This window comes from Hippopotamus amphibius, chromosome 13, assembly GCF_030028045.1.
Source record: "Hippopotamus amphibius kiboko isolate mHipAmp2 chromosome 13, mHipAmp2.hap2, whole genome shotgun sequence".
NCBI classification, from domain to species: Eukaryota; Metazoa; Chordata; class Mammalia; order Artiodactyla; family Hippopotamidae; genus Hippopotamus; species Hippopotamus amphibius.
In genome coordinates, this window is record NC_080198.1 from 80,610,011 (window position 1) to 80,754,189 (window position 144,179).

The 144,179-nt window shown below is 38.1% G+C and overlaps 1 protein-coding gene and 1 pseudogene across 3 annotated transcripts; both read right to left on the reverse strand.

The window, feature by feature from the left end:
* Positions 1-12,807: 12,807 nt before the first annotated feature.
* On the reverse strand, positions 12,808-91,032 carry UGT8 (UDP glycosyltransferase 8). 3 transcript variants are annotated; one of them, XM_057704419.1, is made up of 6 exons: positions 90,399-91,032; positions 65,293-66,116; positions 24,892-25,034; positions 23,022-23,098; positions 19,948-20,167; positions 12,808-15,461 (listed from the first exon to the last, which is right to left on the reverse strand). In XM_057704419.1, exons 2-6 carry the CDS (start codon positions 66,112-66,114, stop codon positions 15,098-15,100), a joined length of 1,626 nt encoding a protein of 541 aa, XP_057560402.1. In that variant the 5' UTR covers positions 66,115-66,116; positions 90,399-91,032; the 3' UTR covers positions 12,808-15,097. The 3 variants fall into 3 exon arrangements, with proteins under 3 accessions (XP_057560402.1, XP_057560404.1, XP_057560403.1); XM_057704421.1 differs by lacking the exon at positions 90,399-91,032 and adding an exon at positions 90,315-90,374; XM_057704420.1 differs by lacking the exon at positions 90,399-91,032 and adding an exon at positions 89,697-90,213.
* Positions 91,033-124,266: 33,234 nt separating this feature from the next.
* On the reverse strand, positions 124,267-124,580 carry LOC130835126 (pterin-4-alpha-carbinolamine dehydratase-like; annotated as a pseudogene).
* Positions 124,581-144,179: the final 19,599 nt, after the last annotated feature.

Below are 144,179 nucleotides of genomic sequence, written 5' to 3' on the forward strand. Positions count from 1 at the left end.
CCCCCATCTGCTTCTTTTCTATTTAGTTTTCCTAGACTCCATGGTGGAAGGAATTTGAAAACACTTACAGTAAATATCTAGGGGTAGTTTCTTAACCAGTCATGGGAGGAACAGCAGAAGGAAATAGGGGTGGCTATGGAAAGGAAGTGTTTGATCAATTAAAGGAGAAAATTCTGATATGAAAAAAAAAAAGGAGACGTTTTTAGGTCTTAATTCTTTTGAAGACATTAGAGCTGACATCTGAAGCTGGGAGATTAATAAACACATTTGTCCATAAAACTAAATTCCATGTAATCAAATGCTAAATTTAATCCATTTACTTTTAAAATTGGAGAATAATTAATTACTAAATGCTGTCATTTCCCTTTCATTTGAGACAATATGCAATAGCCAGCAGAGAGTTGTTTTGCACTGTTCCATCTCGGCATGGAAACACATGAGCTGACCCTACCTGCTCCTCCAGTGCTGTAGCTACATTCTGCTGCATCGTGAAAACATCTATAACATACGGGGACCCACACAGCCGTAGATGCCTGGATATTGCCAAAGTCTTGCTTTTGCCAAATCCCATTGACTTCCCTGGGCCCTATATTCAAGACTTTAAAGGTATTTGCTTGATTTTGTTCTGTCCCACCTTCCTTTTGGTGAAGAAGAAGAAAAGATGGGCTAGCATTCCAAAATACAAGTTGCGTGGTTGGAGGAACCATTTATCCAAAGCATGAGAGCCATTCTGAGGAAGTTTTGGATCTGAAATGTCTGCCTTCTTCCCAGGACGTCCTTGCTTTGCGCCCCACACCTTTCTGTTTATGGCTACAGGGAAGATGAACAGGCTGCCACCCTAGGCGAAGTTCTTGAGTGGCTGCCACCTATCAGGCCTGGGCCTTTCTCTGGCCCTGACAGCTGGGCACAGTTCCAGCATCTTCTGTCAATACCAGGGGCAATGAATGATGCCAAATAAGTGAGAGAGAATCAAAGCTAAAATGCATCCTCGTGCAGATCCTTTTAGGAGCTCCAATAATGAATATGAGGCAGGCTCCCACTGGAGAAAGATCAGGTTTCTATTTGTACAAAACACTTGTATAAAAATTTTGATTGACCAAGTAGGAGGTAAGAAGGACTATACATGGCTTGACAGTTTAAAAATCACTAAGCTATGCCCCAAACCAGTTCACAGGGTCCCCCAGCCAGAGGGCTACACAGTGCCCTATTCAACGCAGCATTCCTCCCAAGCCTATGAGGAAGCACCATCTGTGCATTCATTGTTTTTGATGGAACGTATCTCCTAAATGACATTCAGCTAGTTCAGACAAAATATTTTTTAACACGGTTGAACATTTTCTCCATTTGGCCTTCAGTGATTTGGAATGGTTGAACTTCCAATTGGGTTTCCATACTCTATTAAAAAACAAAGACATCACTATATACGTAAGCACAATCTATGTACCATAAACCTGGAAATGCTAGGGCAAATTAGAAAACATTGAGCAGTAGACAACCCAAGAGAGGAAACTGAAAGCTTGGAAGCAAGAGGAGAAGCAGAGAAGGGAAGAAGACAAGGTATACAATATGTAGTATGAAATCTGGAACTGGAAGACAACATACTCAACTCAAAAGTTAACTGTGTTTCACAAACAGCAAAGCTGGCTTATCCATCCTCTTGGACCTATGGAATGGATTCAGATGTACACAAGTAAGTTACTTCCTTGTTCTCATCTCTTTGAGACACTAAATGAAAAATTATGTCAGTTGAATTCATTGTAAGAGAAAATATTATTCATAACTAGGATCTAGTTTAGACTTCTAAATCTCAAAATATTTTTTATTCTAGAATAAATAAGATGGAAGTTCCAGAAAGAAGACTATATTCAGAGCAGTAGCTTGATTTTATCTTATAACAATTTCACCCTGTTTTTCACAATATTTTAGCGAGAAGTGTTATAGACATATATCCAACTTAGATGCTAAAACTGGCTAGTTCTTTTGAATATCATCCAGTTTCAAAGAAGTTTCTGTTTTTTGAAATAAACTTTAAGTTTATAATACTGCCATTCTTTAAAAAGTAGATGAAGAATTTTTGGTATGAGTTAATTTTTTTATAATCTAATTCTAAAGAATTGTTTAGTATAATTTAAATGCTAACTACATACATGCATACACAGAGACTTAGTATTAACATTCTATATATACGTGTGTGTATATATATATATATATATATAGGCATTTGTATTTGTTTTTTTTTTCTATTGGTCAAGGCCTTAACCAGTTTTAAGCACCTAGAACCACCTTCTTATTCATAAGGTGAACTTGTTATACCCAGAGGGCAGAATCAGGATTACAAGCAGAACTGGTGGTGCTTTTTATATCTTAGCCCGGGGCTTTTCTAGACGCCTGGGCTCTACCAGTTCCTTTGATTTAAGGATAAAGCACATGGACGTCACTCAGAAATATACCACCACACATCACTGTTAACTTGAAATTTAATGTTACATGCTATTTACCTAATACGTTTATACTCGAAGTTACCATTTTCTGCTAAAAGTAAGGAATACTCATAGACTTCAGCCACAGTTCCATGAGGGTACCTAAAGCACAAATATATAAAATTCTTCCTAACATATTAGTTATTTGACATTCTAATGCAGTGCTAGGATCTCAATAAGAAACTTATTATGCTGTCTTTTACTTATTTCTTACCTGGATGGAAAACTGACCTTAATATTAGGACTAAGGACCTATGGCTTAGTAGAAATTACCTTTTAAAAGAGTAGATGTTATAATTGAATTCAAACTAATTCTGTCTTTATAATAAGAAACGATCGCTTACTGCATAAAATAGGTTACTGAAAGAGTAAAAACTATTTGTAGATAGAAACTAACACAGCAATAAATATTTTTAGTTGTATAAAATTCAGTGAGGACTTCAGGTTTTATTATTCAGTAAATGAAAATGCTTCGTAATTTAATGTTGGTGCTAAGACTTCTTTAAGTAGATTTATACTGTAATTGTGTTATTTGAATAACAGTATAATTTTACATGTAGTTTTGATTTTTCAGTCTGAACTTGGATTATATCAATATATTGTTTGCTGAAAAAAAATCTGTTGGTTTTATCACACTAACTAGGCCTGTTATGAGTAATCTTGTGGGTTATATGAATTCTTTCTTAAATTACGTTTTATTTATCCAAAAGTAAAGAGTGCGAATTACATAATTAAAGCTTTCCTTTTGGTTTCCATATCTTGAAAACTAAGAGCATTCATGCCATTCCCTGACTGGCCCCGAGTCAGAAACCCAAACACCCAAGTGTTTAGGAACTTGTAACAATTTTGCAGAATTTGTAGAAAAATGACAATATGTCATTCTGACACGTCTTAATTGTATAGATTTCTAAGGCACTGCTAGATAAAATTTGCTAGAAAAATGTTTTCACTCTGCCAAAACTTTCACTAGCATTTTTGTATGAAACATCCGCCTTTAAAAGTTAGCTAAAGGACTTCCCTGGTGGTGCAGTGGGTAAGAATCCGCCTGCCAATGCAGAGGACACGGGCTCGATTCCTGGTCCTGGAAGGTCCCACATGCCTCGGAGCAACCAAGCCTGTGTGCCACAACTACTGAGCAACTACTGCAACTACTGAAGCCCAAGCGCCTAGAGCCCGTGCTCCACAAGAGAAGCCATGGCAATGAGAAGCCCGCGCACCAAAACAAAGAGTAGCCCCCGCTTGCCGCTAGAGAAAGCCCACACTCAACTAGGAAGACCTAACGCAGCCGAAAAAAGAAAAAAGAAAAAAAAAAAGCTGAATAAAAATTACGCTGTCTGAGAAAAAGGATAAGAAGCTCTTTAATAGAATTCATATAATTCTTAAACTTTGTTATGTAAGATTTAAAAGTTTTCTATTCCAAATGGTTTTTTTTTTTTTTTAATTATTTTTTTTTGGGGGGTACACCAGGTTCAATCAACTGTTTTTATACACATATCCCCATATTCCCTCCCTTCCTTGACGCCCCCCCCTCGAGTCCCCCCCACCCTCCCCGCCCCAGTCCTCTAAGGCATCTTCCATCCTCGAGTTGGACTCCCTTTGTTATACAACAACTTCCCACTGACTATTTTACAGTTGGTAGTATATATATGTCTGTGCTACTCTCTCGCTTCTTCTCAGTTTCCCCTTCACCCCCCGCCCCCTCCCATACCTCGAGTTCTCCAGTCCATTCTCTGTATCTGCGTCCTTGTTCTTGTCACTGAGTTCATCAGTACCATTTTTAGATTCCGTATATGTGAGTTAGCATACAATATTTGTCCTTCTCTTTCTGACTTACTTCACTCTGTATGACAGGTTGTAGTTCTATCCACCTCATTACATATAGTTCCATCGCATCCCTTTTTATAGCTGAGTAATATTCCATTGTATATATATGCCACATCTTCTGTATCCATTCATTTGTTGATGGGCATTTAGGTTGCTTCCATGTCCTGGCTATTGTAAAGAGTGCTGCAATAAACATTATGGTACAAGTTTCTTTTGGGATTATGGTTTTCTTTGGGTATATGCCCAGGAGTGGGATGACTGGATCATATGGTAGTTCTATTTGTAGTTTTTTTAAGGAACCTCCAAATTGTTTTCCATAGTGGCTGTACCAACTTACAGTCCCACCAACAGTGCAGGAGAGTTCCCTTTTCTCCACACCCTCTCCAACATTTGTTGTTTCCAGACTTTGTGATGATGGCCATTCTGATTGGTGTGAGGTGATACCTCATTGTGGCTTTGACTTGCATTTCTCTGATGATGAGTGATGTTGAGCATCTTTTCATGGGTTTGTTGGCCATCTGTATGTCTTCTTTGGAGAAATGTCTATTTAGGTCTTCTGCCCATTTGTGGATTGGGTTATTTGCTTTTTTGGTATGAAGCTGCATGAGCTGCTTGTATATTTTGGAGGTTAATCCTTTGTCCGTTGTTTCATAGGCAATTATTTTTTCCCATTCTGAGGGTTGCCTTTTAGTCTTGTTTATGGTTTCTTTTGCTGTGCAAAAGCTTTTAAGTTTCCAGAGGTCCCATTCGTTTATTCTTGATTTTATTTCCATGATTCTAGGAGGTGGGTCAAAAAGGATGTTGCTTTGATGTATGTCAAAGAGTGTTCTGCCTATGTTTTCCTCTAGGAGTTTTATAGTGTCTGGCCTTCCATGTAGGTCTTTAATCCATTTGGAGTTTCTTTTTGTGTATGGTGTTAGGAAGTGTTCTACTTTCATTCTTTTACATGTTGCTGTCCAATTTTCCCAGCACCACTTATTGAAGAGGCTGTCTTTTTTCCATTGTATACTCGTGCCTCCTTTGTCAAAGATAAGGTGCCCATATGTGTTTGGGCTTACTTCTGAGTTCTCTATTCTATTCCATTGATCTTCCTTTCTATTTTTGTGCCAGTACCATACTGTCTTGATCACTATGGCCTTGTAGTATAGTTTGAAGTCAGGAAGCCTGATTCCACCAGCTCCATTTTTCCTTCTCAAGATTGCTTTGGCTATTCGGGGTCTTTTGCGTTTCCATACAAATCGTAAGATTTCTTGCTCTAGTTCTGTGAAAAATGCCATTGGTAATTTGATCGAGATTGCATTGAATCTGTAAATTGCTTTGGGTAGTACAGTCATTTTCACGATGTTGATTCTTCCAATCCAGGAACATGGTATGTCCCTCCATCTCTTTGTGTCGTCTTTGATTTCTTTCATCAATATCTTAAAGTTTTCTGCATACAGATCTTTTGCCTCCTTGGTCAGGTTTATTCCTAGGTATTTGATTCTTTTTGTTGCAATGGTGAATGGGAGAGTTTCCTTAATTTCTCTTTCTGCTCTTCCGTTGTTAGTGTATAGGAATGCAAGAGATTTCTGTGCATTCATTTTGTATCCTGCTACTTTACTAAACTCATCAATTAGTGCTAGCAGTTTTCTGGTAGAGTCTTTAGGGTTTTCTATATATAATATCATGTCATCTGCAAAGAGGGACAATTTTACTTCTTCTTTTCCAATTTGGATTCCTTTGATTTCTTTTTCTTCTCTGATTGCTGTGGCTAAAACTTCCAAAACTATGTTGAATAATAATGGTGAGAGTGGACTCCCTTGTCTTGTTCCTGTTCTTAGAGGTAATTCTTTCAGTTTTTCCCCATTGAGGACGATGTTGGCTTTTGGTTTCTCATATATGGCTTTTATTGTGTTGAGGTAATTTCCTTCTATGCCTATTTTCTGGGGCGCTTTTATCATAAATGGATGTTGAATTTTGTCAAAAGCTTTTTCTGCATCTATTGAGATGATCATATGGTTTTTATCCTTCAATTTTTTGATATGATGTATCACGTTGATTGATTTGTGTATATTGAAGAATCCTTGCATCCCAGGGATAAACCCCACTTGATCGTGGTGTATGATCTTTTTAATGTGCTGTTGGAGTCTGTTAGCTAGTATTTTGTTGAGGATTTTTGCATCTATATTCATCAGTGATATTGGTCTGTAGTTTTCTTTTTTTGTGACATCTTTGCCTGGTTTTGGTATCAGGGTGATGGTAGCCTCGTAGAATGAGTTTGGGAGTGCTCCGCCTTCTGCAATATTTTGGAAGAGTTTGAGAAGGATAGGTGTTAACTCTTCTCGAAATGTTTGATAGAATTCGCCTGTGAACCCATCTGGTCCTGGGCTTTTGTGTGTTGGGAGATTTTTAATCACTGCCTCAATTTCTGTACTTGTGATTGGTCTGTTCATGGTTTCTATTTCTTCCTGGTTCAGTCTTGGAAGATTGTATTTTTCTAAGAATGTATCCATTTCTTCCAGGTTATCCAATTGATTGGCATATAGTTGCTTGTAGTAGTCTCTCATGATCTTTTGTATTTCTGAGGTGTCCGTTGTGACTTCTCCTTTTTCATTTCTAATTCTGTTGATTTGCATCTTCTCCCTTTTTTTCTTGATGAGTCTGGCTAATGGTTTATCTATTTTGTTAATCTTCTCAAAGAACCAGCTTTTAGTTTTATTTATTTTTCTTATGGTTTCTTTCCTTTCTTTTTCATTTATTTCTGCTCTGATCTTTATGATTTCTTTCCTTCTGCTCACTTTGGGGTTTCTTTGTTCTTCTTTCTCTAGTTGTTTGAGGTGTAAGGTTAGGTTGTTTATTCGATCATTTTCTTGTTTCTTAAGGTAGGACTGTATTGCTATAAACTTCCCTCTTAGAACTGCTTTTGCTGCATCCCATAGGTTTTGGGTTGTTGTGTTTTCGTTGTCATTTGTTTCTAGATATTTTTTGATTTCCTCTTTGATTTCTGTAGTGATTCCTTGGTTGTTTAAGAGTGAATTGTTTAGCATCCATGTGTTTGTCTTTTTTGCAGTTTTTTTCCTGTAATTGATATCTAGTCTCATGGCGTTGTGGTCTGAGAAGATGCTTGATATGATTTCAATTTTCTTGAATTTGCTGAGGTTTGATTTGTGACCCAAGATGTGATCTATCCTGGAAAATGTTCCATGTGCACTTGAGAAGAAAGTGTAGTCTGTCGTTTTTGGATGGAATGTCCTATAAATATCAATTAAGTCGAGATGGTCTAATGTGTCATTTAAAGCTTGTGTGTCTTTATGTATTTTCTGTTTGGATGATCTGTCCATTGATGTAAGTGGGGTGTTCAAGTCTCCCACTATAATTGTGTTACTGTCGATGTCCCCTTTTATAGCTGTTAGCATTTGCCTTATGTATTGAGGTGCTCCTATATTGAGGGCATAGATATTTACCATTGTGGTATGTTCTTCTTGGATGGATCCCTTGATCATTATGTAGTGCCCTTCCTTGTCTCTTGTAATAGTCTTTACTTTCAAGTCTAATGTGTCTGATATGAGTATTGCTACTCCAGCTTTCTTTGGACTTCCATTTGCATGGAATATCTTTTTCCATCCCTTCACTTTCAGTCTATATGTATCCCTTGGTCTGAAGTGGGTTTCTTGTAGGCAGCATATAGAAGGGTCTTGTTTTTGTATCCATTCAGCCAGTCTGTGTCTTTTGGTTGGAGCATTTAATCCATTGACATTTAAAGTGATTATTGACATGTGTGTTCCAATTACCATTTTCTGAATTGTTTTGGGTTTGTATTTGTAGGTGTTTTCCTTTTCTTGTGTTTCCTACTTAGAGAAGTTCCTTTAGCACTTGTTGTAAGGCTGGTTTGGTGGTGCTGAATTCTCTTCACTTTTGCTTGTCTGGAAAGCTTTTGATTTCTCCCTCAAATCTGAATGAGATTCTTGCTGGGTAGAGTATTCTTGGCTGTAGGTTTCTCTCTTTCAGGACTTTCAGTATATCCTGCCATTCCCTTCTGGCCTGCAGAGTTTCTGTAGAAAGGTCAGCTGTTATCCTGATGGGTTTTCCCTTATATGTTGTTTGTTGCTTTTCTCTTGCTGCTTTTAATATTTTTGCTTTGTGTTTAATTGTCGTTAGTTTGATTAATATGTGTCTTGGTGTATTTCTCCTTGGGTTTATTGTGTATGGGACTGTCTGTGCTTCTTGGACTTGGTGAATTATTTCCTTTCCCATGTTGGGGAAGTTTTCCACTAGAACCTCTTCAAAGATTTTCTCAGACCCTTTCTTGTTTTCTTCTTCTTCTGGGATGCCTATAATTCGAATGTTGGTACGTTTAAGGTTATCACTGAGGTCTCTGAGGCTGTCTTCTAGTCTTTTTATTTTTTCTTTTTCCTGCTCTGTGGCGTTTATTTCTCCCATTCTATCTTCCAACTCACTTATTCGTTCTTCTGCCTCAGTCATTCTGCTGGTTAGAGCATCTAGAGTATTTTTAATTTCAGTTATTTTGTTATCCATTGCTGTTTGTTTTTCTGAGTTCTTATGAAATGTTTCTTGTACTTTCTCTATTTTGTTATCAAGATTTTGTATCATTTTTACTATCATTACTCTGAATTCTTTTTCAGGCATTTTTCCTATTTCCTCCTCATTTATTTGGTCTTGTGGGTTTTTTTCCTGCTCCTTTGCCTGCATGGGGTTTCTTTGTTTCCAGATGGTTGTCCAAGCTTTTGGGGTTGCTTGTCCTGGTGATAGAGGTGTTTATAGAAGACTGTCCAAGCCTCAGACTAATGTCCAAGTATTGGATTAAACGAATATTCAGTCTAGGAAACACATACATGTATAAGACACACAATTATTGAATCCGTTAGGACATAAGGCTCTAGAAAGACCTGACAGAACCCCAGTGTGCTATCAGATATTCAAAGAGAAACCCAACAGAAATTGACAACTGAAACAGAACAAATCAGAGACAAAAGCAAAAGCAAACAAACAACAAATAACACCCTACACATACAAACATCAATCCAGGGAGATTTTGTAAGCTAGGATCAAATATAGAAATGAGCTGGAGTACCACCAGAGAGAATGGAGATTCTCAGAATGTAATTAGACAACTGTACTAAGAACTAAGATAAAGACAAAAGCCTAATATTAATACCAAGGCAGTGCATCATCTGGAGAATAGAGCAAGGAGTCTGAGCAGACCGATAGTGTTGCTTATAAGTATGTTAAGATAAAATACACTTAAAATGGCTGGAAGAAAGGGGAACAGAAGAGCGTAATGTGGTTGGAAATATGCAAAGAAAAAGAAAGGAATAGAAGTGTATAAAAGAAAGGGATGAAAGGAAAGTATGAAAGATATTTTGTCCGTACTACCAAAAACTTAGCTAGATATAGAAGTATATAAAAAGGCAAAAAAAGAAAAAAAAAAAAGAATAAAAAATATCCTTAAAAAATTATGTTGTAAAACTTGTAGATCCCTTAGGGCTAAGATCGTATTTAATAAATCAAAAAAAAAAAAAAAAAAAAAAAGAGAGAAAGAAAAAAAGAAAAAAAATCCAGAACTGATCCCAGAATGGACCAGTTCAATAGGTATTGATACTACTATTTCTGTTTCCTTAGCGTCTCAGCTGTAAGTGTCCTTCTCCTTGCCTTGGGTTTTTGTTTTTTTTTTTTTTGCGTTATTCTGTGACCAGCAGAGGTTCCTTTATTGTTCGTCTGTAAGCCTCGGTGTGTGGGGAGGGAGAGGGTACAATAGTGGCTCCTTCTCCTGGGAGTGAGTGAGCAGCGGCGCACTGTTGTTTCAGTCAGGCTTGGAGGTGCCTGTTGCAGAGGGCGCTGGTGGCTCAGGCGTAAACAGAAAGTCTTAGAGTTGGGCCTCTCTCGGGGGCTTTTTCTTATTGATGCTGTTGTTGTTGTTGTTTTTTCTCTCGGCAGCCTCCCTGCTGCTGGCGTTGCAAGGGGTTTTAATCTAGCCCCGCCCGAGTGCCTGAGGGTGCTTGTTATCCCTGAGCGCCTTAGGTGGCCCGCAGGGCGTCTCTCCACTGCCTGTTGCAGTGGCGTGGAAAAAGAGGGAGAGGCTATGCGCGTGGCTCCTCCCCCCCCCCCCCCCCCCGCCTGGGAGCCTGCAGCCTCCAGCCGCCATCATGGCCGGGCAGCTCTCAGGGACCGGCACTCCTCTCCGCGGACCTCCTCCCTCCTGTCCTCTCGGTCCGTCACCCTACCGGCAACAATGTTTCTCCCCCTGAACCAGCTCTCCGGTTCCCACGCTCCCGCTCCTGGACCCTCCGTTCAGCCGCAGATCGATGTCTTGGTCCGGGAATGCTGAGCTGCGCTGCGGACCCTCCGTATGTTTCTCACTCCCTCCCATCTGCCACAGCTCCGCCGCTTCCCCCTCTTTGAGCCCTCGTAGATGCCTCCCTACCGGCTATGTCGGGCTCCCCGCAGCCCTTTCTGGTGTCCGAGGCCGTCTGCTGGTGTTCAGCTGGTTCTCTGTGGGAATGACTGCGTCCTTCCGTGCATTCCCAATGCATCTGTGGAGAGGGATGCACTCCACGTCTCTCTACTTCGCCGCCATCTTTTTTCTCCAAATGGTTTTTCATAATACCAATTGCGAATAAGCATTCTCTAATGTGATTTTATATTTACAAACCATCTGAATTACTTCAAAATAAGAATGAAAATAATTATACTTCCAATAATAAAACCGATCACTGTGTTATTTCTTGAAGTTTTTTTGTCACCTTATTCTGGTTCTCTCATTTTTAAACCTTTTCAAAGTGGAATCATTTCATTTTAGCAGCATTTGGGAATCTGGTGAATAGCTGAGCAATGAAGAGAGAGGACAAGATATAACTGTGAGAGCCAAGTGCAACCACCAGGTAAACAGAAGCCTTAATAAATAGTTGCATAAATGAATGAAATGAATAAAACACATTTTCTTAAACAACTTTCAAAAACTGAAAGCACAATAATGTGAAAGAAGTTAGTCTATTCAGTACATCCATGACTAACACCACAGATTGGAGGGCTCACCCTGTGCTGGCCATTACACTAAATGCTTTAAACACAGTGTATTAAATATTCAGCAAAGTGGCCAGCACAGTCTGTGTGTGTGTGGTGCGTGGGGGGTGGAGGGGTGCATGTGTATATGTCTTCAAGATAAGCCCATGAGGTAACCTTTGAAAGTTAAAGATTAGTAAATGTTGGGGTAAGCCTTCAAAGTCAGTACCCTCAGACAATCAGAGCCTGAATTCAACATATGATTCAAAAAATGAATAAATAAATTCATGAGGCTATTCCTGATGAAGCAATGAATGGCATGGACACTGTGTTACAAGACAAGCCAGCAGTGAGTATGGATTTTCTGGTGCACACAGAGAGGCTTCTCGGATGAGTATCCTTGCCTCCCGAGTGTTCCCACCGTACCCTGCACATACATCTACTATAGGCCCCAGAACTTCACATTACAGTTCCTTATGTGTCCATGTCTCCCACTAGATAACAAGCTCCTCGAAGGAGAGAGTGTCCTCCGCATCTGTAGCTTCCGCTGGTATCCACCATGTTGTCTGGAACGGAACAGGCCTCCACTGAATGTCAGATCATTTCCTCCCCCACCCCTCCACGGCAGTTCCTAAGTTCTTGTGGATAAATAAATATTCTTTCTTCAATACGCCACAGTTGTGTATTTCAAAGAAGGTACTTACTGTTTACAAATAACAATGGTCCACAAAATGTTTCACAACAACAAAGTGAACTACTTTCATGTTAATTTCGTTACAAGTTTTATGGCCCCACGATGTCTAATTATAATGTCTAATATGCCTAATTATAAGGCAAAGCTGGGAGCAGGGTACTAAGGCAGGTCACCGGAGCACAAATATTCTTGTAGTTTTGCTGGAAACAGGAAATGGGTGGAAAAGAAACCAGGATTCTACATCTTGTCTCAGCAGTGCCTCACCACTACTGGTTCCTAGCAGGGAAGGAGGGCAAGGGCAGATATCAAATCACCTGAGTAGGTTTTTTGAGAATCTCTGAGGATCCAGTGTGGTGGATTCCAGCAGTTGGAGAGGGGTGTTGGGGGCAGGGTGGCGGGAGGTGGTAATTATGTGGTTGGAGAGGTGAGGTTCAGAGGTGACTCTTTAAGGACAGTTCTCCCAAACCTAAGTGGGTAAACACCATGGAGACTTTGCCAGAAAATATCAGTGTTGTACCTGGGAGTCTGAGAATGTCCCCAGATTGTAATACAAAGTGTCTGCATCCTCAGGAGAATCTCTAGCTTTTCCCAACTTTAATCATAAACCACTGCTTTAACCCAAACATTACTCACCTCCAATTCTGGATATCCAAATTCTGCCTCTATGTCCATGTGGAGGGATATTAAATGCTATGGCTCTAGAGGATTTTTGTCTTTGACGTCTTAATTCTTATTTGCATCTGACATGATGATGACCAGCTATAGAGATACTTGCAGAGGTTCTTTTTGAAAAACAAATGAATAAATACCTTCTTGAAAATTTTACTTTATTAGAGAATCTAGCCCAAGCATGGAAAATTTAAAATCACTCTATTTACCAAAACTGGCTAACAATAAGCTTACCAAAAACAAAAAAACAAAAACCAACAATGATCAGTAAATACCTACACTTAACATTCTTAATTATGGGACAATTTTATGATCCACGTTGATGTACTTGTAACGCAAATCCCTCTGTTTGATAATAATAAAAAAAAATTCTCACATGTCACCCACTGTTTTCACACTCATATACACATATAAAAGTTGGGAGACCTGTTTCAGAAACATGCTTATAATGGATATGCATAATACTGTGAAATAAAATCTGAATAAAAATTTTATTCCAACAACATTTCTCTATTTTTCAATCATGTTTATTGTTTAAGTGTTTATCACAGTGGAGATTAACTTACGCTCAGTCATCCAGTGAGTGTCTACTGTCACCTTCACCCAATTCCAAAAAAGCAAAATCAACTCATTCATACACTCTAAGTCCTGTTGTCATCCCACCATTCATTGCCTGTGTCTTTTTTTCCCTTTTAACGGCAATATTATAAGATTGTGAAAAGGTATAACTAATAGGCTTATATGTGTAATACCATTTCTTCAAGTATTCAGACAGCAATATATTTGCCTGCATTGTACATCAGAAAACTACTAGTGACATTATTTCGAAGTACAGGAGAGTGGCTCCTGGTGGGAGTGTGATGAAACTGTATGTCATCGTGTATGACAAGGATTTACAGCATTCTAGAATTTTCACAACTCTTCCCATGTTAGTGAATGTCATTAGGTAAATGTTGTATTTTCCTACTCTCAGCTGTCAGACATAAGATTTCAAACTACAAATAAATAAAGCATACACTCCACATATGTAGTGCAAATGCTAAGTAAACAGAATGACATGGAATAAACTCATAGTTGCCAGCGAGTGAATGGTTCAGTTGGGGGGCGGGGTTCCCTTTTTATGATGTCTGTGACTTGCACCCCTATCCTCAAATGAATACTGTCACTGTCCCATGTCAGCTTCAACAGATCAAAGAGCCACAACAGATTGAGGTGGGGGTGAAGGGAAGTGGGAACTCATTTTCACAAACAAGTGGTACAATTTCTCTGTCACTTCTGTTTATCGTGTAAAGTTTGACCTGGAAACCAGATGTCAAATCTCTCAGACAAAGCAGGTATCAATATGCAGAAAAGCAAATGTCCCAATGAAAAGAATTAAATGTTGGCACCTATGTAACAGATTGTGTGGCCCAGACAACAAGACAGGATGAAGAAGGTGGTTTTTTAAAGTTAAAACTTTGGAAATATCACACCTGAACGTTCAAAAATTACATTATAGAAAAGCCATCAAACGGTTACAAAAGCATTCAAATAATGGCCCTGTTTAAAGATGCCACATAAGTGGTAATCTTCAGTACTCTGAACAAAAGTCAGAGCTTTGTTGCTTTGTCTTAATTATATATTTAACATAATGTTATCCATTAAAACGAAATAGAAAAAAACTATAAAATTCTCCCAGAGGCAAATTATTGGTAGGGGGAAAACAAAAGTAAAATGTGACAACTAATTTATACATTTACGTAACTGTATGTTTTTTCCCCCATAAGTATCCACAGTCTGTACGAAAAGTAAAACAAAAACAAAACAAAAAAACTAAAACAAATAAACAAAGAAGCCCCAAAAGTACAAAACCTGGCGCCATTTATCTTTTCATTTTCTTCCTCTGCGTTCAGTTTTAAGGGAAAAATGTTCTTTCATGGTAGTGTTCTGAGTTCCCATGTATTAAATTCTAGAAGAGAAACGTTTGGATCCTAACCATCTATTTCATTCTTGAATTTTTGTTGTACTGTCAACAAATGTAACAAGCAACTGGCTGAAATTCTCTTAATTAGGAAACACACACACACATAAACAAATACACACACACACAAACAAATCTTTTTAAGAGAAAAGAAACCATTCTTATCTGGGACACATATATATCAAGATTTAAAAGTAAAGTCTGACACAGTCACTTAACTGATTTAAATAATTAAGGCTTCTAAAAGGTTCAGTGCCAAAACTCATCAGTACTGGAATAAAATACATTTTTGCATTTTAGGTTTGTCCTTTTTACAGCCATCTTAATTCCACAGAATTTCATTAGTAAGATCAGATAAGGGAGTGTTAGACTTGTTTACTGATGTTTTACTTTTAGTAGTTGTTAGACTAAATTATAGCAATAAAAATTCAATGGCTGAACAGATGTGTTACTATCAGGTGGGCTGTTGGCTCATTTCACTTTCTTTTCATGTTTAATGTGGCCATTCCTTTTATATTTGCCATTGAGGATTCCATTATGGTAATGTCCATTAACTGTGCTATGCTTATTTCTAGACCACAAACTTTTGATTTCTCTGTAGATGAATTTTGTCACCCAGGACAAGAGGAAGTAAAACAAGGCAGCACCAAGCAAAAGCACAAAGGCAACATCCAGTAAAAAATACTGACAGAAAGAGATTTGATGGACAGCGGCACGTAGGTGATGGGCTCCATTGTGACGGAGGATGTAATCGATCCAATAGACGGTCCGATTGACAGGGTGACCAGGTTGATCCTTGTGGATTTCAGAAAGCTTCTGAGCCCTCTGACGGTAGCTGTGGAGTGGAGGCAAGACACAGGATGATCATGTAGCTACAAGATTCAGGATCACAACTCCCTAAATTTAAAAATGGGGAAAATAATAAAAATAGGTCTCCTTTCTTAAGTACCTAGTATGTGCCAGGCACTGCGTTAAGTGCTTTCAACATGCTACCTTCTACGAACACAGTAAAATAAATTTTATACAGATAAGGAAAATGAAAATCAGAGAGACCAAGTGACCTGACCATGATTACATATTTGAGATTCAGATTCAGGTTTTTCTGACTCCGAATCCCATGCTCCTTCTACAGTAGACCATGCCTCTTACGTACACGTGATCCTTCTCTCCATATGCTTTTAAATACTATCAATCAATGAGTCTCAACTAGGAAGAGAAGTAAATTTATTAGATTCTAAAACAGAGGGATGGAGGGAAAAAATGCACAATTTTATCTCAACATGTTTTTCTTTTAGCAGTGACATTTAATTTTGTTCTGATGTAAAACAGCACTAGGTGACAGAGTGAGATTATTATATTTACCAAATAGAGGACAAGGAATTGAGAAACACTATGAAGCCATATGTGACATCACATGCAGTAGAGATACATATATGTATATGTATATATATAGGTATAAAGAAAACACTCACATGATAAAAATCAGCTACAGAGGATCATCACAAAAAGTGATCAAATATAATACAAACATTTTCATTTAAGATATTTAACTGCACATTTATACGCCAACCTTTGACACAAAGCCCCTTTGAGCATGGATCTCTGATTAGAGTCTGCTTTTGTTCAAACGTAAGAAATAATTTCCACCCGGAAGGATTATAAAACACATCATGGAGGATGTGGCCTGCGAGCTGTGCCTTATACAGGAACAAAAGTTTGGATGTGTGAAACTTTGACAGGCCTAGAGAAGAGTGTGAACTAAATAATAAAGGTGGGAGAGCAAAGAGCATGCCCAGAACAAGCTTATTTGGAAAGAGTGTGTAGTACAGGGGTGTATGGTTGGAAGTTGGATTGGAACATGAGTCTCCTTCACAGTGCTCAGAATGACAAGACATGCAGCCCTGTTCCTAGAACCAAAGACCATTAGATCAGAGAGACTGACTTTAAATCAGAGCTTTGGGGAGAGGGTTTAAAAATAAGGTAGAGGGCTTCCTAGGTGGCTCAGTGGTTAAGAATCCGCCTGCCCATGCAGGGGAAACGGATTTGATCCCTGCTCCAGGAAGATCTCACATGCCGTGGAGCAACTAAGCCCGTGCGCCACAACTATTGAGCCCATGTGCTGCAACTACTGAAGCCCACGCACCTAGAGTCCGTGCTCTGCAACAAGAGAAGCCACCGCAATGAGGAGCCCGCGCACCACAACGAAAAGTTGCCCCTGCTCACTGCAACTGGAAAAAGCCCAAGCACAGCAAAAACAAGACCCAACACAGCCAATAAAATAATAAATTAATTAATTAATTAATTAATTTAAAAAAGGAAGAGACTGATGAGGAGCATTCGAAAGACCGCACTAATGGCCATGATTTTCTGACTGCCAGAGCCTATGGCCTTTCTCCTCAGCCATACTGTCTACCATGTACTGAAAAGTCTGTGAAAAAGCTATAGAACACTGTAAAATGTTGTTACCTACTGTTATTTTAAACTGTTTTCTTGTATTTCGAAGAATTATATGAGTAAATTTTTTCAAAGAAAAAACACATTTTCCCTGTATTCCTAGCCTTACAACCAAATTACTGTTATATAAATCCAGTTGCTTTAAAAGTGTAAAACCTCACCCAAATATTAAGAGGCCACCCTTGTCTTTCTTTGTAATCTATCATTATTTCTAATAGATGGCAAAAGGTAAACTGGAAACTTCTGATTACTCTGTGAGAAAATTCTTACAGGATAAAAGGGCATCTTTAAAATACAGAAATGAAACATGGTATCTTAGAAAATAAAATTCTACCTTCTATTTTAACATAGAAGGAGGATAAAAATAATCTTGGTTCTCAGGTACCTTAATGTCATGAGAATATGGCCCATTCTCTAGAGATAATTAAACAGATTACATGTGACCTGGATTCTTCTTCAGGAAATCTGGCTTCTGGCACTGTGGAATAACTCTTTTCCTCCTATGAAACTCCAGTAGGCTCACTGGTCCGGAACCCATCCTTATCTGCCTCAGTATGGAGTAAGGACTCATCAATCAGACCCTTACTCTGACCCAAGAACAGACTCATAAAGCTGGCTGCTCACTAACCAACCCAATTTTCCAAGATTCTTCCTTTCAGAGGTAGCACATCCATGGATCAACTGGGAAGGGATATTGGTTTGAAGCGGAGGTAGTTTCCATGCTAGAAGTGGTCTCAAATTTAATGTTGAGGCGTTGTCCTTTCAGCATAGTCTGCTTTACAACTAAAAATTTCTTCCAGTGAGAATACAAAGCTGGTGGGGGGTTGGGGGAGGAAAACTGTGATTAAAATGGTCACTTAGGCCACTTCTTAACTATTATTTTGAATGTCTTGAAAAAAATTCCTTTCAAAAAAAAAACTGCCTGGTAAGGGGCTCATGTGACTTGCGCATTTTATTTTACAAAAGGGTAAGCGTCTCCTATTAAAAGTTAGTAACCACAGGCTGGATATGTGGTAAGTTCATAAGGATTAACAACCCATCTTCTCTACAACTTGCTTTAATAAAATCTCCAGATTCAAAAGAATTCCTTCCAAAGAACAAAAACAATAGCTTTCATTAAATAAACGCAAACAACTAGTAAGGGGAGAAGATGTGGCTTAAGTTATGAGTAAAAAAAATAAGTAATACTTCTTTAGCAATATTGGTTACTTGGTATAAACTAGAATATCCTGGACACAGTATTAGTGAATCAAATCAGCCTTTTCAATAATTATTGCATGTTAGATGTGGAACATAATCATCTACTTGAAACAAATAAAGATAAATGACTTCAGTTTATATATAATTACTTTCAGCAAAGAACATACTACCCAAATCATTGTCATTTTTATAATGAATAAGACATCTTCTTACCCTGATATACCAAAGGCTTTAGTTAAATATTTAAACTTTTCAAGGGTTATATGCAATTAACTACTTATTTACCGCATATGCATACTTGTGGAAGGATATAAATTTACTCACTGAACAAAATAAAACCCATTTTCAATCAAGCACACATGTATACTTGAAGATGGCATAGCTGAGGTTCAATCTCAGTGTAACCTGGTCTCTGATTTGGCCCCCTTTATACCTCATAGAACAAGGCCAGAGTGATTTTGTGTGGGTAATCCAGAATTTTGCTTTTTCTCTATAAATGACCCAATCTCAGCAGCTCTGCCACTCTCTCTCTACAGACTCTACTTGAGAGCTGCATATTATAAATCTTTCTTTAAAAGCCTACATGATACATATTATTTTCCATAAGAACATCACATTTTGAAAAACACTAGACTTTTAAAAGGAAGGCTACAGAACACAGACGAAGGGATCCCATACTCAGGCACCCTGTATCAGCGAACATATTGATCCAAGTGCCAAGAGTTGTGATGAAGACAATGGATCCTCTAAGGGGTCAGCACGTGAAGGCCGCCTCTGAGCCTATATAACGCAGCAGAATGAACCTCAGTGCACTTGAATCCAGCCTTTTACATAAAAGCTACATCGTTTTATATGAAAGAATTTTTCTTATTGTTGGTTGTTTCTTAGAGCATCGCAGTGTTTCTCAATCAAGTGTTACCCTGTTATAACGCTATCTACCCTGGTATAAACAGAAAAAGCTCACCCTCTTCAGACATTAATGCTATCTGAAATACAAGATCAATTAAATGCCACATAAAAATGGGAAAACCGCTGTTTTGTTTTAAAACTACACAGGCCAACTCTCTACCCTTTGAGGCTCAGCTGTGAACTGGGTTAACTCAAGACACATCAAGAATTTAAGAAACAAGATGAAATAAAGATTCTGACTAATCATTCACCTGAGTATATAAATCTCGGCATTTCATTTACACCCTGCACTAGGGAAACCCAGAACCAGGCAGCATCAAGAGCACCAGCTTTGGAATCAGACAGTCCTGGTTCAAATTCCTACTCCAATAGCTTTGTAACTACGGGCAAATAACTTAAGTTCTCTGAGTTTCAAGTGCCTCACCTCTATATTATGAATACGGAAAATGGTGATATACAGTTTTATGAGCATGAAAATGAGATAAAGGACACGAAAGAAGGACCCAATAGTTCCCATGGAAGTTTCTTCCTCAGTTTGGCAAATCTTGGTAGAATATTATTCAAGGTCATACATGGCTGGCCAAATGATTGCTATTTTTATTTTTCAAATGACAGAAACAGGCACAAGGCATTATACACAGGAATCTAAAGGATATTTCTATAATTGGTTTATTGACAACCTACTGGCAATAATCAGCTATTGACAATATGCTGTGGTATATATATTTCATCTGCTTTAATATTAACTGAAACCTTACCTGGGATTATTGATAACTTTCACTAGTGCTTCATACAGCTCTCCTTCAGTAACTGTCTTCCATTCTAACAGTATCCCCATGCCTTTCGCCTGTACCCGGGTCATAGTGTCATAATGGTCTCCAAAGAGTGGGATTCCCACTACAGGTACACCATGATACATAGTTTCAAAAATACTATTCAAACCACCATGGCTCAGGAAGGCTTTAATATTTGAATGACCTAAAGAAGGATTAAAAAAGAAAACAACTTACAATATTGCATATTATTCTAGGAAGGGATTTTCCAGAAATTTCTTAAAAGTTGACATTATAATAAACATGCATTTCAGAGATAGGATTTTTAAAGGCATAATTTCACAGATTCCTGCTCTGCACCAGTTACAATGTTTGCTATATACATAATGATCTGATTTGTATATATAAATTAAAAGCCATTCTCAAGTAGCTAACATTTATAGCTTTAAGAATTATATTACAATATCTTATCCCAAAACGCAAACATCAACTGATATTTAACATATCAATAGCATTCTTTTTTTTTTTAAGTTTAAGAACTTTCATTGAGATATAATTGACATACAATAAACTGCATATATTTAAAGTGTACAATTTGGTATTTTTTTCTTATCAGTAATGTATATATGACAAACCCCATCTCCCAATTCATCTCAACTGCATTCAAATGGCCAATAATTAATAGGATGTCAATGAAAGCAAGAAATGACAAAAAATACCAGGGTGCAACCACATTCTACTAAACACAGACACCCACTTTCTGGCTACTTGAGCATTCATCTATATTAAAGTCAAACACACTCTGTAAAAAAAATATGAAAAAAAAATGTAAAACTGTGGCGCTGGATTCCAGATGTCCATGAGGAGTTTCTGTGCTTATCCAAGGAGGAACACTGTATGGTGCTCAGTATTTACAACATTCAAGTCATGCCAGCATCTGTGCTGCACAATCTCAGGGTTCAATTTTACATTTTAGGCATAAAAACAAGTAGGGATAGAGAGTTACAAAAAATAGTTGTAAGAGATGGGACATCATGTAACATCTAGCTGTCATGGAGATAAAAGAGATAATTTATCAAAATCAATGAGGTATTTAAAAATCCAGATCTCCTCGTGAGCAGAAAGATTTGCATAAAAAGTGTAAGACAAAGAAACACTGCACTCAGGATGGGTGCTCTGTGGCCAGAAAGAAATTATAGCTTGCAAAAAACACAAACATTTAAAATAAACATATATCAAGTGAAAAAAACAAACTCTGTGTGAACCTGGGTCTCAGTGGGGCTCCAAGACTCTCCCGTGCCAACATCTAGTGGGCTGGTCACTCAGCGTCTCTCGCCCTGACCCACAAGCAACTTCTCCACGTTGCCCAACTAAGAGATCTGTCCTCACAGTGGATTTCAAACTTTCTTTCCAGCAGCAGAACCCATTTTCTTTGAACAAAACCTTATCACCACCAATCCCAGCAGGGAAAAGTGAAGCAGAGCTGTTGTGTGGAGAGCAGAGTGGAGGGTGGTGAGAGGGGAGGGGAGAGACACTGATTTGGTTCCTGCCTGTCATCCTGGAGGAATCTTCTGAACACAATTAGAAACCAACAGAGGGCCCACACAGGTCATGGCTAGAGTTAAAAAGAACATCAGTCTCAGAAAGGGCAGAGAGCCGAGATTCTGAGGAATCCAGAGGAGATGTGAACTTGAGGAGGACCTCTGGGTGTAGCTACACCGTGCTGTACAGCCTCACAGAAAAAAAGCCATGAGACCAATTTAGATGTTCCCAGATAGCAGTGTCCCCTGCTGCACTGAGATAGCTGATGCTCAAGATATCTTATTTAAATTTACTGTTTCCTTCCTAGCTTCTATGGAATCTGAAGTTATAACAGTAAAGACATTAAAAAAAATACAAATATCAAAAAAGGTATATTTTTCTCTTCAGTTTTGACATTTATACACTAATTCTTATAACAAACTGGATAAAAGGGAATTATATATACATATAAAATTTCTTGCTGTTTTTCAGTTACAAAATTCAATTTGGAGGTTTTTAGGGCATCAATTTAGCTTCTAAAAGATACTTTTTTTTTTTTTTTCCTTATTTTTATTTTTTTTTTCTTATTTTTATTTATTTATTTATTTTTATTTATTTATTTTTTTTCGGGGGTACACCAGGTTCAATCATCTGTTTTTATACACATATCCCCGTATAAAAGATACTTTTTAAAAGTTCACTTTTAAGAATATAACTAAGCTACTTTCCTACATAATCTGTTAGACTAGTATTATTGAACAAATAAATAATGGTCAATATTGTCAAAATCAGTAACATTTTAATAATTCCCTTAGTAAGTAATATCTTAAAGAATAATACTGCCTTATGTTTTTCTAGAAATTTAATGAATAAAACAATTTACATTTTATAATCTGTGCTTATCAAACAGAATTAAATTATTTAGATTGAAATATCTTCAAAGACAAGCATATGATTGATATTTTAATTTTGAGTTGACAATCAGAACCCCAAGAAATAACTAAATCAAAAGACATAAAGTGTTAAAAAATGCCTGATGATTTAGGGGAAATCGAGGCAAATAATCCAAATAAAGTTAAAATAAATTGACTGTTGTTTTTTTTTCCTGCTTCCCTGTGGTTTCAAAAAAATTATTAACTTCACATTTCTCTGGGTTCTCAGGTACATCTGTAATAAAATTATAATACAAATCTAAATTTGCATTGTTTTAATTTTACTACTTTTAGCTGATCAGCCTAACTAGGTATAAATTTACTTACCACTAGCTTATATAGTGTTAATATAGTTTTCAGAAAATTAAAATTTGTGACTCATCTAAAAATTTTAATCTATAGGCCCAAATGATTATACTTTAAAATTATTTTCCAATAAATAAAGATTTGTCTTGCTGGTCTGAAATCTAGGACTTAACACACTAGATAGCATAATGACTCTATCATAAACTACACACATATTATACAAGCCACTCAAGTGTAAAACTCACATTTACACAACTAAAATCTAAAAGCCAAGTAAGCACCCACGTGTCACTGACTTACCAAGCAGGTCATTTTGTGGTAACCATTCTATGAGCTTGGTGTTGTTTCCCAGATTCTTTGGTTTGGGTCCAGAAAACCTGAAATGTACCCAGACAATGAATCTTCCAAAAAATCAAACTTTACTCCTGGTATGAACTCCCTGGATAAATTTTTAGATTTAAAATAAATGTTGCATGATCTTTTGTTGATAGTCTTAAAAGGGAAGTCATGCTTTAGTAACAACAAAAATTTCAGTTTCTTTTTCACATTTTCATTCATTGAGGGATAAATAAGAAACACTCATTATATTGAGACCTATTTTCCTTCAGCTCTTCTCACCTATGACAGAGATGGGAGACACAACAACCAAATGAACCTATGCTAGAAAGTCACTCTCTACCAGCACCCAGAAGGTGAAACAGGAAGGACCAGCAAGGGCCACTGGGCAGTCAACAGCTCCAGTCTCGGACACCCAGAACCTGAGGGAAGGCTCGAGGACCGGAAGAAAGCAGGAAGTACTCTTCTCCAGCTGGACCCCAGAGATAGTTCTGTGGGGCAAAGGACGTTAATTAGGCTATTTCCTGCCCTGACCTCTGAAAGATAAACTGTGAAGTGCTTATGAAATCGAGAGAATGGCAAGAGTCTGAAATGAGCAGATACAAACTGTCCTACATAAAGCAGAAGGGGTACTTTCTGGGTTAAGCCTAACAGAGGAAACCCAACAGGACTGGAATCCAAAGGGAGAAGTCTCAACCCACTGAAATAAAACGTCTCCAACATCATACCTCAGCCAAAAGTGGGAGCTAATTGTCCCACCGCTGTTACAGAGGAGAAACTCATATTACTCAGAGCCTAGTTGTAATGGCTTGATACTGTGGAGCCGACCTTGCTCACCGCTGTATCCCTAGAACCCAAGGGTGGGGGCAGGTACTAAATAAATACATAAATACACGCTAAATAAGTGTTCAGGTCCAAGTTTAGACATCAGGTTAGAAATTCCAGACAGACACATGTTGGCAGTGCCTCCCAAAGGTGGGGTCTGTTTTGACCAGCATTAACTGGCAAGTTACTGTATTTTTAAAAATTTTTATCTATCTATCTATCTATCAATCTATCTATCTATCTATCATCTATCTATCTAGCTAGCTGTGTTGGATCTTTGTTGCTGCACGCGGGCTTTCTCTAGTTGTGGCGCGCAGGGGCTGCTCTTTGTTGTGGTGCACAGGCTTCTCATTGCAGTGGCTTCTCTTGTTGTGGAGCACGGGCTCTAGGCACCTGGGCTTCAGTAGTTGTGGCGCATGGGCTTAGCTGCTCTGCGGCATGTAGGATCTTCCCGGACCAGGGATTTAACCCATGTCCCCTTTATTGGCAGGCGGATTCTTAACCACTGTGCCACCAGGGAAGTCTCAAGTTAATGTATTTTTAAGGCCTGGTCTCTTGGATAAAGGAAAGCAAAAGCATTTGTAGACAAAGTGGGAACCCAAAAGGTCCCATGAAATATTTTACCTATTTAATCATTCATCCATTATTTTTTACCTCATTCCAACAGTGATTTGAAGGATATATAGAAATTCATGCAACTACACATTTTTCAATGATAATAAATAATAAAAGGGTAAATGATGGTAACATAAAAGTGCACCCATCACAAGAATACATCCATTGTGCATCATATCTTCTTTTTACACTATTTGCTAGATGTCTTTACCCAACACAGAGTATTACCTAAGTTAATCGCTAGATTTCAATACACTAAGAAACAAAATGAAAAGTCAAGGGCATCCTGCTAATATTGCCAGCAATCAATGGGCTGTGCTTATTCAGACCTGCGGGCTAAGCAAGAGGATATGGCAAATCAACAGCGAAGAAACAATCTATATTATTACCTTACCTCCAAATCACTTTTTGGGGCAATCTTCCCAGAGCTCCGGCCAGTTTGTTAGCAATGTCTTCTGACAGATACTTGACACCAGCTCCAAAAGACACCAGGACAAAGCCATGTTCATTAGCACCATTTACCCACCTTTGGAGATCCTGTAAATCAAAATGCAGCAGTTAATTTTATGAAGGAGCAATATAGTTCATAATTGGTATCATCACAGCCCAGTTTCTAAAAAGCCTTCAGATAATTTCCTTAAACAATTAGAAAGTGAAGAGGATATAATATTTTCCTTTAAATGACTGTTTTCTAAAAAATATTTCACCTGATGATGCTAGCTAAAATAAGCAGGGCAGATAGTTAATTTGGTAAGATCAATAAACAATAAAAAATCAGTAATTAATGGCCTAAGATCTCAGATGGAAATTAAAAAAAAAAATTGAAACTCGTGTTTAAAACATGGTCAGGGATAAATCTGCATAAGGATATAAGTAAAAAAATCAGACATATGACATAGACATTAACTACCACCACCCACCCCCACACAGGGAGATTTTTATTTTCGGAGTGTGCTGATTTTATCTTGGTCTAAGGTTGATAATTTTCATTTCTGAAGAGCATACTGTATTAATGACTGAGAAAGAGAAGCACTTAGCTAATAGTTCCAAAGATCCATAGGCCTAGTAAGTTTTACTATTTCTCTAATTACTTCTTCAGCTCACACGGAACAGAAATCACGCACACTGTACAGTGAGGCATCCAGGGGTTCTAGAAATCACTGAGCAGAAGCTTCCCTCGTTGTGTGGGAAAATGCTAAATTCTCAATCATGTCCGTCTACAGCTACCAGGTCAAAGGCCACAGCATATCGGATGTTAAACAGGGACAACTGGCCAATTTCAGGGATACTCATTTCCTAAGAAGACACGTTAACACATTTCTACCAGTATCGCCGATTTCACTGACGAAAGCAGTTCGTGTTAAGGGATATCACTCTTGCTATAGTTTATTCTGTAGGCATCAGCTTGTTTTTATGGTAAGTTATCCCTCTGAATGAGTCTTTGTCAAAGACATTGAGCTTCAGTTTTCCACATGAAAATTAATAAAGCCACAGCACTTTGAAGAACACATAATTCTGTTCTAAGGAAAACAAACATGCTGTCCGCTGGCAACACCTATGCCACGATACAGTCATGGAAGCAGGGGACAGACCCACTTTGTATTCACAATGTGCAGAGCGAGCTGTCACAGTTACATCTTGCAGACCCGGTAGGTCTCTCGTTCAGGATGAAGAAGTTACCAAGGTGACTGTGTGACCTGTGCTCTCTGCATTTCACACCACTTTCTGGCATAACCTGATTTGCAGCTGGGAGGTAAGAAGTACAATAAGAAGTAACACAGTGGTATCACCACATAGGTCAAGACTAAGTATTTATGTGGACTGTTAGGCCTCTTTATGTCTTTATTTTCTTTGCTTTCTTTCCCTTTTACTTTTCTCAGTTAGTGAGATCTGTGTTAACTGGCTCTATCACGCTTATTCTTAGCAGGGAAGAGGAGATCACATTTTATGCCTCAAATGAATTAGTGAATAGTGTCATTATATGACCAAGAGTGATGATGGAAAGGAGAGACATCCTTCTGGTTATTGAGTAAAAGAGGTTGTAATTATTTGGAGGGGAAGATAACCTAATCAGAACACCTCATTTTCCAGGAAACTCTATGTATTTATGAATATATAAAAGAAATAGAGAATATATCAATTGTGGGTTAAAGCTTTTAACTTATATTCTACCACATTTACCAAGAATACCACGTGCTGAAAATTTAACAACGAAATTCAAAGTCAGATTCAAAGAAACAAAACAAACTGATTCAGAATTTTCATTTTATATCCAGTCTTACGCCAGATGTACTTAAACAAATATAAACGCTGCACAGTAGAATGATCTGAATACATGTGGTGTTTTCTCCCTATGGTTTGTCTTCAAATAACTTATCACCTACTATCCAATTCTCTAACGACAAAAATTTCAGGGTCAATGCCATTTACAAAGCGTTTACATTCAGAAATACTAAGCCTTATGGGAAAAACATGATTTAAATTTTGTTTCTCAAGGACTTAAAAAGTCTTTGAGTTTCAACTAACTCTTTGTATAAATGCAGAAGCATAAATACTTCTTCAGTTGTTGGTTTTGGGTGATATACAATGAAATCCATAAACCTATTTTTCCAGCTTTTTTTCCTACCATAGTCATTAGGCATAACAAGAATATATTCAGGTGTATAATCGTAATTGGTATGTAAGGAAATAGAGAAAATTTTACTCACTATGGTTCCTTCCAGGGAAAGCACTCAGCATTTTTAGAAGGTAATACTGCACTTGGCTTAGAGGGGAGAGTGAGGCCCCAAGGTGATATCCCAAGTGCTCTGTCCTGAGCTGGAGGCGGAAGAGGGGAGTGAGGGAGAGGTCAGAGTAGAAAGAGTAGGGGCCACCCCACCGCTGGGGGACGTAACCCCTCCCCATGATCTCCAATCTGCAGCCTCAACTCAGAAAATGTGTGGTGTGACTGACGTTTTATGGGAACACAGAAGGGGTTGGATTTTGGGGTCTGACTGATACCGTGACCTGCAGGTAGCATGAGTAGACGCAGGAGCCAGAGCCTGAAGGGTTCTAGAGTTTGCTCAATTCATGGTGAAGACATTGGAACCAGCCCTTCACAAAAAGAGTGCTTAGGTCTCCAAAGGGCTGGGAGGCCAGGCAGCATCTCAACTCTATATACACATACCATATTTTCTGGAATTTAAGACCCCATCAGTTATAAAATACAAACTAATTTAATAACAACTCTTCACAAAACCCCACCCTTCATAATAAATGTGATGTTAAAAATAATCCCAATTCCAGAAACTTATTACATCAGGGGAAATCTAAATTGGACTCCAAGTTGGATCTGTTTCTTTGACTTTTGCTTTGTTGTTACTTTTATTATTATAATTATACATAATGGACTGCCTCGGGGAACCCAACCCACCTGTGAAGGGCTGCAGAGAAGAAGAAATTAACATTAACGTATCCTTTCCTTGAGGCTAGTCATCCCAGGAGATGTTCTGCAAGACTGATAACGCTACTTACGTTACTTCCAGTCCCTCCTTCTCTGATCCTATAAAAGTAACTGGTATCCAGACTCCAACAAGATGGTTTTTTGGAGACACTCATCTGCCATCTTCTCAGTCTGCCGGCTTTCCGAATAAAGTCGTAGGTATTCCTTGCCTCAACACCTCGTCTCCAATTCATTGGCCTGCCCTGCGGCAAGCGGAGCGAGCTTGGACTCAGTAACATTACCACTATTAAAAGTATAGGTACTTTAGAATCCCCCTGCCCTGGGGCAAATACCAATTTAAAAAACTGGACTGAAAAAAGAGCCCTCACAATATCAACAAAAACAATACATATTTGAGAGTAGAGTAAACCTAACAAAATATACAAGATACACATAAAGAAAACAAGAAAATGTTACCAAAGGACAAAAAAGAAAATCTATTCAAATGGAGGGAGGTAACATGGGCCGGGAAGGAAACATCCATGTTATGAAGATGCTAATTGTTCATACAATTAAGTTCAATGCATCCTCAGCCCACATTCCTCAAGGATTGTTACGGAACTTGAAAAGCTGAGCCTAAAATTCATCTTGTAAAGAAAATGTACAAGAAAGGCCAAGAAGTTTTTGAAAAAGAACAGAGAGAGTTTACCCCTCAAGACATTAAAACGTACTCTAGAATCTAGAACCATCACAATGCAAGTCTCCAGTACTAGGAGAACAGAGTGTGATGAGGTGGCAACCACAGGCTGCCTTGCAGACAGGAAGTCAGCGTTTTCATCAGTGGAGAAAGGGGGCCTCCAGCTACTGATTCAGAAGGAACAGTGTGTAAGTGGAGTCCCGCCACTAACACAAATTGCAGAAGGATTAAAAAGTTAAATTGAATTAAAATATATGAAGTACTTGAAGAAAACCCCCAAAGATAATTTTATTGTATTTAGGTGGGGAAGGCCTTCCTGAGCCAGTCACAGACCCCAGAAGTCATAAAGAAAAGACTGACAGACATGACTGTAGAATAATAGAAATCTTCTAGGGGTATGAAAGACGTTTTAAAAAGCAAGAGAATAATAAATACTCGTAAATGCAGAAGTATTTGTAACACACAAAATAAAGAATTAAAATCTAAAACAAAATAATTAGGCTAAACCCCCCCCACAAACAACCTCAGAAAACACCTATTTCACAGAAGGAAAGCAAATGGCATAAAACATGGAAAGATGCTTAGCCTCAAATGGATAACCAGAGAAACGCAAATTCAAATTGCTTTCATCTCTTGTTGTCTCGGGAGTCTATACAGTACTCGATTGGATGCTGTCAATATACTATCATTTAATTCATTTTAACTTAGGAATTGAATGTATTACTTCCCTTTAAGCATTATTGTTTTATAGTTTTCTGTCAACTATTTTATTTTGCTAGAAGGATAAAATGCCTTTTCCTAAGTGGTCTCTGGGTTTACTGTCAAATTACTTAGCAAACTTTTCCCACTTTAAGATTATCTTTTAAATAGCTCTACTTTTTTTTTTTTTACTAATTTTATATAGTTCCATTTCTTTTATTTTTTTAATATAAATTGATTTATTTATTGGCTGCACTGGGTCTTCGTTGCAGCTCACGGGCTTTCTCTAGTTGCAGCGAGTGGGGGCTACTCTTCATTGTGGTGCGTGAACTCCTCACTGCAGTGGCTTCTCTTGTTGCAGAGCTCGGGCTCTAGGCTCACGTGCTTCAGTAGTTGTGATAGACGGGCTCAATAGCTGTGGCACACAGGCTTAGTTGCTCCAAGACACCTGGGATCTTCCTGGACCAGGGATCAAATCCGTGTCCCCTGCATTGGCAGGTGGATTCTTAACCACTGCGCCACCTAGGAAGTCCCTAATTTCTTTAATTTCCTTTCCTCATCCAGGCCTTTTTTTTTTTCCTGGAGGAAAGAATGAGACTGGGATCCATCTTTATTTTTAACCAAACAGTTGGCCAGCCTTCTCAACATACTGAGCATTTCATCTTGTCCTCATTTATTTGAAACTCCACCCTCCCAGTCAATTTCTAAATTCTATTCTGTTTCACTGATCTATCCATCCATTCCTGTGCCTGTGGCAAAGTTTTACTTACTGTTATTTTATAACACATTTTAACATTTCCAGCGTTAGACTTCTCATTACTTTTTATTCAAGGACTTTGCTTTTTTGACACGTCAACTGCCATGAATCAGCAGTACCACTTTTACTTATGTGTTCTGTGGATATCTGTGCATATGTGTACAGAATACACACATCATTTCACGTATCACATGAGTTCAGAAACTGCATTCAGTCCTTTACACTGAACTGGCCAGCACTGCACGCTGGCTGCTCCACTAGATGGCAGGCCAGGAACAGAGCACGGATGCCTGGGCTCTGCTGAGCTTCCCAGGCTCTCAGCCATCCCACTGTCACCAGCCCAAACCCAGAGCCTGTCTCTATGGTCTTCCCTGTTCACTGCCCAGGGGAAGAACTCCGTGATTTCCACAATGTAAATGAAATCAAAATCATCACAAAAATAGATCAAATACTATGCAGGAAAACAGCAGTAATCATAGGTGCTTCTCTCACTTTATTACCATGAATACTTCCACTTTCTATGCAATTATAGTAACCAATTTAGATACTTACCTATACTTTGCTATAATTTTAGATACACAGCTTTTGAAAAGACAACCTCACAATAAGAATCATCACTTTATCTTCTTGTAAATAGGGAAGGTGTCTTATGCCCTTTGTGGAAAAAGGTAGCATCATAAGGAAATATGCATAACATGTTTATCATAATCAAATGCTATGTACTAACATATTTGCCTTTTTTTTTTTTTTTTAAATGATAGTGACCTGGTACACATGATGTGTTCCCTGGTATGGCCAGATTCCTTTCCCTAGAGTAATTATACACCAAATGCCTTGACTTGGTTGTCAGAAGAATAAGTCAATGCAAAGTATATCATCGTCCCCCTCTCCACTTCCCTCCATGCAGTGCTGCTGAGGACAAGCGGGTCATGTAGCCTGGCCTGTGAGACAGCAGGTGGGGTGGAACAGGGGCCGAGAGATGTACCAGAGTTAGACTGGGGCAGCAAATGTTCCCCAGGTGCAAAACTTGCAATAACTTTAGGTAATATGTTGACATGGTGAGTGTTGAAAAGTGGAGGATATTGAAAAAATATTCAAAGGAGGAGTAGAAAGCAGAGTCTGAGACTTTGAGAAGATAATCACTGGATGACTCCTACTTCCTTTTTTATACACTTAGTCTCCTATCCAAAACACAAAAACTTCCTCTTAATTGTTCAAATGTAAAACACATCCCAAATTCAGAAATGTAAAAGCAGACTTTTCAAAGATCGTCATTTCAGAACCAACAAAAGAATACCTAATGAAAAGGTGGATGGTGCAGGCCCACCTCTATCCTGTCCAGGCTTAATTTTGAGGACATCAGGATTTGGAAAGACCTAAGGAAATCTTTAACAGCTCCAAGCCTGGGGACAGACTGGGCTGTGGAGGTGAGCACCAAATCCATTCTGACGGCGGCCTATGACCCAAACCGACTCCTTTCTCCCCACAAAATAGAGCCTTGAGAGGGGGCCAGTGCAGTGGAGACACCAATAACACTGCATCCTTTGTCAGCCCCATCCCTTCTGAGGCAAAGAATGCCTGGACTGTGAGAGAATCCAACACAGAGATGGTGATGGGAGAAGGGGGGTGGGGGGGTGGGTGTTGGGACCTCTGTTCTTGTTCCCAACACCAATATCAATAGACCTCTTTTCCCATCTTAAAGGGTCTGATACAAAGAATGTTCCGATTTGGTCAGGTAGACTGCAAAGAATTAAAATTTTCGTTCTGCAAAATCCAGTAGATAAGATAATAATGAACATTTTTAATAGAAAATGCTTTAAAAACACCATGGGACATCAAACGTGATCTTTGACTACTGCTAAGATAGCTAACCAAGACTTAGTAAACAAACAATAATAAAAAATACCTTTGAAAATACAAATGTTACCATTCAAAATGAAAACGTACCAACCACTGTTTTCACTGAGTTAACTGGAAAAGGATTTGGTTTAAACCCCAATTCCACAGTTTTCCCTGTAACGTCCATCAAGTGCCTATTCCCTCTGAGGCCCAGCTTTCTCTTCTCTAAAAAGGCTGATAATATTTCACAGGGACATTGTGAAGATTAAATAAGATCAAATATATAAAAGTGCTTTGTCACATAAAAATGACACAGTTATTTTCCCAGGGCAGGAAGTCTGGTAAGCAACACACAGATGATAGACCGAAATGATAGCCACATTGAGAAAAGGAAAAAAATAGTCATTTTGCACCGGGAAATTTTCTCTCAATTATACATACTCTCTTCGCTATGTTTTTGATTCTTCAGGATAAAGCTGGTTAAAACAAATACATAAATGAGAAATAGTACAAAAAATGTTTTATATGCCGTATCAAATCGAGCTGTCAGTTTTTCAGAATATTCAAGTGATTTCTAAGATTATCCAAAAGGGTTAAGCCAAAACTAACCTGAAGAAGCAATAGAGTGATCAATGTCAGGGTGATGGTTCTATTAAAAAAAAAAAAATCTCAGAAGATGCTTTCATTAACACAATGAACATTTTCAGGAGTATGTAGTAAGTACCTAGAAGGGTGTATTCATTTCCACTGAGATTCTGCAGTATCTTTTTTCTTTCTCATAAGACTTTTTAATTGTTGTCATTACAGTTACAATTAAAAGAAGTAAGCAAAATTTGAAACCCTGATTTGACTTTGAAGAGAGTTAAATTTTCAAGGTTTTTGAGACCTTCAAGAAACTGCACACAGTCAGGATTTCCCAAGGATATGATCATGGCAAGGTACCCAGGCACTGGGGAAAGTAACCACTGGGTGTAAAAAGATGAAAATCTCACTAGGAAAAAAAAAATCAGAGCAAAATGTGACATCTAAATTTTCCTTATGTTCCAAAAGGAAATTAAGAACCCAGAGGTTTGGGGAGAATGAGAGAGATTTGAGCATGCTAATCTGTAAGACAAGGAGGATGCGGTACGGAGGGGAGGGATACAGATGCAGAGAGAGGAGGTGTCTGTTTTTTTTGCACGTGAGTGTAGTGTACAAATCTGTGATCCTGGAACATTCTTTCCAAAACAATCTGCTGTCAACTAAACATTCACATTTCTGCAGGAAAAAAAAGGGCCATGGCTATCAAATACTTGTTTATCAAAGGGTATCCCAGCAAGTGAGGAGGGTTTCAGAGTCCATTCATTAATTCAGCAACTACTATTGACTACCTGCTGTGTACCATACCTGGCATTCTTCTAGGCACTTGAGACATATCAAAGAATAAATTGATCATGAAAAATTCCAGTCCCCAGAGGGTTTACATTCTTAACAACATGGCCATAACCAAACTTGCTACCCTCACCTCCCATCAGGTTTCCACACCTCATCTACTCTTCTTTCCTCAAATACAGCCTGCCCCTCGTTCCTCTTTCTGCATCATTATTTATCAAAGTCCTCACAAAGGATACTGACTCGCCATCATCTCCTTTGTGAGATGTGCTCTCTCACAGGACACACATCACATACTTTGTAGTGTGTGAGTTTAGGCACAAGGTTTTCTCTCTTCCTGGGTTGTGAGACACAGTAGGTGCTCACTACTTATTTCTTTTAATAAATCAAGAAAGCCAATAGTAATCTACATCCTTTATTTATTTATTTTTTTCATTCAGTTCCTTAGATAAGTAACACTGTCTCTTCCCTAGAATTTGAGCTAACAAAGAGAATGCTGGGCATTTTAAAATTCAAGTTTAATTACATGGTCTGCCTGGAGAAAACAAAGGTAGGCTTGCCAGCCAGTCCACCTGTCTGCCTTCTTTCCTTCCAGGAAAAGCAAAATGAAACTCTTTTTGTGATAATCACAATTTTGTGCCCCAGACACAATGAAGGAGGCAAAATTCACATCTAGTGTGAAGGCAGACCAGGGCAATGGCCATAGTAAACTGAGATTTGTGCAGAAGGAGACGCTCACAGGACGTTTTAGAGTAGATGGGAGACCAGAATGAGGACACTGGAGAGGACAAGATGAGGGTGCAGGCGGGTGTTTGTTAGAACCAAAGACTTAGTGAGGAGTCAGGAAAGGATGGGGTTAGCATGATTTTCAGGTTTCTGGCTGGGAATAATTCTGTAATTAACCAAGAGAAGAAACGTACAAGGAGAAGCAGGTCTGAGGGGGGAAGAAGAAGAGTTTATATTTGAACATAATGAAGTTGAGATTTCAAATACCCAAGTGGAACTATCTAGAAAGCAGTGGGAAACAGAAAATTTGGGAGGGAAAATTGGGCTGCAGATACAGCTTTGTAGAGCTCTCAACGACATCAAGAAGAAACACACGAGTGTTACGGACAACCGGCGACCAGGGGCCCCTTTAAGGAGAAGCGAGGAAAAGAGCTTCTGCGTCTAGGATACCTAACTGAATAAATTCGTGACACTTCTGCTCAGAGCACTAGTTAGAACGTGGTCCCCTAGTCCAGTAAGTAGGAGTGCAGAGAACCCATGGCGCGTCCCTGCAGTTCTAGCCCAGGGAACCCCACAAAAGGTCGACTGAGTCCTATACTCAATCTGGTTCCTTCGGTGGGGGGGATCCCAAAGCAAATCAAAGTCACGCACTGACCACGAATTACTCTGATTCCAGAACGAGTCCTACTTAATCTGATGGCTTTAATTCCACGGAATCCCCTGCTAGGTTCTCCAGATCCCCTTCAAGCTGGGAGCTGCTGAGCGTTTCTCTGGAGGCTAACTCACTGAATTCAGTGCCGCTCAGGCAGAAAAGACAATGGCTTCTTGACAAGCAAAACTAGCACCTGGCCTAAAAGAAGATGATGTAAGACACAATAAAGAAATTTGAGAAAGGGAGTCTATATCAATTTTTATTTTTGTTAGAACTATTTTCCATTGAGAAATTCCTGTAAAAGATATCTGTGTAAACTCCCTGTCCTATCACAAAATATAGCTTAGTACCATAAAGAAATGGACATGGTAGTTCACTGACAAGTATGTCTTTGCTATATGTCTGAATTAAGACGCCTTTGATTAAAATTAAAAGCAGGAGAAAAGTTAAATAGCATATAGCAAAAAGAAACTGGAAAAAATTACATAGAAGCTGAGTATTCATTATTTACTTGTGCAAGAGAAGGATGAAATCATTTTATTCCTTTTATAATTTTATTATAAATCCTAACTATTTTTCTCCAGAGGATTAATAAACCTGTAATTGCCTTACTGGGAAATACAAATAAAAAATTCTAGATAATCTATTAATTTTTATCTTTTAATTTAAACTTCCCTCCATCAATTTCAGCATGTGATCAACACAGTTAATGGCAAGTTACTAAAAAAAAAAAAGAAAGAAAGAAACAACTAGAACAGGGAATTGGTAAGTAGTCTATTTGGTAAAAACAACCTAAGAAGATATAAATTATTAATCATATGTGAAAATTATAGCAAAAGACATGGGAAGTACATTGTGTGGCAGGTTGCATTTTTCCAGCAATAATTCAAGCATTAGTGCGTCTTGCACATGCTTTCAAAACCTTGCTACTCCCCCTCACAATGGGGCTGTGTCCATATCCCTTGAACCTGGGAAGGCTTATGACCTTCATGATCAACTGATATACTAGAGGTAATGTTATGTGACACTCCAGCCTAGGTCATAAAAAAAGATACAGATGCAAACTGCTTCTCTCTCTTGGAACATGCACGCTTAATGCTCAATCACCACACTATGAGCAAATCCACACCACATGGAGAGGCCACAAGTAGGTGCTCCAACTAACAGCCAAAACCAAGGTCTCAGCCACCGGCCAACGTCAACAGCCAAACATGTGACTGAACGAACCTACAGATGATTCCAGCTTCTAGTTCTCAGGTTGTCCAGCTGAGACCGCAGACAATGGGAAGCACTAGAAAGCCCTTCACGCTGAGTCCTGCCTGAATTCCTCACCTGCAGATCCTGTGGGCCAAATAAATGGTTGTTTAAATGTCACTAAAGTGGTCCTTTCGGCTCAAGTAACTGGAATATTTCAATAGATCTTCATTTGCTTAGTTTCTTTCTTTATTTTTCTTTATTGGAGTATAATAGCTTTACATTGTTGTGCCAACTTCCGCTGTACCACAAAGCGAATCAGCTGTATGTATACATATATCCCCATATCCCCTCCCTCCTGAGCCTCCCTCTCACCCTCCCTATTCCCCCCGTAGGTCATCAGCAATCATCGAGGTGATCTGCCTGTGTTAGGCAGTTGCTTCCCCCTAGCTATCTATTTTACATTTGATAGTACATAAATGTCAATACTACTCTTTCACTTTGTTCCAGCTTCTCCTTCCCCACCTCCCCATGTCCTCACGTCTGTTCCTCTACCTCTGCATCTTTATTCTTGCCCTGCCACTGGGTTCATCAGTACCATTTTTTTAGATTCCATATATATGAGTTAGCATACGGTATTTGTTCTTCTCTTTCTGACTTACTTCACTCTGTACGACAGACTCTAGGTCCATTCACCTCACTACAAATAACTCAATTTCATTCCTTTTTATTGCTGAGTAATATTTCACTGTAAGAGTCACAAATGGATTTTAAAAACAAGTCTAAGCAATTCACACAAAGTCCCTACCATAGCATTTTTTTCTCAGAAAAGACTGGGAGGACAGGAAGTAACTGACAGTCACTGACTACCCACTCTGACTTTCAACACATCTAAATGATTTCTTCTCAGAAAATAATGACTAAAGGTGAGGCCCAAAACACAAAAGAACCTAATTCTGAGCCATGAACTTGTGGTCCTCACCAATACGTCAACAGAGAAGAATGTAATATTCACCTGGTATTTTCCCAAAATAATTCTTATAGCCACATTCCCTTGTGATGTGTTCTGACATTAGCAACAGAGACTGAGTGCAGTGCCCTTAATTAATCTGCAGTCATACTCATGTCATCAATAATTCAATAACAGTTCAACTGTCATTGGCCACTTTCTATGCTCCAGGTAACAGGGGCCAGGAATACAAAAGAGTAAGACATGGTTCCCTGCCCAGAATGTCACAGTCCAGGTCAGACTCATGGACTTCACCATCAGCATCACATGAACACTGCCTTTGCCCCATTTCTTCCCTCCATGCTGGGGAAATGGAGACTCTAGGAATAAATAATTTCAAAATGTGCATTTACATTAAATTTCTGTAAATTAATTCTTGATTTCAGAGTTGAATTTCCAATGGAAGAGTGTGGCAACAAGCAATGAAAAGTTGTATGCTCACCATTCCAAAACCAACTGGAAACACACGGATAGTTCAATTAAATAAAATGTCCAAAAAAATTCTTTGGCAACTAAAGAATCCCTTCATACATCAAAGCAAATCTCCCTTTTTTGGACATTTATAATACCGATATTGGTGTTTCGAGATTATAAACCTATAAAGAGAAAAACAGGAAACGCAAAAAGCTGGCTAAAACTAGTCTAGTTTACATCACTTCCAGGGTAAATCATTCAATTAGATCCTTGCAGGTCAATGACAGCATCAGAGTGCACCCGACTCAGCGTCTCCCAAATGCCTAAAGAAATACCAAAATATGCAATGAGACTATATCCTAGGACCTAATGGATATTTCCATTAAGTCTTGTGTCTTTCCATGCTGAACATGAATGGTGCACATGGCCATGAAGACGGCAGGAGAAGCCTTTGGTTTACTTTTGCTATCAGCTTGGGGTAAGAGACTATACAGACGAGAAGACGAGGAACTGACTCACCTCTTCCCCCATTTCTATTTCTATTTCTACAACTCTTCAGGAAGTAGGACTCCTCCTCTGCAACAAAGCCAACCCCCCAGAAGGGTCTGGGCAATGACCCATTGATGCTGGGATGAGGAGGTGAGTCATCGCAGGGAAAGCATTTCTGCTTGGGGCAAAAACACGCAGAGCCAGGATAACAGTGCCTGCTAGACTGTGTGATCTTCCATGTACTACCCTATGTGAAGACAATTTACAAAACAAATCTCGCTCTCTGCTTGGCTAGAGAACAGCAAGCTCAGAATAAGATGAAAATCCTAGCAGGGCCCAGCAAATTCTACCAATGAAGGATAAACATCAGAAAGCTGTGTGGGGTGGTTACGCCCCTCAGTCTCCCTCCAGGCTCTCACAGGGGCACTCCCTCAGCATCTTCGTACCCTCAAGGCAATTCTGTGGAACTAAAACTTGGATTGATCAGTTCTTCTATTTCACCAATATCATGACTTCCTTCCATTAATACAGTTAACTACTGTGCTCCTAGAGAAGCCTGCAGTAGAAGCCTATCTTTGAACAAGAAACCCCAAATTTCCTTTCTCACCGATTTTCTTTTTATCCTAGTGCCTGGGCCCTCTCAAAAGTTTACTGCCCAACCTGAACCAGTATATTTTAAAAGTCTTATTCAAGTACTTTCCAGTCAATGCTTGAGTCCTCAGTTTCTCTTGACTTTATCCATGAGAAAAATCTTAAAATTGTCATTGACAATGCAAGGCCGATCTGTTTCTCACTTCTGATATTGAACCACAATGAATCAGATCATTCCACATTCCCTTAGCCTATCCCATCCTGCCCACACTGGCAACTGGGTTCTCTGTTCCCCTTGTGTAATGGTACTTCCATTTATCCAAATTCAACAGGTCCTTCAAGGTCAGAACAAACACCACATTCTACATCAATCTTTGATCTCGCCAAGTTTAAGAATTTATTCTTTATTTCTCTTCTTTGATAGTACTTTATATCTCCGTTTAGGTACTGTCCACATTTGAACTTGTTATAAAATTATTTGTATACATATGTCATCTCCTTTAGCAGACTATAAATTCCTTGACTACCAAAGCACCCAAAATAGTGTATAGCCCATGACTCATCTACACTCAATAAACAGTCAATGAATATATATCTATCTGATGAGTTACATTATGTTTTCATTATTGGTTTGATGCAAACATGCATCAACTTATAAATGGGTTTATTTTTAAGGTTCATTTGTAAATCTTTTTCTGAAATCTACATGCATTTTCACAAAATGTTATTGTTATACATGGTAATTTAGAATAACTGAAGTTGACTTCAGTACTTCAAGGATATTATGGATAAATAATTAATTTAAAGGACACTTGGGAGATGCCATAAAAACCTAGCTGTGATGGATAATGTTCCAGTGGGAACTTTGGGACAACAAATTCACCTTCTCTACTCCTATTCCTGGTCATCAGTGACTGATGGACTTGCTTCATCTGTTAAAAAAAAAATCAGCTCTCTGCATATCTTTAAAAGTAAGCATCTTAAAGAGTTTATGAATCTGAAATATGTTTGTAAAAGAGGAAACATGAAGGAAACCTGTAACAGAGCATTTCAGCAAGAGAGCAGAAGTGATTATTATGGAAAACCAGCTAGTACTTGTTTTTAACCTTGAAATTGTCTTAAATTTCACATAAAATTAAAAGATGTGAGACTTTTATCCTATAAAAGAGAAACAGGGCTAAAGAAAAGGGCTTAAGTAATACTTCTCTTACAAGAGGGTTCTTCACGTATCCTCAATTGAGGAAAAATGGAAAGAATAATGGTTTCCTAAATCTTTTTAAGTCAAATTGTTCACATATTTTCCTGATATACATGATTTATTTCACTGTGTGGCTCCAAAGGAAAATTTGTATGATGATCATCCACTAGAATGAAAATTGGAAAAATGGGTAAACAAATTTTCTCTCTAAATCAACAGCTACAAGGAAGTTTGCTGGCAAAGATCTCAACTGTCTCACCTAGTTCTGAAAATATGTCTGAGACTGGGCAAACTGAGAACAAAAATACAGAAGAAATACTGAGTAAAGCAGAGATCAGAGTTTTCCAGGATCAATCAAGTAGAGTTTTTGATGAGGTGAGTGTGCACATCTACAGGAGAAAAAATCCTTTCTATGGAAAAGCAAGAAATGAACATGGTCAGTTAAAGAGCAGGTGCCAGAGGGCTCAAAGGTTAAATAAACAAAGAAACCCCTCTCCTGATTTGATGAGTTCATCCTGGATTTCTGTTACCTGACAGTTGACTCTGACAAACTGAATAATCCTCAAAATAGATGAAAACCCAACAACCAAAAGTCAAAAACAACACCAAGAAAGAAATTATTTTCATGGAATTAGAAATCATAGTCACAATATTAGACTAAGTATTATTAAAAAAAATTTAAGAATATACATATATTAAAGTAAAAATGGACAAATTAGCTTTAGTACATTTGTAAGTAGTAGCTGTACACAGATGGTTTCAAAGCATAATATCCTTAAAAAAATAGCTCGTATGCATAAGAGAAATGTGAATGTGGGAAAATTACCCAACCAGTGCTATCTGTAATATTGTAATCTCCTCCAGGAGGAGAACATGCAGATAAGGTGATAAGAAAAAGGGTCCCAAGGCTGATCAATTGCCAGTCATTCTGAAATAATGCAACTCAAAAGGCAAAGAATGTGACCACACAGCTGGAATCACAGTAAAGAATTCAGCACCTGGGAAGAGAGGAACCAGTGATCTCTACACACATCAGGTCCTCAGGGCAAATGCAGAATCTCCAGCTCAGCTTGGGAAAAATCTCTGCATACCAACCAGTGTGGTTAAAAAAAAACAAAAACAAACAAACAAACAAAAAAAACCAGCTCCAAACTCAAAACCCACTGGTCCAAAACTGCTGCTTTTAATTAACAGTTCACATACCATTTTGAGTCAGTGTTTACTGAATTTAAACAATCACATATAAATCTGTACTTCTCAAAGTGAGGAAACTCCCGGGTGTAGGAGGGAATGCGTGCAACCATAAAGCCATAAAATAAATACAACATCCTGGAATGTTAACTTTAATCTACAAATAATGTTAAAGGCCTTTTTTCAATAATAAAACAAGTGAAGGTATAAGATTGTAGGAGAGAGTGCTGGTTGCCTAGCAATATCTATTCTCTACTTCCTTAGTAACATTTCCCAGCTTTTAGCTAGGCATGTTGCAGCCCAGGTAAAGAGGACATTTTCCAGCCTTAGCTGAAGGTGAGCATGAAAAGGTGAGCAGCCAATATTCTGGACAATGAGATGTACGTGGAAGTAAGTGGGCCTGCCAATGGCTGGAACACAGCAGCCACCTTGACCATGAGGACCAGAGCTGCGCTCCAGGACGGCAAAAGAGAGCTGCATCCCTGAGCATGTCTCAAAGTTGCCATACCACCCTGGACTGCCAATCTTAGAAATTCCTTTTTGTGACACACAAATAAGCTTCCATTGTGCATGACTATGTGTTTTCTGTTTTTTGTGTGTTAAAACAAAATTCCTAAGTAATGCAATTATGAAGAAGAATGCAAAATAGGAGGCTTCAAATAAATGTCCATGCTTATGGCTGATTACATATAGCTTTCCTGGTATTACCCAAGTGAACAAATTCACTACTCTATGGTATAGGTATAAGAAGTACCATAATGCAAATTATTAATAGAATTAATGCTAATTTCTGGATCATTTGGGTTGCTTTAAAACTAGAATACTCTGCCTACTGTATATACACTAAATACCAAGCTCAGTACTGTCAGAAGGAAATAAATTTGAATCACTTATTTGTTTGTGAAACAGTACCTTACGCTATAATAACAGCAGGAAGAAGACTATTTAAAGGTCAAGTAATACTAACCTCACTCAGAAAAGTGTAATAACATTTTTTCTAAGATCCACAAGTGCTTTTTTATCAGTAGCATATGGAGTACCATGAAACACATAACTTCTTCTACCTATTATTCTATGGCTCAGGACTTCCATTTGCCCCCAAGGATTTTCCCGCCTAATTATCCCAACTGTAGTTAGGTGTCATCCACCTTTCTTAGGTGCTTGATCATTCACCAATACTGCGTAACTATTAAAATTTAAACTTCACATTTACAGTATTTCTTTCCATCCTTCTCAACACAAGTTCCTAATGACCTAGAAGCTGCTTTCGATGCCACTGCCTTCATCTTGCATCCAGAATTGTTTTCATAACTTAATGTTTAAACAAAAAAGTCAGAGAGAATGTGACTGTGCATCTTAAGTGCTGGGCCCTGCCATTTCAGTTTTTACCTTGGGCCTTAAGCCAAAATATTACAAACTAAAACATCATTAAAATAACAAGAACCAAAAAAACAAGCTTCTTTGTTTTTCTTTCAAGTACCCCCAAAATCATTTCCCATTTTGGAGAAAAATAATCCTTTAAAGGGCCAACTGTTTCTCATTTTGTTCTGACTAAAGTATGATGTGTATCAGAGATCACCTCTTATCTCAGAGACCCACAGGTAACATACAAAAAAGAAAAGCACTATATTTTGCATTAAAAAGAATTTCTCTAAATGCAAGAGGTAAATAGTGTCTTTAGACAATTCCACCCTATTAATCTTTTCTGTAAGTTATCCTTTTATGGGACTTTAGAACATTTTTTTTAGAAATAAATGTTTTTCTCTTATACCAACAGAAAGTCAAACAGCAAACTTAAATCCTGTTGCTTACAAACTAAAGTAGATGAGAGAGAAAAGAGAAAAAAATAAAATTATATTTTATTTACGAATTGTTGAGTGCTAGTTTATTCAGCTGTCCATACTGGGTGATTCATTACAGCTGCTCATTCAAGTGAAAACAGAGAAGCGAATTCAGGAAGCAAAATATTCGTAGCCCAATAAGTTGGTGAAAAGAAGAGGTTTAGTAAAGAATCTCAAATTGAAAAGAACACACCAATAAAATCCTAACTAAAAATATTATAACAGTATGTTTTTCTTCCTATAAGCTAATAGCTATTGATTATTGCTTGCCTAGTATATGCTGGGCACGGCATTAAGTAATGTGCGTTACCTACTCTACTATCCTATTTAAACTACAAAATATCATGCAATAATAAGGTAGCTAGTTTCCCCTTTATACAGATGAAAAACCTGCAGGCTCAAAGTCCCAATATCTCAAAGATATAAGTGGCTTTAAAAAATTCCACCAAGGTTAATGTAAGTCAAAAAAGCTCATGATCTTTCTGCCAGCCATTAGTGCATCTGACCTCACAATTTTGTTAAATACCGGGGGTCATGTTAATAATTTTAAAAAGAGAAGGCTATTACTCAGCATAATGGTGGCACTAACTCCCATATATACTCCCTCACAAGACATAATGAGCCCATTTCCTCCTCTTACTGATGTTTATTTCTTTCCCTTTAATAGAAATTTCCATATACTTAAAAACTATTAATTTCATCCTATAACATTTCAAATTCACTTTTTTAAATTATCAGTCACGTTGTAATATCTTGCAGTGCACAGATGGATGGGAAAATAACGATTACAAATTTTTCCTTTTTCTGTCAAATTGCAGGTGAAGATGAGAAGACTAATGTAGGCAATGGAGAAATCTAGACCCTATAATTTCTCCAAGTTTAACTGCATCTATTTTAGGTGCTAAAAATCTAATAAAACCAGGCATGCAAGGCTGGTTTAACATTCAAAAATAAAATAGTCTATCACATCAACAGGCTAAAACAGCAAAAAAAAAAAAAATCACATGGTCATATCAATATATACAGTAAAAACATTTGACAAAATCTAACACCTATTCATGATAAGAACTGTTAGTAAATTAGAAATAGAGAAGTACCTTTTCAACTGGATAGAGAATATCTACAAAAACTGTAGAGCTAACATCACATTTAATTGAAAGAAACTAGCAGCTTTCCAACTAAGATCAGGAATAAGGGAAAGATGTCCCCTCTCACCACTCCTTTTCAACACTGGATGGGGGTGCAATGCATTAAGATAAGAAAAGGAAATACAAATTACATTGATTGGGAAGGAAGAAATAAAAGTGTCTTTGTTCAAAGATGACATGATTAGAAAGCCCAAAAGAATCTCCTGGAACTAATAAGTGACTATATCAAGGTTTCAGGATACAAGGTTAATATACAAAAGTCAATCACGTTCCCATATACCAGCAATGAACAAGTGAATTTGAAATTTAAAACACAATATTGTTTAAATTAGCATCTCCAAAAATTGAATGTTTCGGTATAAATTTAACAAAATATGTACAAGGTCTATATGAGAAAAAGTGTATAACTCTGATGAATGAAATCAAAGAACTAAATAAATAGAGAGATACTGAATGCTCCCAGACAGGAAGACTCAATATTGTCAAGATGTTAGTTCTTCCCAACTTAATCTATACATTCAATGCATTTCCATCAAAATTCCAGCAAGCTACCTTGTGGATATCAACAAACTGATTCCAGAGTTTATATGGAGAGGTGAAAGATCCAGAATAGCCAACATGATATTAAGAAGAGGAACAAAACTGGAAACCTGATGCTTCCCAACTTTAAGACTTACTTTAAAGCTATAGTAATCAAGGCAGTATGGCATTAGCAAAAGAATAGACCAACAGGTCAATGTGACAGAACAGACAACCCAGAAAGAGACATACAAATTGCTCTTTGACAAAGGAGCAAAGGCAATACAATGGAGCAAAGACAGTCTCTTCAATAAACGGTGTTGGACATCCCCACTCAAAAAAAAAAAAGAATCTAGACACAGACCTTACACCATTCACAAAAATTAATTCAAAATGGATCACGAACATAAACGTAAAAGACAAAAATATAAAACTGCCAGAAGATTACATAGGAGAAAACCTAGCTAACCTTGGGTATATTAATGACTGTTTAGGTACAATGACAAAGTTATGATCCATGAAAAAAAAGAACTGATAAGCTGGACTTCAATCAAATTAAAATCTTACTGCTCTATAAAAATAATTTCAAGAAAATGAGAAGACAAGCTGCAAACTAAGAGAAAATGCAAAAGACACATCTGATAAAGGACTGTTATCCGAAATATACAAAGAACTCTTAAAACTCAATAATAAAATGAACACCCTGATTTTAAAATGGGACAAAGACCTGAACAGATACCTCACTAAAGAAGACATAAAGATGGCAAAGAGGCATATGAAAAGATGCTCCACCTTATATACTGTCAAAGAAATACAAATTAAAACAATGAGATACCACCACACACCTATCAGAATGGCCAAAATCCAGATATTGGCAATACCAAGTACTGAGGAGGATGTGGAACAACAGGAACTCTCATTCATTGCTGGTGAGAATGCAAATACAATACAGCCACTTTGGAAGGCAGTTTGGCAGTTTTTTACAAAACTAAAAATATTCTTACCATCTGATCCAGCCATCACCCTCGGTATTTACCCAAAAGAGTCGAAAACATAACCACACGAAAACCTGCATATAACTATTTATAGCAGCTTAATCCTAATTCCCAAACTTGGAAGCAACTAAGCTGTCCTTCAGTAGGTAAGCGGATAAACAAACTGCGGTCCATTCAGACACTGGAATATTATTCAGCACTAAAAAGAAACTAGCTGTCAAGCCATGAAAAGACATAAGAGAACCTTAAAAGCACATTCTCAAGTGAAAGAAGCCAATCTGAAAAGGCTACATACCACATGATCCCAACTGTATGCCTTTCTGGAAAGGGCAAAATTACGGAGACAGTAAAAAAAAAAAAAATCAGTGGTGGCTAGAAGTTGGATGGGGGGAGAATGAACAGGTGGAGTGCATAGGATTTTAGGGCAGTGAAACTATTCTGTATGTCACTATAGTGATGAACACACGTCATTACACATTTGCCAAAACCTACAGAACATGCAACACCAAGAGTAAGCCCTAATGTAAATTATGAACTGTGTGATTATGATGTATCGATGTGACACCAGATTCATCAGTTGTTACAAATGTACTGCTCTGGTGGGGGATGTTGATGCTGGGAGAGCAAGGGGTATATGGGAAATCTCAATTTTGCTGCGAACTTAAAAGTGCTCTTAAAAATTAAGTCTTTAAAAAATTTAATAATTTTTTTCTCCATCCTCCTCTCTCATTTTCCTGTCACTTTAATTCAATGGTTAATCTCTCATTTCATGAATCAGTAAATACTGTCCAAACATTTGGGGTCTTAATCTCTTTGGAATCTCATTGTAACACCAGTCTTCTAAATATATATGAACAAAGCTGTAGCTAACATCCACTGAGGTTTGTTGACATCAAATATCCTTTTTTTTCCTTTTCTTCTTTTTAACTAACCCTATATGATGAAAATTTTCTAGACCAAATATTTTAGATAAGACATAGCTTTCTCTTCACTCATGTGAATTGGAATCTATGATTGGGTCATTGAGAACAGTCATCAGACCCAAATTTAATATAATCCAAATTCAATTACTGCTTTGTTTATAGTAAAAGAAACAAAACGAAATTGAGAAAAGAGGGACAGATTTCTTACATGGCTGGAAGAAAGGGAAGGAATAAACTAAAAATGATATATTTTAAAGTAACATTATTACCCATGAAGCTAACAATGCCACCAACAGTAGGGCTTTTGTGGCTCCTTTTTTAGCAATTGATTATGAGTGGACAAAGATTCACTGCAAATTTTTAGTTCAAACTTCATCCTTAGCCCTACTAAAGGCTATTCATTTGGCTTTTAAATTTAGATTTTGCCTGTCATGTTTGAACACAGTGACCGTCAAAAGTTTACCAGAATTTCTCCACAGAAAGTACTCTAAGATTCACAAAAATGATAAAAGGGCCCGAAAAATCAGGGCTTCACTTTTCAGGTGAGACGATCCTGTCTTTTTGGTGGTATTTTCTAGGCTACATCTTTGAATTAAATATAATCCACCAATATATGGCTCTAGGACATTATATATACATATTATATATATATATATAATGTATATAAATAAATGTATATATATTTATAATATATGCAATACATAAATGTACCTATATATTTTTACTTTAACACTATTTTTTTAAACACTTTCTTACTTATTTTGGATGGCAGTAAGCAGCTACTAGTGTCAATAGCTATAAATGGATTCATCCTGCAGAATATTACAGATGTAGGAACCTGAGGAATGTTTCTCTTCTAAGGAAAATTCTTAAAAATTTTTCTAATATCTCTTCATACGAAAATTATCAATCTATGAGATCAAAACTGTGAAAAACAAAGCGCAGTAAATGCCACAGGGAAGTAAAGTCAACAATGTGTTTCATGCACCCAATAAAGCACCCATCATCTCCGTTCCAGTTCAGTGCTTCTCCATGATCCCCTTTTCCTCCTGTCAGCTCTGTTTCTGGGAGACAATGCTAGGCAACCAAGGAAAAATAAATCAACATGTGCCAGGTGCTTACAACTTAGCATGTTTATTTTTACAATGGAATTATTTATATTATTTCACGGATAAAAAAGTTCAGGTTCAGAGAAATGAAATAACTTGCCCAACAGGACTAGTAATAGTGAAACCATGATTAAAACATAGGTTTGCCTGGCCTTAAAGCCTGAGTCCCTTCTAGTACCAGGAGGCCTCCTTACGGCAGTTCCAACAAAGATGGTTTCCAAATGGAACGGTACTTGGATCTTGTGGGAAAAGCCAAGGGACAATAAAAGAAAAAAAGGCAAAGCAAAGAGATGGTAAAGATTATGGGGCACAGATTCTTCATTCCTTATTAACAGGAGGCTGCCATTCCTGGCACCACTTTCTGATCGCATAATCCCAATCCCACTCTGCCTTAACTGTGCACCTAGGCACAATGCGGATATGAAAATCCTTGCTCAGCAACAAAGCTGGGACATCAGAACACACATAAGGTCAGGTTTGGGGATGGCGGCCTCTTCCAGTTCCTTTAATGGAGGGCATGGTTCATACACTACTTGGCCATGGTATTTAAAATAATGTCTAACCCTCAATAAATATTTGCTGAGAGAACTGACGAACAAATGATATGTGGATGGAATCTATAAAGGTGACAGAGAGCTAGAGATTGCTGTCCTTTACTTCCATTTGGGGTTTTCTTTCACAAGTGGAACCAGCATGGAATCCCAATGGGCTATAAAACTGACAGACTACATGTAAGGCCCTTTGGAGCTTTAGGGATATAATGTCCTCAGCATCTAATGGAGTACCCTGCACAAGGCAGGAGCTCAACAAATACTGTTCAGTAAGTGAGTAAGTAAATAAACAAAGGATATAGGTATGAAGAACTGGGCTTTTTATTTTATAAGGATAAATAATGTCCTCAGCTGAGATCCCCATCAGATTAGGAAAGTCCATGAGCCCTAGAAAGCCTCAGTGAGCTTGGGATGCAAGCTCAGGAAGATCTTCTGCAGTAAGAGATGTCTAAACATGACAGCTGGACCTAAGCATGGATGTGCTGCTGACAGCCAACCTGTAAAACTTAGTGAAATCGAAAAATGACAAACCCCCTCCAGTGGGAGGGAGTAACTTTCCAATAAGTAGAGAACATTCAGCATGAACCAAAAATCAGAATGACCTAAAATGTCAGCCACGGTGGTGGCAGAAGGAGATGAGTTTTAAAATATGCCTCACACGTGGTGACCTTCAATAAACGATTATGGAAAGAATGGCAGAGAAGGAAAAGAGGGACAGAAGGAAGGAGGGAGGGAGGGAGGGAAGGAGAGATGAATGCCCCCAAATCTGCCCAGCCTGAGGTTTTCCTAACTACTGTTTTGAAGGAGCTTCAGTTCTGCGTTCCCCAAAGGGTCTTATTATAAGGCGGTGGTCTTATCCTGTAAGCATTTCCATATCCAGAACCCAGGGACAGAAAAACTACAGTAGACTATCCTTGGGACTCCCAGGTCAAAAGCTCCTAATGGACACTATTTGTTATGCCTAGGTTCTAAGGTCACACTCTTTAGGTCCCTATGTTTTTCGTCATAGCATTTCCAAATACCACTTAATGTGATTAGAAGTTTAATATCTGTCTCTTCCACCACACTTGAGTTTTCTTTTATTCCCAGGAGTGAACGCAGTCTCCGGATTTAAGAAAGTGCGTCATGTATATTTGTTAAATAAATGAATGAAAAACTTACACATTTCTAAGTGTTATTTTATGGTCTCATCTTAAAGATAAAAGGCTTTTCTTTTGGTGTTTTTAAGTGAATAAAGCAAGTACTGCATGTCATTCTATGTCTTTATCATATCTAGTCTACGTAAGAATTGATTTTAAGAACTGTGGCTGAGTTTTAATGTATACAATATTATTCTGGTAGAAGAGATATATGAGGTTACATATTTTAGCCTGCAATTCTAAAGGTTAGTTTAGCCCAAGTTCTTCATTTTGCAAATGAATAAACTGGGCCTATCTTGATGAAGTAGTTAGGATCCCTTAACCTAAGTACAAATGCAAGCTAACCCAAGCCTGCTGTGAATTTGCATCTTTCTGGGTACCTTAGTTTACATACTAGCTAAGGCCTACTGTTGAAGGATGGACTTATAAAAGGTGCTATGCACATTTCATTCTTTGATTATACAGAGAATATATCACATATGAACTTAATTATGTTTTTGTGTCACTATAACAGAGTGATGTCCTTAGGGTCTGCAACACTAGATGGCCCCAGATGGCTATGTTCTTTGAGTTACTTATATTCTTCTTCTAGTTGTTCCGGAAGGGGTCTCCTTTTTCTGCCAGGTTATTCAATTGTTACTTTTCACTATTTTTAGCATGCCAACATGAAAAATTTATTTGCTTTTTAATCTTCCATAGTCTTAGGAATAAAATAACCAAGCTGTTTCACAGGTATATAATTAGAGTGAATTCGCTCTGGAGGAAGAAGGTCTAAGGGTATCTACTGTGAGTCAAGTATATGAATTTTAGTTCCTGGACATTTTGGCATTTATTTTGGCTACCCAAATGTCTTTTTGACTTTAGTTTTTAGCTCTTGGTTTTCATCCAGATAAGTAACACTGCCAGAAAAAGCCTGTTTATTATTGAAGTTAGTGGGAGATATGGCACTAAAACTCAGACCTCTGGTTCTACACTAAATGTTCTCTTAAAAATGCAGTTCATCCTAACATGTATTTTTTAAAATTCATAATGTATAGTTCCTACATAATGGCTCAATAATCCTTTACTCTTATATAACACTCTGTAATTTATAGATACAAATACTATTTTGACAGATCTTCAATGAACATTTTTGATACAGACAAAAACATTATTATCACCCTCCTTTCACAAATGAGATAACTGCTCCTAGAAAGTTCAGGTGACAAGCTTCACGATGCCAAAGCTAGTAGGTGGCAGACATGGGACACTTCAGTCTCTCGAATTCCAGAACGCTTCTGCTACTTCAAGGACATAGGTTTAATAATACAAATTGGTGAAGCACAGCTAATCTACAAAGGCTAAAAACAAATAACAACACAACGAAGGAGTATGTATTTGCTGAATTTCAGACAATCATTATTTCAGTACTTCCCCAAATGCATATTTCTAAACCAGGAAACGTTTTCAACAAAATCTGTGCCATTTAAACATTTGCGATGCATTTAAATATTTTCTGCACATCATAGCCTCTCAACATACTATTTATCTGGCTTATTTAACCCTCAGACTGAAAAGGAAAAGTGAAATCTACAAGAGTGTTAAGCTGCCATTATATTAGCATCATGTGAGGCCCCGTAACACTCCTATCTTAACTCCCGAGTACTCCTATCTTACCTTTGGTGCTGTAAAAAGCTGAAATTGCTGCATTCCTAGAGTAAGTTAGAATGTTTATGAGTATAATCACCCATGTGAGTGCGGGTACTAAGAACTGATACTGGGGACACCCAGCAAGGGCCCCTCATTCTCTGGAATCATCTTTCCCTTTTCCTAACCCGACTCATTATGCTCCTGGTATTGAGTCTCCTGACTTATGTCTTACTATCACTAGACCTCTGATTTCAGTATAAAATATTCACTACTCCTAGAAAGGTAATACGTTAAATTGCTATCAGCCATTAACACAGCACTGAATAAATTGCTTAGTTCTCATTGACACTACAGCTAACTAACTGCATCTAAGGTTTGGAAACAAGGTGGTTTTAACAAAAAAATGCTCCCTTGGTGGGAGCATTGGGCAGCCTGAGCCAGAGTAAGACTGACTGAAGGGGCTACGGCAGGGTTCAAATTAGAGACAAAACAAAGCAGAGGGGAGGAGAGCTGTAGAAAGTCTGTGTGTGTTTAGTCGGGGGGCGGGGGGCGGGGGATGTCAGGTTGGGGGGGGGGTTGTTACTGAAAGGGAGCAGAATAAGGAAAGTGAAGAATAGAAAGAGAAGTCGAAAAGCCACATGTAAACTTGACAGTTCTGACTAAGGCTGGCCATATTTTAGAGAGATTAGAGATTTCTGTGAAAGGATGAGATTGATAAATTGTTCCCAGAGGTTAAAACATTTTGGTAAAGATTGCCTACTTTCCATACTCGGCACAAATGCTTATTAATGAAACCACTACTGCGTAAAGATTATTTATTTATGTTTCTCAAACAAAAATGGTATTGTCTCAACTCCACTGGGTACGCTTTGTCCAGTTTGATGTTCTAATTAGCAATTCTTAGCATGATTAAATGCTAAATACACAGCTGTGTGAGGCTTCAGCTGGTAGTAACCAGTAGTGCCTAATACTGACTTTTTAAAGAGAAAAACAAAAGTACTCAAATCCTGGATATAAAACTTTTGAGGCCCTATTCTGCTGAAAGAAGTAAAGTTAGCAATATAAGCACTGATTATGTACAATGTGTGAATCAAGCTAATAGCTATGTAGTACTTTTCATCTCTGTTGAAAAGCTATTTGGACTAGAAACAAAATAAGCCTAATCTAAGTAGCTGGTTTAGTTTAACGCACATAAATACCATATTACATATGATTTCCATTAAATCATCCTAGTTTTAAAAAGACGTTATTACTAAGCAAGTCTAGAGGAATCAACTATCGATATTCAAACATTATTATAGGAAATGTATATACTTTTTGGAAAAAAATGAATTTTTCTACATTTAACTGAAAATAAGTTGTACATAATAAACTAGTAGATAAATAACTTCACTTTTTATCTTTACCTAACTTTAGTCCTTATAATATCTAATACTTCTAAATAGTTTAAAACAATGGAGACTTTTCTATCTATATAATAGAAAAGTGATCTAAATGATATGTCAGCATAAATTTCTACCCTTTAAATCTGTAAAGATCCAGTAAATAAACCTCATTTAAAGTTTTTTACGAAGCAAGTTACTTAAAATTCAATCGAAACAAGTTGTAAAAAGAAAAAATTACCTTATTCGGTAAGGCACTGTTAACAGAAAACAGGTTTGTGTTTCCTGCCTCAGATGATTGACATTTCTCAATCTTGCACGTATTTCTATTTATAACTAACCCAAGTTTTCATGCATCTAAGCTTTGGCAACATAGTGGGCAAATTCCCTCCCTTTTTTTTTACTAATGTACATAATATTCAACTAAGCATTGGGTTGTCCAAAAACGTGAACAAACTTTTTGGCCAACCCAATATGAACTTTACCAAAATGAAATCAAATTTGCAAAGGCTTTAAGCATTTTCCTATCATTTCAATTTTTGCCTTTGAGAAGAATATTTTACAAAATCCATTCACAAATTATCATAAAAACTAGAAGAAAATCTTTAAGGCGAGAAGAAATCAAATTATGTGTACGACGATGTATTTTAAAATTCTCTTTTAAGATTACACTTCAGGAACGCATCGTTCAATAAAAGTGGTGATTCAATTATATTCCCTGGGAAAAAAAAATGCATTTCGTATACTCTGCAAAATAAAACCTGAGAATGATTTGAATTTTAATCAGTTTTTTAAAAAGCAAAAATTATTTCTCTTAATACTATTTCTAATTATTCTTTATGATTTACCAGAAAATCAAAGCTTCCCCATATGTAAATTGTAAAATCAATCCTCTTCCATACTTACCCCTTGTCCATTCTCTGAAAGCCTCCACTTTTATGAACAAATACTTAAAAACACACCTGCAGAGGTCTGCTTGACTTTGATTCTGTCAACATTAATTGCACCACAAGCAAAAATGTTTTAATTTAAGAATATAAGTCTGGATTTTAATGTATGTATGGTGCTCAAAATGTTCTATTTCGCACCATCAATGAAGTGGAAAAAACTTTAAAAACCAGTTCAATCCCCATCCACTCAACCACCCACAGCTTAGTGATAAAGAAGCAGGAGCCCACAAAGAGAACGCGATCTCCCCAGAAACTAGCTGGAGACTTTGAATATACAGCTGACCTCTGAATAACACGGCGGGGGGGGGGGGGGCAACCCTCTCTGCAGTAGATAAGCCCAGTATAATTTATAGTTGACCCTCTGTACCTATGGTTCTTCCCTACAGGCGCATATGTGGACCCATGCAGTTCAAACCCCTGTTGCTCAAGGGTCAACTGTATAGGCGCCTGGTTCCCAGTGGATGCTCTTTCAACTGTACCAGTGGACTGATGCTGCAGATGCAAGGCTGGTTGTTAAAGGTAAGCATGAATCTAAAGTCTTTTGTTGCTATTATCTACTTAGCCTAAAGTTGTCCAGTGACATATGACCACGTGTATATGTCCCCAACTAACACACAGAAACACCTGCTTTGGTGACAATGATAACTGACAGACCTTCCCTTCCTGAAACACCCATTCCCTGGATTCTAAAACATCACTTTTTCCTGGTTATGCTTCATGTCTCAGGTTATGACTTCTCAGAGTTCTCGGAGGCTCCTCTTCCTCTATCCAGCCTCTAACATGGTAGAGTGTCAGAGGTTCAAACCAAAGTCCTCCTCTCTCTCTACACCTCTCTGTAAGTAATTTCATTTATTCCCACCACTTTAGTACAATCTTCTGGAAGATCACTCCCACCTTTGAATACCCAGCCCTGGCCTTTCCTATCAAGTACATGCTCACATGTTCAAAGGTCAATTGAACGTCTGCACTCAGACATCCCCAGGTTTCTCAAATTCAGTATGTCCCAAAGAGAACAATGCATTTTCCCTCAAAAATCTGTTCATCCCCAACTCTTTCCCATCCAGGGAATGACACCTACTGGTTATTCAAGCAGAAACCCTGGCTGTTTTCTAAGTATCCCCACTCCCCAAACTCAACCCTGGTTAATTCTACCTCCCAATATACTTGGAATCATCCCTTTTGTTCACCACCTTCACCTCCATCAACCAACCTCTTTCGCGAGCTACAGCAACAGGCACTCAATCCGTCCTCCTGTCTTCTCTCTTCCTCTCCTATAATACTTCCTCCACAAAGCAACCAGAGGAGTCTTTCTAAATGCAAATCCAATCACGTTTAAACTCATTTAGTGAAATCCAAACCCCTTTTAGTGACAGGATCTTTGCTTACCTCTCCAAACCCAGCTGAGCCACCTGCCTGAGCTTCATGCTTTCAGCTCTTCAGCCTCACTGATCTTTCTGGGGTCCTCAAAGTGCAAGCGCCTTCCCCCTGGGGATGGGTATGTCTTTTGCCTGGAAAGCTTTCCTCCCCTTGGCTCCACCTTCTCCTAAGGCCCTACCCTGTCACCTAGGATTCCTTGTTCTCTATCAGTGCGCCCTGTTGGATTCCTTCCCAGCACTTCAGCATCAAAATTATGAATCATCTTAATCTGTCTACATCTTTACTAGTCATTTCTCCCATTAGACTATAAGCAGCACAAACAAAGAAACTGCGACTTGCGCTTAACATTACTAGCCTGGGCCAGGCACACACTAAGCACTCAATAAACATGCGCTGAATACAGAGCTAAATAGCTCTCTATCCTTTTTATGAGTGGCCATCCCTTTGTGTTTTGCAAAACCCTTTCCCTGCCACGCACAGGGCAAAGTTCTCAAAGGACTTCACAGTGAAAAAGAAAACATCAAGCTGGTTTAGCTGTCCCTCACACTGGGCTGATAATGGTAGGCAGGGAATTCATTTATGAGCCTCAAGCTTTTAGTAATATTTATCAAGCCATCTGAGCTGCGTTTCACTGATAAAAGCTCTGGCCATTTACCGTGTAAAAACAATTTTATCCCATTTTTGCAAAATACATTGGGCAAATGCATCAGCTTTTACAACTTGAAATTATACCAATTCAAAATGTATGTATGAGGGGCCACACTTTGCAAAGTGCTGCAATACTAGGTATGAAAGTGGGTGGGATATAAAAGATGACTGAGCGGAGAGGCCTGCTCTCAAAGAGTTTCTTCCATTACTCTTTCTGAAAGGTCTTCAGTTTTTCAGAACCTAGTGATTTTCTTAAAGACCTATACAGATGAAATCTTTTCAGTTACTATTAAAAGGACTTCTCTCTAGATCTAATTAAGCATAAAGCAATTCAATGCAACAGACAATTATTAAGTAGTTGCTATATTCAAAGACGTATAAAATCAGGTCAGCTTACTTTGACAGGTTTATTTTTACTATATCATATAAAGAGGGGGGAAAAAAAGAGAAGCAAATCGAGGGAAAATAAATAACATTCTGAACATGGCATTACGTTTTCCCCTTTTGCATTTGAGCACCAATTCTCCCAAAGGCCACCCTGACAAAAAGCCACCCATGCAAAATAATCTAAGTATTAACTTTAATAAGCGCTCTTCTCTGAAGCAGACAGACTTTTTCAGGAAAAAAGAAGACACACCTTTCTCTCACCACACTTTCTATCAGGTTGGCCAGAAAGTTCATTCAGGCTTTTCTGTAAACTGTCTAATCCAACAGAATGAACGCTCTGTTAAAAGACTAATTAACTGACTACATTTATATTGACAGAATCAGAATTCTTAAATCTACTAAAAGTGATTCCTATGACAGCAATACATGCTGCTTTACAAAAACATAACTTGGGGCTTCCCTGGTGGCACAGTGGTTAAGAATCCACCTGCCAATGCAGGGGACACAGGTTCAATCCCTGGTCTGGGAAGACCCCACATACCTCGGAGAAACTAAGCCCGTGTGCCACAACTACTAAAGGTGCGCTCTAGAGCCTATGAGTCCCAACTATCGAGCCCGAGTGCCATAACTATTGGAGCCCACATGCCTAGAACCCGTGCTGTGCAACAAGAGAAGTCACGTCAATCAGAAGCCCGCGCACCACTACGAAGAGTAGCCCCCTTTGCTCTCCGCAAGGCTTGTGCACAGCAAAGACCCAACACAGCCAATAAATAAAAATAAATAAATAAATAAATTTAAATACACACACACACACACACACACACACACAAATTGACAGAAAGCCAAAAGAAAGTGGTGGAGGTATGTGTATCCCACTCTGGTCCACTCAGTGCCCACCTCGCAGCACAACTGTTTTTCATTGTACAGAAGGTCTCTTGGGCTGCAACTGCTTCGTGATCAGAGTTTAAAGAACAGGTCTTCCACCACAAACACTCAGGGTTCTGGTCTGCATCATTTTATCATTTTTATTTTGGTGCCAGTTCCAATTACTGAGTACAGGCATCGTGAGTGCCCGGCCACCCTCCCTGCCCACCCCGTGCTCTGTGAAATGATCGTTCATCCACACTGTATGAGGAGGAGTTTTCTATACTCTATGATTTCAGATGGAATTAGAATATATTCTGGATTAAGAACTACCTAAGAAATTCCATCCCACTACTTCAATGCCTATCTCTCTTTGGCTTTCTGTCCTGTTTTCTTGCTACAAAAATACCCCTTACATAGAAACTCTCGGCCCCAGGACAACACTGGGTTTATCAGGCAGGGACCAGTGTTTGGCTTATGTGCGTGCTCAGGGTTTGTTAACTTACCAGAGAGATGCCTTCAAAGTAAAAAGATAAAAGTGGTTGTTGCAGTGTAAAAAATACAGCTGACCCTTGAGCAACATGGGCTTGAACTACATGGATCCTCTTATAAGTGGGTTTTTTTTCCATAGTAAACGCTACAGAATTATACGATCTGGGGTTGGTTAAATCCACGAATGAGGAACTGTGAATAAAGAGGAACTGTGTATACAGAGCCAGCTGTAGGGGCTTCTCTGGTACCATAGTGGTTAAGAATCCACCTGCCAGTGCAAGGGACACAGGTTCGATCCCTGGTCTGGGAAGATCCCACATGCCTCAGAGAAACTAACCTCATGTGCCACAACTACTGAGCCTGCGCTCTAGAGCCTGCGAGCCACAACTAATGAGCCCACATTACAACTACTGGAGCCCGTGTGCCTAGAGCCCGTGCTCTGCAACTAGAGAAGCCACCACAATGAGAAGCCCACACACCTCAATGAAGAGAAGCCCCCACTCACCGCAACTAGAGAAAGCCCACTTGCAGCAACGAAGACCCAACACAGCCAATAAATAAAAATAAATAAATAAATAAAAGAAAACAAAAAAGAGCCAACTAAATTACACATGGATTTTTGAGGGCAGGGAGGGCTGACACCCCTAACCCCTGTGTTGTTCGAGGGTCAACTATATTTTCTGAGTAAGCAAGCTAATATAAAGACTGGACACTAAAAAACAAACCCTTTCTCCTTTTGTTATATTTATAATACATCAATATTATAATATATCAATATTTTATATTTATAATATATCAATTTATAATATAGCAATACTGATATATTATAAACACAAAAAAATGTTAATGGGTAGTGAGAATTTACAGAATGTTATATAAAGTAAATGACATTCTGCTGGCTACTAGATTTTGGATATAAGATTGTACATAAGAACAAAAACAATTTCAGCATATAACTTCTTAGAATTTTAGAAATATGCATTTATATAATAGGACTTTAAAATCATAGCCTGTTTTGATCCAATGCTGTATATTAATCTGAGATAAAATATTTTTAGGATTTTGTTTAAAAAAAAAAAGCAAAAACAAAACAAAACAAAAAAACTGTGGTAGAGAGGAAGGAAAATAGGAAGAAGCGTTAAAGGATATTAGTACTGAAGACCTTACCTATGTTCTATTTAGACCTGCTTCTTAAAGCAAGGGTTGATAATTCAATAGCATCATCATAATTTCACAAGACAGAACTGTAAGGTGATGAGTTCTCCAGATATACAGTGGAATCCAGGGCACTTCTAGCTCTTGAAATCTAGATATGTATACACCTTTACGGTGGTAAATTTATACTGAAAATGATTTTCTAGAAGAGAAAAAAAGTCTATAACCATTAGGAAAAAGTGATTCTTATACAAAATATATTACATAATGCAATTAAAATATACAATTCACACTGATTGTCTGAATCTAAATCAGTGGTTCCCAAAGTGTGGTTAGTCCTTAAACCAGAAGCATCAGCATCGCCTAGGAACTTGTTACAAATTAGAAGGCCCTTTCCAGACCTCTCAACTGGCCTGACAATCTGTGTTTTAACAAGAATGTGATGACATTCTGATCTAAACAGTACTGGGGAGAGTGAAATAATTACAGTATACAAAAGCTACAACTTGGGCAGGCTATAGAGATACAGTAAGAAGAATAAACACGGAGGTTGACTGCAGTCTGCACTCTAGATCTTAGAAGAGAATTTCAAACTTTTTTTTTGAGGGTTATAGGCTATCTAATCTAATAATCTAGTTCAGCAAGGCCTGAGAGTAGAGGAGAATCTGGGTAGAATCTCTGGTGGAAGGCAGGTGTTTATCTGTCTGGAACTTTCCCGAAGGTCCCTCAGGAATGAGAAGCACAGGAGGAGAAGAACAAGGCTGGAGCCCCAGAACAGAGGCTGGAGTCCCTGCTCCTCCATTTAAAGGAGTGAAAAACCACAGACAACATCACTGAGCCTAAAGAAGGCAGCACTTGGGAGTACCAGGAGGCTACTTCCTTAACTCTCCTCCCCTTCCAACACATACCCGTCAGCTTCCGCTCATTTCTTAAGACAGTCGGATGGTCTAATGGGTACCTATCTCACTTATCATTTTCCTTCTAGTTCAGTGAGAAAGAGGATGAAGGAAAGGGAACTAAACCTCCCCAAGATGGAAGTAAAAGTACCACATGCCAACCCCTAAAATGAGTAGAGGGGATGCCACAGACACTTCCTCCACGTCCTCCCTACGCCTCTGAAATCATTCTTCTAAGTGTCAGGTGGATGACAGCAAGTGACAGTGATTCAGGAACTGCAGCTCATCTTAAATAAGGAGAGTTACCACAACAAGAATATGAGCAACACCTACCACCACTAGGTATTGCCATGGCTCTTGTTTAAGGAAACCCTGTGGAGTAAACACTGCCATCCTCATTTTAATGAAGCTGACTCCCTCCCTCGTCCGAAGGAGCCTTATTAATGCCAAGACTAAAAGCCAGGACCATTTGGCTGAAAAGGCCCATGTTTTTCCACGTTGCTACTTGCCACAGCCCCTGGAAAGTTGGTATAAAAAATTCCGTAAACAAAACTATGAAATAGGTAGTTTGTGTCCAGTGCCACTGCTTCTTCAGAAGCTCACGCTCACTCCATCCTCTCTGTCAAAGTCATTGACAGCAGCGATTTTAATTTTAAAACTAGAAATGTCTGGCTTGGAATGAGACTATTTGTGAAGAATATCACTCTAAAAACTGGTGCCAACAGCAATTTAATTATGAGAATTATCATCTGTAAAAAATGATCAGTTAAAAAATATGTCCCTTGACATCACCAGTGTTTGAATTAATATCTAAATGAACAATTCTGTGGGGCATCTTAAAGCTTAAATACTTAATAGCAGAGGGAGGAAATGTTTAAATATCATGTCAGACTCTGCAATTTCAATTACATTTGGGTCTCTAAAGTATCAGGAAACCCCTGTAAGCCTATAATGCTTACAGAAGCAACTGATAAGCTATTTAAAACTACAGTGCTATTTAGAAAATTATCATATCAATGAACCAAACAGTAACTTATTGATGTTTGCAACAGTGCCTGATTTACTTCCTGGATAGATTCACTTAGTCAGGTAATCTGGTTTCTTACTAAACACAAAATATATGATCAGCCTACAAAACACGCACCAACATTTCACATTAATGAGTTCCCATAGGGAATCTATTATTTATTTCCAACTATCATGTTGTGGTGAATATTTAAGCTAAGAATCAGTAATTGGAATTAAATCATTCATCTCTTCCAAATATTGGAGTTCTCAATTTTCTGATCCTTGCATAGCTACCAATATAGCACAGTAGTACTACATGGATGAAGACATCCTAAAAAATTATTTGTGAGTGATTGTATCCAAAATAAGAAACTTACTATAAAAGATATATATTTTGATTAAATGATATTTATTTTAAAAGGGGATATTTTAACATGATGCAATAGTTATAATTTTATCTCTAGCTTTATATTTCAAGAGAGATCTTATATGCAACATACTGTTAAAATGGCCTTAATTTTCCACATCTGCTACAACCCTGGATCAGTCTGTTAGCCCCAAGGACTCTGGTCCCATAACTCAGCTTAGACATTCATTCACTCTTGGGGAAGTCAGCTTTCCATTTCCATGTGTGATAATAAGTAATGGCTTCTAGGGGACTCAATGAAAACTAAATATAAAAAGCCACTGTTTTGCTTCTTGGTTTTACTCTTCTGATAACCTGATCCGCTCACAAGCGGGTTAATCTAATGGATTCATTGCAAAACGTCTCTTTTTTCCCCCAAACGTTTTTCTGTGAGGGAGTTCTGGCAAATGACAAAATGACAAACAGTGAGTATCTCATGACCCTGTCCTTGGTCCCTTGTTCTTTCTTATCTCTGTTTATCTCTTATCTGTATCTTTCCCCAGGACTGTGTTTCCCTAAATTAAAAATGTCTCTACAAGTGGTGAAATGAAAATGCCTTTCATACTCCTAGCCTGGCAACAAAGAACCTCTGAGGTCCACCAAATGAGTGCCGCACCACCCCAAGTCATCTTTAACACAGCAACACGGGCCTGACTTGCACCACAAGCCCTGTTCACGTGTATATTTGGAACACAGTAGAGACCATTTAGGTCATCAGTTGGGTAAAGTATGATGACCTCCTTTTCTCAATACCAATATCATGAAGTAGCTATTCTAATTCATTAAAATAACTAACCTGGAATGTTTGGTTACTTAATGGCTGCAATGGCATCTGGACATAAATTTGGAATAAACAAATAATGGTTATAATATTAACAACATTGTTGTACTAGCTCAATCACCTGATTTTTGACAACTATTTGTATTTGATGCAATTCATTTAATTTTTAACATTTATTGAGTGGCTACCATTTTCCAGGTCCTCAGGGTACAAAGGTTATCCACCTCGCTGTCCATTCTTTAAGGTATCCATACCCTAACAGGGAAAAAGCCATGTGAAAAACCAATAATTAAGGTACAACCTGTTAGGTGCAATTACGGTTCAGGGAAGCTGAAAAGTGGCAGAGATCAACTGCTTGGCAGGGCCAGCCCACTTTCCGCCAATGGGAAATCATCTAAAAATTATCACCTGAAAATGTGAATTTTAATTATCAAAAGACTCTCTAAGCAAATGTACTACTCTATGGTAGTATTACTGTTATTACCCCCTAATCAAACTACTAAAGCTACAGTCACCCCCTATTAGATGTTACTATTTCATACACATTTAATACTTGAAGGACCTAATCAAATAAAGATCTATTTACAGACCTCCTTCCTGGACAAAGTAAACTTTTTTTTTTTTTTCATTTGTTTCCATGTTCTCTACCACCCTATAATGACAGAGATAAGCCCCTATGTGGATATAATCCAACCTAAACCTCTCCCCCTTAAGAACATTTTAAGGACTCCTACTATAGGCAGCCCGGTAGGGAACAGTATAAACTAGGCACATGCATTTAGAAATGATTCTATTATCAAGGCAGACAATTTCTTCACCCTACACCAATACATTTTGTAATCAAAAGCATTTGGATTCTGGCTGATTTCTATCATTAAAACTCTACAGCAAGAGGAGGAATCCAAATGGTGTGATTTGACTCATATTAAGTCCTCATAATCTGTGAGATATCAAATAAAGATTAGCAAAATTGTCTCTGCATAGTTTTATATACACCATAAATGTGTAAATGAGTAAAATGAGTGACAAGAGATGCAGGCATCTTGACAAAACACCTAGCAAATAGCAAAACAATCCCCAATTCACTTGGTTGTGCCACAAACTCTCTGCGTGGCCTGGACGAGACACTCAAATTCCTTTCATCTCTTATGTGACAAATGACTGGGCTGCTCCCTGTATTTTGAGGAGGAAAAATGGAGCTGAACTAGATGTTCTCTAGAGTTTCTTTAGGCTCAATCATTATGAAAGCTTCTGAAAAAAGTCGTTTGGACATTTTCTCTACCTTTTCATCCCAGGTTGTGAAATGAAATCCCACTGTCAAATCATTTCCAGACATCTGGAAAACTTAATCCACTGCCCTGTAAGATACCAAGGCAGTTAACAATTAAGCTGTTATTAGGGAATCATGTGTTCTAAGAGGTCACTTGCTGGGCTCTATTATTTTAGTGTTACAACTATGACTAAATAATACAGGCATTTGAAAAACTCATTAACTTTTGGAACCCTGAGGTACAGTTTGCTGCATCAGACAAATCAACTAGAGAAATCCCAAAAGGAATGCACGTGTTCCTAAACATATAAAGCCTCACTAGTGTGAGAAATATATGAAAGAGTAAGACACATCATTCTTCAAAATACTCCCTTTTGAAGTGAAAATGGCCCTTCACACTTATAACCTAACAGACTTTCAATGATAATAACATACTTATCTAGGTCCAGATATATAACACATGGGTATGCCAGATGTGTATGTATCTGAGTGTAACACCTCACTAACTGTCACAGCCAAAGCGATAATTGTAAAGAAAGAACACATTTTCAAAAGAATCATTACAAAAAGCCCAAAGAAGAAAAAAGAACAGGGAAGGTTCAAGCTAGTGTCAAACTAGAAATCATGGCAAATCAGAAAATATTCTGGGTAATAATCTTATGTGAGGCTCTAAAAACCACACAGAAGATGCTTTTAAAGTAAAACAAAGTACAGTAGCCCCCCTTTACCCACAGGGTATATATTCCAAGACCTCCAGTGGATGATTGAAATCTTGAAAAGTACTGAACCCTATATATACCATGTTCTTTCCTACACATACATGCCTATGAAGAAGTTTAACTTACAAATTAGGCAAGCAGGAGATTAACAACTAATAATACAATAGATCATAATATACTGTAATAGAAATTATGTGAATGTGGTCTCTCTCTCTCTCAATATCTTGTGGTCTACTCACCCTTCTTGTGGTGACACGAGATGATAAAATGCCTACGTGATCAAATGAAGTGAGGAGAATGACGTAGGCATTGTGACACAGAGTTAGGCTACTGTTGACCTTCTGATGATACATCAGAAGGAGGATCATCTGGTCCAAGTGATGCTGGATCATGGAGCCATGACAATGGCGATGGCTGGATGTCAGGGGCAGACCATGTGGATGGATGGGGATTCCGGCCAGGACGGAGCAGGACAGAGCTGGACTATGTGATATTTCATCACACTTCGCTACTCAAAGTGATGTGCAATTTAAAACTTATGAATTGCTTATTTATGGAAATTTTCATTTAATATTTTCAGATCATTTGACCGAGGATAACTGAAGCTGCAGATAAGGGGGGGACCACCAAAGTGAAATGAACAGGCATAAGGGCCCATGCTATTTTACTAAGCTTACAATAGTATTCTGTACTTATATGATGTAGTTCAAACTGCTGCAACTCAAGAAAAATGTGCAGGGATGGAAGGAAAAAAAGGCAATCAGAAGATGCCTTATCATCACTGATTCCTTCTTCAACCTGAAGAAGGGAGACAGCATCTGAACAGAAACCCAAAGGAACACGCAGAAGGGCAGTGCGCTGGCTGGGAAAAGATGAAGACTTGGAGGGAGCGGGGTTGATCTGCCTGACATCAGGAATGACTCAGTTAAGGGAGAGAGAGACTTGCGTCTGGGTCTTTCATAAGCTGCTCCTGCAGTTTGATTTTAGTGATCTTTAGGAAGGGGGGTAATACATCCTACGGGGACTCTGGCAGAGACTATCTGGGATTCCAGGTGGGCTTAAGGAAATTCACAAATGGCTGAGAAACGCTGAGACCGACCCCCATCCTTACAGCTGGTGTCAGAGAGGAGGCCCGTGCTCACTCTCGCAGCCTCTACCAGCAGCGTCTAGGGTTTATGGGCCAAAGATCTGGCAAGTTCTATTTCTTCATGTTACATGAAATATATCAAAGTATTACTTATGAAGCATGCTTCTAATGGAGGTGTTAGAGAAGTCTGCAGGCTGTATATTCCAATCACCTTATTTCTCCATGAGAAAATTCTGCCCAGTGATTGTGCTTATCTGATACCTATACGAGAAAATCTGGATTTACTCTTCATGAAGGCCCTGGCAGATTTTTTTTTTAATGTAGTGATGACCAGTGCTAGAAATGAACAATTTAACAGTTGTTGTGTCTACTTTTAGAATTTTAAGAGCAGAAATGGTTGCAATAGAGAAAATGAGAGAACAGGCCCTACATTTCTGGTAAACGCCATCAGATGTTGAGATTAAATCCAGAGTCAACCCGAGGTTAGAAAATCCCCTACAACAACAGACATGCAATATGGCTCCTGCGGGCTTGAGATACCTAATAAAAAAAAAAACTAGGATGGAGAACAGAACACAAGGGTATTTGCTGACAGCTCAACCAGCAAAAAGAATTTAGGTTTGCCTCAGACAGTAGAAAGGTTTTGTTAAAATGTAATTAATTCCATCTTTGAAATGAAATCACAATGGGGCATGATTTCCTTAAATAGTTACATTTACTCACTAACTTAAAATTAGTTAACTTCCTAGTCTGATGGAAGTTACTACCTCACTTTCATTATTGGACATAAACTTTCTAGTGGTCATGACTGCTGAAAGAAGAACCACTATTCATGTTGTTCTACCTATTTGAGTTCACGGGACCTAACCCAGACGCAGAGAACCGTGTTTGTGCATTCTGGGGGCGATCAGAAGGAACTCTGTTTAATTAAAAGCAAAATCACTTATACTCATTAAAACGAACACTCTAACTACATTTTCTGTCCTACTAAGGGTATAACTTAATCAAAAATCTATGTCCCAGACAGTCTGATGACCACGTGGCAGAGTGGCCTCTCGGCATGACCAAGATGCTCATTCAAAGCAGGAGTGCATTCCAGGGGAGTTGGGCACCCACAAATAAAGGGACCTTGGTAGGCTCTGTGTCTTAACCACTTTTTAGAACAGCATTTGTTATCCAACAATACCCAATCTTATCTCTTCTAAAAATCAAAGCTGACAAAGTGACATTTATATTTAGAAAAGATTACCAAGGAGTTCAGCAAACCTTACTTCTGGTAGTGGGCTGGCTGGTTTGGTTAGGATTCCTCCTACATAAACAACATTAGGCAGAGTGGGTCTCGGAAACTCCAGGGCTACATCTGTACACAGCATCCACAGGCTGGACCCGTGGACCAAGTCATACATGGACTTCTCCGGCAGCAGGTTGTACTTCTGCATTATCCTTTCATATCTGGGAAGAACCAGAAAGCTGACCCCTATTCTGGAAATGAGGTAAACGCCGGTATTTTTCATCCTCTGCAGCAGGTTCATGTGGTCTGTGAGGAGTGAGTTAAACTCTGGGACGTAAGCTAATGGGGCAGGAGCGCCCACTTCAGCAGGATACCAAAGGCCAGTTGAAAATACAGCATATTTAACCCCTAAAAGATGGGCTATCACAAATCCACACATGTCATTAGGGTCCACCAGCAGCAGGTCAAACTCTTCCTTTTTTAGACCCTGGATCAGGGCACGGTTGCCAACCATCATATCACAGTTCTTGGTATAGTGATCCAGTATGTCAAACAGTTCGATTGCTGTCAATCTCCCAGAGAAAATATTCCGCATTTTGGACTGCAGGAAAGCATCCGAGGTGGTACTGTTGAAGATCCCTGGGTAGCGCTGGAGGCTGTAATGGTTAGATGGCGCGATGTCTCTGCCTTCAGAGAGGAGGAACACTGTGTGGTGGCCTCTCTCATGCAGGGCCGAGGCTAGCGTCTTGAAAATGTACATATGGCTTTCGAACATAATTGGCGGCACGATGATGATTTTAGCAGCCTCCGCTATCCCAACTGCACTCCACAGGAGCATGAAATACGGAGTGTAAGACTTCATAGCTGAAATGACAACCAGAAAACTATACTTAAAACAGAATGCAATCCTTACCATTCAAAACCACCACAAAGACGCTTTTTCAAAGTATCTGATGATCCAGTACTTCACCTAAGGATCGCTTTTAACAATTATCCCAATATTTGTTCTAATTGTCTCTTTATTTTTGAAAGATATCTCTTAAGGTATAGAATTGACAGCAAAACTGGCATAAACTGAAATATATTTAAAATGTATCAGTTTTGGAACACACAATTGCATCAATAACAGAGAACTAAATCTTTTTTTTTAATTTGAAGTGAAGCCTATAAGATTGAATGACAAAAGATCTCTCTTCTTTGAGTCATAGCTATGAGGTATCGATGAAACGTTTATCTTTTAACTGAACGTCAATGTTAATCCCAGGAACAAGAGCCCAGACTTTTTATTTCCAGGTAAATCACCATGTATGTCTCTTATAAAATCATTTTATCACAGCCGTAACATTCCTAGTTATGACTAAAGCATACCAAAGAAAGATTATGTTTTAGGAAATAATTATGTCAAGTAGTAATTCTATAGAAAATACTTTTTCCCACAGGGAAAAAATGACCTTGAATGTGACTTTCTCCTTTATCTAAATACCTTTAAGTATCCTGACAGATTCTGTTTATGTAATTTATATCAATCTGCGGATTCATTTCGGGGCATTATCTAAAAGAGAAACTTTTAATAGAAGAGTTCAAGAGGGTTAACTGGATCTCAGTAAATGCTTGTGAAAGAAGTGACAGGTACACTTCCTGTACTGTACCTGTAACTCAGGTGCAAAGGGCAAGTCAGATGATGGCTGTACCCCTGACAGCTAACGCTTCTTCTCCTCTTTTGTGTTAATAGAATATATACAATAGTTAGAGTACCCTCTATCACTTTTTAGAAATAATACCTATGGGGACCATAGAGCGCATAAAGTCCCCTACCTATCCAAAATAATTTTTACTAAGACTCTAAATTAGCCTCCAAATAGGGAAAGATCTAAATAATAATTACCCATGAGACCTGGACATTTTTACTTCAAGGAGCAACTCAAAATAGATTTATATGCAGTCACCAAATCAATACTTATTTTTACTCACTATCATATATTAACCATCCTACTACAAATTTCCACCATCTAAATGCAGTTTAAATAACTATACCGTCTCAACATTTAAACACTGCAAGCAACCTGAAAAAAAAAGAAAAGAAAAAGAAAAAGGAAAAGAAAGAAATCAATAGCATGCAAATGATAGATTCTTCCAATACCAAGATTAAACTATAAAATACATTATACTTCCAGGTGACTTTTCCCTCTCTCACTACAAGGAAATTTTCAAACCATTTCTAAATGATACTATATCACCAAGAATAAACAGAAGTAATATGCTTTATAAACATATAAAAGCCTACGCTAAATGCTGCTTGAATTAATGTGAGGGCTTTAAAAAAATTAATTTGGAGAAAACACTGTTTCTATAGCAATGAAGTAAACTTATTCTATAATTACAAGATCAATGAAGGAAGAAAATTAAGTAGCCAATCTTGGAGAAAACTTTACAGGCCTTTACTCTCCTGTATCGTCTCTCCAATGTGTCTCTCTGGTGTAGCCTTCTTCCCACGCCAAGGAGGAAAGAATTAGGAATTTTAAGTAGACATGTTATTAATTCTAGGAATGAGATTTATGCAGAAACAGTTATTTCAGCAGAACTGTCCACTGCTGTGATTAATAGTGCCTGTTACTATATGCATGTCCAAGAAGACAGTGTTGGACTAATGGTAGGCAATTGCTCTGCCGGCTGGGTTTTGCATTTAGCTAAGCAGACTCAGTTCCTTCAGCTGCAGTTAAAACTATTACTTTATCATAATCACTAAGAAACAAAACAAAAAATATTAGGGAAACAAATCCTTTCACCATGTTTCTTATTTTTCTCCCTTTTTAATTTTATTTTAGTAATCATTGCAAAGTAAAAAGAAATCACAAAATGACTGTTTAATGCACAATTGCTTATGTTCTAGAACAGCACTATCTAATAGAACTATCTGATGATGAAAATGTCCTGTCTCTTTACTGTCCAATATAGTAGCTGCTAATGAGCAGCTAAAATGTGATTAGTGTGACTGAGGAACTGATTTTAAATTAGTACTAGTGGCTACTTACCCAAAATAAGGTTAGAAAAAGTACACAGATTCTGTACATATAAATTCTAAAAGTAACTACTCAGAAAGACAGATATTCATGTGCTAAAATATCTTCTAAGAATAATGTCTACTAGGTCTGCACATGTCTTCATGAAAAAAGACTGATTACCAACAAAGAAGCATAATTTACACAAGCAAGCTACTCGCTATCCAAATACAATGTTAATTATGAAGGATTACAACAGCGCTTTAATCTCATAAATATCACTTTCATGGATAACAGAATGACTAATGCAACTACCAACAAATAGTGAGATTCTTGCTAGTCCAGAACTAGCAGAATGTGTCTATTGATAAGCTGGACTTCATTAATATTAAAATCCTCTCCTCTGAGAAAGATAAGGTCAAGAGAATGAGCAGATAAGCAACAGACTGGGAGAAATATTTGCAAAGGATACATTTGAAAAAACGATTGTTATCCAAGCTATGCAAGGAAGGAGCTCTCAAAACTCAACAGTAAGAAAACAAGCAACCTGATTTAAAAAGGGGCCAAAGACCATAACAGATACCTCACCAAAGAAAATACAGATGGCAAAAAAATAAACATATGAGAAGATGCTCCATGTCCTATGTCATCAGGGAAATGCAAATTCAAACAATAATGATGGGGTTGTTTGCTTTTTTGATATTGAGCTACATGAGCTGCTTGTATATTTTGGAGGTTAATCCTTTGTCAGTTGCTTCATTGGCAAATATTTTCTCCCATTCTGAGGGTTGTCTTCCTGTCTTGTTTATGGTTTCATTTGCTGTGCAAAAGCTTTTAAGTTTCATTAGGTCCCATTTGTTTATTTTTGATTTTATTTCCGTAATTCTAGGAGGTAGGTCACAGTAAAGTAATTATACTCCAGTAAAGAGCTTGAAACAAACAAACAATAATGAGAAACCGCTACACATCTATTAAAACAGCCAAAACCCACAGACAACACCAAATACTGGAGAGGACAAGGAGCAACAGGAACTTTCATACATTGCTGGTGGGGATGCAAAACAGTACAGAGACACTGGAAGACAACTCGGTGGTTTCTTACAAAACTAAACATACTCTTACCATATGATCCAGATATTGTGCTCCTTGGTATTTACACAAGGGAGATGAAAACAGATGTCTGTATAAGAATCTGCACAGGAATGTTTATAACAGCTTAACGTATAATTGCCAAAACTTGGGAGTAGCCAAGTACGCGAACATCGGTTAGGTGAATAAATAAACTATGGTGCACCTGTATAATGGAATACTTTTCAGCATTAAAAAGAAATGAGCTATCAAGCCATGAGAAGACAGGGAGGAAATTAAAATGTATATTTACAAAATGAAAGAAGCCAACCTGAAAAGACTACATACTGCATGATTCCAAACATATGAACTTCTGGAAAACACAAAACTTATGGAGACAGTAAAAAGATTGGTGGTTGCCAAGCGGTGCAAGGGATGAATAGGTGCAGCACAGAGGATTTTTAGGGCAGTGAAACTATTCTGTAAGGTGCTATAATGGTGGATACATGCTATTATACATTTACCCAAACCCACAGACTATACAACACTCAGAATGAACCCTGCAGGGGTCCCCAACTCCAGGGCCAGAGACCGATACTAGTCGGCGGCCTGTTAGGAACTAGGCTGCACAGCACGAGGTGAATGGTGGGTGAGCAAGTGAAGCTTCATCTGCCACTCCCCGTCGCTCGCGTTACCGCCTGAAACCACCCCACCACCAGTGTGTGGAAAAACTGTCTTCCACGAAACCAGTCCCTGGTGCCAAAAAGGTTGGGGACCGCTGTAAAGTATGGACTCTGGGAGATAACGATGGGTCACAGCAGGTTCCGTGATCATAACAAATGTACCACTGCGGTGCAAGATGTTGATAGTGCGGGAAGGTGTGCATGTGCGAGGGGAGGGAGGATATGGGAGCTCTGTGTACTTTCTGCTCAATTTTGCTGTGAACTTAAAGCTGCACTAAAAAGTAGTTTATTAGTTTAAGGGAAAAAAGATGTAAAACAACCTGAAAAAAGCATAACGAAAAGAAAATAAACTAGACAATAAAAAAAAGGATGTGGATGTATCAAATGCACTATAAACAAAATTAAATGAAAAATGATATCCTAGAAAAACAACCTGCAACATACATAACAGACATTTAACCTCTATAAGCATTTTCATGAAGCCATTATTTAGGGCAGGAGAAGAGTGTCATGAATTGCAAACATTTAAAGATATGTTAAATTTTCAACAATTGGAGACAGTTAAATAAATTGTCATTCATTCATACAATACGGCCCCTGAAACAAGCTTGTAAAAGAACATTTAATGGTAATGGAAAGTTATTCAAGATTTACTACTGACTAAAAATTAGGCTACTAAACATTCTCATAGCATGTAGCACTTTGTAAAGATATATATGTATATATACATGGGAATGATAAACACCAAAGGGCAGTGGTTTTTTCTGGATAGTATGAATTATAAGGGATTCTAATTTAATTTTTTCTACATTGGACACATGTTACTCTACTCAATAAAAATAATGATGTGTTATTTTTAAATAATATGTGATGAAAAACTATTTCATTCACAGTAACAAAGTACATAAAACACCTCTGAACTGAACTAAAAAGGATATATATTTTTTGGCTATACTAAGTATGGCAAGCCTTTCCCTGAAGACATACATGGAAATAATACTAAGTGTATAGAAATACTATATTATTTTAATGGAATACAATATTCTAAAAAAATCAATCCTTCCCATATTATAAACAGACTGAATAAATTCCTCTCAAAATTCCACTGAATGGATCTGTTTTATTTGCAATTCGATCAAACTATAACCATGTTTATTTGTTAGAACAATACACTTTTGAAAAAGAAACAGTAATGACTTGGGACAAAAACATAAATATTAAAACATATTTGTAATTAAAACACCATATGTATATGTGTAGTACATATATAAAACGGAATACTACTCAGCCATAAAAAAGAACAAAATAATGCCATTTGCAGCAACATGGAGGCGATGAGATTATCATACTAAGTGAAGTAAGTCAGAAAGAGAATGACAAACATGATATCACATGTGGAATCTAAAATATGACAGAAACAACCTATCTGCAAAACAGAAACAAACTCACAGACATAGGGAATAGACTTGTAGCTGCAAAGGGGGAGGGGGAGTAGGAGAGGGATGGAGTGGGAGGTTGGGGTTAGCAGATGTAAGCTATCACGTATAGGATGGATAAACAACAAGGTCCTATTGTATAGCACAGGGAACTATATTCAATATCCTGAGATAAACTATAATGGAAAAGAATATGAAAAACAATGTATATATAAGTATAACTGAATCACTTTGCTGCATAGCAGAAATTAACATAACATTGTAAATCAACTACTGTACACTTCAATAAAAAAATAAATTTTAAAAAAGCCTATGGAACTAGCCCAAGAATCCTAATTCAAATCAATGGATCAGAGTAGGTAGCATGTAAGAATTTCCTGAATATGAACATAATATGAGATGAAGGAAGTACCACAAGTAAATGAGGAAAGAACAACTTAATATGAAGTGTTAAAAACTGACTTTATATTCGCAAAACAAAATTACTAAATTTTTTACGTTAGACTTTCCCCAAAGTAACTCAGACAAAATAATGTCAAAAAAACTTTTTTTCTCATAAAGCCATTAAGAGTGTTGAGCTTTAAATGATCTCTGGAAAGAGAAAGATAATTCTGAGCATAAAGTAAAGGAAAAAAATCAGTATTATTACATTTTATTACATAATCATTAAATATTTTTGGAATGTTTAAAACATCTGGAGCAGAGGTTTCCAGTTCAGGATGGCTGACTGAACACAAGTGTTTCTACTCCTTTCCTTCAAAAGCTCCTTCAGGATTACAGTAAAGAACATAAAACGGAATAAATAGCTGATATCTCTGAGAATTGACATGAGGAAGTGAGGTGTGGGCAAAACTACAGTCATCGGTGGAATGGAGTTTTGACAGTTTATGTCAAATATTTGACAAACAGCCTATTGAGGGATAAGAGAAGAATGAAGGTTGCCATGGCCCAGAACACACAGAGGAGAAGCCTGCAGCAGAGATGGAAACTGCTTCCAGAAAGGCTGAGAGCTTAAGAGGACACTCAAAGAGCAAGACCAGGGGGCAGAGCAAGAAATGAAGGGGACGTGCTCTCCAAAGAGGAGCTGGACCACTTTCCCACCCATCACATCTCCCCTTCACTCCCACAGGGGCAAAGCGGGGCTGTTGCATTTACCCTCCAAAGTAAAAATGAGGACCAGTTCTCTAGAAAAAGTGGAAAATCTGCCTAAAGAGAGATTCAAACTGACAGCTCGGGGGAAAACCCTCCTAATACTGATGTATAGGAGGTGGCAGATGGCTCCTCACATGTGCACCCTACAGGGGGCACTGGGCACACCACCCCTCCACACACAGTCTGAACTCAACCTCTCAACTAGTCCAAGGAGCTTAAAACTTGCTGAATGATTGAACAACAAGATTTTTCTTTCATGAATTCAGCAAGGATGTCAGTTTCAATGATAAGGCTCAGTCCTTGCAAAGGTAAAGCACAGACTTAAGCAGTTGGTGAAAAAGTAAATAGGCACACATGTTCTGAAAGACAACTGGAACATTATTTTACATTTATGAAACTATCCTGAATCCAAATTACCAACACGTACGTAAAAAGATGTTCCCTGCATTCACTTCTGAGAGCAAACAGCCAGAAACCACTAAGAACCCAGCAGAAGAGGATTGATCAAAGTATGGTATATTTTATAATGGAAAACTACAGAACCATCAAAAACCATGATTTTTAAAACAATTTTAACTTGAGAAAATGCTTATACATAATAAGACAGCAAGAAACAAAATTATATATATATATATATACACTATGTATACAGAGAATGATTATTATGACAACAAAGTAAATATCAAACCGTTATCAATAGTAAATTTGGATTTTCAGATTGAGTGATTTTTGTCTTATTTTCCTATTTATATATTTCTAGATTTTTGAAGTTTTCTACCAAAAATATATAATATTTATAACACATTCATTCAACGTACTGCCCCTTGAGCATGCCTTACTCTCACTCTCTCTTTGGAATCAAGTGTCTTAAAACATCACTGTCTATTCACTGTCTACTCCCCAAATGACTACAGTCCGCCACTGACGCCACCACAACTCTGTCTGAACACTCATTGTCAAGGGCACTAAATATCTCCTAATGTTCACAAAAATGCCCTTTTTTTTTTTCCAGCACTTATCTGATTGGACTTCTCTCTTATGCTAGATACTACCAGTGTACCTCCTCCAAATTCTCTCTTGGCTTCTGAGATGCTACTGCTACTTGACCGTACCTCACTGCCAGAATACTGAGGAAAATTCAGAATTCAAAGACTCTAAATAAATTTCATTTTGCTTATCAGTCTACCCTTTCTTTATATAAAAATTATTTCTAGGGCTGTATTCGAGACAAGAAACAATGCCAATTTTAGTAAGTGTACCTACCCTTCACCATATGGAAGCCATTCAACATTTAAATGTGAGTTAATTGGGACAAAACAAGGATATCGGGGTGTACCTAAATGTTGCACATGCAAAACACGCATTTGCAAAAGTGATCCCTCCAAGGTGCCCAAAATGGTTGTAAATCCTTAAGAGGACCAGAAAAAAAATTAGATTAGCTATACATTGTTTCTGCTCCTAAGCAACAATGGTTCACAAAGGCTGAAATTTCACACAGGAACACCTCAGCACGCTGCTGAGATTTTTAAAGATGACAAATAGACGTTATGAATCCATATTGCTCCCATTTTCTCAAATACTAGAGCCTAACACCATACTAGGCCTCAAGCAACTTTACTATTTCCATCTACTTATTTTTTTTTTAAGTGGTGGCATCACCTTTGGCCACCATTTCAAAGAATCATTTCTCTGTTTTTTTTTTCTTTTTGAAGTTGGATCATTGATGACTCTGAACTAAGCACACATGAGGATGAACTATATAGGAAAAAAAAAAATGACAAGCACATAAACCAAAGGAAAGAACTTAGGCTTCGACTGCCTACCATCCCAGCAGCTCAGCAATTCGTAGTCTATCATTTTAACAAGAATTAATCAGTGTTTTTGCATTAAAGGAAAAACAAAACAAGGGCTAATGGAGAATTTAAGATCATGTCTGTATGTGGTGAATTGGGCTATTTAGAAAAATGAAGTGATTTAGTCCTCAGAGCAGATTATGTAGTCTAGCAAGCTGAACAGCTGAATTTCTTTGTGCTTTTCAGTTTCCTTGGCATTTAGTATTATGTGGACTGCAATAAGAAAAGAAAATATATCAATCATAACTGCCACCAAAGGCTGACCTTGGTACTATATGATATACTGTCAAGTAATTTCATCTCTCTTCAAAGCACCTTCTACAAGTAAAGCCTTGGAAAATGCCATCCAGTAAAATAAAAATAAATCCAGGAAAGTAAAAACTAATTGGGCATCATTACTAGTGCTTTTAAATAAATGTAAATTTTATTTTAAAAATCTATTTTTCTCTAGTACAATTTAAGCTCCAAAAGGGTAGAAACTGTAGTAAAAGTTAACTGTTTTATTCCCATTGCCTAACCACATAGTGCTCAATAAAGATTTATTGAATGAATGACTGATTGTGATTCTGAACCAAGATATGTAGTTGGACCAGAGGCACCTCCACTAATGGCCTTGTTTTTGTCCTTTAAATTTTAAATGAATGAACTGATAATCTATTGCCTTACTTCCAAATAAAATTCTAAATCACAAGTTTTGGCCTGAGGCACTGGAGTTAGTTAACACATCTCCATCACGGAGAAAATTTCTGGGGTAATGGATACTGCAGCTGGAGAGAGAAAGTTATCAAGTCAAAGTATAGATTCATTATAGCTTTTCCTTAAGTCCAGGGGTCTTTTTTCATTTTATTTATTTTAACTTCCTACACATTCACAGCAATGTTGTAAATGGCCAAGAAAATTATCATTTATTAAGTAACAACTAGAATATGGAGGGAAACTGGAAATTGTAGGATGCCATAGCTAGGCATATAAGAGACAGCTGTGGCATATATTTCCCTTCTCTTTTCCTTGGCAGAATCCTCTACTTTAGCTTGGCTCGTAGCCAAAAAGACTAACGACATTTCCCAGCCTCTCTAGGGGCTAGTTTTAGCCACAATGAGTAAGCTCTAGTAATGGGCATGAGATGGAAGCAGAGTGACACGTGCAATTCCTAATTTATACACTTTTCACCTTCCTGCTGGCTGGAACCAGAACTTGGTAATGATTAACATCCTGGCCCAAGGGACAGAAGTACAAACCAGGAAAGCTGTCACAACAAAGACACCTGACACATGGAACCAGCCTATCAGCCCTGCCTACTTCTGCACATTGTAGCCAATATCTGCCAGACCAACTCAACTACCCTCTTGAAGTCACTGCTATTCTGTCACTCTGTTTCCAGCACTAGGGCGGACCAACTATCCCAGAACTGAGGGCATTTCCAGGATGTGGAGTTTCAGTGCTAAAACTGGGAATGTCCTGGGCATACCAGAAAGAGCTGGTCACCCCATAGCTTGAAACGTATATCCTAACATATAACTATCAATAAACAGCAGCCCATAAAAAGAGCTGTACTATGTACTACGTACTATGTACCTTCCCTGCATTTTATACCGAGATAAAGGCAAAAATAGTTGTTCCCATTTACAGATAAGGAGAATAAGATTGAGAGTAAGACTAAGAAATCATCTAGAATATTGCAGAGCTTCATATCCATTTTTAATCCATTTTCATCCCATCATGTGAAGAGAGGAAGAAAACAAAGCTGAAAAAACATATTGTAACTGTGGACAAAATGGGGGGAAAACTCAGTTTTATTGCCATAGAGTTGTTAAACAGCCCAGGTTTAAACACTCATCTTTCATATGTAAACGATATCTTGTGTTCTGAAGCTAATTATGACCATCTATTTGCAAGTAAACTAGGAAAGCAACAAGTTTCCTAAAATCACACTGTGAAATGGGAACACCTTGACTTGGGGTGGTCAATGGGGAGAGATAATTCAGGAAATTAAGGCCACCTGCTGCTGGTTAATAATCCCACCAAAAAAAAAAAAAACACTGATCTGGCAATAATCACATCTTTATTAATCAAGAGCGCAATTTGGGTGAAAACCCTACATTCAGTTGGCTGCTGGCAGTTACTAAAGAGAGGTAACAGATTTTCAAAGTCTGCCACCTTATCAAATTAACGGTTTTGATTCATTCAGAAAAATTAAAGACATTTACTTGTTTGGAAGTGCACAGCTTAACTACAGAAAAGCAAATTACTGAAGAAAATAAACCATTAGCAATACCATCCAAAAAATTCATTTCTGCACTTGGGACTCTGATGAGTGTCAAGGGATACAGGAAAAACCTCCTCTTAAAGGAGAAATTACAAGCAATGTTTTTGTTGTCGTTTGTCATTGTTGTTGCTGTTGTAACACTCCAAGCTAGTGGGCACTTATCACTCTGCTACACTGCCAGTATCTGCAGCTATCTCTTCCCAGACATCTATAGTACAGGTGGTGAAGCTGTAGGGAGAAACCTGATGCTATTAGCTTATCAGTGATAGCTGGCCCAGGCCCACTTGGGATCCTTCTCTGAAATCATCGGGTGGGAAGGTAAGATAAAACACAAGAAAACAGAGAGGAAAGAAAAATACCAATAGACATTGCACTCAGTACCTAGCATATGTATCCAATTAATGCTCAATGATGATTAAATTTAACTACATTAAACACAAATTTAATCACCTAATGAAATGATTCTTGAATGTACATATTCAAAAGAAACTCCTGTGGTGCTAACTAAAAATGCAGATTCCAGCCAGGGTCTTTTCAACACACAGCTATTATGAAGTCTGGGGAGAAATCCCCCATCTGCAGTTGTAAGAAGCAGCCGGATATTCTAATGCAATTCAACCACCAAATTGAGAGACAGGGATCTCATACGCAATCCTTATGTGCAATAAGAAAAGCACAAGTGATACAGTGGACACGTGGATCTAAAATCTAAAGACCTGATAAAACTCAGCTGTCCTGGGAATTCAGAAAATGACAATGCCCAGCCCCAGATCCTGAGGAACCCAGCATAAACAAATAAACAAATATTTTTAAATAGCCTGTGACAAAGTGCCTGCCATCTCTCAGGAGCACGTGAATATAGTTTTAGTAATTTATAAGGACATGCGATACCTTTCAATTTTCATTCAGTTTAATATCACATATTCTACTTTCCCATAATCACTAAATGACACAAATTATAAGATAATTTGAAATATTAGTGTATTAGTAAAGTATTATCAATGTCACTTTGAATAGATAATTTAAATAAATGTCAATGTGTATTTAAAATTTTGGTGTTTTGGGTATGTGTCCTATTTGGGTAACCTAAGATTGTCTTTTCAGATAGCACACATTTCAAGTTGTTTATATTATGATAACAAAATCACTTTAAGTGACCCTATCATGAAGTCCCTATAATTAAAGGAAAAATATATATATATATGGCATGCATCTATGGATGCCGAAATCCATAGCCTTTGTAATTTAGGCCGTCATTTAATTTCTCTGCACCTAATCTGTTTCACCTGCCAGGCGAAGATATTAAATTAGATGGTCTGGAAAATCACTTACAATTCTAAAGCTTACTGAAAACTGGGATTAAGACTAAGTTTAATGAGATTGATATGATTTGGTTCACAAAATTAGTTAAGACCAGATCAATGGACATTGAGGAAAAAAGTGAACAAAAATAACATTCACCCTGATTCTAAACTTTATGTTCTAGAGAATCTTTACTGTGAAGATAAATTTCATATGGATACTGTTAAAATGCAATTCTGAGTCAGTATGTCTGTATGATTTCTTTCTGACAAGTCCCCTGGTGACACAAGATGCTGCAAGTGTATGCACTGCACTGCGAGTAAGCAAGGATTTAGAGTCAAGCCGAGAGGTAGAAGGAAGAATAATAAAACACGATCAATGATGTGGTCAACCAGTCAGCAATACCAATAAATCTATTAGAAAGCAAATTATTTTTTAACCACACGTACACAAAAGACAATTTGCTTAAAATTATGAAAGGACCTAACAAATCTAATATACAATTTTTTTAAGGAACTGATAGGTGGTAGGCGAGCTGATCTTCCAACACGGGGCTACCCTCCAGTGGCCCTCAACTCTTACTGCTCATTACATTCACCTGGGGAGCCCGTGAAAACTAGAGATGCCTGAAAACCTGCCGCCCCCCAACCCAGATCAATTAAAGCCAAATTTCTGGAGATGAGGCCTACCTAGGTCTCAGCGTTTTTTGTTTTCTTTTCAGCGACTGTGACATTGAGAACCACTGGGATACACTAACACAAAGTCATAGCAAAATACACAAAAGTAAACTAATCCAACCCACTTTTTGTTGTTGTCTTTTAATGAACTGAGGAGCGTGTGTGTGTGTGTGTGTGTGTGTGTGTGTGTGTGTGTGTGTGTGTGTGTGGTGTGTGTGTGTGTTGGCAGAACTAAGAATACTTGAATATGCCTAAACCACCAATTAGTAAATAAAATACAGTATCATGAATTTAGGTTATAAAAACTAATTAACCAAGAAATGTGTTAACCAGGGAAACATTTTGAAATTTATACTAGATTTTTCTTTTGTCCCTAAAGTGATTAGAAATTTCTTCATCGCATGAGAAAATTGGAAGTGACTATATTCAGTATCATAGATCAGTGGTTTTCAAACTTCAGCATGCTTCAGAATCACCTGAAGGGTTTGCTAAACGGACTTTTAGGCCTGTCCTCAGTTTCTGATTCTCTAGATCTGGGAGGGGTTCAGGAATCTGCATATCTAACAAATTCTCAGGTTATGGTGATGCTGCTGGTCCAGGGACCATTTTCAGAATTACTGATAGAGAAAAAAGTTTGCAATTTTAAAAGATGCAATTTTATAGATATACATGTATATATACATATACACACATACAGTGTGGGTATCTTTTTCTGCACCTACTCAAGACCAGCTTGGTACCAGTTATCTCCATGCTTCTGCATCTCATGATCAACATTCAGCAAACAATAAGGAAACTGTTTTGATTCTGATCTCATCCTTAAACACATAGGAAAAGCTTCATAAATCATACAACTGATTTTGTGTGAGGTTTTAAGTTCTGATAGGTATACGCTTTCTTGAAAAAACGGATGCTTGAGTAATGTTTTAAAATGTTCCATCAGGACTTTTTATAACTCTCTTTCGTTGGGATTTTAATTAGCAGAACACCACAGTGAATGTGGAGGAAATCCAGATCAAATTATCGTCTTCTCCCACAATGGGGCAAAATCACATGTGGGGAAACAGCTTTTCAATACGCCATGACTTAGAGAATCTTAAGGCTTCAGAAATGTACTAGGATCACAAAAGATCATGGGATTGTTTCTCCCACTTATTAATAATATCCTTTCTTTACTATCACTAGTTTAAGTGAATTTTTAACATTATCTACATTAACAGTATTGAGTCACAAAATAAACCCCCATGTGATATCTTAAACATGTTTTGGGACCAAAAATATCTGGCCAAATATAACCAAAAAACAAATTTAAAATAATTCTGGTTATTTCCCTATTTAGTTACTTGTGAGTCCTGGAGAGTGAACAAATAAAATTCTCCACTGCTGTCTCATAAAATGCTAGTAAAATCGCTAACAGAAGGTTGTTATGGAGTATTAGATAAAACAGCAGAAGTATATTGTTCCCCAGAAGAATATTTTGGTAGGCAGAGGATGCATTTCGCTGATATCCCCTTACAAAGTAAAAATGTAGTTTTGTGGCTTCTAAGCATCCAGGATTAGACTTGATATTCAACACAATGAAGTAACTCTAAAGAAGTCTTCTGTATATCATTGCCATTGTTAATAGTCTTGCAAACATAATATTAATATGCTTAAACACTGGTATGTATGTATTTGTTATGAAATGACGCCAAATATACTTTAAAATGTGTTTTCATGTTTTATGAAATAAATCAGAGTCCCAATTTAAAAACTAAAGATAACTGAGTCCAAACCCTGTCATTTGTAGAGAAAGGGACAAGGTCTCCAGAGGGTGGTTGCCAAGCATCACTTGGCCAGTTCATAGTTACTCCTTGGCAGAGTCGGAACTAGCACTCAGGTTTGCTAGATCCTAATCCAGTATCTCTTCCCTGTACCACATAAAGACTCTCCAGAGCTGCCACTGCCACATGTCAGATAACAGGCTTTTTCTTGAATTCTGGGATGCACAAATCCGCAGTCTCTGAAAAGCCGTACTGATAACCTTCTCACACTTTTACATATAAAACCTTTCTATTTTATACTAGATTCAAAAAATCACCATATATTTTGGCTTTAAGGCAAAAGAGTTCTACCATATACTAGACTGCTTGTAAATGAATGGCTGGATTAATTCTTGTACGTTGTGGATGCTCACTAGACAAACCTCCAGGAATTCAACCCTTCTAGTTCAAAATTTCTCCCCTTTCATGCCTTGTGATCAGAGTAGGAATAGGAGTAGGACTGCATTTATGTAGTATCAAAATGATAAGCTACACTAATTGTACTGGTAAAAATAATGATGAGAAATCATAAAGCATGTGGGTTCACATGGAGGCTGGACAATGACTACTATAGAGGATGATCTGGATAAAATGACCAGATCCTCCCCTAGTGATGGGCAGACGCCACCCCCTCCCTCTCCCCACACACACCTCCACCCACGTCCTTACCCGGCGATTTATAAGCCAATCCCTGGGATCTCTCCTCTGCACTCCCCACCAAAGGCAGGAACATTACCTCCAGAAAGGCAGACAAATGTAAGAGGACGGCAAAGAGAGGGAGCAGGACAGCCAGAGGACCTTGTTGCTGCATATTTCACATTGTTTAGAAATTTGAACAAAAAGTCTATTCGAAAGTATATGCCTGGATAAAGTCTAACTGAGCAAAATAACAGTTACTACTCAATGCCCTCATGAATTATGTAAAACTGGCAAAGAAGTCCGGCATCACTTCTTATTAATAAGTCTTACCTAACCCATTAATTTCCTTTTTTTTTTTTTTTTATTGCTGAAGAAATTTCTTAAAACTATTCTTATTTCTATTCCTTACTCTTACTGCCCTGCCCAGAAGGAGATGGAAGAGGAGACATTCTGAACCAGAGAACTTTGGTAAGAGGGAAAAGAACTCAGCCTGTGCTTTTGGTTAATTGACATAAAAGGTCTTATGGGGGTGGCGGAGGTAACAATTTAAATGCTTCTGAAGTCAGAACTTCCCAATACGTGTAACCATTTTCTCCAACTACTGTTTCTTGACAGCAGACATACTTATATTCAAATATAAATACAAATTAAAAACTACACTGAATTATCTGTCATTCCTTCCTCTTATTAGCCTTTCCCAGAATTAGCTGTGAATTTACTTCCATTAGAAGCCCTGGGTAAATTTAAAAAAAAAAATCTATGAAACCATTATAAATTTTATAATGAAGAGTTCAAAGGCCTATAATATGACTTTTCTACAGACCAAACTTTTTTCTGTTGTAACTAAATGATACAGAAGTCTATACGGAACATTTCATTTAAAAACAAAGTAAGGGACTATTTCAAGTTTGAATGATGCAATTTTGAGGAAAAAAAAAGAAAAAAGCATCAATATATATACAACATTTTAGGGAATCTACCTCCTTTTCTGCCTTATGAGTCACTGAAGTTATCATTCAATTATGTTTAAACATCTTATCTCTGATTAGTATGTTTGTCAAAGGCCTTATGAGGAAACTAAGAGTGAAAGTCCACCCTCTAACTGCACATACTCTTCTTGGGGGAGAATTAATGTAACTAAGTGTTCAAATACCATGGATAAATGCAGAAATGAAAGTCAAAGAAAAGCAAAAGAAACTGGCAAGCAACAGTCTGATGTAGGACTTGCGTGTTGAAACCATAAAGGATGAGAATTTGAAAGCACAGAGGGAAAAAAAGCACAACAGTTCAGGTGGGGGATACCCTGAAGCAAACGCGTAGAGAAATGAACCCAATAAACAGAACGTGCTGGGGAGTCGGAGGAAGTAAACAAGGGTGATACAGCAGCGGGACAACAGAGAGCCCTGAAAGCCAGGATTCCCATGTGAAAATGAATGGCCAGGAGCCCAGGTTCAAGCATCATATCCCGGCTTGGACTGTCCTGATGACTTCAGAGCTCTGCACCCCCAGGTCATGGTTTGTAAGATGCGACTCCTACTAGATAATGCTCAGAGGCAGAATGAGGATAAAGATGATAGAATGTATGAGTAAGCAATTTGCAAAGTACAAAAAAAGCTGTATGAATCTAACACTCTACTATTGTTCAAAGGAACTGAGTATTTCCAACAAATGGTAGTGTCAGAGATGGCAACTACAACATTTTCCCACCAACATTCCTAGTAAACCTCAGCCCTGAGCCAGTAGAGTTCCTTCTGGATACTGATGATCACAGGTATTGGTTTTAATTAAACTCACGCTCAGATCAATACCATGGTTTCCTGCTATGATGCTCCAGGTTCACACAAAGGCCACACAGGCCAGTGAAACACTTCTCCTTTTCCTCTCTTATTTTTCTTCCCCTCCACTATTGTCTTTCCTTTCCCACTCTCCATCTTGCTCTAATTCCGTTTCTTTCTTACTTCTCCTTCCAGTTTCCCTTACTCTCACTTTAGCTCCATTAAGATATAGTCTCACAAATGTCCCTGAAGTATTTTCAAAACTAGGAAAAAACAGAGTCAGTGATTAGAATTAATAGTCCTTAAAATAGTTTCACCCTTGACCTTATCTACAAATTTCACTGCACTCCCCCCACCCCCCCAAATAGACAGGCAAACCTGTTTGACTAGTTTTCCTCTTAGTCCCGCTCTCCCGATGGGCTGGTGAGTACACATGAATCACAGGTACAGCAGCACAAATGTAAAGGCTATGTAAAGCACATGGCCTTCTTCAGAAGGAGAAGCCAGGGCCAGGGGCCTGCAGGGCAGGCGCCATCCTTCCCCTCCCCGCTCCCCCCCAGTCTAGAATCAGATTAAGCCTTTATCTTACAGGTTTAAGGTGGTGGATGTGACTGTATTTACAGTGTGGTACAGAGGTGTCCCCAAGTTTTATTGGTGGTGGTAGTGTGTTTGCTTAAATCCATTAGGAAAGTTTGAATTTGCAAAACAGATTAACCAAAATGGGATTCTTTTTATAGAGAGATGTAACTTTGAGATTGCTTTAAATAGCCAAGTCTCTGAGTACATTTAAAATATGATATGTTTTAAAATCATTGGCCATATTTTTTTGGACTGTCAACTATTTCAAACATATGGAAACGTATAAAGATTAACATAAAAAAAAAATCAGAGTACTCATCAACTATATTTTAAGAGTTAAAATTTTGCCTTTCAAGTGTTTTGAAATTTTTAAATTCTATACATATGATTCAATTTATAAAAACTGAATTTTATACAACTTTTTAGGAACATATTATAAAAAATACACCATATTTGTACACTTGATTCTACTTTTCAAAAAATTTTTAAATCCATGGGAACATTTTGTTTAAATTAAAACATCCCGCTTGGAGGAAAATTAGCCCCAAGATTATTATTAAAGCAAGTTATAGCCAATGTAATAGCTAAAAAAGTATAATGGTGTCTTGAAAATGTGTCAAGTATTAAACTTCTTTGAAATAGAATTGAAAAGTGCAAAATAATTTTACACATATGTTTGTATTCATAATATTCCCAAATCAGGCAAATATTTACCAAACCAGTTACAATGTAAATTTATTTAGTGAGCTGGAATACCAATAGGTGTACTTCTGTTCTCTAAATCAAGTCAAGGGAAATTATACCTCCAGTAGAGTGACTGTTTCCATTATTAGTAATTCAGATAAATAGCACAAAATAATAGTTTTGCTAATAGGCAAAATAAACAGTATCTCTGAAATGTTCCTAACTATATGTTCCTTCTATCTAATCCAAATGTTTTAATACTTACATAAATTTCCAGCCAGAGAGTAGGAACTGACCTAGGCTGTCCTACATACATACCCTGCCATTCACAAACCTGAAGGTTCCATTTTTGTCTGGGCTCTGCACACCTAAATGCTGACCTCACGTCTAAGTCAATTTCAATGTGGCAATTGTCATCTCTGTAAGGGAGTCCTGAGCAGGACAGTATAGAGTCCAAATCTGAGTTGGTGAATATGCAACATGGAACTAGCAGAAGTCCTAAACTGAAAATCACCCACACAGACCACTATGCTTTGCAAGAGTGGAATCATACACTGTGAGGGAGTTAGCACAACAGACCGAAACTCAACTCCAAAACAGAGAGGTCCTGATAACAAAAAATGTAGCTAGAGGACTTCAGGGAAAAAAAGTCATCAAAGATTAAAAACTACATACATAATGGACTTTGATGCACCTTAAAAATACTAAACATCTAATTTCATTTTACTCAAAAAACATTTATTGGGTGTCCTAAAAATTATGTACTATTCTACATGCTATGTAAACAAATGCTAAGTAGTGAATATTGATAAGTACGTACTGAAACAGACTAATTTGGACCAAAAAAGAATAATAGATATTTATAACCAATTAATCACCAATACACCGAACAACCAACTAGTAAACACTGCACTATGTTCAATTGTTGACTGGTTCCCAAACCAGTTCATATATGTAAATTTTTTTCAAAATACCCACTAATTACAGGGTAAAATAATCCATATACATATTAAAATAGAAATCTAATTTTAGTTGTTTATCTCTAATATAAAACATTACTTCATCCAAATAGAGAAAATCCTAAGGAAAAAAGTAGGTATTTGTAAATATTACTAAGTCAACCCAATTTTTTAAGAAATCTATGAATCAGTCCTTTCCCTCTTACAGAGGTTAATACCTGATTTCCATAGTATTGATTTTTAAGACCCCTTTAGACATGGAAGTGCCTTCTGAATCAAACATTAAATTACATTTTGTTCAGTTCTAATATCACCTATCTTGTTTTTTATTGTTTTTGTTTTCAGAGTCTTCTAAAATGAATACTCTGCCCTTATTAGACTATCTAAGAAACTAGAACTCAAACTCACTTAAATACCAAGAAACTTTAAATAAGATGTTGAAAAATGTCTATGATTTGATTAGCAGATGCTTTTAAAAAGTAACAAAGATGCTATGGACCCTCCAGCCTGGTGGAAGCATTGTTTGTCCTCAGGAAGCTAACATCTCCGCAGAGCTCTTGACATAACCCTGCCCCCCTCTTCAAGGAATCTGTTCCAATGGTTCCCTTCAAACTTTTCAATTGCCCCTATTGTACTGGCTTCCTCCTCAAAGGCTATAAATATGACCAAGTATCCATCTTAAATATATCTTTTAATCACCCTCCCTAAACCCTGAGAGCTAGTACTGCTGAAAGCAATAGTCTTTACAGACCTCCCTATCACCAAATCCAAGTTCTGCTTTCCATAAAACAGCTAGCACTTATTGAACACAAACCAGTAACCTTCCAGTCACTGAGCCTGATAGACTTTATCTCATTTGATCCTCACAGGAGCCCTGGGAGGTCACATTCTGAGCCTCATTATGTAAATGAGAAAGGGAACTAAATTCTGGGTTCAAGGTCACAGAGCCAGTCAGGGGCAGAACCAAGACTGTCCCACACCCCTGATTTTAGTACTTAGCCTCTCACTTCTTGAAATTCTTTCCTCCTTCAGCTAATAAAAGCTACTCTCCCCTAATTTTCCTTCCGAATTTCACTATATACTTTCTCTTTCTTTACTGCTCCCTATATCTCTATCCAGTGATTTGATTTTAGAATCTCTCCAGGCTTCTATTTCCATCTTACTCTCTGAACCTGCCCTAGATCTACTGACTTCCTTTTTTTTTTTTTTTTTTTTTGCAACCACCTATATGTTGAAATGGCTAAAGCAGTCTGTCCATGCACCCATCCATTAACCTATCCATTTATCTACCTACCTATGTAGCCCAAACCTCTCTGCTCAGAAATTCTGTGCAATGATCCATCAGACACTCATCTCCGGTGGATTTTCTATAAGCACTTCATATTCTACATGTCCAAAACAGAACTCTATCATCCTTGGTCCTCAAACCTGCTTCTCCTTTAAAGTCCCTATCCCATCCTCCCATATCACCCACCATTTAACCAGTCACCTAATCCAAGAGAGTCTACCACCTTAACATCTATGTGACCAAACCCTTTTCTTCATCTCACTGCCACCACTTTGTTTAAAACAACCTTGAAGAGAAAATGGTCCACACACCTTAGGATGGCAAACAGCCCTCCGTGATCTTGCCCTTGTCTATACTGACTCCTCTGCTGTTACCTTCCCTGTGAAGCCTCTCTACTGTCTCCATGTAGAACTGGCCACTTCCAAATGCCTGTTCAGGGCATTTTGCATTTCTCTGTCACAGCACTCACAGAGCATACAGCACTATTTTGTACATATGAAAACTAACTTGTTTTCTGTCTATCTAATCCTCTTAAACTCAGAGACCTCCCATGGTCTTATGTGCCTGCATATCCCCAGCGTATAAGAGCATAGGGCCCAATGCATGGTATGCTTTTAATAAATATGTGTTGAAAAAAAGGATGTTTGTGAAATGTTTTCAATTAGGAAGATATGATTATCACTGTTTTCAAGACTAAATTAAACAACTTTATTCAAACTCATTTGATTATGTAGCCCCATATGTGTGTATGCAAAGTAATATTGAAACGACTCACCTAGCTTCAAGTATGGGCACCAGGATTATCAAACCACACTTCCTATTCCTGGCTTCCAGAATAGAGAAATACTGCCAACATTACATACAGCTAGTCAATTTCAATGAAGGAACGCACGATGTAAAATATCATTGTATGCTTATTCCTAAACAATCTGGAGTTACCATAAGAAAACTTTTTTTTAAGGGTTGCTTCAGTTTCTCGGAAAAGCAAAGATCTTCCAGAAGACTGAATGTCTAAAATTAAGACAAACTTCGAAAGATCTCATGTACAAAATTTTCTATAAAAGAAAAAAGTAAACATTAAAACCATTTATATAGAAGCTACCCTTCTAGGAACCTCAGCCACTGAGCTCACTATTTAGCTCAGAAACAAGTACCAAGAACAGCAAGTTATTAGTCCCAAATTACACAGGCTTTATACTCAAGCAATAGCCCACATCATTTCAGGGGAAAAAAAAAAAAAAGACAACAGATAATACAGCAGCAGGGCCTACTCACACCCTGACAGCAGCAGAAAGTGATAGCTGATAACAGAAAGAAGACCCAGAAAAACCATAAAAAAAAAAAAGAGTACTTCTGTCTCCATTCTAGTATTTCAACCCGGCAGGCTGAGACCATTTACTATAAACAAAAACAAGCCCTATACACCTTAAGGAATAGCACTCTTCAATTCTTTATGAATTCATGTTCATAAAGACAGTCCAACAACAAAAAAAACTTACATCCTGGGGAGTAAGTAAGAGTGTAACATTTAGAAACTGCCTGTTTTAACAGCTAGATTTTTAAAGTTTCAGTAATTAATGATGTGAGGGGTCAGCTATTTAGAAAATGCACTTATGTAAATAAGCAATAACCCAGATGGTGTCAAATAAATGAGATATTATTATATATTGAAAAAACAATCAAACGTTCTTACTCTCCTGGTGTACTCTGGAAATCTAATGTGAATTAAACAGCATCAGGTCAATACTATCTTATAAATAAGCACATAAATTAACTTTGAAAAGCAGTCTGAGAATTTAGAGTGTGGTTATTTTCTTTCTTTGCCATCAATATTTACATGGTAATTAAGCTGATAGGTATTCATAAGCTACCATGAAATGTTTTAAGTAATTTAAATCAAATGGGAACAGTCAAACTCTTTACACACAAAAAAAGATTTTACAAAAAATAAATTTTGTTACAAATATTTTCATTTACTCCATTGGTTTACTTATTCTAATACATGCACCAGGCATTAGTACAAAAAGCATAAAGCTCCGGAAATTGTAGATTTAAAAAGAGTTTGAATTTCTACAGCAGTATTATAAAGAGAAAGTCATAAGTACAGTTTGTACTCAGTTATGCCCAAGCGACTAATATACTATCAAGCTATTACTAAATGTCAGGGCACTATGCTTCGTTGTAGTTTTTAAATACTCCTATAGCACTAAATCACACTACACAAGGTGTCAACGTTACCTTGTGGGCGACAGGCAAATCAAATACTTGAGTGTTTCCCTTAGAATTATCCAGAATAGGTGAACAGAGACATTCCAAAAGCAAAACATCAAACTGCTTGGAGGTAGTTTCTACAGGAGAAAACTAGTCCACTATTTCTCTCTGAGACAGAAAAAGAAGGGCTGATTTATGATCTAATTAAATTAACTCAAAGTTTGGATTCCCTCACTATACAATATTGATGTGCAGGACTCTTCCATTAATTTAAAAATCTCCAGGGAATAAAATGTGATTACTCCTAACACTATTAAAACACCAATTAAAAAGCACTTCCTAACCGTCCTTCGAGTGGCATTTTTTTCTGGGAGTAAGTGGAAATAAAGCACACCAATTACACCAATTCCGAGTGGAGACTTTTTTTCTTTGAACATGAAATTACCAAACACAGAAACAACAGCACACTTGGCACGTAGCCAAACCACCACACCTTCACGTCATTCATCTTGGAAAACTTATTACACAAGGTGACAGCCCGAGGGAAGCCGAAGGTTTTACAGTAGTGTTTTTTTCTACCTTTTCTGGGTGGAACCCACCTGAGATAAAAGGCTGCCTCTATTACTAACTGGTTCATAATGGAGGAGACTCTGTGGATGATGCCTCACTGAGAATGCTGCCCACTCCTGCCCCTCGTGACACGCCCTCTCTCCCTTGAGAATGACTCGTTAACACAATCCAGGCTTCCAAGTTAGTCTGAGGACTTTCAGAAGTTCTCTCACTTCTTCCCCCCTCCCCGCCCCCCGCCCGGTTGCTTTAAGGTGACGGGAACCAGAGGTACAGGTACAGAAGTGGTCCTTTCCCTAAGGAAGTACTGCAGAGCGGCACGTTCCGCGTACTCAACTTCACAGACCCTCAATCAGACCAGTGAATTTACACATACAGATTGAGTAACCCCCTCCCCACCCGTGGCTGTCCTTTGGCGCTGTCGCACTCCGAGGCGGTCGGCCTCCTACAACCGCGCATCCCAGGCCCCCTCGCCGCTCCTCCAGCCCGTGGAAGGCGCCCTACCTCCCGCAGCGCGTCCTCCTCTCGCCTCCTCTCTACCCCGCACACGCTGCCCTAAAGCAAGGGCACGCCACAGGGTGCCCGCATCCGCGCGGAGACCCTGCCGCCGCTGTCCACTCCCGGGGTCGCACGGGCTCGCGGGCGCTGAAAGCTCCTTGTCTCCGTGCGTGTGCAGCCCCAGGACACGCGCTACTCCCAGCGCACCCCAGGTCTAGTTCCGCCTCAAGGAGAGGACGAAGCAGAGGAGAGTTGGAGAGTTTCCGAAGCACCTCCCGGGCCCCCATCCCCTGGCTAGCAGCGGGCTACGGCCTTGGGGCTCCGCGGTGCCCACCGCTCCACGGTCAAGTGCAAGGTCCTTGGCCAGGGCCGCGCCGGGTGATCCCTTCTCTCAGGCTGCACGCGCGAGCGCGAGAGGACCCTCACACGGGTGCCATATGGGAGGGAAAGGAGCACGGGCCCGACGGAAGCAGCCTGGGGAGATCTCCTTTACAGCCCTCGGCCCCAGCCCTCGGCCCTTCTCCCTTATCCACCCCCAACCCCTACCTCCCTCAGCCCAACCCCATCTGCACTTTCTGATCCCTACCCCCACCCCTGGACCGCAGCCATTCGCCCAGCACTCACCTCCGCGCAGCAAACAACGCCCCTCTCCTCTAGCCAACCCACCCCGCCTTCCGCCCGCCGGAACGGCGTGGTCCCTCCGCTTACCTCGGCTCTCGGCTGCTGCGCGTGAGTTTGAGCGCGTCTCCGCCGCGTAATTGTATCCGGGGACAGAAGGGACCCGTGTTTGTGCGCTGGATCAGGTGTCGCCGCCTCCGGTGGCTTGGGGTCGTGAGGGAGGCTGCAGAGTTAGTGCGTTAGCTTAGGACGGACTCTCCGGACTCACAACTGATGGCAAAGCTTTACCCGTGCCCTCCCTCGGGGCCGCAGCGCGCCTGCTCTTCCGCGGCTCCTCGCGGGCGACCGGGCCCCCACCCCCACCCCCCACCCCGAGCCGCGCCGCGCCCCGCCCCGCCCCGCGCGCGGCTAGCAGGGCTGGAGCGCGCCCCTCTCCTCCCGCGCCTGGCTCAGCGGGGCACGACGACGCGGGCCGCCACGCGCTCAGCCGCGCATCACACGCCGGGGGCTGCGAGCGCCTGCTGCTCGCTCGGCTGGGGCGTGGACGCGGACGCGCCTTCGTGCCTCAAGCTCGCGGGCTGAGCGAGGGGCAGAGTCCTGGGACCGCGATGCTCGCGGGCGGGCTGGGACGCTCGCGAGCCCTCGGGTGCTCCAGCCGGGAACCCTGGGACTGGCACGTGGCCCCGCCCCCCGTTCCCCCCGCGAGGCGTGCCCTATGCCCTCTCTGCCACCTCCCCTCTGGTCCCCGTGCCCGCCTTTTTTAATCACGCCAGCGCCGCGCGAACCTGCGTGGTGTGGTGGCAGCGCGCGTGCTCTACCTTCCCAGCCTCCTAGTCGGCCTCCCTCCTCCGGAACCCATTAAAAAGTTGAACTTGGGCTAGGAGGCGGAGGAGATACGCGAAGGAAAGTGGGTGGGGGGCACTTAGGTGCCACCTGCCTCCTGAATCAGAAAGCGTCAGTGAGCGCGAGTTTGGGGATCCCGGAGAAAAGAAACGGGGTTGCTAGGCTCAGTAACATCCCTCCTCGCAGGGTCGTGCTGAAAGGGCCGTTTATTCTTTGCCTGGTTGAGTCTGCGGCGACTTTATCCTGACCAATCTGTGTTTGCCAGCAGCAGATCCTTGCCAAGTTGGCGTCCCGGCCAGGAAGCAACTTTGCGTCCCCAGGCCTGCTGGAGCAGCCCTTCCTGTGGCGCCTCAGACCCGAGAGCCCAAGCGCCTTTATGAGGCTGACCAGACAGGGCGAGCTTCCTGGAAACCAGGAAGATCTAGTAGTGTTGTTGGCTTTTGCTTTGAGCATGATTGGCAGTGTATTCGATAAATATATATACGGCATAGCTTTCAGAAAAGCAAAAAATCATGTCGGGTGTAAGCTCCAGAAGCTGAGATGCCGCCACTGCACGTGAACGTTATACGTTTAAACACTGGAATTAGAAAAAATGCCAAGTCAGGCCATTCTTCCCTTGCTCCAAACTGAATTTCAAAAATAGATTGGGATTTTGTGCCCTTAGAAAAGGAAGCGGAGATTTTGTTTTATTGTATATGGTATTACTTAATGTTAAATGGGGGGGAAACTAACATATACTGTTATGTTCATTTTGTTTATGTTTCTATGTTTAATAAGTGCAGGGTCCAAAGTCCATATACTAAAGAGTTGTTCACCGATAGACTTCCACATGCGGATTTCAGAAAAGAATGTGCTTACCTTCTTTGCAGATTAGAAATTTGGAATATTGCGGAAAACACAGTGGATATTTTTTTATCCTTTGTGCCTAACCTAAGGAGATTACTGTCCTCTATATTTATTTTTTATTTAATTTCATTAGAAAAACCTATAATGTAAACATAGATAACAATCTGATATAAAAGAATTTAAGCATTTACTTTGAAAGCTCTGTTCTCTCAAGTGTCAAGCCTCAAGCACTTGTTCAAGCAATTGCAAGCTATTAGTTGAATAATGCGCTTGTAGATTCTTGATTAAAAAAGATTACTAGAAATTAAGTGAAAACTTTTATGAAAAATATTTAAAGCTGTGTGTCACATTTCTTTGCTTAATAAAGTCATGTAAACTGACCGTCATATAAGATTTTTGTCAGACTATTGGAAATAAAATGCAATGCTCTATTATGTGTGGATATGTCCATGTTTGTTCATTTATTTATTTTTTTGGTTTCTCTGTTGCCTCCCACACTATATAAAATGATTACTGAATTTCTCCCAGCTCCGTACACAAAGGACATCCCATAATTTAAAACAACTTAAGTCAGCCATTGTATAAATAGTTGAATTGCATTTTTGGAGCTTGAAATTATAAAGAAAATTGGTGAGTTTCTCTTTTTTAAAAAAATCTACCGGCACTTAGCACTTAATACTATTGACTGAATGGCTGCATAAAGTAAATAATGAAAGCATTTGCTACTTCTCTTTAAGGTAGAATGCATATTTTTCATATTTAATCCATCTTCCAAGCTCCCATCCAGATTCACACAAAATTCTCCGTATCAGCTTTAAATTTATAGAATGCTGAACTTAACAGCAGGTCTGTTGTAAGGAAGTTCTAGCCAATATGAAGTGTGGTATTAAAATTCCCTTATTTTTTCAGTAGACCAAGTCTATCAGTATACTCAATTGTTAATTTTTTTTAAATGTTTATGGTTCTTCAGTCAGTTGGGTCCATATGATTTTATTGGGAGATAAACAATAACATGAGAGATACTAGCTTAGCCTGGTGATTATTAACCATCAACTCTAGAACCTTAATCAGTTATAAATGGTACAGTTTTATATCATTTGTGTTGTAATGTAGACCATATAGTGATGAATACAGCAGAATGGGTTGAAGTTTAATCATGGGGAGAAATATGGAAATATGGGTGGCTGTACATTCCAACACCCCTTTGCTAATAGTCCCAACATATCTGAATATATTGCAGTGGAGTACTTTAAGACTGGAAACATCAGTGACTTCACACTAGGCCTCTGAGCTCTGCTAAGTCCCGAGAAATGTGATCATCTACTTTGGAGCTCTGAAGAGCATAGAGAGTCGAAAAGCACACAAAAACTCTTTAGGCCTGATGTGATACTGCTCTCCATAATGATAATAATGATTATTATGGCTTCTACTTGAGTTTTCGAAGTGTAATTCCAGGCACAATGCTAAGTTAACAAGAGTGATCTCATTTAATCCTCATAAAAATCCTGGAGGTAGGTACTATTATTTTTTTCTGTTGAAGGTAGAGTAGCAGAAAGTTGGGGAGTCAAACTGCAAAGTGGAGAAACTGGGAACTGAATTGAATTCTGAGTCAAAGATCATGCCCTAAGCCACTACGTCTATTCGGACCAGATCTCATAGTGCAGTTTAAGGCTTAGAGAAAATGTTGAAGTACATAAATCCAACCTGACCATTTGGGGAACCCTTGGGATTCAAGAAGCACATAAACCCAGTCTGCCTTGCTGTGTCTGCTCTTTTACCCCAGGACAGCTGCTAAACAGGCAAGTCACAGTACAAACAAACCCAGTGATGAAGGGGGCTAAATTTTCTGTGTATCCAGTTTAAAATTGTTGCCATTATTTTGTTTAATTCCTGTTTCCTGTGGACTCTGACTCACTGTAAGAACACTAAACCTGAGGGCAAACAGAATGAAGATCATACACCAAGTCCGTAAGGTAAAAATAGGCACATTATCGCATCTTCACCTTCTCCTTTCGGCTCTTTCCTTTTTCCTTTTCCATCATCTCTTATTTTCTTGCAAACATCAGCTTCTTGCTATACACTCTGCTTAGTGCCATATGCCTCTTTTTTTAACATGTGCAAATTTTTTCATTTTTGTAAGTTTTAATATATACTTTTTTTTCATTTTTCATCTTTTATTATGCATTATAGGCTTCTTTAGAAAATGTTGATCTATGGATCAAATTGTAACAAAGAAGGATTGGAGAAACAAAGAGGGATTTCTAGAGTTGTAGAAGTGATGAAGAACTTCTAGATTCTCATCAAAAGATACATTTTTTGAATTGTCTAAAGGAATATCTGATATAAAGGGCAAGCCAAAATAAAAAGGCTTGTACTTTTAATAATTTTGGTTACATGATTATAGACATCACTAGCTTATTCTGTATGTCCTTCTAAAGCAATATTTCTTTCCATGATTAGAAAATGTCATCAATAAAATTTTACTCTCTAATCTAGTTACCCAATAAGTTAAATCTTTTAAAATAATTTCTAAAAGTTCATGATGAACCCTGTTCAGAGTTAGTTGCGGGAAACTATGGAGATAGAGTATCTGTCTTAAGGCCTTTGACCTTTGAGGGTTTGCTATCCTGGATTCTTATGTAGCCCTATATTGAGTGTCTGTCAGTGATACCAGCCAAGATTTTAAAGGAGAACAGGTGATACTATATGACACCAAAATCAAGCCTGGGTCCCCAACAGCTTCCTTTCCCACCCGTTTTGCAGGTGTTACTTATTGCAGCCTTTCTGTGTTTAACTGGTGGTGCCTCCTGGGAATAAAGAGCTTCATAATTATATATTACAGTTATAGCACCATAATTTATTTGACCTAAATACCCTAGGCAATACCAAACTAGTTCTAATATTCCAGCACTAGGTGAATGAGATCATGTTTACCATATCTGCTTTATACTTTATAGATACCAGTCTTCATCCATATCTTTTTATTAATCACCCTTGTATAGTGTCTCTCAGATCCACTGAACATGGTTCTAAAATATCAAAACTTTCTGACATAGATTACATCTCTCTGGTACCATGGTCTGTGTGCTTCCCAAAGTAAACATGAATTTATCTGCCTACTCAACTTGCATTTTGAGGAAAGTTAAATAAGAACGCCAGAATCCACAATTTTTTTTTTTACAATTGTACACTGTGCCTTTTAACATAATGACCTAATTGTATTACTTTCAGAAAAGAAATAAAGGACTTCCCCAGGCAGATTGGTATACGCAATATTTTGTGACTCTTATTTCTTATGGTTATCTGAAAATCATGGTGCTTAAATAGTCACTTTCTCAGGTGAGACTTTAACTCCCAGATGAAGCTATTAGGTATATTTTTGTCCATAAGTGTCAGCCCTAAGCCTGACCCTCCCAAGGTCTGCAAAGAAAGTAGGTTTCTGTGTCAATGCAAAACAATAAACACTAAGGACTTTGCCCTTGGTGCTCAGATCATTATGTCACCTGTGTGTGTTTTATTTTATGGTTGGAATCCTATTTCGAGTATCTCTTTTCTTGCCTTGTTTTTCATTCATTGCCTCCCTTAATTTTGTGTAATAAAGAACTATGGTGTAATAAATAACTGTCTGATGGAATATCCCATACAAAGGGCAAGTCAGGTAGGAAAAACCCTAGTCAGTGACAGCACTATTTCTATAGTGTGAGGATATCAAGATTGCATGGGTCTTTCCAGGGTATAATTAGAAGTTGAGGTTCTTGCTGTAAAGCAGATATAGACTACTTTTAAAATTGTTTTTAAAATGTGATGGCTAATTTTTAAATGACCCCAGTTATATTGACCAATTCCCTATCCTTTCATACCAAAAATAATCCTCTCTACCAATCCATCTTCCCCAAACCCTTACTTCCTTACCATTAAGATATACCCAGGGTTTCAGAAACCTGTCCTAACCCTGATAAGGTAGAAATTTTTGATGGAGTAAGATGGCTTCATACGTTTATGCTTTTACAAAACCTTTCTGTTTCAAACACAAATTTATACCCGATAAAATATAAAAGGATAAAGCACACCAGTTAGATGGACATAGAGGAAGTAAGAAACAAGGTAAACATCTTCCTAAACTAGTAATAGAACAGAAATGCAAAGCAGGGGGCCAAGCTGGGGCCAAGAGTTGTATCTTCTGGGACTGGACATCGATAGTGGTTTAGGGACTAAAATTGCTTGTAGCAGATAGACCCCAGGGGAACGCCATGATTCTCACCTCCTGACATCATGCTCTCTATAATTCCCTCCGTTTGTGTATGGGTGGGACCTTGACTTGCTTCTGGCCACTAGAATATGGCAAAGGTAAAGGGATGTTTTTTATGTAGTTATGGCCCCAAGTCTAGTGATGTTGAATTAATCAAAAGGGAGATTATTCTGTGTGGGTAGCACTTTAAGGGTATCAGGTAAAAGCCCTTAAAAGAAGTAGAGGGGCCTTCTTGAGAGGAGAGATTCTCCTTGCAGGCTTGATGAAATAAGTGTCCATATGGGGGAAGTCCTCATGGCAAAGAACTGAGGGCAGCTTCTAGGACCTAAGAAGTTGGTCGAACTAACAACCAGCAAGAAGTTGGGGTCCTCAGTCATACTGCAGGGGAAGGAATTCTGCAAACAACTGAATGCGCTTTAAAGTATATTCTTCCACAGTCAAAAGGCAACCTGGCCATCACCTGGCGTGTATGTAGTCTTGAGAATCCCTGGTCATTGAGACCCAGGTAACCCATGCTCACATTTCCTGACCCACGACTGGGCGATACGAAATGTGTCTTGTTTCAGTCTGCTGAGTCTGTGGTAATGTGTGATATAGCAATAGATAACTAATTCAGTACTCCATACAGGAAGAGGAACTAAGGGCTGGGCCAGGACTCCCATAAATGTGAATGAAGTCTGAATAAAAAGGCTAGAATCCTACCTACATAGAAAACAGTGGCTATAGGGGGTGTGAGGACCCAAAACTAGGAATCAAATCAAGTTGCCAGCTGACTCTAGTTGCATGGACCTTTGGTTATCTTCAGTATCTCCCCAGAGCAGGAGTATTAAAATGCTGTTATAAAACTTGCTTCTGGATTGGTGACTCAGGAGTGCCAGGGGAAGGCAATCACAGGCACCTGAAAACTATTAGACAAGCAAGGCAAAACCACGAGAACAAAGTTGTCCCTCTCCAGTCCCAGATAAAATATATACCAAAATCCAGACACATGAAGAACTCTAGGACTAAAATAGGCAACCAAAAACCACAGGGCTCCAAGCATGAATTTGTAAATTATATTAACTTTATGGAATCACTTGACAAAGACTCTAAAATACACTTAATAAAGAAATGACATCTATTAAAAATCAAAATTGAAAATTCATTTTGAATTTATAAGGCAAAAACAAATCAAGAAAAGTTTGAACATGAAAAGGAAATAGAAATCTTAAAAATTCATCGTAAGGAATACATTCTACACACTTGTGAAGAAAAGTTAGTAAATCTGAAGACTGGTCTGAGAAATTCACTCATGATGGAGGAGAGCAAAGCATACACACATACGTGCACACCAACATTAAGAGAATACATGAATATATGAGAATACATGAACTCAATTATACGTGTAACTGGAGTTTCAGAAGAAAAGGAAGGAGGAGATATCAAAAGAAATTTTGATAGCTGAGAATTTTTCACAACTGAAGAAAGATTAGATTCTCAGATCTTAATCCTTAACTGATGTCTGGTTGTTATTAGAGCAAATAGCACCTACCAGAAGAGACAACATAAGTAATGACTGAACCCTGAGGAGATTTTGAAAAATTTTAAATTCTCAGGCCCCAACCTAGATCCACAAAATTATAAATACAAAAATGTATATTTTAGAAAATCTTCAGTATTCTTCTTCAAAGTATATAACCCTAATCTAATCACGAAAAAAGCATCAGGTAACCTCCAATAAAGGGACATTCTACAAAATACTTGGTATTTCTCAAAAGTGTAAAGGTCTTAGAAAAATAAAGTCTAAGAAACAACTACAGAAGAGAGGAGCCTACAGAGATGTAATGACTAAATGTAATGTATGCTGGATGGGGTCTTGAGACAGAATTAGGACATTAGATAAAAAATAAGAAAATCTGAATAAAGTATGGACTTCAGTTAATAATCATGCATTAGTATTGGTTCATTATTTGTAACAAATGTACCATATTAATATGAGATGTTAATACTATACAGAAATGGACATGCAGTGTATACAATCTCTGTGTACTATTTTAGCAAATTTTTTGTAAATCTAAAATTATTCAAAAATTTAAAACATCATTAAAAGTGAAAGCTCTCAATTTTATTTTGATCATCAGCTGGATTTCCGAATTAATTGTTTTATTCTTTTATACTACAGGTGAGAAAACTGAGGCAATTTGATTGTAAGCATTTGTATAGTTCTAATAATTTTTAGAGATAATAGAAGTGTTAAAATTATGACTGTTGTAAATTGCGATTACAAGTTTCTTTTGAAATATCTTAGAATTAACCCTGATTTGGATTCTATAGTTATAACTGAACAACAGCAACATAATAATTGTAGCTAATTACAACAAATGCTTATTTTTTCTTTTTAGGAATGTTGGCACACAAGAAAATTATTCTAAAGTCCATCCGAAAGAGTGGACATTTGTGGAAAGTAATAACTCATAAGTGTATTGCACAAAGTTGTGCTGCTTGCTGTTCATTCTAATCATATGTGTAAAGCCATCTTTATGTCCTAAAGCATATAAAACATGAAAAAGTTTTCAATTTCAAAACCGCACCATAAATAATATTCAACTTTAAACAACTCACTCAACAAATGTATGTTGGCCATCTACTACTATAATATAATTAAAATTATATATTTAAATTTTTAAAAGCATAGCCTTGACCCAGTTTGGTGGCCCTGGCTAAACGCTGGTCAGCTTTCTGTCTTGAGCATCTGATTAAAGACACAATACACCCACTTCTGTATTTAGGCTCCCACATTCCCTGGTCACTATGCACCAGCCCTAGTCTCCCCAAGGTAACCACTAGGCACAGGTCCTATGCTCCAGAGCCTTCAAAATTAAACAAATGGTTATTTTTAAAACTATTAAAATGGTCATGAGAAATGGAGTGGATTGCAGAATCAGCTCCCATTAATAGTATTAAAGTTTGTTCCTGAAATATTTTTTCCTGCACCATGCTAGCACTAATGCCGTGTATATAAAGTTAACGAGAAGCATGCATTCTTAAAAGACTAAGTTCCTTCTCACTTCCTTTTTTCTCTTTTAGTCTCCTCCCCTTAAGTATTTCCTTAAAGCATTCCACCTTTCTTCACAACCACTTTCTGGTCATTTCATAGAAGAGAGGGATTCTGTTAACAAAGGCATAAGACCATTAACTCTTGCAAAGGAAACCACTAGTGTCTGTAACATCACATAGGATCATTAAGACAGAGACAGTAGACATTTGTCAGCCTTGGTTTTTATTAATTAATAAAAACACCTGAAAATCCTTTATTGCTTTATTATTGAGTTTCAAATGATCCCTTCAAAGCTTAGGTGAAGTGGCAATAAAAGCTATGTTAATTTATAGGATCTGTAAATAACTGTAAATGGCAGAGAAAATCATTAACTCACAATGTCTAGCCAAGTAACATAAATTAATGAAACACTGTTTTAACAATAATACCAGCACTTAGACATCCAAATAAATCATTTCCACCAAGTACTTACCTTGGGAAACTGTGTACACGTCTACAGTAGCCACTAGTCAAAGAAAGCTAGAACTAATCTTGAAAAGTTGCCATCAGGGCCTGTGGCACAATTCTTAGGAGCATTTTCAATAATGAGAAGTCTTTGTCTCTTGTGAATGAATTTGCTTGTTGGAAATAAATGCTATTCTGATCCAAGCAAACCTGGCGAACTGGATCAAGTCAAGATGGTAAGGTCATATTTTGGTAAACAAATAACATGGCTGAGAAACATCTCATGTGAAAGGAAAATCAAAGTGAAGTCGATATTGCTAGGAGAGTTCTCTTAAAATGGAGCTGGGAGGCCACTGAAAAAGTGTGACTTAACGCACGCCTCAGAATCTGACTTTTTGACCACTTATTTTCCTGATGAAGGCATCCAGAACATCTGGCAGAAACTCGAGATACTTTCAGAACCTTACCCTAAAATTACTTGTGATTCCTTAAGGAGAAATATTTCCCGACTCATGTCAGAGTCAATCACAATTCTTGCCAGACAGCCCTAATGATCTTGTGGCTCTTGTCTTTATAAGACCCTGACTTTTTTTTCTTCTCCTGGACTCTTAATTTTACCCAAATCTGTGTCTCTCAAATTGCAATTCTTAAGGCCCCAAATAAAGCTCTTTTTTTCTTTGCAGCCTCGATACTGATAACTGTTTGACACATATGTTTAAGGTGGCTTGTTAACCTGCTCTAAAACCAGTTCCAAATGGGAAATTTCAAATCTACTTTGAGAAATGGAAACAGAGTTGAAGGGCATCCCAAAGCATAGTTGAAGGACAATTGTGTTTTTAGGCAGTTACATTTGAAAGTATTTTCAAAATCAGTTTGTACATGTATAGTCACCTTCAAATCAAATCAATTTTTAATAATATTAGCCTCAAACATATGTTCAATATAATTTTGGGGGAAAATGTATCTTTGAAGTGAGATTCTTAATTATTAAATACACTTGTCCTACGTGCTTAGAATATAATAGGCAGTTGATAAATGCTATTGTATACTTGGGGATTCAGTCAATCTCAAATAAATAATAGGTTGAAGAACATTTGCTTGGAAATGGTAGGTTTTTAAATTATGATTTTATGATTATTATCTGGTAGTAAATGTAGTCTTACTATTGATGTAGAGTATTTAGAAAATGAGCTTATAGAGAAATAGCCTACTTAAATGTATCATAATAGAACCTATATTTTTCATTCTGCCTACTACTTTCATATTTAAAGATACATTCCCATGAGAAAAGCGTCATAATATAGATTAATTGCCTAGGTTTTTAGAAGCAATACAGATTACACAGATTCAGGATTGTAAATCTGACCATGGATTTTGTTTGTAATAGAGATTGCAACCATTAAAACATTACAAAATAAGTGACTAAGGTAGTGGGCACAGCCCAAATGATTTAAAGGTTTTGCTCTCACCTGTAGATGTCTTAATCACTAAGATAAGCAATTAGACCACTAAGTCATTTAGAACTTTAGGTATCTAATTATACGTCTTACCTGTACCTCATGGAAATTACCCAAAAGAAGTAGTAACCAGCTTATATAACAAAATGATTGGACTTAATTTTGACTACACTGTAAAAAGGGAAATCAGTCCACAAAGAAAGGGATATATTAGTATAGGTGAGTGTGCCCTCTAAATGCAGAGCTACTCCTATCTTCAACTTAGTACACTGTAAAAACAGACGAATATTGAACAGTGAAAGATGGTCAGGTTTTTTGAAAGGTAGCTGATAATATCTTGGTATACCGTGCTTATATTAATTTGATGAATATTTATTCTTAGTGAAAAATTCTTCATAACAGATTTTGTTCACCTTTAACCTGTTGCATTTCCTACTTTGTTTTCCCAAAAGTAACTTTCAATTTATATAGGAATATTATATATTATAGAATATATATATATATATAATATGGATATAAATATCTAAAACACATCACTCTGGATGTCTTAAAATGATACATTTTTATCACAAGGACCCCCAGTTCATGCCTTTCTTCAAATTGCTTCCCTTAATACAATATAACTATATGAAGAGCTAGGAAACCCTACTAAATAGTATATTCCCGAGGAACTGTGCCTTACTCCTACATTTCCCAAAAAGGATGCTTGGCATGTGTTTATTAGTTATTGATTTAATCTGGAAGGGGAGCTAAGTATCCTCTCTTGGCCATCGCTCTAGTCGGAAAAATAACTTTCTGTTTCTGAGTCTTTTTCCTCCTTTGATTATTGAACAATTTATGGTTATTCTGTGTATCCTATGATTAGTCCCATTTCACAGGTGTGTACTGTCTTTACGGAAATTAAGGCATCAAGAATCTCTGTGTTTTCCACTTATTCTCCCCCAAGCTAGCTTCTGCTCAAAACATACATACACACATATGTAGACACATCTCTATTTCATCATTCTTTCCCTCTTGATAGAGAATATTATAAAAATAGTCTGTTGATGTCTTAACAAAGTTTAAGAGGGCACAGAATATAAAGGATTATCATTTCTCATTTGTATGTGAATGCAGCCTTCTATTTAATGCTAATTTCATGCAATGTATTTTTCCCCAGTGAACACCAGACAGCTTTGAGATCGCTAACCATTTGTAGAATTCTTGGGGATAGCCTCACTAACCATTTGTAGAATTCTTGGGGGTAGCCTGATGATAAATATCACGTGTATTGTACACAGAAATAATAGTCTAGCACAAGGCATGACTTACTAGCTCAAAGAATAAGAGATCATTAAAGGCAGATCTGCAATTGAAATAAGAGATCTAGGTTTTCTGGCCAATGATATTGTACAACAAATAACATCATATATGAAAACCAAATACAAATATTTATCTTTTATAATCAAGTTGTTATTTCAACTGTAAAAAGAAGTCAGGAATGTCTAGAGTCATTTCACACTGAAACAATAACTCCACCAAGATGTTCGTAGCAATAGTTCTTTGATCTCTGTAACACAATGGATGTACAATCAAAACCAGGGACCAAGAGGGAAAAAAATGTCATGCAACAGTGTTGGAAGCATCACCCCACTACTGTTGTGTGTAGGAGTATAGAGCTATTCATATATATAGATATAGATACATATATGAAAAATAGAGTTCTGAAATTGTATATATATATAGATACACAAACTGGATTATTATTAACTGGATTAATAGAACACAATTCACTTCCTTTCCCATTTTGTAATCTCTGTTCTAAAATGTCAAAGTGCTCAGCTGATAATTCAAGGTCCCAATGTACGATGGACTTCCTTAAATAATCTTTTTACTTCTCATATAGGCCATATATATAGATACATATTTTGCCAGCTTGAGAACCAGCTATATCTGTAGATATATATACATAGATCTCTATATAGATAGAAAGCTATATTAAAAAGCTAATATTAATTACATAGCTAATATAAAGCTAAAAAATACCAGCTAGTCCAACTCCTAATTTGAGCTTTGAGACGTTTGCTGAGGGAGTTAAGAATCATCACTCGTCACATCTAAAATAGATAATTAGAATAATGTCTGTACCTCCTATCCAGAATAAATGCCATACGGAAATCTGTGAGTTTACTCTGTATTTCCAAGTTTAAAGTTACTAGATTTTCACTGCTGCTGCTGTTATTATTTTCCACACCATTCTAGTTATAAGTTTAAATGAAAATTTTTTTAACTTTTCTTATTTGGAGAATTTTCAACAAGTGATATATATGGCCTTCATTTGATCTTCAAATAATCAAATATTTTAATCACTTATATACTAGGTAGAGGGTCAAGGGCTAGTTGCACAATGGCAAACAAGACAGAATATGCACTTCTTGCACTGCCCCACATTCTAGCAGGGTAGACAGATGTTAAACAAGTAGGTATTTTATAAAAAGTATTTAACTTTAGGTCACATTTCTGAGGTTCTTTTGTGGGGGTCATCTTTGGTAAAAGTAAGAAAATACCTCTTAGTGTACAACTGGATAATAATAATCAAAATTTTAAGAATTTTTTTCTAGAAAATGAATGTATTATCTCAATCAAGTTTGTGTTACACAGAAACCTCGCAAGAGCAAGGAGCTATAAAGTAACTAGGTATTGATAATCCTACTCTCACTAATTTTAGACCATGTTCCCAAACTTAAATGTCTATGCGTAGTTAAGTATGTTTGTGGAGTAACAAGGTGCAAATTCATTGACTCGTGGGTCATATTTACCTTTCACATGTGCAATTCTCACAATCCACACACTGAACACTTTCAAAAGCTTTCTTTAGTATTACTATAGAGTGGCTTAGTTTGACTCTGGGAAAGGTGCTGTGACTGCAGGAAATGAGAGCAGGATATTAATATCAGCCTCCTTGTGCCCCTGCCATTCATTATCTTCTCTTGCTCTCCATGCCAGGCAAGTTTTGATCCTGTAGTCTGCAACTTTTGCTGTACCCAGGTATCACCCAGGACGCTTAGAAATGCAAATTTCTGAATTGTTAGAAATGCACATTTTTGAACTCCACCTTCAGAGACTCCCACTCAAAAGGTCTGGGGTGTGGCTCACTGCATTTTCAAGAGCAACTACCAGTTGGGAAGCTCTGATGCAACAGAATCATTGTTTAGAATATTAGCTAGGTGCACCAGAGTGAGAGTGAACTAGAAGGCAGGTGTGATATGGGGTCAGGATCCAGAACATAATGTTGATTAAACCCACATGGGTTCTGAAAACGTCTTGGGAAGAGGGTCATTGCCATTCAAGATGATCACCTGAACTTCTACATGCTACAAACTTGCCTGATTAGGGAACTTTGGGAAATTTGGGGAAGCAGATCATTCCCGGCTTTGTCTCTTACAGCAGCGGTTCCCAACTTCTCCTGCTCTGCAGAATCTCCTGGGGAACATTTAAAAATCCAGATATCCAGGCCACATGACAAAATCTCTAGGGCTTGGCCTGGATGTATTTTTTTGTATTTATTTTTGAAATATAATTGACATATCACATTATATTAGTTTCATATGGCATTTGCCTTTCTCTATCTGACTTATTTCATGGGCATGAGTATTTTTTTTTAATTTATTTATTTATTGGCAGTGTTGAGTCCTTGCTGCTGTGTGTGGACTTTCTCTAGTTGCGGTGAGCAGGGGCTACTCTTCTTTGTGGTGCTTGGGCTTCTCATTGCGGTGGCTTCTCTTGTTGCATAGCACAGGTTCTAGGTGCGTGGGCTTCAGTAGTTGTGGCACATGGGCTCAATAGTTGTGGCTTGCAGGTTCTAGGGCACAGGCTCAGTAGTTTCGGCACCTGGGCTTAGTCACTCTGCGGCATGTGGTATCCTCCCGGACCAGGGCTCGAAACCATGTCCCCTGCATTGGCAGGCAGATTTTTAACCACTGCACCATCAGGAAAGTCCCAGGCATGAGTATTTTTTAAAGCTCCCCAGTGATTTCAATGTGCAGACAAGGTTGGAGTGATCAAAGAATCATCCCAGAAGTCAGGGATGCTGACCAAGAATCAGTATTTTTAGCAAAAGCTACAGGTGATTCTTATGAACACAAAGTTCAGAAGTTATTAAATCTGATATACAAGGATATATTTCAAGTTATTTAAAGAAATAACCATTCACATTTGACTAACTTCATAATATATAGTTCATAATATATATAATATATAGTTCATAATATATATAATATAAGGTTTCTCTTATTTGAGATTGATGATTCTGACATTTCTTAGCTCAAACTGCCTACTTGTAGTTGTCATTGATGACTGCATTAAATATGCACACACAAATACACACACTGTAGCATTTTTACCTTTATATTGTGAAATAAAGACTAAACACACAGATAAGTTATTATCTTAATAAGATTCGCTGCTTGACTAATGTGATGAAATATTACTTGCCTGAAATGTGATCTCTTTTTTTAGGGTGTGGTGTTGAAATTGCTTTTCCTGGTTTAACCTTAACATTCATTTCCATAAAGCCCTTTAAAAGTAAAGTGGAACAACTTGTTCCCAAGAAGAAAAGGTCCCACCCACCTTCCAAAAACATAAATTGGAACACCATGTGTGTCCCACTGAGTACGGCAGAACAGAGGTCATGTTTTAAACAGTACCCAAGAGGGCAGAAGGTTACTTACTAAAATACCTAAATGATATCCTACAACACAGACACCAGAGTAGTACTGTGGCTTGAGTCCATGAAATTTTGATTATGATTTCCTCCATCATGTTCTGCAACCATCTCACAGAATCATAAGGCCTCAGATATGAACCAGACAACAGAGACCTCTGGTCTAGTCCAACTGCCATGTTTGAAAAAAAGGAAACTGATGAACCAAGAAATGAACTTATTTGCCTCAAGTCAACACCAGGAGTTAATGCCTGGTCTCCATGCCTCCTGAATCGAAGCCCAGGACTCTTAAATGCCACCCACCCCACCCCCCCCAATACTGTCTGTCTTCTAACTCACTCACCTTTAGACTAGCTGTTATTAAACACTCTAAGCTCTAGTAATTTAGGGGGATCTAACACTCCTTCTCATTCACCTCTGAGGAGTGAAAAAAAACCCAATATTCTGCCAGGAGGATGGAGCTTTGGCTGTAATCCAGAAGGGTTTAAAAGCCTTTGTGTTGTGCCCTTTCAATAGCTTTTCTATCTTTCCATTCCCTTGAGTCTTTTAGGGGCAAAAGCAAGGCCCAAGTCAGGAAGATAAATACATGAGCAATTTATTAAGCCATGCTCTAGCCTTTAAGGAGATTTCACTTTCTTTCGACCCTTGTTGCCTTATTTCTGCTCATCTTACTTCTACTGTAGCCTCTATGATGTTAAGATCTCCCCTGGAAATGGCCTGGTTTTCATTGAGGCCAGAATCTCTCCAACTGGTATGTATTCTTTGGCATCCTAGAATTCTCTATGAGAAATTAAAATTAATTTGAGTGCATTCTGTCGCTTTTGGAAGACATTTTATCCTAGTGCCCACATTTCCGTTTGTGTTCATAGATGCATTCTCATCAAATGAAGCCCAAATAACAGCATAGGATGCCGTAGGAAGGAAAGTTTTGCAGTACAGTAAGGCCCCTACATATGAACGAGTTCCATTCTGAGAATGTGTTCCTAAATCCAACGTGTTCATAAGTCCGACAAAGTTAATCTAGATACCCAACTAACACAATCAGCTATATAGCGTTGTACTATAATAGCTTTATAATACTTTTCATACAAATAATACACAAAAACAAACACAAAAAATAAAGAGAACGTTTTTAATCTTACGGCACAGTACCTTGAAAGGTACAGGAGTACAGTACGACAGCTGGCTTACAGGGGCTGGCATCGAGTGAACAGGCAAGAAGAGTTACTGACTGGAGGAGGGGGAGGAGGTGGGAGATGGTAGAGCTTAAGGATGGTCAGCAATAGGAGACAGAGGGCAAGCTGCAACTCCATTCACACCTGACCTTGATGGCACAGGCTCTCATTCCTTGCTGGATTCAATTCTATCTACTCTCTTGAAAAATCCATCCAGTGATGTCTGGGTAGTAGCTCTTATTTTCTCATCATAAATGACACGGTAGCACTGGATTGCATTCTGACCAGCTGCTGCAGCCTTCACGTGCCATTCTGTGTCCAGGTCCTGTGCCTCAAAAACTAACAGTGCCTCTTCAAATAAAGAAAACCCCCTTGCCATTTCCTGTGTCGTGAATCTCTTCAGTTCTTCAGTTACTTCTTCCTCTTGTCTCTCTTCGTCCTTTCTCTGGGCCTCCAATTCCATCAGGTCTTCATTAGTAAGCTCTTCCTGTTGCACAGCAAGGAGTTCAGTGAAGTTGTCCTTCTGCAGATCTAGCTCCAGCTTCTCACTGAGGGTCACTATGTTGCTGAGGGACTCTTTAGACTCCTCATCCACCTTCTCAAATCCATGAAAATCATGAACAAACTGCAGGCAAAGGATTTTCCAAAACCCATTCGTGGTGACGGCCGTAACCTCACGCCAAAGAAAATCAATGTTTTTTGTGGCCTTGTAGATGTTATAGCCTTTCCAAAATTGTCTCAAGGTTGGTCCTGACTCGTCATTTGCCTTTACTGCCTGATGAAAAGTGTGACATAAATAATATTTTTTGAAAGTCGCTATAGCTCCCTGGTCCACAGGCTGGATGAGTGACGTAGCATTCTGTGGCAGATGCAGTACTTTGATGTTGGGATGAAAGTCGTTCATGAATTGGGTTGGGGGTGGGGAGGAGTGGCCCAGAGCATTGTCGAGCAGCAAAACAATGTTGAATGGGACGTCCTTCTTCAAGCAATATTTCTCTACCTCTGGGATAAAGTGGTGGAAAAACCAGTCCTGGAAAATGGCCCGTGTAACCCAGGCTTTGGGGTTACTCTTCCACACAACAGGGAGAGAGGCCTTGGCTATGTTTTTAAGGACTCTTGGGTTCTCTGAAAGATAAACTAAGAGAGGCTTCAGCTTCATATCGCTGGAAGCTTTGCCACCAAACCACAGAGTTAGCCTATTCTTTGCTGCTTTATAACCTGGCATCAACTCTTCTTCCTTACTGAGGTAACTTCAGTCTGGCATCCTCTTCCAGTACCGTCCTGTCCCACCCACATTAAAAACCTGCTCAGGTAAATACACGCCTTCATCAATAATTTCTCAAAGCATTTCAGGAAATTCCCAGGCAGCTACCGTATCTGCACTCACTGCCTCGACACTTACTTTTATGTTGTGAAGGTTGGTTCTAGCCTTGAACCGATGAAACCAGCCATGGCTGGCATTAAAAGATGCACCCACTGATTCTTTGCCGTGTTTCTTCAAGTCTTCATAAAGGCTTTTAGCTTTCTCTCGAATCAGCTTTAAGCTGAGTGGGACTCGATGCTGATGCTGATCCTGCTTCCAAACACTGAAGAGTTTCTCCATCTCCTCCATCACTTTTCCACGCTTCTTCCATATTATTGTGGACATCATCAGCACGCGGACTTCATGTGTTCTGTGATCTTGTCCCCGTCCTTTAGAACCATGCCGATGGTTGAACAATTCATTTTATAAGAACAAGTGATGTCTACTCATTTTCACCTCGGTCCACCTCTCAATTATTTTTAACTTTTGTTTCCATTGTTATCCCTTGGAGCTTCTTAGCAGTACCAGCTAAATCACTGCTGCTTTTATGCTGGCTTCCAGAATCCTGGGCTTGAAATAAAGATACTGTTCTACAGAACTATACAGAAAAGTACACAAAAGCACAACCACTTGTAGAGGATGCATGCATGTGACAATGTACGCCAGCCATGTGAACTAATTTTCATGATTGGACATGTGAATACGTTTGCATCTTTGAAAGTTCGCACCTTGAAGGTTTGTACGTAGGGGACTTAGTGTAGTTCAAGTAAAGAAACATGGGAGGATAATGAGTCATTACAGAACACACGGTAAGATAGACTCCATGGCATCACACTCTATTTTTATTGTAATTGGTAATTTGTTTGTTTGTATCCACTTCTTTGTGCAAAACAACTTAAAATGGTGTAAATGGTAGCACCATGGCTCATTTCAGGAAAACGTATCTATATTTTTCCTACATCATGCTCTGTAAATATTTTGCAGAATTACTTCACCTGTAAGTAATATGCCAAAAAATAATGTTCTTTACTCCAGCAATCAGATAAGATACTGTATTCCAATGGATTTCATATTTGCCATAATACTGATCTTTACGTGAATGAGACAGTCCTGTCTTATAGTTATCAAATGACATCTCAGTACATTAACATTTTATATTACTTGAGGACAGTTTGATTATGTATGAAATTTGATTATAGAGACTTAACAAATGGTGATGGAATAAAGCTTCCTGCTCAAAGGTTCAGGTTCTAGAATTAGGATGCCTGGGTCCAAATCTTAGTCCTCTAGAGCCTAGATCATTTTACTAGACAAGTTATAAACCATCTGTCTCTTAATTTCCTGATGTGTAAAATGATAATTTCTACTTTATAGGGGTTTTTTGAAGATAAAATTAGTGACACACGAAAAACAGTTATAATAGTGTTTGGTGTTATAGTAATTGGTCAAAAAATGGCAATAATAACAGTAGTATTGAAGTTGAAATGTAGAAACATTTTAATTCTGATTTTACATCTCTCTACCATTTCTGCCTTTCAATTCAGCATTGGTGATTTAGGGTCAATAAAACAGCATTATCTGTCACAGCAAAAATATTCATTTTAAATTTCATTTAATGGGTAAAGCAGGTGCTGCCTTTGGAGTTAGGCAAGCAAGTCTTGGGGTGGGGGAGGTGGTTAGTATGTTCCAGGTTGAATAAGGAGCATTAGGAAAACTACTCAGAAACAAATGTTAATGCTAGTTGGATTTGAATGGGACACAGGATCATGTGGTACAAGATAGAATTGAAAAGATAGCTTGTTTTCATGTATTCACTCATTAGATATTTAGTGAATATTAAATAAGTACCTGGAACTAGGAATATAAAAACCAGGGGACTGCCTGTGTACTAAACCTATAAACATATCATTACAATTATCCCCAGTGTTTTGGGAACCCAAGAGGAGATAAGCCATGGAAGGGCCAAGCAAGGATTCTCCAAAAGGGTGATTCGTCAGTTGGTCTTATAGGTCAGCAAGATGGGAAAAGCATGTCAGGTCAAAGGAAAGCAGATAGGATGAAACAGATGACAGTGAATTCCTTGCTTTGAGATAGAAATGGTAGAAGGTCCAACTGGAGTCAACTTTAGACTTTATCTGGTAGGGAGTGGAGAGTAATGACCAGAACTGAGGGTGATGAAACCAAGTGGGGAGAGGTCAACATTTCAATAGTTTATAAAACAAGACACAAACAACAGAGTATACGATCTTTCTTTAAGACAGAGTCAGTGAGGAAGGTGATTGAATTTTGAAGACTATTCTTTTGAGTATCCTGGATAGCAAGAAAGAAGGGAATTGGCAAGTAACTTGCAAGGTTAAAAAGAGGGAGAGGTTTTGGTTTTTTTGTTGTTTTTTTTATTGTTGTTGTTATTGTTTTGAGAATGAGTTCAAAGGGATAGAGAGAGAAGGCCCAGGGATCCAGGAGAAGGGAGTGCTACCAAAAAAAGAGGGAGGTGTGTGTGGAAAAGTGAGAGAGAAAGAGAGAGAGGAGAAGGGAGACAGACAGAAGGAGATGGATTAAATGTAGGAAAGAGAGAGAGGAGAAGTACTGAAAGGAAGAGTTAACTATCTAATATCTGATCCTCTCCACTCAGGCTCAGCTTCATGAGGACAAGAACCAAATTTATCTTGTTGTAAACTTAGGAGGAATACAATAAATGCTTGTCTCAGAGGAGATAAGAGGGGCCTGGGTCATAAAGAAGAAAAGGATGCTCTATGAGACTGCTCAGGTTACCATAACAGAGTACCACAGACTGAAGGACTTAAACAACAGAAATTTACTTTCTCACAGTTCTGGAGGCTAGAAGTCTGAGATCAGGGTGCCAGCGTGGTCGGGTTCTGGTAAGAGCTCTTTTCCAAGCTTGTAGGCAGCTGCCATCTGGCTGTGTGCTCCCTTAGCCTTTCCTTGGAAAGAGACAGAAGCAGGGGGATGGGGGAGCCTCTCAGAGATTCAGAGATCCCTCTATGATGTCTCTTCTTATAAAAACATTAATTTTATCAGATCAGGGCCTTGGCCTTATGATCTCATTTAACCTTAATTACTTCTGTAAAGGTCCTATCTCCAAATACAGTCACATTGATGGTTAGGGCTTCAGCATTTGGATTGGGGGATGGGATGTAGGGGGAGGGACACAAACATTCAGTTTATAACAGATGGGTTAGGCTTTGAAAAAAGAGGGACAGGAAGAGAAAATGAGTAAAGGTTCATTGCCAGAGCATAAAGAATAATGAAGTTGTTTCATTCTTTTGGTGTTAAATTTAGGCAAATTAGCGAGGAGAGCCAGAGCTGCAGCTTTAAGGCTGTGAAATAAATTCAGAGTTGTTGTTCTTGGAAAATTATGGACTTATCTATGCATTGTTATCTAAATTTACCAGATTAAAAGAATCAACTAGAATATTATTTTAAAAGCCAGGTTTCCTTAGAGATTGTTTCTTTGGGCCTAGGTTCGGGTTCTAAAATTTTTAACAAGCCTCTAGAGAGATTTTTTTATAGCTCCCAGTTATGGGAAACTAGAAACCACAGAGAGAGGGAGTTAACTAAGAGTGCGTAAGAGGATTGGAAGATAAAGGTTGGGCTCAGGTTGAGGGGTGAAAGGAACCTGAGGTGTTGGTGAGAGTATGGTCAGAAACGTTGATCCCTGCATTGCAGGCTGAGTAGGGATAGGAGCGAAGCCAAGAAGCAAGAATAGGCTTGGACAATGAAGAAAGATTAAGGGGCTATTGATCCTAAAAAATAATGAGGGTGTGTTCACTGGGAGACTTAAAGAGCAGGCAGTTGTAGTAAATGATTTCAGAGATCAAGGTTTCAGTAGTAGCGTAGATTCTGAATTTGTGTCGACACAAATGCCATGGAAAATGACATAATAGTTCTTCCGGCTTTACTTCCTTCAAATCCATGATCTTACAATTTCTGCCAAGGAGCTCTTTTTTAAATGAATGATCATTTTTTTCTGTGGCATCAAATACTTTCCTCACTCCCTGCTGTCTAAGGTAATCCCAAAACCCTTACCATGGCATTTGGGGTGCTGCTTTATTGCCTGCAAACATTTCATACCATGAACACCTTACTGCCTATACATCCTTGAAAATACTTCATTCATTCACTTTATCCCTTTGATTGTGTAGTTTCCTCTGCCAGGTCTACCTGGGAAAATGGCAAATTGATTTTTGTTTTGTAAAATCCCTATAAGGAGGTTTTCATAAACTATTCCTCCTTCCCATACCCATCACACATTAGCTCATCTTTTCCTTTGCTCACCTACTTTTGTACTGTGTATGTGCTTTTGTTGTTGCTCATAACACTTTAGGGTAAGGGTCACAAACCAAATACCTGCAGAAGGTGTGCATTTAACATAAATGCTAGAAATAGGTAGGATGAAAGAACTTCCTGCTAAGGTACTTGTACTGTAACTAAGTATAACACCTACAAGTTAAACTGCTCTTTTAAAGATCGTTGGTATAACAAAACAAATCAAACAAAACATGTGCAAGGCACATAGAGTCTTTTGCTACACAGGTCACAGCAGTTATGAATTGAGAGGTCCATGTTGAGAAATAGCAAATAAGAAATTTCAATTTCAGGTCAAAGGGAATTGCATGTGTAAACAGAATGACATGTGGCATTTTCAATGTGGCATTTTAGGATAACAATGCCCCAACAGATTTCCTGATGTGTGTGTATCTTACTCAGAGAAGCTCAAAGAAAACTAGTGACACAGAATCACTACCTAGCAAGGAGATGAAAGTGTGAACTTTGAACTGGGATGTAGAGCCTACAAAGTCCAGCTGTCACTTTGTTGGCCCTCCCATCATATTGGCCTGTACAATGTCTGAAAAAGACCATGTGATTTTTCCCAAAGTTATAAATCTTCTTCTGTGATTTATTTCTCTGTGTTTGTATTGGTTGGAGTCAGCCTAGAAGAAGGACCTTTAAGAGAGTGTCTATGGAAGCAGGTCTTGCAAGAATCCTTTCAGCTGCATCAGCAAAAGATAACTTTCATTATCTTCTGATGGCTCACAGATCTCTATCTCCAACCAAAACTTCTCTCATGAGCTTCAGAGATAGATATCCAGCTTCCTCCTGAACATCTCTTAGATGATGCTACAGGCATTTTAAACTTAATATGTGCAAAACTGAGTCTCATTTCTCCCTTCATCACCAAAAACAAAGACAAAACATTGCTTTACTTCAGGATTCACTTAGCTGCTCCCGTGCAGAAACCTATGGGTCATTTTGGAGAACTCCATTGCTCTCCCCCTTCCTTATCTAACCATCACCAAGCCTTTTCAATTTCTCTTCCTAAGGCTTTTTTTTTTTTAATAAATTTATTTATTTATTTGTTGGCTATGTTGGGTCTTTGTTGCTGCACACAGGCTTTCTCTAGTTGCAGTGAGCAGGAGCTACTCTTCCTTGTGGTGCACAGGCTCCTCATTGCCGTGGCTTCTCTTGTTGCGGAGCACGGGCTCTAGGCGCGTGGGCTTCAGTAGTTGCGTCACACAGGCTCAATAGTTGTGGCTCGCGGGCTCTAAAGCGCAGGCTCAATAGTTGTGGTACATGGGGGCTTTGTTGCTCCGTGGCATGTGGGATCTTCCTGGAGCAGGGATCGAACCCGTGTCCCCTGCATTGGCAGGCAGATTCTTATCCACTGCGCCACCTAGGAAGCTCCCTAGCACTCTTTTAAGTCCACTCCCAGTGATACAATTTCAGCTGGCTCAAGTAACTAACAGACTGAGTCCTGCCCTTTTCCAATCTCCTTTGTTTTTTACATTATAGTCAAAGTGATCTTTCTGAAATGCAAACAGTAGCTCAAAGCTCTTTATCTCCTACCACTCTTAGAATAAAGGTTAAGGACTCATTATGGTCAAGAAAGCCCTGCTTAATTTGCCTCCTGTCTACCTCTCTAGCATCTTTTCTGCTATTCCCGCCCTCACCTCTCAGCCATTTGTTGATTCAACAAATATTGAGTGCCTACTATGTGCTTGAAAGTGGGGTAACAAAACAAGCAGAGGAATGACAGACATTTTTAAAAATCATATAAATATAGAATTGCACATCATGTTAAGTATTATGTAGGAAAAGTAGAGGACACGTTGAAAGAGTATTAGAAAGAAACATAATTTATATTAGCTATCAAGGGACCCTAATCCTGACATTCCAGCCATAGCTTTCCTGAGAAAGCTATGTGTTTACACCTATGCGACCCTCTTGTCCATCAATCCACTAACACCTGCTCATCTGTGTCTCAGCCTGTATGGTACTTCTTCCATGAAGCCAGCCCTGAGGCTCAAAGCCTAGGTTTGCTACTTCTCTGTTCTTTGCAGTTTCCTTATCATTTCTACTGTCCTTGTTTCCTTTCCTGTAATTCAGTGATGCAGGGAGTCTCTGTTTTGTCACACTGGATCTTTGCCTTCTAGCACAGTGGCTGTTACAGAGTATGCCTCAATAGCATTCCCTGAATCAATACATGGAAGTACTGCTGCCACTGACAGAGTTGAAGAAATTCTAGGGAATTTGTGTTCATGAAAACTCTGCCTTTTACCACTGCTTCCTATGATTAAATCTTAAAATCTTTCCCTTTCCAACTTCCCCAAACATCAACCCTATTTCTATGCTTCATTTTATACATGGCAGGTGCCTAACAATTGCAAGAGGGTAGAAGATTGAAAGTTGTATAAATGGGCAGATCTAAACAAGTTATTACTTAGGACCTAAGACCTGTGTCTTTATTACGAATATAATCTTGTTCTATTATCATCTACTTCATCTGTTGGCAGCCATCCTCAGTCCCACCTGTCTATGAGGCATCGACAGTTTAAGTCCTTATTTATTTGTTGTCACCTTAATCAACCTGAAATCTTGCAATAAAACTCCGGCAAACCTGACATATTAGAGAAGAAGCGCAGGTACTTGTGAAATAACATTTGTGAACAGTTGAAGAGGCATTATGGAGATAGGAGGTAAGCTTCAGGAAGACTACTTCATAAATGGGCCAATGGGTGAGGTCGATTTTTCCGAAAAGGAAACACTGACGTTCACAAGCTTATGACTTCCTTTCTGAATCCAGGTGTGTCATGAATACATCGTCTGATGTAAATCATGTCACCAGCTGAGAACAGATTAAAACAAATTCATACAAATCAGACAGTTCCCATTTCCTTAACATGACTTCTTGGTTTACCAGGCTTGGTGGGCACTGGGCTGCCCAGGGACTTGTAACTTTGGCAATCACCCAGACCTTGTGGAGCTCTGTAGTTGATGAGCCTCACACTTTTGGCCTTTCCTTCCGCACTTTGCTGTTTAGCAGAAGACCCAGCATGGCTCTGTTGTGGAGTTAGGAGGGATGGCCTATCCACCTCATCTCACCCTGCTGCTCTATGCATGTGGAAGACCTGTGATGTAGTTCACAGAATTCTGACTGACACACACACACACATACACACACATCATTTCTTGCAAAGAAAAGTGGGAGACAAAAGTGTGACAAGGTCAATTTTAGGTTTCACAATGATCTGTTGAATTTTAAAACTCAAAAGTGGTTTATAAGAGGAATTTCAAACAGTGTGCCATTATTACCTAAACAACTTATCTCTCTGCCTTTATTCATGTTGTTTCCTGGAATGCCTTCTTGTGTCCCTCAGCATGGTTGTATTTTAGGTTTAAATCCTACCCACCTACCCTAGCTCAAATGCCAACTCAACCATAAAATCTCAGATATGCGCAGCAAGAAGTGATCTCTCCCTGTCTGCATGAGACCGTAACTTCTGACACAAAGCGTATACACCTGAGCTTAACTATGGGTTACATTTCTTGAGGCCTTTGTATTTGGTAGGTGTTTACAAATATTTGTTGATTGGATAAATAAATGAATTACACGATTAGGTAGAGTAGATGACCTCAAGTGTTCTAGAATATTGATAAATCCTTACATTTTGAAACGTCAGCATTCTTTGTAACTTTCTGCTACATAAGAGAGCTCTTATACAAGCTTATAGTTGAGAATGCTTCTCTGACTTCACAGCTTCCTTCTATTTCCCCTGTTTCTTCAGCCATAGTTTTAAACAGTTCTGTTTATTGAACTGGTTAAGTTTGGTCCCCCTTAGGTGACTTGTAATTCCCTGCTGTCAAATTTTCTCACTCTACATGATGGGAGCTTCATGCTTCAGGTATCAGGTGAGATAGTTCTTGCTCAGAGAAGCCTTACTCAATTACCTAAGCTAAATTAGCCTAGTCCAGAATACCACCATGTTTGATTTTCTTTATAGTATTGACTGAATTTATCTTGTCTATTTATTTTTTTCCTAGTTTATTTTTCTGCCTTCATTAGATTGAAACTTCTGTGAGAGATAGAAATCTTGTTTGTTTTGGTATAGGGCCAGCTCCAAGAAGAATGTTTGAAAATGGTAGATGCTCAATACATAACTGTTGAATGAATGGATGAATAAAAGAACAGCTTCCAGGGGCTTCCTTGATGGTGCAGTGGATAAGAATCCACTTGCCAATGCAGGGGACACGGGTTCAATCCCTGCGCTGGGAAAATCCCATATGCCATGGAGCAACTAAGCCTGTGCGCCATAACTACTGAGCCTGTGCTCTAGAGCCCACAAGACACAACTATTGAGCCCACGTGCCACAACTACTGAAGCCTGCACGCCTAGAGCTCATGCTTTGCAACAAAAGACCCTTTGCAATGAGAAGCCATCACAACACAATGAAGAGTAACACCCACACACCGCAACTAGAGAAAGCCCGTGCGCAGCAACGAAGACCAAACACAGCCAATTAATTAAATAATTAATTAATTACAAATAAAATAATTAAAAATATTTTTTAAAAAAAGGCCAGCTTCCAAATAGGATGCTCTTATGTATATTTTTAGTGAAAAGCATCAGGGTACACAAAAGCACACAGTTTTATATGCTGAACTTTCACTGGGGAGGTGTCCTGGTTTAAATTCTCTGCCGTAAAGGAACTTGAGTCATGGCATCTGTAACACCTTATTAAACATATTGGTTATGCTTTCAAGACAGGGCAAGCCCTTGATAATATATGTATTCGCCAGTACTTGGCACAGTTCATGGCATTAAGTGGAACAAATTGAGTAAAGGAGTAAGTAAATGTAGCTTGATTCTCAAACTCTGATTTATTTCTACCTCAGTACTTAACCAACTCAATAATAATAGTGATCATTTTTGGAACAGCTACTCACTAGATAGGTGTTTTATAGCCTTTATCATATTAATTCTTTTAAACAACCCTTTAAGGAAGGATTACCATAATCCATTTTAAACATGACTCAAGCAACAAGTGATTCTTTGGCATTGGACCCCGGTCTGGTTTCCAAAATACATAATCTTAGTTTAATCAGTTAATTGTCTGTTCTTACTAGGCTAAAAAAAATTTTGGATGTGCTTGACAGTCAGCTTATTTGAACATTAATTACTATGTCAAACTTTGCTGAGTACTTGCTAATTCTCTTCATAGCAAGTAAGTAGTTTGTAGCAAGTAAGTAGTTTGTAGATTCATAGATCTAAACAAATCTATGGAGATTTTTGCCATACATCCAACCTGTCATTTTTTAATAGTTTAATATAAAAAATAGCTCTTTTGCAATTGCAAAAAAATAATATAGTCTTTGCAAAAAAAGTTCAAACAATACAGAAAATATGGAGAAGAGAATACAGTCTTTACACATAAAATTTTACATAAATTGAATCAAGTTGTATATGATATTTTTCTTATGTTTCACTTAGAATTATGTCATGCTACTACTTTTACAAAAAAATTTTAGGCACTTTCATGTACATTTGAATTTATTATCTCTGTTCAACACAATTGGCACAAGTGACTTTTTTTAAATTGGAGTATAGTTGCTTTACAATATCTTAATTTCTGCTGTACAATGAAGTGAATCAGCTGTATTTATCAATGTAGCTGAGTGAAACCTATTCTGACTTCATTCTGAAGTAGTTCAACTAATCTAACTCTACTAAAATCTAATTGGTTTAGTGTTTTTTTCAAGTTTATCATCATATATGCCTCCTCTGAGACATAAGATCTACAGAAGTCTTAAACTGTATGCATACTTACTCAATAAACTACAAAGAACTGAAGAAGACTGGTTTTTATTTTTTAATGCTTTCTCTTTTCTGCTGCCTTTCCACTTTTGACAAAGACATTTTTTCACTAAGGGTCACAATAGTGAAGGTACCATTTGTTCCTCCTTCCTTACTCCCTGTGTCCTTTCTCTTTCACTTCATCTGCCACTGTCCAATGTTAGAAATATGAATCCAGGCTATTACAATTCTCACATGTATTTTACCACTCCAACTCACACTGTATATATATTATTATCAGACAGACCTTCCTGAAATATCTATTTTTTATAAGATTATACGCAAGCATCTTAATCAGACATTCCAAGTCTTCCACAACCTGGGCTCAACCTACTTTCCACCTCCTCTCTATCTCATGGGCTCTGCATTACATCCAGGCTACTCTACACACATGTTCTTTCATTCATTACCCCCTTTAGGAAAAGTGTTGTCTAAGTCTTTAGTACACTTTAACACTAAAATATCATCTTCCCTTAAAGTCTTCTATGACTACTCCATCTCCTTCTACTTAATGCAGGTATCTTCCATATAATTCATTCATTCCAGAAATATATTTATTGAATATTTACTATGTACCAGGCACTGTTCAGGGAACTGGGAATATATCAGAGAATAAAGTGGACAAAATCCTCTGACGTCATTGAATTTATGCTCTGATGGAGAGACAATATACATAATCTACAAAGACAGTATATGGTACAATGTGATTAATGTTATTTTTAAAAATTGAGGAAGAGATGGCATTGGCATTGCCAGTGAGTGCTTCCGGTAATTAACAAAATGTGAAGTCTATCCTCGGGATAGGCAAACGTACTCTGTAAATGACCAGATAGTAAATATTTTAGACTTTGTGGACCATGTGGTCTCTGCCATAACCATTATTCAACTTGAATATTTTAGCATAAAAGCAGCCTGTGTTTCAATAAAATGTTATTTATGAACACTGAAATTTGAATTTCATATAATTTTCATGTGTCGCAGAATATAATTCTTCTTCTGACTTACATATTTTTCAACTAAAAATGTAAATGCATGACGGTGGCCTTAAAAGTGTGTTTGAGACAGTGTCAGATCTCCCTACATTCTGGATTAAAGTCAAGGTGGAATATCCTGAGACTGGCACAAAAGCACTGAAAAGCCTACTTCCATTTCCAACATCCTCTCTATGTGAAGCGGGGTTTTCTGCAGTGACAGCAACCAAAATGAGATTATAGAGTAGACTGGACATAAGCAACACACTTTGCATGTCGCTGTCTCCCATCACCCCCAGATGGGACCATCTAGTTGCAGGAAAACAAGCTCAGGGCTCTCACTGACTCTGCATTATGGTGAGTTGTATAATTATTTCATTATATAGTATGATGTAATAATGACAGAAATCAAGTGCGCAATAAATGTAATGTGTTTGATTCATCTTGAAAGCATCCCCACACCCTAAAAAAAAAAAAAGTAAATTCAATTCTTTCCTTGTGGGCAATACAAAAACAGACAGGGGCCAGATTCAGCCCATGGGTTATAGTTTACCAACTCCTGTGTACACCATTCAAAGGCTGAGACTAGTGAAGATACGGGGAAGATAACAGAGTGAGCACATGCACATGTAAGAGTAGAGTATTCTAGGCACAGGGTACAGTCATTGCAAAATTTGTGGACAAAGACATGTCTCCAGTGTGACTTGAGCAGGCTGAGTGAGAGACGGAGGTAGGAGATGAGGTAGGAGCAGCAACAAAGGTGAGCATGGATAACGGGACTGATCTACAAGCACAGGTGACAACTATAGGTTCTTAGACCTGGAGAAGGAAACCCTAAGAGATCGTCTAGTTCCTGGAGAGCCAACTTGGGTTGGCGTACTGTTGACAAAGATTCTGAGACTGCATTCTGTCTTAGCCAGGACCATTTCTATGATTAATTAGCAATGCATGCTCAGGTGTGAGGGCTACTGGTTGCTATGCATTAGCGTTCTTCATCTAGTCTACCCACCACAACTAGTCATCACTAGGACACACTGAGCTTTCGACAGTTTACATGACATACTCAATATTATCATCTAATTAATGACAGGAATTCTGAGTGCCAGATTAACGATCTTTATTGTATCTTGGTCCTTCTCTGTTTCAGTTTTTACACTCAGGGCATATCTTTCCTGGAGAAGCTGAAAAGATACTAAAATTAAAAGCTGTATAGAGATAAGAACTACCAGTGCAAATTTTATTCCCTTAGATCTATAAAACCTTTATCATTTCTATAGCACATTTGTCTTTATCTTATTTGAGCTTTAGTGTGGCCCTATGAATCCTTAACAATCCCATAAAACGATCCCGGGACCCTAAAATGAAACAGTAGGCCCTCCAGGCAGCTCATAACTTAAATTTCATTTGCCTATGATCACTGAGATTTTTTTCACAATTCCACGTACAAAATTTGGCTTAAAATTAGTACCAAAGTTTTTTTTCATAATCATTACTAAAATACTTCTTAGTGTACTTTAAAGCAAAAGGAAGGAAGAACCAACAGTTCCAAAATGTTCAACGATGAGCTTAAAACTGCCATTCTTTCTGTGCATTGTGGGGAAAAAGAGGAGGAGTTCGTGCTGAGCTACTGTGATGACTAATGAAATTTTTATTCTTTTCAATAAGAAGAGCTTTAACAATTAGGCTGTGTTATAATGAAATGTTCATTTGTCCAAACTCTGATTCCTGGTCCATCAATACCTCTTTGTGAGAGGTACATCCCTAAAATATGCCTTTGTCTTAAACGGAATGCAACCAGAGGCGTTTAGTGCAAGGACTCTCAGTAAGGCAGCCTGAAATGAACAATGGGCTTCAGAAAAGCTAAAATTAAAATGTATATATATTTTTTCTGTACCATGTGCTATTCATTAGTCAGATATTCACCTGACTAAATATCTAAAACTATGAGGAGTAAAACTTCACATTTTAATATAATCATAAATAAATGTTTAAAAATCCAAAGTGTAAGAGAACTATACTTTACAGTCTCCGTATCATTATAAAGGACATCTGGAAAATACTATTTTGTTGTGCAGTTTTAAAGCATTTCAGTTCAAAACTAGCTAATGATTTTAACTAGCCCACGCTTTCCTAGATATATTTTGTTTTATAATTTGATAACGTGTTCACTTTTTCCCCTTATGTTTCTAAATTTATTTATTTATATTTATTTATTTATTATTTTATTGGCTGTGTTGGATCTTTTCTGCTGTGCGCAGGCTTTCTTTAGTTGTGGTGAGTGGGGGCTCCTCATTGCCGTGGCTTCTCTTGTTGCGGAGCACGGGCTCTAGGCACATGGGCTTCAGTAGTTGCAGCACATGGGCTCAATAGTTGTGGCTCACGGTCTCTAAAGTGCAGGCTCAATGGTTGTGGCGCACAGGCTTAGCTGCTCCGTGGCATGTGGGATCTTCCTGGAGCAGGGATCAAACCCGTGTCCCTGCATTGGCAGGCGGATTCTTAACCACTGCACCACCTGGGAAGACCCTCCCCTTATGTTTCTAATGCAGCTGAAACCAGTTGGGATCTATTTTAATTACTTTCTTGTTCTCGTACTACTTCATCTCCTCTCATTACTATTTAACATTTAGGGAGTGCCAACAAAATGTTGGGTCTGTATTAAATATGACCTTAGTCACAGTGGGCTCACATTTCCAACATGACAGGAAAGAACCTTGTACTTCTAAAGGATGTACATAGCAGAGAAAGCAAGTGACATGATAATAATCAGAGGGACTTACATCACCTATAAGTTGATACTGGTTCTTCTCATAGCTTGAGATAATTCCAAAATGCCACTGAGGGTGCTAAAGGGGAACATTTTAGCAGGGATGGCATTGGAGTAGAGTAGTGGAGACTATCAGCCTCCTGGAGATGGAGAGCAGTGAGGCACAGGCAGAAGCGGGAGCAGTGAGCTGCAGTGACGGTAGGAAGGATCCATGACATAACTCATTTCATCTTACACTCTTGTATGGTAACCCTGGCTCCATGGACACCTAAGGAGTCTTTGGTCCCCATTCTGCTATCTTCAGCTTCCAACTCATGTTAGAGCATCTAATGGGATACTGGAACCACTGGCCCTAGTTATTTTCTCACGGACAATGCTTACCTGCTCCTGGAATGAGATCCCACTTTTGTGCCTAGGTCATTTTACACACACACACACATACACACACGCTCAGTGAAAGTCCCCTGCTCTGAAAAACTTCTCTGGTATCTACAGTCTGAATTAAATGCCCCTCATTTAAGCTCTTGTAGTATCTTGGGCACACTTCTATTGTTACATGATCATAAGTACTTTTTTTGGATTATATGTACTTTTAACATATGATTGTGTCCTTTTATATTTTTCTAAGTTTCTCTTAAAAATTATAAACTACTTGACAACACAGAAAATCTCTGATTGAAATGCATACATATCTCTAGTGCCAAATACACTTCCTGAGAGTGTTAGGCACTCTAGAAATGCTTGCTATTCTTCTTTCTGTAGAACAGAGGAGTGACATCTCTCATTCCACTTTTTTATGTCTTTCAGGTAATTTTTTAACAGTTAGAAAGATGCTCTAGGTGAAAGAGAAATAAAAATCCAGGTACTACGGCTTCATAGAAGCTTTTGTAAAAGTGGAAGCGATTCTAAAATGATAAAAAGTGATCTGTTGCCTTTATCAACACATAGTATATGTTAGCAATGTCACCCATAAGAGTTAGTTACCGTGAAAAACTATTGTAGGTAAAACTGGCTTGTCTTAGCGAGTTCTTTTGTAAAGCTTGTGTAAAATATCATTTCAGGCGGAATTGACCTAAACAAGAAACATGTTTATCTTCAGAGATAATTTGCTTAGAGACACTGACAGAATAAGTAGTGCCTGCATATAACAACTGATATGGTCCTGAGAAGGTGCCGGCATCCAAACGTATCATTTCCTCTGCCCACCATCGTGCTGAAATCATCATGAATTACTTTAGGCTAATGTTAGGAGAGATAAAACTAGAACGTTGTCATTTCTCACTTGTTAACACCAGTGAGAGCTTTTTACTCACCGATTCCTAGGAACTGTTTGCAAGAATAGGAGCAGAAGACAGGTTGTACATTAAGAAATGTGCGAAACCACAGAATCTGAAGTTTATCTTAGCACTAGCTAGAAAATATTTGTGGGACTTTGAAAAACAGTCTCAGTTCTTGGGCGGGGGGGAGGGGGGCTGTAATTGATCATCTGTAAAATAAAGGAGTGGAAATTTTGAGCTTTATGGTTCCATATTTCTTTTTATTTTTCCAAGTGAAACAATGGTTTTATTTGGGGCATAATAGCTCATGCGTTTCTGTTACATAGGATGTGGATGACTTTAGGGTTCTGGTTTCTAAGACTTTGTTTATCTTGGACACAGTTTCCATCACAGCTCCTTGGGAAGTAGATCAGAAAGGGAGCAAGACATGGCCTGGGAAGAAATCATTGCTCTTGCTGGGAAGTTGTAAAGCAAGAGAAGAACGTATTCAAATCAGTGTAAATGTAAAAGAGCCCTAAGGAGGAAGAGAGGGGCAAGGGGAAAAATGGTGTAAGTTCCTGGTGTTGGCAGTGATGCTGGCTTCTTTTTCCATGACAAGGACTTACCTCTAAACAGAGGCAACAGGATTGACTTGGCAGTTCTGACTGCAGCGACATCTTGGGGCTTCCCAGTCCCCTCTCTGGATCCCGAGTTCAAGTCCCCGCTTTCCCCTGAAGAATTCAGAAAGGAAGGGCAGGGTCTATGTCACGGACACTGCTACTTGCTTGATGAAACTGGTCAGATTTATGTCCGGTCTGAAAGGCCCGCACACGCGTGGGTGCTCAGGGTGGGTGATGTGGACCTTGCTGCACACAGTAAACCAATCAGGATGGTGGTGCAATTTTTCCGCCTGCAGGGCCACTTTCATCATGAAGCCTAAAGCCCTACTGAAGTCTTTGAAATGGAACTGCTTGAAGATGGCAACCTGGCTGGCTTGCTCCACCCCACGACCCGCATGTTTGGCAGCAGCTGGACCTTCTCCTCAGCACTTAGCCTGTGTGCTTTGCCAGCCATGCCGGGCACAGCGCAGTCACGGGCACCAGCAGGTGGTGGCAGAGCAGATGAGTGCGACCTATCATTCCATATTTCTAGGAGATACCATCTAAATTTTTATAATAATTGAGAATAAAATGAAAGGTCCATACCATATCATTAGAAGGCTCTTGGGTAGGATGCTTTTTTTATTTTTTGTGGATGAACTTTCAACCTTTTTTAAAATTAATTTTATTGGAGTATAGTTGATTTACAACGTGTATGCCTTTCTGCTGTACAGCAAAGTGAATCAGTCATATTTACACATATGTCCACTCTTTTTTAGATCCATCTCCCACATAGGTCTTTACAGAGTATTGAGTAGAGTTCCCTGTGCTATACAGCAGGTCCTTATTAGTTATCTATTTTATACGTAGTAGTGTGTATATGTCAATCCCCATCTCCCAATTTATCCTTCCCTGGATGGGACACTCAATAAAGAACCAAGATAGGCAAGGAAAAGCACTTAAAGCTAATAACTCAGGGTATGAGACAATGGGGTTAGGGTTAGTGTCTACTGATTTCACACATTTTATAACTTTGTTTAAAGCTAGTAAGAGAGAGAAAATGGGGAATTAACCAAAAAAGTTGAATGACAGGCACAACAGTGGATGGCCCTGAGAGCAATTAGAATCTTGAAAGATTTCTGGAATAGTACATCTGAACCTTGACTATAAAAGAAATAAAAGAAAATGAAATGCTAGCGGAGTTCAGATTTAATAAACACATTTATCAGCTGCCTGAGGTTTTAGTTACAGAAATCTGTTTGTTTTACATAAAAATAACAATAATAATAGCTAATAAATATTGGTCACCTATTGATAAGCATTTGCCAAGTACTCCTTTTATCCTCTTCACCATCCTACAAGGTACATGTCCTTTTTATCGGCATTTTACCAACAAGGAAACTGACACACAGGAAGGTTAAATAATTTGCTCAAAGTAAATGGTAAAGTGCTTTTTGAGGCCAGGCAGTCTGATTCCAAATCAGAGTTGAACTCTTATCCATTAAGCTATAATACATTGATTAAAAATTATCTTAAAGTAGATCCAAAAAGAGTTCTTTAGAAATTCAACAGTGTTGAAATTGGTATAGACCATCTTGTTTACAAAGCCGAAATAGAGACACAATCATAGAGAAACTAACGTATGGGTACCAAGGGGGAAAGAGGGAGGGTGGGATGAATTGGGAGATTCAGATTGACACACATACACTATTGATACTATGTACAAAATAGATAACTAATAAGAACCTACTGTATAGCATACAGAACTCTACTCAATCTCTGTGGTGACCTAAATGGGGAGGAAATCCAAAAAGAAGGGATAAATGTATACATACAGCTGATTCACTTTGCTGTGAAACTAACACAACATTGTAAAGCAACTATACTCCAATAAAATTTTTTTTTTAATTCTAAACAAACAAAAAAGAAACAAAAACAAAAACTCAACAGTGTCTTTAAAGGTGATGTTTTGGGAATGATGTAACAACACATGTGGAAATTCACCCTCAAGGTGTCTGCCAGTTTCTTCCTGTTGTTGCTAATAAGCATCTATTGTCATAACCTGCTAAGGGCGAGGCAGAGTTTGCTCTGGTGACAGAGATCTTCTCCTCCGTCTACTTCCATCCTGTGGGCTGCAGCAGTCCTCTTGAGGCTCTTGAACTCTCCAGCCTCAAAGCTCTCTCTATCCTAATAAGAGCAAGCCAGACTAGGCCCAACTGGATAAGCATCTCTACACAGAAAAATGAAATGATGGACAGTATCTCTGTGTTTGCTCACATTCCGCAAGACTCTGACACAGGACTTATTATGCTCACACAGATGAAGACGTTACTCTCTCTGATGTTAGAGACTTAGGTCCCTGGCAGGCAACTTGGCTCCCAGAATGGGGTTAAGATTGAGATTGCCCCAATTATCCATTCACCACTTTTTTTTTTTTTAAGCTCTGTAGCAACACACATCTGGTTTTCTTTCAACAAAGGATAGACAATTAAACTATCAGGAGAAATATCTAATCATTACTAAATACTTGTTGAGAATAAACTTACAAATAAAACATTTTAAAATTTACCCATTCACCATATCACAATAAAAGACTCCTTTAAAATTCTATGATTTTATGCCAGCATATTTTGGCAGTGCTTTCATGTATATCATATTCACAAAATCACAGAATTATATAACTGAAAGTCTCTTACACACTCTAGTCCTGTGCCTAAGATTCAGAGAGACTGAGTAGCTTATGGCATAAAGGCTTTCCAGTTCCTATTTCCATGTCCTCTCCATTATACCTCATTGTCTTGGCATTTTAACAACTCAAAAAGGTAAATAGTGAAAAGAGTTATCACAGAGTCTCAGACCACTTGAACTGTCAGATGACAGTGTGGCATTTTATAGTATTCTCATATATCAATAGCTTGTTACCCATCACTTAACTTCCTACAGTGAGATTTCCCAGCTCATGTAACTTCAATGAATACCCTTTTAGAAGCCATCCCTGAGAACTTTTCCATTGAGATTTGATTATAGTCAGTTTTGCATATGTCTTCTTATCACTTTATATGTCCCATCTCACCAAACTTCTGTCTTACAGATACTGACCATATCTATTATTTTACATAAATCTCCCCTTAGCACTTTGGTGTCCAGTTTTATGAAATCACTTTTTTAATAAATCACTTTTCCTTGGACAAGCCATGTCTCTCTAAGCCTTTTTGTTGGTTGTTTCTGAATTTAATCTGCCATTTTTTTCCCAAGAAGACATCTATCACATTCCCCTATGCCCAGAGTGGTGCCTGAATGTGTACCTTAGAATCAGACACTTGCTTAAATGTACAGGTTAATAAGAAAGCCATAAATAGGTAATTGCTTTGGGCACTTTGGTAACTGCCTATTTCAACATGACCTAAATTCAGTATTCCCACAGACTTACCAAAAGAACTCTCTTGGACAACAGGATCCTTTCTCTGGCTAGAGCTTCAGGAGGATTAATAGAGATTAATAGAAATCCTGCCTCTCAGCAGCTTGCTTAAATTAGATTAACATAGTGATAACATGAAATACTAGCCACACCTTAAATAAGTTACTTAGTTTCCCCAGCAGATGCAAATGCATGCTTAGACGAAGTCAAAGCCCACCTGGTTGGGCTTAAAAGATAAGGAAAAGGACTTCTTCTCTAGGATGTTTCTTCACCTAGAATCTAAAAAACAGTGGACATATGTATGTGTATAACTGATTCACTTCGCTGTACAGCAGAAACTAACACAACATTGTAAAGAAACTACACTCCAAGAAAAATTAATTTTAAAAATGCTAAAAATTAAATAAATAAATTTCTAAACTAAATCTCTGAGGAACAGAGATTACGAAGCAGTAAGTTGGGAGAAACAGGGAAATTGAAATGATTTGTGCATCCAGAAGTATTTGCCTTGAAGCTATCATCACACCTGACTTATTACACACCTGATTCACATTTATGACAGGAGTAGCAGTGGTGTATTTTGAGCAGTTAGACAACTTACTTATTCAGCTCTGCTTATAAGCTGAGTGCTTCCATTTTTAAACTTAAAGGAAATTTTGAGTGATTTCTTGATAAACACTAGCAGTTTTCTTCCTCAGAAGTCACATTCATTAAATGTGCTGAAAAAAATGATCAGTTAACAAAAATAATCCAATATTAAATTCACTTTTTTCTTTCAAACTTACAAAATCCAAGTTGTTCTCATTTCTCACATTCAGATAAATGACAAAATAAATGAAAAATGTCAATGTTTATAAAAAGTGTTGGAGACCATCCGTTCTGTGCATTCTCTGGAACAAAGAATTAAAACCATAGTTGGTCATTCAGAGCTACTCTTTCTCACCAGCCCTTGCAGCCAGAGTAAACATGTGACTGAGTTCTCACCAATGAAATGTGAGCAGAAGGCACTTGTGCCTCCTCCAGGCTGGGTCTTACCACACCACACGAGTGCTCCTTTGTACCATCCTCTCTTCCCACTGGGGCAAACTGGACATAATGGCAAGCGGACTTCATGTGCTGATGAAGACAATGCCCTGAAGGACAGTAGAGCAGCCCTATTCATCAGCATCTCTGGGTGACATCATAAAGTCCAACTACCCTTACTGGACTTTTACATGTAAGAGAGAAATAAACTATCTCCATTGGAGCCATTTCGTTTTTGCACCTCTTTGCTATGTGTAGCCTTCACTATAAACTACTACCAATGGAGACCTATATAAATCCATTTGAGGCATTTTTTTCCCCTAAAGTGGGACATTTTATTACTAGAATTGGATATGATTCAAGTGATTAAGTAGAGGGAGCCCTTTGGGGTAAAGGTCATATCCTTTATATATTTATTTATTAGTTCATGCAAACGTTGTTGGTTATAAACAAGCAAGAGCAAGAATTAGCAGAGATTAGGAAAACGCATTGCATCGGTATTAAAAAAAGAAAAAGTTGGGTAGACAATACAGCTGTTTAACTTGAAGGTTTTCTGCTTTGTTTAATGTGACAATATGTTATAAGTGATATATATAAGAGGCAATGTAAGTGAATTGGTCTTGATCAATGATGTTTGAACTTTACAATTATGTTCTAAGAGTAATAAAACTACTTTAAAATAGGAATTATCTATAGAGTAAATAAATTTATTATATTTATTCTTAAATTCTCCAGACCTTAATACCTTCCTGCCCATTAAAACAATTTTTTAAAGTTTATCTTTTATAACATGAGGGTTCTTAGTTCTTCAACGATTTCGCTACAGCAGAACAGACTAATGAAAAAATTTATAAAAATTATTGATGGCTCTGGAAACCAATGTCCATTTCATTATGGCCAGAATTTATAGGAAGCTGGAGAAAGTTCTTGTCTAATAAACACTAGGTCAGTGTCCAAAAGTTGAAGAGCACAAAGCACTGCTGCTACATAAGGTTATAGGAGTATTTTTTGGTGGGGCAAACCTTGTGCTCAGGTGACAGCAACATTATGCTTTCTGGTTCAAGTGACTTAGTCATTTCAAAGTTTGAAAGTGTCTGGGCCATGCCATTAGCAAGCTCTGCTCAGAGAAAACAGATCAGCTCCCCAAGAACAAGGCAGCAAAGGAGACATAGCTTGAAGGACAGCTAATGAAGTTCTGATTTTTCCACTGAGATGTGCAGGGCAGGAAATCTCCATTTACAAGCACATCTTTGATCTTCCTAAATCCTACTGCTTGGCAACAACTTCTGACAACAATTTATGTCATCAGAAAGTATCCTTTGACTAATACTTTTTTCCTCATATGTGCACTGACATTAAAAATATGGGGACTCCCTCTTGCAAGAGCACCAGAATTACAACTAACTGCTGAACAATCATCAACAGAAAGACACAGGAACTCACCAAAAAAGACACCCCACATCCAGAGACAAAGGAGAAGCCACAATGAGACGGTAGGAGGGGCGCAATCGCATTAAAATCAAATCCCATAAATGCTGGGTGGGTGACTCACAAACCGGAGAACAGTTATACTGCAGAAGTCCACCCACTAAAGTGAGGGTTCTGAGCCCCACATCAGGCCTCCCAACCTGGGAGTCCAGCAATAGGAGGAGGAATCCCCAGAGAATCAGACTCTGAAAGCCAGCCGGATTTGATTGCAGGACCTCCACAGGACTGGGGGAAACAGAGACTCCACTCTTGGAGGGCACACAAAAAAATGTGCTCACCAGGACCCAGGGGGAAGGAGCAGTGACCCCATAGGAGACTGAACCAGACCTACCTGCTGGTGTTGGAGGGTTGCCTGCAGAGGTGGGGGGGCAGCTGTGGCTTACCGAGGAGGCAGGGCACTGGCAGCAGGGGTTTGGGGAAGTGCTCATTGGTGTGAGCCCTCCCAGAGTCCACCATTAGCCCCACCAAAGAGCCTGTGGGCTCCAGCACTAGGTGGCCTCAGGCCAAACAACCAACAGGGTGGGAACACAGCCCCACCCATTAGCAGACAAGCAGATTAAAGTTTTACTGAGCTCCACCCACCAAATCGGATTAAAGCTTTACTAAGCTCCACCTACCCAGCTCTACCCACCATCAGTCCCTCCCAACAGGAAGCACACATGAACCTCCTAGATAGCTTCCTCTACAAGAGGGCAGACAACAGTATTAAGCAGTATCAGCCGTAGTGCTGTCTAGTGGAAATAAAAACCACAGCCACAGAAAGATAGAAAAAATGAGAAAGCAGAGGACTTTTTACCAGATGAAGGGACAGGATAAAACCCCAGAAAAACAACTAAATGAAGAGGAGATAGGCACCCTTCCAGAAAAAGAATTCAGAATAATGATAGTGAAGATGATCCAGGACTTTGAAAAAAGACTGGATGCAAAGATCGAAAAGTTTACCAAAGACCTAGAAGAATTAAAGAGCAAACAAACAGAGATATGCAACACAATAACTGAAATGAAAACTACACTAGAAGGAACCAACAGCAGATTAACTGAGGCAGAAGGGCGAATAAGTGAGCTGGAAGTCAGAATGGTGATAATCACTGATGCAGAAAAGAATAAAGAAAAAAGAATGAAAAGAACTGAAGACAGCCTAAGAGACCTCTGGGGCAATGTTAAACACACCAACATTCGCATTATAGGGGTCCCAGAAGGAGATGAGAGAGAGAAAGGACGTGAGAAAATATTGGAAGAGATTCTAGTTGAAAACTTCCCTAACATGGGAAAGGAAATAGCTACCCAAGTCCAGGAAGCACAGAGAGTCCCAGGCAGGATAAATCCAAGGAGAAACATGCCAAGACATATAGTAGTCAAATTGACAATAATTAAAGACAGAGAAATATTATTAAAAGCAACAAGGGAAAAACAACAAATAACATACAAGGGAACTCCCATCAGGTTAACAGCTGATTTCTCAGCAGAAACTCTGCAAGCCAGAAGGGAGTGGCATGATATATTTCAAGTGATGAAAGGGAAGAACCTACAACCAAGAATACTCTACCCAGCAAGGATCTCATTAGATTCGATGGAGAAATCAAAAGCTTTACAGACAAGCAACAGCCAAGAGAATTCAGCACCACCAAACCAGCCCTACAACAAATGATAAAGGAACTTCTCTAAGTGGGAAACATAAGAGAAGAAAAGGACCTACAAAAACAACAACAAACAATTAAGAAAATGGTACTAGGAACATACATATCGATAATTACCTTGAATGTAAATGGACTAAATGCACCACCCAGAAGACACAGACTGGCTGAATGGATACAAAAACAAGACCCATATATATGCTGTCTCAAAGAGACCCACTTCAGACCTAGGGACACATACAGACTGAAAGTGAGGGGATGGAAAAAGATATTCCATGCAAATGAAAACCAAAAGAAAGCTGGAGTAGCAATACTCATATCAGATCAAATAGACTTTAAAATAAAAAATGTTACAAGAGACAAGAAAGGACATTACATAAAGATCAAGGGATCCATCCAAGAAGAGGAGATAACAATTATAAATATATATGCACCCCATATAGGAGCACCTCAATACATAAGGCAAATGCTAACAACTATGAAAGAGGAAATGCAAGGCAGAAATAGAGACACAGGTGTAGAGAACAAACACATGGACACCAAGTGGGGAAAGCGGGGAGGGTTGGGGGGGAATGAATTGGGAGAATGGGATACCAAATTGTACACTCTAAATATATGCTGTTTATTGTCTGTTAACTGTATCTCAATAAAAGTTCTTAAAAAAAAATGGGAATATTCTCTTTTGGGGGATACTATAGTGGATACGCTCTTCAGTAGTCAGAATCTGTTATCTCCTTTGCATTCCATAGTGAATCCTAATATTATTTAGTTACCTGCATCTCAGCCATGTAGCTTAAGTGCCTCTTAGAAAGTGGGCCTGGTAGTTCTAATGCTAATCCCACTCCCATTTTTAGTTTTTGACTCAGAGATAGGCAAGGGCAACATTCAGAATACTGAGATTCTTACAGTGACTTGCAGGGAGCTTATAGAAAAGATCTTCACTATTCTGGAATAATTTCTGGAAGCCACTCTCTCTTGCATTTGCCATGAACAAATATGCATGTATCTTCTGTTGCAACTGGCAGCCATTCTAGAACCAGGTAAGGGATTAATATTAGAAGGAATATGACAATGGAGGTCATGGCAGAGTGATAGAAAGACCTTAAGGCTTGAGGACCTTCTTAGAGCGCTAGATCCACTAAACTCAAAGCCTGCCTGTTTTTGGATTTTTGATTGCATTAGTCAACAGCTTCTCCTACCATGTAATCCAGCCTCAACTGTTTTTTTTGTTTGTTTGTTTACTTGTTTTTTTTTATTTAATTACTCCCAAATCATCCTAGATAACACATATGGTCATAAAATATACTGTGTATGCCTGGCTCAGGGGTGCACCATGTGACCAGCAAAATTTTCCAAACTGGGATACATAAGAAATGCTTTTACAATTGAGTCAGCAATGTTTGTTGGTTGGACCCATCAACAATTTTGACCCCACTTTTAATTTTATTAAAGTATAGTTGATTTATGATATTATATTAGTTTCAGATATACAACACAGTGATTCAATAGTCATAGATTTGTACTCCATTTAAAGTTATAAAATATTGGCTATATTTCCTGTTCTGTATAATGTATCCTTGTAGCTTATTTATATATTTTATACATAGTAGTTTGTATATCTTAATTCCCTACCTCTATCTCTTCCTCATTCCTTCCCTCTCTCCACTGGTAACCACTAGTTTGTTCTCTATATCAGTGTCTGCTTCTGTTTTATTACATTCACTCATTTGTTCCATTTTTTAGATTCCATGTAAAAGTGATAACATACAGTATTTGTCTTTCTCTGTTTGACTTATTTCACTAAGCATAATACCCTCCAGGTCCTTCCATGTTGTTGCAAATGGCAAAATTTCATTCTTTTTTATGGCTGAGTAATATTCCATTGTTTATATATACAACATCTTCTTTATCCATTCATCTGCTGATGAACATTTAAGTTGTTTCATATCTTAGCTATTGTAAATAATGGTGAAAGTTATTATTATAAATAATAATGAACATTATGTTGCATGATCTTTTTGAATTAGTGTCTTCATTTTCTTCTGAAATTAACCAGGAATGTAATTTCTAGATCATATGGTAGTTCTATTTTTCAGCTTTTTAAGGAAACTCCTTACTGTTTTCCATAGTGGTTATACCAATTTACATTCCCACCAACAGTGTACTAGGGTTCCATTTCCTCCATATCCTCACCAACATTTATTATTTGTGGTCTTTCTGATGACTGCCATTCTGACAGGTGTGAGGTGATCACTCATTGTGGCTGTGGTTTGCATTTCTGATGATTTGCGATATTAAGCATCTTTTTCATGTGCCTGTTAGCCATCTGTATGTCTTCTTTGGAAAAATTTCTATTCAGACCTTCTGTTCATTTTTTGATATTGACTTGTATGAGCTGTTTATATATTTTGGATACTAACTCCTTGATGGTCATTTCATTTGCAAATATTTTCTCCCATTCACTAGTTTGTCTTTTCCTTCTGCTGATGGTTCCCTTTGCTGTGCAAAAGCTTTTAAGGCTAAAGAGGTCTCATTTGTTTATGCTTGCTTTTGTTTTCTTTGCCTTAGGACACAGATCCATAAAAATATTACTGTGATTTATGTCAAAGAGTGTTCTGCCTATACTTTCTTCTAGAAGTTTTATGGCTTCCAGGCTTACATTTAGGTCTTTAGTCCATTCTGAGCTTATTTTTGTATATGGTGTGGGAAAATATTCTAATTTCATTATTTACATGCAGCTGTGCAGTTTTCCCAGCACCACTTACTGAAGAGACTGTCCTTTCCCCATTGTATATTCTTGCATGTTTTGTCATTGATTAATTGCCCATAAGTGCATGGGTTTATTTCTGGACTCCCTATTGTGTTCCACTGATCTATGTGTCTGGTTTTGTGCCAGTAACATACTGTTTTGATTACTGTAGCTTTGTAGAATAATCTGAAGTCAGGGAGTGCGATACCTCCAGCTTTGTTCTTTTTTCTCAAGATTGCTTTGGCTATTTGGTTGACCCCATTTTTTTAATTTTATAAATGATCAGACACCTATAAATGGTTTGAATAAATAAACCACCTAAAATTGTATCACAGTTTGTCCATCTGTTGTTGTTTTCCAGCACTACACACCTAGACTTCACCTCTCTTGGAAAAGATTTCTTAGTTATACTGACTTAAATTTATTCAAATAATAATGGCATTCTGATGCCACACAAGCTTAGTATATTATTAAATAATAATACTGAGACAGTATTATGAGTCACTGTTGGTGTGCCTGTCTTAACATTCATGTTGAGAATGACTTAGCAGTCACCAATAACTAATAACGCTCAGAATGTTGTGCACAGTTTAAACACAAGCACTTCCTTGAATAACATAAATTTGCTCTAGAGATTAAGGCCATATTGGCACCATTCCTCATCTACCAGATCCTTAAAGGTGTTCTAATCTTTTTCCTTTTTGTATTACACAACAACAGCTGCCCCCCCAAATTCTAATTAGTTGAATAATATTGCTTTACTTCTTATATCAATCTTTGCCTAAGTCTACTGGAGGCAATTGTTTCATTGTACACTATTCAGTTTTGCAGTGTCATTATAATTACACTGAAGAAAGTTTAGAAATCAATATAATCCCAATACTCATTGCAGATATTTCACTCATTCATTTTTTCATATGCCTATATCTACATACATAAAGCTTTATCCATAGTCATATAGTTGGAAAAGACACAATTTTGTACCCTGATGATTCCAACCAACACATATCCTGTTATCTTTAACTTCAAGAGGAACGTCACAAACTATTAATTGTGATCATTTCTGCAGAAGTCTCATTGGATGTTTGATGATGGAAAAGTCATTCACTTTATATTTTACAGGATAATTTTATAAATTAGTGGATTATGGGTTATGTTTGCTTCCTTATTTAAATTTTCTATATTTTTCTAATAAAAAAATAAGATACAGCACAGTAAGCTATGAAAAGTGCTAACAAGAAAAACAAACCAGAACTAAATATATTTCACTTTGACATAAGATCTTTATGCAGATCTTTTAAATCATCTATAGAATATTCAAGTGACTGAATGTACTAAGTTTTCATCAATAAGTTCTTAGTTGATGAACATAAAGTTGATTAAATTCTTTTCATTATTCTATTTAGCACTATATCGAAGATGTTTTTACATAAAGCATTTGTCTTACTTTGATGTATTTGGAGTGTAAATTCCCAGAGGAATGATTATTGCATTTGAAAAATTGTGTGTCACATCACAAGTTTTCAAATTAATTTCCAGAAGGGTTGAATCAGTTTACATTGCTATCAGCAGTAAAAGTTTTATTGTAACATTCGCAAAACAAACAAACAAAAAAGTATAGCAATATTTTTGCGCTCTCTTTGTCTACTGCTCTTAATTTTCATGTTTCTTTGCTTGTTTATTCATTTATTCATCTAACAAATACTAAATGAGTATCAACGATATGCCAGATACTGACAGTCACTGGTAAGAAAAAAACAGAAATGATCCTCGTCTTCTTAACCTCCTATCACAATCCCAGGAAGAAAATATTTTTATTCCGAGGTTTGCAGAAAAGAAAAAAGCAGCTCTGACAAGCTAAGAATTTATTAAAAATCACACAGCAATTGAAAGATCTAGGGCTCTAGGATTCAAATCTAAACTGTCAGACACCAAAGCCTATGTTTTTTTTAGCCAATCTGGCCATCACTGAGTATTATGAAGTTTCTATTATTTTTGCTGATTTAATGAGTAAATTTCATACCTTATTATGTTTATTTTCAGTTTTTGATATCAAACAATATTGAAAAAATTTTTTCTCTTTACTAATTGTACTTCATGTGACAATTGTTTGTTCTTTAGTCATTTGTAACCACTGTGGTTTTGATGATTTTCTTACCAACCTACAGAATCTGTAGATCAAGTTATAGAAAAATTATTAGCTTTTGGTAATGTTTGCTTAATGCAAATTTTACATTTTTATGGTTTGCTTTTAACTTTGGTTATAAGGAGTTAAAAATATGGATTAATTTAACATATTGCACTTTGCATTTATTGATGTGAAAAAACCAAGGGCTTTAAGGAAAAAGTGGCAATCTTACAAGGTGTGAGGATGTTTCTTTTGTACTCAGCACTCTTGTTTTGATGATATAAGTGTATTTAGGATTTCTATAATGAATCACAGAGCCTACTGATGGAGAAATCTTGATTGATCGGTAATTGTTTGAAATGCAAACTGGCTTTTCATTAAACAGAGTTTTAACTTGAAGTGAATGTTTTGATGGGATGTTTTAGAGCTTTTCTAATCCCAAGCTTCAGAAACTATAATCCTTGCCCATATTTTCTGTTAATATTTTGCTTTTATCATCAGTGGTTGTATGTACAGTTGCCCTAATAAATTCTGTCATATGATTTCATATAATGTTTCACCATTTAGTTTTATCACTATAATTCAGTCAATTGAGCTGTTTACTTTTCTCAATGAGTCATGTTTCCTTTATACATTTATTCACATGCTTTACAAGCTCACACCACCATTCATGTCTCTGATTAATTGAAGGTTTTTTGATGGTGAATTGAAATCTCTTAGAAGAATCTTCTAGAAATAAGCTTAATATTATTTTCCAGCTTACATAAGGGACTATAAGTACAAATGAATAAAATATCACACAAAACTATATTAGTGATGATAACATCAATGACATAACGACATAGTAGAGAAACTTAAGGGCTATTTTCTGCTACTGCTGTTATGGCTACTAGCTACCATTTACTGAGTACTTACAAAGTGCTACATACTAGCTAAACACTTTACCTTTTTTATTATTACTTAGTTTTCACAATTCTCACATGTATATAATGATTAAAATGGGGATTGTTTTTCCAATTACAAAAGGATTAAGTATCTGATGCAGGTCACACAGCTAGTGAGTGGGCAGAGAATATGAATTTGAATCAAGTTCTAAACTTATTTGAGCATGGAATATAAATTTCAGAAACACCTCTTTATAATTCTTGGGACAACTGTGTTCCCCAGAACAGTCTAAAAATATCACCTTAGTTGTTCTGGATTTGATCAGACATTAGAAGTATCAATACTTCACATAATGCTCATCAGACAAATATAGAGAAAACAGAATGCGAATTTCATCAATGGACAATACTACGTATAAATGCTAAAAGAATTAAACACATAAAGTTCTTCAAGCAGTGGATCCCTCCCACCACCATAAGTTATAGGAAAAGCAGCATTATAGAGAATTTCTGCATGTTGAAAGAAAAATTACAACAGGGAAAACTGATTATTTGAAATGAATATTTAAAAGCATCAGGCCAAAAAATATGTCTTTTCCCACAAAAGACATACCTGCCACTAAACTGGGTAACTCAAATTCTTGGACTGGGGATCCCTTTTCTTTGGACAGTTCTTTAGATGTGAACGGCTAATGTTTGCCTCTGTGATCATGTCTTCTATAATGCCATGACTTAAACCAACTTCTTTGATAGACATTATTTCTTTAAATGTTATACTTTCAGCAAAATATAACAAGCCTGAAGAAGCGTTTGTCTTCTTGATATTATTCTGTATATTTTCATTTTATGTTGATTTACATAGAGAAATTTTGTTTCCAAGGTGAATGGGTGAGAAGGTGGCTTGGGATGGGCCCCAAGGCTATCCCAACTATCAGATGCTACCAATAATATAACAGGTCCTCATACATAGTATGTTATAATGAATAAACAAGCAAAGTAGGGAATAAACGGGCTTCTCTTTGGATGTCTTGAAAACTCCTTGTTTTATTGAGGAAGAAGAAAATGTAAATTAATTCTTTGTATAACCCCTTCTGTGTTGCTTTCATTATCAACATCATATAAAATTCTGATACCCCAAGCCCTGTTTGGTACTTATTTGTGTGGGATGATTTTATTTCATTTTTGCACCTTGAATAATAGATCACTTTCTGCTTTAATATAGTGAGTTCCCTTTGATTTCAACTAGACAATGATTAGGACATATTCTTTTGGCTTTATCTCCTGCCCAGAGTAAATGGCTATTATACAGAACTTACAGTTGCTAAACTCAAGCAGAGCAAAATCCCTACTTGCATTTATTCACTCTGTCACACATTTCAAGATTTCAAGTTTCCCTGTTTATTGTGCCCATTCCTACAAATTCCCCTACCACCACCACCATTCCCATCATGAATTCACAGTTTTTAGAGTCTTCTGCAACAACAACAAAAAAGCACTATCAAGAGTGAGAAAGATCAGCAGGCCATGAAAGCATTTGACTTTGATGGTGATTTTGTCTCTTGTTAACTAGGAAAATGAGAAAAACTAGAAGGAGATGAGTAGAAATAATGTGCCTGCAGGATGACAGGGATGGATGATTGTTCCCTAAAGTGAATTTTTGTCAATTTAACCTTACTGATAACCCCTATATTCACATTAGTTGTGACTTTGTTTGCTGAAAGTAAGGGAATTTAGCAGGGAAAATGTAGACTTTGTGAGTCAGCAGGTTTTTGATTTTTGCCTGTGTGGAAGAGAAAGAAAAAAAGTATAAAGGGGCTCAAAATGGGAAGTCAGAGAAGGACTCAGAATAGGAAGAGGGACACAAACAAAACAAACTAGACAATTTAGCAGACTTGCCAAATTCACAGGTCTTGCGCTCTGGAAAACGTCTGGTTGCTTTCGCGAGAGGTATGGAAGTCACCTGCTTTTAGTGCTTACCTGGGTCTCTCTCTCCAAGTGAGTCCAACTGCCACCCAATTTTTATTCATCCTCTGTGAGAAGAGGAGGGAAGGAGAGAAAAGCACAGAGAGGAGAAAGAGATAGATATGTCCCTACCAATAGATAGACATGCCCCTCACTTGCTTTTTCCTTTTTAGAGTCAGCAACACGTAATTCCCGGGATTTCCCTGTTGACAGAACACGTTCTGTGTGAACGCCCAGCTTTGTCCATGATGCTCTACCACTGCCACCAAGCAGCTGGGTGTCCTAATTCACTAGGCTTTTGAGCATCTGCCACACCAGCATGCTTATTTGATTTGTTTTTCCTTTCATAGGAGTGGCTTTGCTATACCAAACACGTTCTCACTTGATCTCCTTTAGATGCATAGCAGAAAGGAAAAGTTACAGTTTGGGTAGGGCAGTAGCAATACTTTCTAATATTAAAACAGCTATAAACACCTTTTATGTTTATTTTGGTTAGCTGAATAGTTTTTATATTTTATTGCTCTATAATACTTTTATCATATATATCTTGTTATATATGTGTATTATATATGTATATAGATACATTTCCTTTTCAAGACATAGTTACATCTACATTTTTCAACTAATTAGTGAAAGAACCATTTGTTATCATGGGATACATACACCCAGAGGGGATCAATGACAACTCAATGCTTTTTACATCTGAAGTAGCCATCAGAATCTATATGTGAGAAATGGCTAATGGATGAAAAATCCAGTTTACTAGAGAAATTGCAGTACCACTCTGAAAACAATGAAAATTAACTTGAATGAAAGATTAGAGTCTAAAATAGAGTCCGTGTCTGCATATTTAAATACAAGTTTGGTTGGCTGTCTCCTGAATTGCTTTCTTTACTACCCCTCCCCCACACCATTATTTTTTAATCAAGGTAAGACAGCTTCAATATTGAAGCTCACTATTCAACTGTTCATAGTTGTACAGATATTAGTAATATGAATTCAGAAAAAACATCAAAATAAAGTAACCTACCTTTTCATTAACTACTTTGCAAAATAACAATTGACCTTCTTGCTAATATGTAACTTAGATGATACTTTACCAACATCTAAATTTTCTTAGCAGTAGTAAAGGATTACACAGAGACAATGGATAGAAGTAAAGGTTAAAACTTTTCTTTTTTCTTAAAGAGGCTTATGATCAGAGAATTTTCTCAAATTCGTGAAGTATTTTTATTTTTATTTTATTTTATTTATTTATTTACTTATTTAGCTGTGTTGGGTCTTTGTTGCTGCACACAGGCTTTCTCTAGTTGTGACAAGTGGGGGCTACTCTTCATTGCAGTGCAAAGGCCTCTCATTGAGGCGGCTTGCCTTGCTGCGGAGCACAGGCTCTAGGCGCACAGGCTTCAGTAGTTGTGGCATGGGGCTTAGTTGCTCCAGGGCATGTGGGATCTTCTGGGACTAGGGATCGAATCCGCATCTCCTGCATTGGCAGGCGGATTCTTAACCACTGCGCCACCAGGGAAGTCCTAAGGTTAAAACTTTTTAAGCTTTGTTTTTCATCCTTTTATCCTTAACACACGCACTCATTCACTGCCCCCACACATATCTCTTCAAGAGTGCCATCTGGTGTTTTTAACTAAGGGGGCCAAAAATTTTCCTAATGTTTCGTGTTCTTTAATACAAACTATCACCGAGCTTATTTGAGAATTTTAAATCTAGCTGTTCTTTTGTTTCAAAAGCCGTTATACAAGTTTTACAAGTCTCAGAATGAAGCCCTGAAATTGCACCATCACATAAATATTTAATTAACATCCATTTGAACTAAAATTTATGCAAAATAATGAGCATTCTTGATATTAAATAATGAAAACACAATCTTACTTTCCCTCAGGAGGGTGAGCTTGACGTTATTTCTAATGCTAAATAAAGAAACGATTAGATGCTGCAAGCTGAAAGCATTCGCTATGAGATCATATAAAGTTGTTTTTCTTCTCTGACATAATTTTCTTCCTTTTCACTTATTATTGGTTAACTCAAATAGGCAGATATTTACCATATTTTTATAATGTGTTTAGTTGGGAATGGGAGGACAGATAAGACATCATACTTAATCTGATTTCCCTCATCACAAGCCCCTTACAGTGACTTTTAAGTAACATACATATCTAGCATGCCTTTCCTTCTCTTTTCTATGTCAATCTTCTATTTATTTACTTATTTATTTATTTATTTATTTATTTATTTAATTGGCTGTGTTGGGTCTTTTATGCTGTGCGCGGGTTTTCTTTTAGTTGCTGTGAGTGGGGGCTACTCTTGGTTGTGGTGCACGGGCTCCTCATTGCTGTGGCTTCTCTTGTTGTGGAGCACGGGCTCTAGGCACGTGGGCTTCAGTAGTTGCAGCATATAAGCTCAATAGTTGTGGCTCACGGGCTCTAAAGCGCAGACTCAATAGTTGTGGCGCACGGGCTCTAAAGCGCAGACTCAATAGTTGTGGCGCACAGGCTTAGTTGCTCCGTGGTATGTGGGATCTTCCTGAAGCAGGGATCAAATCCATGTCCCCTGCATTGACAGGTGGATTCTTAATCACTGAGGAAGCCCTAGGTCAATCTTCTTAGCCTGTTTCTACTCTCAACAGTCCTACATACATCTATTTCAACACTTCCCCCTACTCCCATAAACTATTTGTATGTGGCATAGAACTTTCTAAACTTCGCTTTGGGAAATGCTGTCTAGAATTCCTCCTATTTGATTTCTGCACTCAGAAAGCCTAGCTGCTCTTCCTCATTTGTGTTTTGCATGCTAATACTCAACTTTAATTTACTAGACAGCAGTAAATAATGGAGAGAAAAGCATAAGTTGAAAAACTGAAAACTGGAATGATGAAGCTAAAAACCTATTGACTAAGCTATTCTTAAGACTGCAATCATAATACCTAGTGGAAATTTTGAATAAAAATAGGAGTATGGCATGGAAGGAAGCAGATTGAAAGAGTCTGGATGAACAAGAGGAAGCCAGAAGTGAGATTAAAGTATGGATAAGTTCAAAATAATAGTTTTAAAATGAGGAATAAAGGAACCTACTTAGAATATGACTACAAGAAAATATAGGAAAAGGGAAATTGTTTTAGAATTTAAAAGGGGAGACTTTAGGAGAGGAAAGGGATAAGATGCGGTTTCCGGAAGTTTGGGAGGACTAAGATTTACTAGGCTCTGATAAGATTTACAGGCAAAGGCGAAAGCTGTCTTGGTGGTATGATGTTGTTACTCAATGTGTAGTCTGTGGACCTACAACATCAGCCTCACTTGGGAACTCATCAGTAATACAGAATCTCAGGCCATACTCCAGATCACCAGTATTAGACTCTTCATTTAACAGTATCCCCATGTGAACTGTCTGCACATTAATAAATGGGAAGCATTCGTGGAGTAGAATCTTCTAACCACTGTATTTTGAGATTTTTGTTTGTTTTGCTTCGCTTTTAATCTTTAAGAAGAGATTAAAAGTAATGATTTCACAGAATTTGAATATTATTAATGAAAATATGGCTAGGCATGTGATCAATGCTCAACGAATACTAATCTATATTCCCTTTTGTTGAAGGTTTCTCTCCTGGTAATTCTCTTTCACAGTTAGAACAGAAATGAGAAAGAAAGGGAAGAAATTTTAAATTTCAATAGAGGAAGATTAGACAACTAGGTCTACCCTTGAACTGAAAATAACTAGAAAAAGTAGACTAATGTAAGAAATATATGTGTGAAGCCATTGGAAGAGCCAAAAACAAAAAGGCAGTGAGGAATTGCAGAAATAAAATTCTGTTTGAATGGACTTCCTAGGTGGTGCAGTGGTAAAGAATCCACTTGCCAATGCAGGGGACACAGGTTTGAGCCCTGCCCTGGGAAGATTCCACATGCCACGGAGCAACTAAGCCCGTGCGCCACAACTATTGAACCTGCGCTCTAGAGCCCGTGAGCCACAACTACTGAGGCCGTGTGCCACAACTACTGAAGCCCACGTGCTTAGGGCCCGTGCTCCACAACAAGACAAGCCACTACAATCAGGAGCCTGTGCACCACAATGAAGAGTAGCCCCTGCTTGCAGCAACTAGAGAAAGCCCATGTGCAGCAACGAAGACCCAACGCAGCCAATAAAGAAATTTAATTAATTAATTAATTTAAAAAAAATCTGTGTGAAGGAAGGAAGTGCAGAGAGGTGAGTCTGGCAGTGCAGCGAGTTTTTCCCTCGGGGTACATGCAGATTCTGGAGGAGGAAATTGAGAGCATGAGAAACTGAACAAAGAAATCAACAAACTCAATAGACTAAGAGGCCAAAAATTGATGTTCAGAGCTTGCCAATGGGAAATTCACGGGTTTTGTTAGGTACCCCAAAAAGTTAAGTCCTAGGAGTAAGGAGAAAAACTAAGTAGACTCTTTCACTAAAGTCTAGCTTCCAACATTTCAATTTCAGAACTGGGTTAAGGTGGGCTGAGACTGAGTCTAGCCTCCTGGGAAAAAGAAACTACAAATCATTTCTGGAGGACATTAGCATTATCCCAAGTCTCATAATATTTCTATAAGTTTTTGCATAAATATCTGGTATTAAATATAAGATAAATTAAATATAAAATATCTGGTATTAAAGAGGCAGAAGGCAAAAGTGTGCCCCAAACCAAAGAGATGCAACAGACAATAGAAAAAAATTCAGAGAATCCACATAATTGAATTAGCAAATGTATACTTTCAAATATCATGCTTAATACATTCATAGATATAAAATAAAAGTGCAGAA

Bases quoted from the DNA above. Each gene is read 5' to 3' on its own strand.
- UGT8 (XM_057704419.1), bottom strand. From the start codon at position 66,114: ATGAAGTCTTACACTCCGTATTTCATGCTCCTGTGGAGTGCAGTTGGG. The intron at 23,099-24,891 runs GTAAGGTAATAA...GGTACATTTCAG, and splicing joins CCCCAAAAAGTGATTTGGAG to GTTTTCTGGACCCAAACCAA. The intron at 15,462-19,947 runs GTAAGGTTTCAG...TCCACTCCACAG, and splicing joins AAAGTTATCAATAATCCCAG to CTACCGTCAGAGGGCTCAGA.